A 142,402-nucleotide genomic window follows, 5' to 3' on the forward strand; every position below is an offset into this window, starting at 1 on the left:
TTAGGTTCAATCCTAGGCAGCTCGTCCATCGTCACCCGAGAAATCCGGACCTGGACACGCTCTTGCTCCATTGTGTTGACCGGCTCATGCTGGATCACCAAGAGAGTCGGCCTAGGGGTACCGTAGCAGTAGATAACACCTTAGCTTTTAGGTCGATCCTTTTTGAGGAGTATGGGACCAACTTACGCACGTGGCCGGCGCTCCAGAGGGGCATCTATGCTCCGGGGATTAGGCAGTATGTAGAAGAGTCCAGCCCCGAGTCAGAACCGGACCTAGAACCTGCGCCAGTTCGTGAGATAATCGTCTTAGGCTCTTCCAGCTCGGGGGGTAGGGCTCCCTTAGTATTCGCTTACTTATTGCCTTTAAACCTTTTGCCTCTATTTTTGCATGATTTCTACCTTGTAATAACCATGTTTTTTGTTCTTGGCAGAAGAGATGTCTCAGCCCGGAGGTAATCTGCTGGGCGTGGTCTTCGGCGGGAACCCCCCAGTGGGGCCAAGGTTGAAAAGGCTTCGAGAGTCCAAGAGCTCGGCTGGGACCTCCACCAAATCCCCGGCTAAGGAGAAGGAGAAAGCCCCTCCATCCCAGGTCGCGGGGGCGATCCTTCTTGTCGCCAGGACAGGACCCATGCCCCCGCCACCCCAACGATCTCCATTAGCCGCCCAGGACGGGGTAATGGAGATCGGGAATCCGGCCGAGGCAGCCCCGGATGTGCGTATCCCGGTCGATCCCCAGGATCTGGAGAAGATGCCAGAATCATTCCGGGGGACGGTGTATGAGTCGGCGAGCTATGCCATCAGCCATTTCTACAAGCTCAGGGAGAAGGAGCTCCGGGCCATCGAAACAACGAGCCCGGTCCGAGTTATAGAGTCTTCGATGGACATGACCCTAACGGTAAACTGCCCCATTCTTTTAAAGCTTTAACACTCACACGCCGCCTTTTTTCTTCCAGTTAGTTAATTTATCCTTCCTTTCTTGCAGGGCATTGCTGCCGCATACAGAGGCATCGCTAGGACCAAGGCCCAGCTCGAGGGTATGGAGGCTGAGCGCCAGACCGCCCTTCAGGAGGCTAAGGAGGCGAAAGACGCGCTGGTGGCCTCTAAAGCCGAGCTAGAGAAGATCCGCTCCAAGAACCGAGAGCTTAAAAACTTCCTGGCCGCATCGCGGACAGATCTCGAGGTAGCGAAGACCGAGGCCCAGGCTGCCATGGAAGCCGAGCGGGCCGTCTCGGAGCAGTCCTTGCAAGACCTGTTTTATCACTGCTGGTCCCACAACCCGGATGCGGACTTTTCTTTCATGCCGCCGAACCTCTGGGCGTTTTTGCTGCCGAAGCTCCAAGCCCGCCTAAATAAAGAGGTACCTCCCTCGGAGACTGGAGAGGCCTCTGTCGCGGTGGAGCGGGACGAGACCGCGACCTCCAAAGGGCCAGCTGATGGGGCTTAGGATACTTCTCTTTGGGCATTTTGAACTATTTTATTTTCCATTGTAATTTTTTCATGAGGTGTTTCCACCTTGAGACAATTTGCTCAGCAACTTTAACATATAAATATATTTTTTTTATGCTTTTGGCTACAATTCATCTCTTTATTTTTATGAACTTAGTTCGGGTTAACCGTTATTTATATCCCGGGCTTTTAAAGAAGAGCCACGATCAAAATTAAAGTTAACCCCTAAGTTTTATGACCTGGTTAAAACCAAGAACTTATTTTGAAAACTTAGTTCGCGTCAACTTTTATCCATATCCCGGGCTCTTTAAAGAAGAACCGCGGTCAATAAATTTTAGTTAACTTCTAAGTTTTATGACCTGGTTAAAACCAGGAACTTATTTTGAAAACTTAGTTCGCGTCAACTTTTATCCATATCCCGGGCTCTTTAAAGAAGAACCGCGGTCAATAAATTTTAGTTAACTTCTAAGTTTTATGACCTAGTTAAAACCAGGAACTTATTTTGAAAACTTAGTTCGCGTCAACTTTTATCCATATCCCGGGCTCTTTAAAGAAGAACCGCGGTCAATAAATTTTAGTTAACTTCTAAGTTTTATGACCTAGTTAAAACCAGGAACTTATTTTGAAAACTTAGTTCGCGTCAACTTTTATCCATATCCCGGGCTCTTTAAAGAAGAACCGCGGCCAATAAATTTTAGTTAACTTCTAAGTTTTATGACCAGGTTAGAACCAGGATAGGACTTAGTTTGTGAAAACTCTTATCCATAGATAAAAATTAACACCTAAGTCGTTAAGGAGACCTGGTTATATCCAGGTACCATATGCCCCCCAAGTAACTGGGAAAGGGTCTTTCGTGGTTACTTTAAAATCACACTTGCAAATAAAGAGAAACATTTGATTTTTATTTATACATGGAAGGTGACCTCCTAGGCCTTACAAGTGGATCATTGATAGTATTTCTTTAGGTGGATGGCATTCCAAGTCCGCGGGACCGCCCCTCCACCAAGTCGAGCTAACTTATAAGTTCCCTCTTTGATGACTTCGATGACCTGGTATGGTCCTTCCCAGTTTGGTCCCAAAACCCCATCTTTGGGATCTTTCCCGGCCAGGAAAACTCTCCTTAGGACCAAATCGTCGACGCTAAAGGCACGTCTTTTGACCTTAGTGTTGAAGTAGCGAGTGATCTTCTGTTAATAATGGGCGAGCTGGAGTTGTGAATCTTCTCGCCTTTCATCCACTAAGTCTAGGGAATGGCATAGGAGCTCGTGGTTCCTGTCTTGGTTGTAGTACTGGACCCTATGTGATAGAACTTTAACCTCCACGGGGAGGACTGCTTCACTCCCAAAGGTTAGGGAGAAAGGCGTGTGACCCGTGGGAGTCCGATGTGAGGTCCGGTATGCCCACAGGACTTGGGGGAGCTGTTCTGGCTAGATCCCCTTTGCCTCATCTAGCCTCTTCTTGAGGCTCGCCTTCAGAGTTTTGTTGACAGCCTCGACCTGGCTGTTCGCCTAGGGATAGGCCACGGACGAGAAGCTTTTCACAATTCCGTGCCTTTCACAAAATTCGGTGAACAGATCGCTGTCAAATTGAGTGCCGTTATCGGAGACGATCTTCTTAGGTAGGCCAAATCGACATATGATGCTTTTAACCACGAAGTCTAGCACCTTTTTCGATGTTATTGTCGCCAACGGCTCTGCTTCGGCCCACTTGGTGAAGTAGTCAATGGCTACTACGGCGTAACGGACCCCGCCCTTTCCGGTAGGCAGGGCGCCTACTAGATCTATCCCCCAAACGGCAAATGGCCAGGGAGACGAAATCATTTTTAGCTCGACCGGAGGAGCTCGGGCAACCGCAGCGAATCGCTGACACTTGTCGCACCTTTTTACATATGAGATCGAGTCTTTGGACAAAGTCGGTCAGTAATAACCTTGCCTGAGAACCTTTAAAGCCAGGCTTTGCCCCCCAGTGTGGTCTCCGCAGAATCCTTCATGAACTTCTTGCAGGATGGCCTTTGCTTCACTTGGAAGAACGCACCGGAGGAGAGGTAGGGAATGCCCACGTCGGTACAACACCCCTTCGACTAGCGTATATCTCGGAGCTTGATAAAGGACTCGCCGTGCGTCGTTGCGCCCTTCGGGTAACTTGCCCTCGACGAGATACTCAATAATGGGAGTCATCCAGGTCGGCCTGATGTCAATCATTTCAATTTCTGCCCGATCCCCGTCTATGCTAGGATTCTCCAAGAACTCAACTGGCACCAACCCCAGGGTTTCTGTCTCTCCCGAGGCGGCGAGCTTGGCGAGAGCATCTGCGTTGGCGTTCTGCTCCCGAGGTATCTGTTCGATTGACCCTCGCCCAAACGCAGACAGTTCGGACTTTACCTTTGCCAAATAGGCGGCCATCTTGGGTCCCCGTGCCTGATATTCGCCTAGAACCTGATTCACCACGAGCTGGGAATCGCTGAAGCATTGGACAGAGCTCGCCTTTAGCTCACTAGCTATCCTAAGTCCAGCCAACAAAGCCTCGTACTCTGCCTCGTTGTTAGACGCCTTGAACCCGAACCTTAGCGCCGAGTGGAATCTATGTCCCTCTGGGGATATCAGAATGATTCCGGCCCCGGAGCCGTTCTCGTTAGATGAGCCATCAACGAAGATCTTCCACGATGAGTGTGGGGAGGCGACCTGAGGTGAGTCTCCTAATGGAATCTCCTGGAATCCCGTGCATTCCGCCACGAAGTCGGCCAAGGCCTGACTTTTTATGGTAGTTCGGGGAGTATAGAAAATCTCGAACTGACTTAGTTCGACCGCCCACTTTAGCAAGTGTCCCGATGCTTCAGGCTTTTGCAAAACCTGCCTTAAAGGCTGATCGGTCATGACGTGTATAGAGTGGGACTGGAAGTATGGCCTGAGCTTTCGCGAGGCCGTGATTAGGCAGAACACCAGTTTCTCCATCATTGGATATCTTGATTCAGCTCCGAGGAGTCTCTTGCTGATGTAATAGACCGGTTTCTGAGCCTGGTCCTCTTCTCGCACCAGAATGGCACTAGCTGCGTCCTCAGTGACGGCCATGTAGAGGAAAAGAGGTTCTCCTACCTTGGGTTTTGATAGCACAGGCGGTTCAGCCAAATGCGCTTTTAGGTCGAGGAATGCGCTTTCGCACTCTACTGTCCATTCAAATTTCTTGTTTCCCCGGAGCAGGTTGTAGAAGGGAAAACACTTATCGGTCGACTTGGAAATGAACCGGTTCAGTCCTGCCACTCTTCCTGTGAGGCCTTGGACATCTTTCCGCGACCTGGGGGAAGGAAGCTCGAGTAGTGACCTGATCTTGTCGGGGTTTGCCTCGATTCCTCGGGTATTGACTATGAAACCCAAGAATTTCCCCGATGCAACACCGAAAGTGCATTTCTGAGGATTGAGCCTCATGCCATATTCTCGCAGTATGTTAAAACATTCTTCCAGGTCGGCAACGTGGTTGCTGGCAGTCTTTGACTTGACAAGCATATCATCGACGTACACTTCCATGTTTTTCCCGATCTGGTCCGCGAACATTCTGTTCACTAGCCTTTGGTAGGTAGCTCCGGCATTCTTTAGACCAAACGGCATGACCTTATAACAATAGACATTAGTCGGGGTCATGAAGCTGGTATGTTCCTGGTCTGCCGGATTCATCGCGATCTGATTGTAGCCTGAGTACGCGTCCATGAAGGACATGAGCTCATGCCCCGCCGTGGCATCCACCAATTGATCGATCCTTGGCAATGGAAAGCAATCCTTGGGGCAGGATTTATTCAGGTCGGAGAAGTCAATACAGGTCCGCCACTTCCCGTTGGGCTTTGGAACTAGCACGGGATTGGCGACCCAAATTGGAAATTTGGCTTCACGAATAAAGCCACACTTTTTGAGCCGGGCCACCTCTTCTTCGAGGGCTTCGGCTCGGGTTGTTCCCAGACGCCTCTGTTTTTGAGACTTGGCAGGGACGCTTTTATCCAGGTGGAGCGTGTGCATGATGATGCTCGGGCTGATTCCTATCATGTCCTCATGCGACCATACGAATACGTCTAGGTTCTTCTGCAGAAACGTAGTCAGCTCCGCCTTTCTTTTATCGCAAAGGTTCTTTCCGAGCTTAACCGTCCGTGATGGGTTTTGTTTATCGATGCTCACCTCCTCGAGCTCCTCAATAGCTTGTAGCTCGGACCTGTCCTCGCCTACACGGGGGTCAATGTCCTCACTTAGGGTGAGCTTTTCCTCTTCGGAAATCTGAGGTTTTTCAATCTCAGGAGCCGCCTTGGGTCCCTGAGATTCCTCTTCATCCTGAATGGCCATCGTCACCTGCCCGGGTTTAGATTTTCCCTTCATGGAAATGCTGTAGCATTCCCTGGCAGCGAGTTGATCGTCCTTGATAGTACAGACCCCTGTTGAAGTAGGGAACTTCATGGCAAGGTGCCGGATGGAAGTGATAGCCTCGAAGGCTATGAGCGTAGGTCGGCCCAAAATGGCATTGTAGGCAGCGGAGCAGTCAATGACCACGAATTCGAGTAGTTTGGACACTGTTCGGGACTCCTCTCCTAGGGTGATCACCAGCTCGATTGTCCCTATCGCTGCTGATCCTTCTCCTGAAAAACCATATAGCATCATCGAGGTTGCCTTCAGCTCGGCAACAGTCGGACCCATTTTTTCTAAGGTGGATCGGAACAGGAGGTTCACCGAGCTCCCATTGTCCACCAACAATCTCCTTACTTTCTGGTTGGCGAGCTGGACTGTTACGACCAAGGGATCGTTATGAGGGAATTGGACATGGCCTGCGTCTTCCTCCGTGAAAGTTATCGGTTGTTTCTCTAATCGTTGCTGTTTTGATTGACGCTGTTCCGGGGCGAACTCCGCTCCGTTGTGGGTCTTTAATTCATTCACATACCTCTTCTGGGCGCCCCTACTCGTGCCAGCCATGTGTGGTCCTCCAGAGATAGTGGATATCTCTCCCTCGACCACGGGGGGAAGGATGTCCTGATCTGCCCGACGCCCGGGCTGACTGGCTGGGACCTCCGGAACGGGTCGACTTGCCGGGACCTTGTTCCGCGAGTATTGCGCCAATGGACCTGCTTGGATGAGAGTCTCGATTTCATCTTTGTGGTGCCTGCAGTCGTTGGTATTGTGCCCTGCGTCGTTATGAAAACGGCAGAATTTGGAAGCGTCTTTCTTTCCCTTGGGGTGCTTCAATGGTTCCGGTCTCTTCCAGGGGACCCGAGTAGCGTTGGCCAGGAAAATATTTTCCCTGGTCTGGGTGAGCTCGGCATAGGTTGTGAACACGGGCTTGAACTTATCCACAGACTTATTCTTCTTCTGGCCGTGCTGGTTGTTTTCACCATGTCCTTTTCTTTTGCTACCACCGGGCTGGTTATTCTGCGTGACGTCGGGAGTCGCCACTACGATCTCCGTCTCCGTCCCAGCGGTCTTCTCGGGGACCTGGCTGGTCCCGGCGGCCGAAGCTTCAGCTTCTTCCAAGTTTATCCACTCTTGGGCTCTGTTAAGGAGTTCGCTAACCGAGCTGACTCCCCTCCTTTGAATATCTTTCCATAGGTCTCCGCCGACTAGGATCCCGGTCCTCATGGCCATGAGTTTGGAGCTATCGTCAGCATCCCTTGCTCGAGCAGCGACATTTGCAAATCTGCTCAAGTAGGCTTTCAACGTCTCACTGGGCTGCTGCCTCACGTTAGCTAAAGAATCAGCCTGGATTCGGGCGGCCTGAGAGGCGCGAAATGCCCTCTTGAAGTCCGCCGAGAAGGTCTTCCAGGAGCTGATTGACTGCCTTTTACTCTGCTTGAACCACTGCCTGGCAGGTCCAATCAGGGTGGAGGGAAAGATCAAGCAACGCAGCTCCGGGCCGATGTTATGGGCCATCATTAGGGTGTTGAACATCCCTAAGTGGTCAAACGGGTCTCCATCCCCGTTGAACTTTGACAGGTGGGGCATACGAAAACCAGAAGGGTATGCCGTTGCTGCTATATTGGGGGCGAAGAGTTCCATCTCGTCCCCTGAATCATATTCCTCTTTTTCTTTTTCCGATAGGAGCTTCTTCATCAGCTCCTCCATCTGAGTTAGGCGCTCTAGGGTTTTGTCTTGAGATCCTGGGTTATTCCGGGGCGGTTCAACAGCTCCGGTCCCGTTGTACATATTAGGTGGGTTGTTGCCCCTCCTATCTTGAGATAGGTTATTTGGGACATTTCCACCGTTACGTACTTCGGATCGGACCCCCACTGAGCGGGCCTGGCTACCATCCCTAACTCGATCCTCTCTGTGAGAATTGAGGCGATCTCGAAGGTCGCCTCCCTGGGTAGTATGGTGACTTTGTGCTGAACTTAGTTGCTGGCGTAGGTCTCCTCCCGAGAGATCACTCCGTCCACTACCGGTCCAGTGACTCCTGCTGGACAGGCTCGGGGTGCGTCTTTGGTGGCTACGACCTGATCCTTCCTCTGGCACCCTGGCGCGCCAGGAGGGTCCAGCTGACGGCGGGTCTCTCCTGCTATTTCTGTAGGTCGGGATGTCTCGGACGGGCTGAGGAGACGGATATCTGATGGGAGAAGGAGGATGCCTGACCGGGGAGGCGATCCTAGTGCCGTCCGGACGGACTAAATTTGGTGGGGGCCTCTCGGCCTTGTCAGCTTGCTGGTCCCGCGCTGGGCGAGCTGGACGAGGAACTGGACGTTCTTCGGGGACGGGCTGGCGTCTCTGGCCTTCCTCGGCCCTTCTTCGGGAATTTCCTCGATCTCTTCTGGGCGTCCTCGAGGAAGGCTGAGAGCTAGGGGTTGACGTCCTAACCGAACGGCTGTACTGCTGCTGTCCAGTCCGAGGCATTTCCCTGAAGTTTGCCTCCTGATGGTGTGATGAAGGGGTGGAGATGGCTGCAGGAAGTCTACCCGAACGGCTATGCCTGGACCGATTACTCCGGCGAGACTTAGGAGCCTCGCCTTGCCTCTCTCCAACGTTACCGTTGGTTGTGAGAGGGGGTAGTCGGCTCAGAATATCCTGGATTTGCTGACCAGCTGCTGCTAACTGGCTCCTTAGTTGAACATTCTCCATCTCCACCGCAAAATAATAACATGGATTCGGATTAGGCAGCCGGGGCGCTGAACTACCAGTGTCGTCTTGGCCCGCCGGCTGCTTTCCTGGCCTCTGCTGGACCTCAGGAGCTTGCTCATCAGGGATGGCAACCTGGTGGGCCTCCTGCCCATCATGCTGTTCTGTCTCGTTGCCATGCCTGGATCGAGTGGTCACCATAGTTGGATGTCTGCGGTAGTACTAATCGAACTTGCTCTCAATGAAAGCACCAAACTGTTGACGCGGTTCTTCGGCAACAGGTAATTAAGAGAAGAAGAGAAAGAGATTAGCACTCAAGGTAGAACCGTCACATATATGAAATCTTATATAATGAACTAGGTGACTCAAGACACGTTTTTAAGTGGTTCGAAGGTTAAAATCCTTCTACTCCACTAGTCAATATTATTCATCCTCTCTGGGTATTTGGTTTACAAAGTATATCGTTCTTCAAAGACTATTTTTCCCCAACCCCTATCAACTCCCAGGGTCTCCATATTTATAGGAGAAGGCACCTGGAAGTTGGTAGGGAGGTCATCCCGTGACCTTACCATTTGTCATATCAACTCTGTGGCATTCATGATTAATTCCTAAACCTGACACATAAGTGTGGTCTAATCAGCATGGAAGGAGATAATGGGCCGCACGACCCAACCCATCCGTGGGTGTCTGACACGCACGTTCCTACTGCGTGTCCGAGAAGTCAGGGGGATATCAGACACGTGATGTCAGATATATGCACGTTTATCTTGCGTGCGTTGACTTCATAAAGGCTCAGAGCTTCCTGGGCTCCTCGTGACACGAACAGCTCGTATTACGAGCTGTTCTCCTGGCGTGGCCTTCTGATGCCCCTCTCGATCTGGGAAGATCCGCCCTGGAAATAGGATCCAAGTCCTGTGGGCACCTCGGACTAAACCTGATTAGTCCGAGGTTCGTCCTGCTAATTAGCCCGTGGGAAAATCAGGGCATACAATTCCTATTATAGGGATGGGGGGAATGGGGAAGACTACTCTAGCCCAGTTGGTGTATAATGATGAGAAGGTCGAGGCTCACTTCGATCTTAGAATTTGGGTATGTGTTTCGGAACCATTTGAAGAGATTAAGATTGCAAAAGCCATTGTTGAATCCATTGAAGGTAGTGCCCCAAATATCAATGAATTAGAAAACTTGCTCCAATATATGCACAAGTGTATTGAAGGAAAGAGGTATCTTCTTATATTGGATGATGTGTGGACCGAGGATAGGCAGAAGTGGGAGCTATTAAGGATTCCTTTGAAGTGTAGTGGTGTGGGAAGTAGAATACTTGTTACTACAAGGAAAAAGGAAGTTGTTGTTATAATGGAAGTAGCGGCGGAGAACATGATTACATTGGAGGAGTTGTCTGAAGAGCATTATTGGTCAATATTTAAGAAACTTGCATTCTTTGAAAGAAATGAGGATGAGTGTCGTGTACTAGAAGAAATTGATCAAAAAATTGCTAGAAAAGCCAAGGGTTCACCTCTTGTTGCAAAAATTTTGGGAAGTCTCATGTGCTTTAAAAAGACCAAAACTCAATGGGAGGATGTTCTAAGTAGTGAATTGTGGCAATCCAAAGAATTTAAAAGCATCTTTACTCCTTTCTTCTTAAGTTATAATGACTTGTCCGCAAAAGAAAAACGATGTTTCTCGTATTGTTCAATATTTCCAAAGGATTATCTATCTAACAGATATGGATTGGTTGAGATGTGGATGTCGCAAAGTTTTGTAGGATGTGGCAATAACTCAAAAAAAGAAGTCATGATTGTTTTGAAACTTTAGTCATGAGATCCTTCTTTCAAGATTTTATAAAAGATGATGATGGTGTTATCACCCATTGCAAGATGCATGACATAGTGCATGATTTTGCTCAATTTTTGACAAGTGATGAATGTGTCACTTTGGTAGTTGATAACAATATTGAAGAGAAGTTGAAACTACTTGATGAAAAGGCTCGTCATTTGTGCTTGGAAGTAGGAGCTGGCACGGAAGTTCTTGTCATGAAATACAAAAGAATGAATCTAAAGAATCTTCGCTCCTTACTTGTTTTGCCATATACAGGAACTATTAGTGATGATGCATCACTGTTCTCAGATCTTGTATTCATTCGAACATTAACTTTGAGAAGATGTGGGATTAAGAAATTACCAAAGAGTATTGGCAATTTGTTATATTTGAGATATCTGAATTTATTCGGCAATGAAGAATTGGAAGAATTACCAGAGACTTTATGTGACCTATGTAATTTGCAAACTCTAAATTTGTCATATTGCTTTTCACTTTCAAGACTACCAGAAAGGATGGAGAAACTACTAAATTTAAAACATCTCTATTTAAGGCAGTGTTTTAAATTAAAAGGACTCCCAAAAGGTATTGGTAATTTGACTTGCCTTCAAACATTAGATATGTTGACTATTCCTAACTATGAGAATAAGAATAAAGGAGAATATTTTGATATAGAGGATTTAGAAAAAATGAAGAGCCTTCAATTTGGTAGAGGGTTTCATATAAAGGATTGTGGAAATATAAAAAATGTGGAGGATGCTAAGAAAATAGATTTGATAAATAATGACCAAATTTCTTCTTTAATTCTTGATTTTGGAAGGACTGAAGACCGAAATAATGGATTTGGAGATGATATAAAGATACTCGAAGCATTGGAGCCACACCCAAACTTGAAAATCTTATGTATTGAGGATTTCATGGGGGCCAGCTTGTCTCCACACCCCAAATGGTTGATGTCATTGGTTAATCTAAAACAAATAAGGCTCTTCTCTTGTGTGAATTGTGAGATCTTACCTTCTTTTGGAAAGCTGCCATTTCTCAAGCTGCTATATGTAAGTCACATGAATGGTGTAAAAACGTTGGGCCTTGAATTCTATGGAATAGAAGAGAAAAAAGACCAAGAAGATGGGGACACAGAAATGGATAGATTGTTTATAGATTCTCTATTGATTTTATTTCCAAAATTAGAAAAGTTCTACTTTGGCTCCATGGAGCAACTAGAAAAGTGGGAATGGAGCAACATTACATCAACAATAAGAATAATGTCATGTCTAATGCACTTAAAATTTGGGAATTGTCCGAGTCTACAAGAACTACCTCAGTTTTTGCAAACAATAACCTCACTCAAACAATTATCCATAAGTGAGTGTGAGATTATGGAGGAGCATTGCTAGAAGAGAACAAGTAAGGAATGGGACAAAATCTGTCACATCCCAAACACTGAAATAAATGATAAGTTTGTGCGAAAAGATGGAATTTGGATCGACCATGAAGGCAGTGAGAGCAATATCAATGATGGTGTTGGGACATCTTCTTCAACAAACTAATATTCAGGATGCAAATATCCTTATTCAAGGTATGCGTAATCCATTTATTTTGCAACAAATGCCTTCGTAATTAGTGTTCTGTAATAAGAATTATTTATTAGCTATCTTTGATATTGTATTTTTTTGATCAGGGTTCCAGGAGTTGGAGTTGGATTTGGAAATTGCTCAAGATATGATATTATTCATTCGAATTATGTTGTTTTGTTGTGTTGTGTTTTGAGTATGTACTCTTTTTCCTTCTTAGACTTTTTCCCACTGAGGTTTTTTATCTAAGAAGGTTTTAACGAGGCATATTCTGGATTGGTGTTTTACCAATTCCAATTTAGAATTTAGTTTTAATTTGGATTGTTTGTAAACTCTTTTGTATTATTTTCTTTAATATGAATATATATCTACTTTATTTGGTGTTTGTTGAGCATATGCTAGACGAATGAGTTGGGTGCCAACCTAGTTGGGATGTCTCTAATTCTATTGATGCTCCTTCACCAAATATATTTTTTATATTATTATTTTTTTTTATATAATTTTTTACTTGAACAAAGAAATGTTTACGTGAGTTGTTTTCTAATGATTCTGATTCATTCCATTCATACTAAATAAAAATGAAAAAAAATATTTATATATATCTAGGTGATTGCATAAGTTTTTACTTTAGTGTGATTAATTCAAAACTTAATTTACTTCATTGATTGAATTTGAAAATACCATGTTGCCAATTAATTTACTTAATTTACCTCTTATGGTCTTTTCCATCATCCAAATTCATAGCAATTCACGTTAATACATGTTTGTAATCAGAAAAGCCAAAACAATTAAAATTTTGTTATTTTTTAAAGACTAAACAGACTTGATTTGGTAAAAAAAAAATCAGTGACTAAATGCCAATTAATTTAATATATTGGGATAGTTTATATCTAAACCCTTAAATTTTTACTATTAATTTAATCAGGTCCTCATTTGAGTATTTGTTGTTGGTCAAACTACCTTACAAACAACGTTATACATTTGCAAATCTTTTTCAAGGTATTTTATTTATGAGAAAATTATATTTTATATGAGATTTATAATAGAGTGTACAAAAATATGGTTTATTTTTAAAAATAAATTAATCTATGATTTTTTTGAAGAATTTTCACTTTTATGGGTTTATTTTCTCATATTTTTGTATAAAAGTTGGTTTATGCCATAATTTTACTCTTAATCAAGTTTTATTAATTTGGAATGGTATGTTTGTAATTTGATTATTATTTTTTTAGCTTATTTGTTTTTTTATATTGTTTTATATTACTAATTTTATATTAAATTTTTCTTTAGTTGTCTTGCAAATTTTTTTTTTTTGTAATATGAATTGTTTTTAAAATTATTTTTTATTTATTATAAACATTTTTTCTTTCTTTTTTTAGATTGTACGTTTTTTTTTTCAAATTCTGGATAAGGTATCCAGTTACTTGATTGATCTTTGACAGTTATGTAAAAAAAAATCCTAGAACTAGGTTAAATAACATGCACCAGGAGGGGAAACCATTTATTCTGAGATGAGTAACTTTCTGCCATAAGAGAGGTAACTAGTTACTTAAGAGGGGTGACAAGTTACTCATATTAAATATGAAAAGAAACATCAAATTTGAAGGAAATAGTCGAAGAACACTTCATTAAAAAAGGAAGAAGAAGTAACTCTGATTTTAGTAACATAGGTGACCAGTTACCATAAATAAATCATAAATATACACACACCAGAACGTGAAGGTAACCAGTTACCCCAGAATCATACACACAAAGAATGTGATGGTAACCAGTTACTCATTCATATTTTCATATTTTTATTATTTTTCTTTTCAAATTTTAGTATTCCTATAAGTGTTACAATAAAAATAAAATACTGAAAAAATTGATTTGAATTTTTTTACACATAGTTGAAAAAACTATAAAAAAAATTACAATAATAAAAGATAATAAATAAAAAATAGTAAAATAATTATATAATGTTAAAATATATGTGTGAAAAAAATGGAATGAGAAATGAATATGTACAAAAATATGAAGAAAAAAAAACAAAAGAAATAATGAATGAAAAAAAAAGATGAATAAATAAAAATGAAAAGAAGAAGAAGAAAAATAATGGAAAAAAAAATATGATTGAAAAAATTGGTAGAAAAAAAATGAAAAAATGGAAGAAGAAAAAAATCTCATATGTGTGAAAAAAGAAAAAAAATAAAAAGAGAAAATAATAAATACAAAAATGAAGAAAAAATAGAATGAAAAAAAAAGAAAAAAACTGAAAGAATATGAAAAAAAAAATACAAATGAAATAAAAAAAATAGATAAATTAATAAAAATGAAATGAAGAAGAATAATGGAAAAATAGAAAGAAAAAAATGATGAAGGAAAAAATTAGTAGAAAAAATAAGGAAAAAAAGAAAGAAAAAATAACTAAAAAAATAATAAAAAAATGAAGGAGAAAATTAAAAATTAAAAAAAAAAAACCTCAAAATCAAAGAAAACATAACTATGATAAAAAAATATGGCATTTCATATTTTAGTCAACTACTAATTATGTTTCTCATACTTTAATTTTTTCTTTAATAAATTTTCCCATACAAATTAAGAAAAGTATAATTCTCATATTTTTGCACAATAATAGTATAAAAGCCATATTTTTAAAAAATTCCCTTTATTTATTTTCTGAATCTCCAAATTTATTTTATATGAGGTGGTGTAATTATGCATTAATATTATTAGATCATGAAGTTACTAGTAACTTTAGTAACCTAATCATGCATATGAGGTGGTCAAAATTAGTAACTTACTTGACAATGAAGTCATTGAACTTTTAACTGTCTAATGTGTTTGGATTGATTTGTCTTGATTATTAATATGAAACCATTGAAAGACTAAGTTAAATTAATTGGTTATTTAAGATAATTTATATAAAAAAAAATGAGGTGAAAGCGGAAGTTTTTTTGTTAGATTTTGGAATTTGTGTAAATATTAAGTATTGTTAAAAGCTAATTATGTTTACACCCTCATTTCTAAATGTTTAAGTTTGATACCAACTTTTATTAAAAAAATATTATATATGGTTCTTTGGATTTCTATAATTATGATTTATTATTTTTATAAAAAAGATACAATTTTCAAAATTATGACCATAATTTAGATTATATTTTTGTTGACTATGATCCTTGTTATCATCTCTTTGGTGAAAGAAATGAGTTAGAGTTCGATCTAATTATAATAATATAGGCAATTTTATGTATGTCCTGTTTTATTTCTCAAACTATGGGCCAGTTTGGTACAGCTGTGCTGTGGGAAAAAGCAGCTATAGCTGTGTTGTGAGAAAAAGCAGCTGTAACTGTGCTGTGAGAAAAAGCTGCTGAGTGTTTGGTAAATTATAACTTTAGAAATACTGTGAGTTGGAAAAGTTGTATATAAGTGTTTGGTAAACTAGATTATTAGATAGCTGTTAAATACAGAATGACCAAAATAGGTATCATATGTATTTAACTAATTTTGTTTGAATAAATTTATACATATTAACATATTTATAATTATTTTTTATTTTATTAAAAATAATAATGATTTTTTATAATATTTAATTCTTTTAATATATACGTATAATAAAATGATTAATTAAATTTTAAAAAATAAAAAATCAACATAAATATTGTCTATTTTTAAATTATTATAAATTTTGATCATAACAAATAATTTAAATTTAGTTAATTTGATACGACAAAATACAAAACTTAAATAAAATAAAATAGATAAGAATATAGTTTAATCATATCCCATTAAACTTGCAGCAATCAGATCTCTAGTATTGTCCATTTCATTTAAATTTGAAGCTCTAGCTGTCTCATCTTCATCTTCAATATTAGTTTGATCTTCTACACAATAATATGGATTATCTCTAATTTTCTCAAAATGGCGATCACGTTTTGCATGCCTTCGAATGTAATTATGCAAGGTCATTGATGCAATCACTATTTTCACTTGCTTCTGATATGGATAACTAGGCATATCTCTTAATATTTTCCATCTTTTCTTCCATACTCCAAAAGTTCTTTCAATAACACTTCGAAGAGAAGAATGTGCCTGGTTGAATACCTCTTTATAACCAGTAGGTTTGCTACCTCGTTGAAATTGTGGTAGATGGTATCTTTGGCCTTTATATGGTCTTAAAAAACCTGTAATTTGTGGGTATCCCGCATCCACTAAATAATATTTTCCTGTCAAATAAAATATAAAAATATAATTACAAAATTATAAAGACTTTAATATTTTATAAATGTGTTTAGATGACAACCTTGGGGAGGTTTTGGAAAATTTGAAGTTGAATCACGTAAAGCTGTATAGAAAATTCTTGTATCATGAGTAGAACCTTCCCACCCAGCATATGCATATATAAATTGCATATCAAAATTACATATTGCCATGACATTCTGAGTTGGTATCCCTTTTCTACCAACAAATGGTACTTGATCTTCAGGTGGAATTACAGCATTCACATGTACACCGTCTATTGCGCCAATACAGTTCTAGAAAAAAAATACAAGATTATAAAAATATACTTTAGTTAGAAAAAAAATTATTAAAAAATTGTATAATTTTAAAGTATGACTTACCTTAAAATGAGGCATATATCTAGAATCTTTCAATATCTCTTCAGGAACATCTTTAAATTCTGGGTCTGGTGGTTTTAATACATCTACACTCATATGACATAAAACATCTAAAATCTTGTTGAAATATCGACTAACTGTCTCGCCTGAGTGTTGGAATCGCTCTTGTGTTAATCGGTTTCCAGCACCGTGACCTAATGTAAATAAAAACATGCCTAATATCTCAAGAGCACACATTCTCTTTGAACCCTTAAATCCATATAGCTTCCAATTCATAGCATAATTTAATGAAAACATCTTTCTCCATCCTAAACATGCTATAACATCTACTTTCATTTCCTTTTAATATTTCCATTAACCACATATGACCAGTTTGAGAAGAATTCATACAAGGTGTCTTTTCAATATATGTTGTATAATAATGTTGAACAAAGTATGTAGCTATAGACGCCGATTGTAACTCAATCTCCTCATCCGTGTCTGCCATTATTTCTAATTTAAAATAAACCTATGTATATTAAAGAGTATATAAAATACATGCCAAATAGCCATAAAGTCTTCATAACAAATGCAAGTGAAAAACATAATAAAGCATATTTATATTAAATAGTGACAACACCAAGTCTTGAGAGCAATTTAAAAAAAAAGTCTGTAAAGAAATAACATAATAAACATATACTAACGTCATAACACAAATTTTAGAAAATAAATACTACTACTACTACTATAAGTCATAGTATTATAATTATCCCAGAGTATGCTCATTCTTGAGCCAAGTAAGCATCAACTCAGGTTCTTCCAATGAAGCAAACATCTCTCTCTTCTCTTTCATGATAAACAAGCGAGTTGCAAATAAATACAAGCTGCTCCCTTTCTCAATTCCAGGCAAAGAATTTAAAATTTTCATAACTTCGGCAATACTATTCTCCTTTCTAGCTGTTTCAATATTTCTACTCCTTGTCTCCACAGCATCAGCAAGGTGACCAATTTGTTCAAATATCATTAAAGGCCCTGTCTTCTTCATTTTTCCTTTTCCATGTTTCATTGCTTTATTTTGTTTCTCAAGTGGCTCGGCTAATCTCTTGTTATTTTTCTCTCTAAGAAATCTATCAGTATTAGGCATCTCTAGATCATTGTCACTACTCTCAAGTTGTTCATGTAAGGTTTCAATATTGTTAAAAGGTTTTTCAGACTCAGAAGGAATTATTCCAGATGAAGGTGTCCAAGCATACTCTCCTGTAGCAACAGTGTTCATGAAAATCCTATCTAATTTTTCCTCTACCTCTGGTTCAATTCCCTGAATGCGAAACTTTGCAGCATCGGGATGACTCTACAAAAAAATTTTGTTAATTAAATGTAACATTTATGAAAAAAAAAAGTCTTTTAGTTTCATATAAATATTTAACAAGATTATAATGTACCTGTAATTTACTATTCCACCAATCTTCAGTTGCATCAATTGTATTCTTTTTTATATTCCATCCTAAGCCAATTTCTTTTCCCTTGAGTTGCTTCCAAAGCTTCCATTCATTTTTTAATCCATCCCACTTATTTTTCAATTGTGGTCTAGTGTATTCTCTTCCAGTTGCTTTCTTCATATTTGTAATCAAGTTTACATATCCAACTTTATCTAAATAAGTAGTAGGACGATGCCCATCATCAACCTCTTTGATACAGAAGTCTAAGAAAAAATTCAAACTCTCTGAATTCCATATTGCTTTACTTCTTGGTACGTCACTCTTGGTGCAAATATTATTTTCATTTTCCATCTAATAAAAGTGAAATGATAAGTATAAAAAAAATACAAAAGTAAAATGATGTATCCATATACGCAACAACTCTTATCAATCACTATCATCTATGTAAAACTAAATAATTCAACTAAAGTTCAACATATCCAACTTCAAGACTATTCTTAAAGAATCCCTTGGGAGAAGATAAAACACACACATATGTACATTCATATACATGTAAAAAGGTTTTCATAAATCAACTTTTGAAGTGAGAAAATTAAGTAAAAATAAAAGAACTAAAAAGATATTTTTGTTATGTATATGGTAACCATAAATGATTCATCTTTGAATGTAAAAATTGTATTTTTAATGTCCACTTCTCGGCTGAGAGAGCAGACAACCATAAATGAAATTATTTTAATTATAGATATTGTTAGACAAAATATATCTCCTTTATATTGTTTATTTCACTCAAAACAAAAAGATAGAAATTTAATCTAGTTTTTGTATTAAAAAAGCATATCTATTCTTTCATAGTAATTCTTATTCTTTATCATTAAAGTTTATTTAGAAAAAAGATTAAAAAAAAAAAAAAAGGCTGTGTACTCTCTCTCTGTGTCGTACTCTATTGGCACCCATCACTCTGTATTTTTCTTGGTCAATCACAAAGGCTCCTTTTTCAGTCAGTGTTGAATATTCAACTCTACATATGACTTTAATTCTCTCAGTGTTGAATATAACTCTATATACGACTTTAATTCTCTCTCTCTCTCTCTCCTCTGCGTCCTACTCTATATATCCATTAGAAACAAAAAAAATCTCTCTCCTCTGCGTCGTACTCTATATATCCATTAGAAACAAAAAAAACCAAATGCACTCTATATATCCATTAGAAACAAAAAAGGAAATGCATCAATATAAACCATTAAACAAGTCCAACCCATATATATATATATACACAAATATACTGGTATGAAGAAGATCGAATAACCCAGTATCACAGAAACAATAATCAAACCACTGTACAAATATATATATATATAAAATGCCCTTTAATAAATCTGTGTTTAATATATCATTAAAAAAAAAAGGTTAGAGAAATACCTTGACTTGATTGTGCTGGAGTTTTTGACAGAGAAGTGTAGTCCGTGAGGAAGAAGGAAGAAGAAATGGTGAGGCAAGGTGAAGAAGATTTAACGATTGAAAAAGAAGACCTAATAATTCTAATTTAAATGAGGGTATTTTGGTCCAAAAAAAATATCATTAAACCACAATTTCAGCTTCCCGTATAAGCTAAAATCTCAAAGTTGGTGTGGGCCAACTTTGATAAAAAGCTATAATTTTAACCTAAATTCCTAAAAAATCTATTTTTTTTATTTTACCAAACACTTTTTAGTCAATAGCTTTTTTAAAAAGTGCTTTGGGCTTTTCAAAAAGCCATTCCAAACGGGGCCTATATATAATAGAATTATATATGGTGTGCTTTTAAAATTTGTAATTTTACATGTATTTATTGTAGCTTTATTTTGTTTTTTCTTCTTCCCATGGAAATTAATTATATAGTGTTTATATCTTTTTGAACTATGTGTTTTGTCCCATTAACTATTTGGACATTGTATTTTGACAAATTACTTTCTAGACCCTATGTTTTGACAACTTATTTTTTGGATCCTATGTTTTGTAAAATGGTTCAAATACAACCCTAAATCTGATTTTGGTCAAAGTTTTTTCAACTAAAATCACAAATAATTCACCAAACTAATAATTCAGAATAAAAATAAAATCATTGTGCTTAAAAACTGTATTGTTATATTCAATTTTTTCTTCATCGAAATTGGGTCTATTTGAACTATTTTACAAAATATAGTCCAAACAGGTAATAAAAAAAAATACAGTGTCCAAAAAAGTATAAACCATTTATTGTTTAACAATATTTTGCTACTTACCATGATTATGTCCGGCCATATCGTTAAGCATTTTTTTAATCAGTAAGCATTTTGGAACTACCAAACTAAGTTTATCAAATTTATTAAGTTACTTATCTTTGTTGGTTTGTGTTAATGGTGAGTTGTCGACTTTTCATTTCAAGCTCTGGTGAAACTAGTTGGACTATACTATGTTCAAGATTTGGTCATCTACTTGCTGCAATTTAGCATATTAAATTATCTAGGTATTAATAATTTTGATATAAAAAATATTTTATTTAATTTCCAAGAGTATCTTTGCATACTTTTTTATTAGACAATCAGTTTTATTGGTTGGAGTAAATCCCTCCCAATTTGTACTCTTTTTAATCCTTTTTGAATAAAATAAATTTATTCCGGACAAAAAAATATATCATTACAAACAAAATAATATATATATGTAAATATATTTGTGATTAAGTTTATAACTTTTACCATTTAACATATCTTTCCATATATTATCACCAAATTTACTAGACTACAATATGCCCAGCCAAACTCCATGTTGTTATGTATTTGTTTTTAAATAAGACATTAAAAATATCATATATATATTCATTTAATAAAAAAAACAATACATATTAGAATAAAAACATAATTAATAATTAAAGACTTTCTAAAATAATAATGGTATTAGATTAGAGTGGGTTCTAGGGGTGTGCACAGTGTGGTTTGGGCGGTTTGAATACATTTTAATACATCACGCCACAAATGCGGTGTAGTAGCTAGAACACACCGTGCGGTGTGATTTCGTTGCACCAAACCGACCAAACCAAACCATTTTTGCAGTGTGGTTTGGGTGGTTTTCCATGGTGTAAGTGTGTTAAAAAATGTGTGAGATAGAAATGGTGATAGGGAGGAGGCGCGGCCACAGGTGAAAATCTGACAAGATTTTCAGTTTTTCCAATTTTTTTGAATGGCTTCAAAAACCCAAATAACTCTCAAATCTCATTTTTAATTCCATAAACATCCAATTAATCATTGGTAACAGCCATAGGGGTTGGTGGAATTTGAAATTCAAATGGTGCCTCTAAACTCTATAAATAGGAGTCTATTACTCACTTGAAAGACACAATTTTTCTATTCATTACAACACTTGGCTAGAAAACACATTGAGGCTTGATTATTCTAGAAAGAATTTCCAAAATCTGTTAGAGATCTCTTAGTGCTTGAGTTAGGAGGAAATAAGCTTTTGGATAAAGGTTTCAAACCTTGTTCAAGTTGGTGATCCCCAACACTCTTCACTTTGGTTGTGTGAGTGAGAGTTTCTTATTGTTTTGTTCTTGTTCTTAATTTTCTTCTATTGCTTCTCGACCCATATTATATTTTGTGTCAAATTTGGCACAACTTTTAGAGTATCTCAAATAAAGTGCAAAAAATGTGGTGCATTGTTATATTTAGCATATTTTAACAATATTATCACTCTAATGGTGTTCTAAAAGGTGTGTCAAATGTGGCACATGCTTAAAGTTGTGCCAAATTTAGCACATGTTTAATGTTGTACCAAATTTGGCACAAGATATATCATGAGCCAAATTTAGCACGGCAATTAGTGTCACTTTTTTAATTTACCATGTTGTCACTAATTTATTAACTAACAATTAATAATTATTTTTTTTACAAAAATAAAAATTTGGTTACTTTTTGTATATTATCAATAAATATTAAATGAATTGTTGACTTTTTTTTAGTTAATTTGCATCTTGTGCATTGGAGCACAATTACAAATATTGAGTCAAATATATCAGACTCATTTTTTGTGCTAAATTTGGCACAAAATTTACATATTGCATTAGAGATAGTCTTAGCATATGTCAAATTTGGCATACTTTTTACACCATTAGAGTTATAATTTTTGTAACATGTGCAAAATATAGCTGCATCAGCTTTTTGGCACTTCATTAAAGATGCTCTAACTTTGTTATCTAAAAAGTGAGCAACTTGTATATTTATATGGTTTTATGTTTATCATGGGCGGCTACTTAAAAAAAAACTTTGAGTAAACAAATAGGAGTATCAGTTGTTCCAACCCACCTTTCCAAGTTCATTATTACATATATAGTATAATTAAAATTTTTGTGTCTTAGGAGAATAAATATTGTAGGGTCACATGGTTGGGGATTAGTTAGGGATTGCTCTTTTAATACATATAAAACGATGATGGTCTTTCTTTATTCATTACAAAAGATAAGATTCCCACGATTAAGGGTAGAATAATTAGTCCACACAGATTTTTCTTGACTAATTAGCCCCAGTATAACGCGCATAATGAATATATATATATATTTAATATACTCCATATCATGTTGTCTCTTAATTCATTTCTATTATTGTGAATCAAATCTGCTTTAGACTCTAAGCATTGAAGCTCAAAGCATTGCCATGGCTGAGGCTCTAGTTTCTGGTCTCATAGAGGAGCTTGTTTCACTCGCTTTTCAAGGACTTAATGAAGAGGTGAGACTGGTGAAGGACGTGGATGAAGATGTTCAACAGCTGAAGACCAATCTGGAAGCTCTTCATGCTGTGCTCGAAGATGCGGAAAGAAGACAATTTGCCGATCAAAGCGTGAGAAAATGGATGGATAGGCTGAAAGATGTGTCGTTCGACATGGATAACGTGTTGGATGAGTGGAGCACTGCTATTTTGAAACTCAAAATAGATCAGAAACAACAAGGTGAACATGCTTCTTCTTCTCGAACTAGCATTAATGAGAAGGTATGCCTCTCTATTCCATCACCTTTTTCTTGTTTCAAATCCAAAGTTAATCGAATTACTCTGCGTCATGACATCGCTCACAAAATCAAAGACCTCAATAAAAAACTAGATAGGATTGCTGGAGAGAAAGATAGGTTTCAACTTAGCACAACAACCTTAGAGCAACCTATGGAGCGACCTAGGACAACCTCGTTTGTTATTGAAACTGACGTGTTTGGGCGGGATAATGATAAGGATATTTTGGTTAGCAAGTTATTGGCTGAGAATAGTTGTACTCATCAGGATCAAAATTTCAATATTATTCCTATTATAGGGATGGGGGGAATGGGGAAGACTACTCTAGCCCAGTTGGTGTATAATGATGAGAAGGTCAAGGCTCACTTCAATCTTAGAATTTGGGTATGTGTTTCAGAACCATTTGAAGAGATTAAGATTGCAAAAGCCATTGTTGAATCCATTAAAGGTAGTGCCTCAAATATCAATGAATTAGAAAACTTGCTCCAATATATGCGCAAGTGTATTGAAGGAAAGAGGTATCTTCTTATCTTGGATGATGTGTGGACTGAGGATAGGCAGAAGTGGGAGCTATTAAGGATTCCTTTGAAGTGTGGTGGTGTGGGAAGTAGAATACTTGTTACTACAAGGAAAAAGGAAGTTGTTGTTGTAATGGAAGTCGCGGCGGAGAGCGTGATTACATTGGAGGAGCTGTCTGAAGAGCATTGTTGGTCAATATTTAAGAAACTTGCATTCTTTGAAAGAAATGAGGATGAGTGTCGTGTACTAGAAGAAATTGGTCAAAAAATTGCTAGAAAGGCCAAGGGTTCACCTCTTGTTGCAAAAATTTTGGGAAGTCTCATGTGCTTTAAAAAGACCAAAATTCAATGGGAGGATGTTCTAAGTAGTGAATTGTGGCAATCCAAGGATTTTAAAAACATCTTTACTCCTTTATTCTTAAGTTATAATGACTTGTCCGCAAAAGAAAAACGATGTTTCTCGTATTGTTCAATATTTCCAAAGGATTATGAATTTTCTAGAGATCTGTTGGTTGAGATGTGGATGTCACAAAGTTTTGTAGGATGTGGCAATAACTCAAAAAAAGAAGGTCATGATTGTTTTGAAACTTTAGTCATGAGATCCTTCTTTCAAGATTTTATAGAAGATAATCTTGATGGTGTTATCACCCGTTGCAAGATGCATGACATAGTGCATGACTTTGCTCAATTTTTGACAAGTGATGAATGTGTTACTTTGGTAGTTGATGAAAATATTGAAGAGAAGTTGAAATTACTTGATGAAAAGGCTCGTCATTTGAACCTGGAAGTTGGACCCGACACAAAATTTCCTTTCATGAAATACAAAAGAATGAATCAAAAGAATCTTCGCTCCTTACTTGTTTTACCATATAGAAGAACTATTAGTGTTGATGCATCACTGTTCTCAGATCTTGTATTTCTTCGAACATTATATTTTAGACATTCTGAGATTAAGAAATTACCAACGAGTATTGGCAATTTGTTACATTTGAGATATCTAAATTTAGTCGGCAATGGAAAATTGGAAGAATTACCCGACACTTTATGTGATCTATGTAATTTGCAAACTCTAAATTTGTCATGGTGCTATTCACTTACAAGACTACCAGAAAGGATGGAGAAACTACTAAATTTAAAACATCTCTATTTAAGCCAGTGTATTCAATTAAAAGGACTCTCAAAAGGTATTGGTTATTTGACTTGCCTTCAAACATTAGATATGTTCACTATTCCTAGCTATGAGAATAAGAATAAAGGAGAATATTTTGATATAGAGGATTTAGAAAAAATGAAGAGCCTTCGATTTGGTAGTGTGTTTCATATAAAGGATTGTGGAAGTATAAAAACTGTGGAGGATGCTAAGAAAATAGATTTGAAAAAATTTGACCAAATTTCTTCTTTAATTCTTAGTTTTGGGAATGAAGACCGAAATAATAGATTTGGAGATGATATAAAGATACTTGAAGCTTTGGAGCCACACCCAAACTTGAAATGTTTAAAAATTCAGGATTTCATGGGGGCCAGCTTGTCTCCACGCCCCAAATGGTTGATGTCATTGGTTAATCTAAAAAAAATACGGCTCTACTCTTGTGTGAATTGTGAGATCTTACCTTCTTTTGGAAAGCTGCCAGTTCTCGAGAGGCTATCTGTAAGTAGCATGAATAGTGTAAAAAGATTGGGCCTTGAATTCTATGGAATAGAAGAGAAAAAAGACCAAGAAGATGGGGACATAGAAATGGATAGATTGTTTATAGATTCTCCATTGATTTTATTTCCAAAATTAGAAAAGATCTACTTTGGTTTTATGGAGCAACTAGAAAAGTGGGAATGGAGCAACATTACATCAACAATAAGAATAATGCCATGTCTAATGCACTTGGAATTTTGGAAATGTCCGAGTCTACAAGAACTACCTCAGTTTTTGCAAACAATAACCTCACTCAAACAATTATCCATAAGTGAGTGTGAGATTATGGAGGAGCAATGCCAGAAGAAAACAAGCAAGGAATGGGACAAAATCTGTCACATCCCAAACATTGAAATAAATGATAAGTTTGTGCGAAAAGATGGAATTTGGATCGACCATGAAGGCAATGAGAGCAATATCAATGATGGTGTTGGGACATCTTCTTCAACAAACTAATATTCAGGATGCAAATATCCTTATTCAAGGTATGTGCAATGCATTTATTTTGCAACAAATACCTTATTCAAGCTAATGCCTTCGTAATTAGTGTTCTGTAATAAGAATTATTTATTAGCTATCTTTGATATTGTATTTTTTTGTTCAGGGTTCCAGGAGTTGGATTTGGAAATTGCTCGAGATATGATATTATTCATTCGAATTATGTTTTGTTTTGTTTTGTTGTGTTGTGTTTTGAGTATGTACTCTTTTTCCTTCTTAGAATTTTTCCCACTGAGGTTTTTTATCTAAGAAGGTTTTAACGAGGCATATTCTGGATTGGTGTTTTATCAATTCCAATTTAAAATTTAGTTTTCATTTGGATTGTTTGTAAACTCTTTTGTATTATTTTCTTTAATCTGAATATATATCTACTTTATTTGGTGTTTGTTGAGCATATGATAGACGAATTAGTTGGGTGCCAACCTAGTTGGGATGTCTCTAATTCTATTGATGCTCCTTCACCAAATGTATGTTTTATATTATTATTATTTTTTTATAATTTTTTACTTGAACAAGGAAATGTTTACATGAGTTGTTACTTAATGATTCTGATTCATTCCATTCATACTAAATTAAAATGAAAAAAAATATTTATATATTTCTTGGTGATTGCATAAGTTCTTACTTTAGTGTGATTAATTCAAAACTTAATTTACTTCATTGATTGAATTTGAAAATACCATGTTGCCAATTAATTTACTTAATTTACCTCTTATGGTCTTTTCCATCGTCCAAATTCATAGCAATTCACGTTAATACATGTTTGTAATCAGAAAAGCCAAAACAATTAAAATTTTGTTATTTTTTAAAGACTAAACAGACTTGATTTGGTAAAAAAAAATCAGGGACTAAATGCCAATTAATTTAATATATTGGGATAGTTTATATCTAAACCCTTAAATTTTCACTATTAGTTTAATCAGGTCCTCATTTGAGGATTTGTTGTTGGTCAAACTACCTTAAAAAGAACGTTTATACGTTTGCAAATCTTTTTCAAGATATTTTATTTATGAGAAAATTATATTTTATATGAGGTTTTTAATAGAATGTACAAAAATATGGTTTATTTTTAAAAAAAAATTAATCTATGACTTTTTTTTTAAGAATTTTTACTTTTATGAGTTTATTTTCTCATATTTTTGTATAAAAGTTGGTTTATGCCATAATTTTACTCTTAAACAAGTTTTATTAATTTGGACTGGTATGTTTGTAATTTGATTATTATTTTTTTAGCTTATTTGTTTTTTTATATTTGTTGACGCCATTTTTCGTCAACAGTGAAAGAAGAGCACGTAAACAATAAACAGTAATGGCCAATAAAAATACGATAATACAAAACACGATTTTTACGTGGTTCAACAGTTAAGTCTGCCTAGTCCATGAGTCTTTCTTATTAAGACTTAAGAATATCTCTGAAAATCCTTCAAGGACGAATTCTCCAGAGTTTTCCTTAAGCTCACAAAAGTTCGTTCCTTTACAATAGTGCATGACCTCTCTATTTATAGAGAAGATTGTAGAATACTATCCCACATATTTTGGATAGTTACTCTTTTTATGCAAATAAATTAAATGACCTTAAATGCCTGTAATCCGATGTAAAAGGAAACGTCCCCTGAAGACCAGGGGGCGTATAACTAATCAAATAATATCCCCTGATTGTAGGGGATTTACAGTAATAAATGTAGACCGCGTCTCTTATAGACGACTCATTAGGATATTCAAGGTTATTATCCTATATCACCAAGGCCCTATTCTCCCAGGCCTCCTATCGACTTTCGAGCTAATAACATCTCCCGAGGCCACATGACTTCGAGATCGTATGCGCGTCAGGCTTGGAGCCCATGATCCGAGGTCATCCCTGAGAACAGATGCACCTTGGGGGCTACCTTTCGAGCTCATGGATTTCGAGGCCACCATCTTCGAAGTCATCTCAGCTTTGCAGGCTCGATGTCTAGATTTGGAACATATTCCAGACTTTACGAGTTCATTCATTATGCATCCAGCTTTCGAGGTTACACTTCTCATGGCTCGAAATCTGGGTATAACAATATTGTTTTATATTAAATTTTTCTTTGGTTGTATTGCAATTTTTTTTTTGTAATATGAATTGTTTTTAAAATTATTTTTTTATTTATTATAAACATTTTTTCTTTTTTTTTTTTAGATTGTACATTTTTTTTTCAAATCCTGGATAAGGTATCCAGTTACTTGATTGATCTTTGACAGTTATGTAAAAAAAAAACCCTAGAACTAGGTTAAATAACATGCACCAGGAGGGGTAACCAGTTATCCTGAGATAAGTAACTTTCTGCCATAAGAGAGGTAACCAGTTACCTAAGAGGGGTGACGAGTTACTCATATTAAGAATGAAAAGAAACATCAAATTTGAAGGAAATAGTTGAAGAACACTTCATTAAAAAAGGAAGAAGAAGTAACTATGATTTTAGTAACATAGGTGACCAGTTACCATAAATAAATCATAAATATACACACACCAGAACGTGAAGATAACCAGTTACCCCAGAAATATACGCACAAAGAATGTGAAGGTAACCAGTTACTCATTCATGTTTTCATATTTTGATTATTTTTCTTTTCAAATTTTGGTATTCCTATAAGTGTTACAGTAAAAAGAAAATACTGAAAAAATTGATTGAATTTTTTTACACATAGTTGAAAAAACTATAAAAAAAATTACAATAATAAAAGATAATAAATAAAAAATAGTAAAATAATTATATAATATTAAAATATATGTGTGAAAAAAATGAAAAAAATGGAATGAGAAAAGAATATGTACAAAAATATGAAGAAAAAAAACAAAAGAAATAATGAATGAAAAAAAAAGATGAATAAATAAAAATGAAAAGAAGAAGAAGAAAAATAATGGAAAAATGAAAAGAAAAAAAATATGATTGAAAAAATTGATAGAAAAAACTGAAAAAATGGAAGAAAAAAAGCTCATATGTGTGAAAAAAGAAAAAAAATGGAAGGAGAAAATAATAAATACAAAAATGAAGAAAAAATAGAATGAAAAAAAAGAAAAAAACTGAAAAAATATGAAAAAAAACAATACAAATGAAATAAAAAAAATAGATAAATTAATAAAAATGAAAAGAAGAAGAAGAATGGAAAAATAGAAAGAAAAAAATGATGAAGGAAAAAGTTGGTAGAAAAAAATGAAAGAAAAAATAAGTAAGGAAAAAAAAGAAAGAAAAAATAACTAAAAAAATAATAAAAAAAATGAAGGAGAAAATTAAAAATTAAAAAAAAATTACCTTCAAAATAAAAAAAAATATAACTATGATAAAAAAATGTGGCATTTCCATATTTTATTTAGCTACTAATTATGTTTCCCATATTTTAACTTTTTCTTTAATAAATTTTCTCATACAAATTAAGAAAAATATAATTCCCATATTTTTACACATTGATGGTATAAAATCCATATTTTTGAAAAATTCCCTTTATTTATTTTCTGAATCTCCAAATTTATTTTATATGAGGTGGTGTAATTATGCATTAATATTATTAGGTCATTAAGTTACTAGTAACTTTAGTAACCTAATCATGCATAAGAGGTGGTCAAAATTAGTAACTAACTTGACAATGAAGTCATTGAACTTTTAACTGTCTAATGTGTTTGGATTGATTTGTCTTGATTATTAACATGAAACCATTGAAAGACTAAGACAGTTAAATTAATTGGTTATTTAAGATGATTTATATAAAAAAAATTAGGTGAAAGCGGAACTTTTTTTTTTTTGTTAGATTTTGGAATTTGTGTAAATATTAAGTATTGTTAAAAGCTAATTATGTTTACACCTCATTTCTAAATGTTTAAGTTTTATACCAACATTTATTAAAAAAATATATATATGGTTCTTTGGATTGCTATAATTATGATTTTTTATTTTTATAAAAAGATACAATTTTCAAAATTATGACCATAATTTAGATTAGATTTTTGTTGATTATGATCCTTGTTATCATCTCTTTGGTGAAAGAAACAAACCAGTCTAATAATGAGTTAGAGTTCGATCTAATTATAATAATATAGGCAATTTTATGCATGTCCTGTTTTATTTCTCGTTTTGTTTTATGTTTTATTCCAGAAAACATAAAACATGAGACCATTTTCACAAACTATATATAATAGAATTATATATGGTGTGGTTTTTAAATTTGTAATTTTACATGTATTTATTGTAGCTTTATTTTGTTTTTTCTTCTTTTCATAGAAATTAATTATTGTAGTGTTTATATCTTTTTGGACTATGTGTTTTGTCCAATTAATTATTTGGACATTGTATTTTGACAAATTATTTTTTAGACTCTATATTTTGATAATTTATTTTTTGGACCCTATGTTTTGTAAAATGGTTCAAATAGAACCCTAAATCCGATTTTGGTCAAAGTTTTTTAAACTAAAATCACAAATAATTCACCAAACTAATAATTCAGAATAAAAATAAAATCATTGTGCTTAAAAACTGTATTATTATATTCAATTTTTTCTTCATCGAAATTTGGTCTATTTGAACTACTTTACAAAATATAGGGTCCAAAATGAATTTTTTAAAACACATAATCCAAACAGGTAATCAGAAAAAACACAGTGTCCAAAAAAGTATAAACCCTTTATTGTTTAACAATATTTTGCTACTTACCATGATTATGTCCGGCCATATTGTTAAGCATTTTTTTAATCAGTAAGCACTTTGGAACTACCAAACTAAGTTTATCAAATTTATTAAGTTACTTATCTTTGTTGGTTTGTATTAATGGTGAGTTGTCGACTTTTCATTTCAAGCTTTGGTGAAACTAGTTGGACTATACTATGTTCAAGATTTGGTCATCTACTTGCTGCAATTTAGCATATTAAATTATCTAGGTATTAATAATTTTGATATAAAAAATCTTTTGTCTAATTGCAAAGAGTATCTTTCCATACTTTTTTATTAGACAATTAATTTTATTGGTTGGAGAAAATCCTCCCAATTTGTACTCTTTTTTATCCATTTTGAATAAAATAAATTTATTCCCGACAAAAAAAATATATCATTACAAACAAAATAATATATATGTAAATATATTTGAGATTAAGTTTATAACTTTTACCATTTAACATATCTTTCCATATATTATCACCAAATTTACTAGACTACAATATGCCAAGCCAAACTCCTTGTTGTTATGTATTTGTTTTTAAATAAGACATTAAAAATATCATATATACATATATATTCATTTAATAAAAAAAACAATACATATTAGAATAAAAACATAATTAATAATTAAAGACTTTCTAAAACAATAATGATATTAGATCAGAGTGGGTTCTGGGGTCTATGAAAAAGTCTTGCCTGGCTTTTCCTGATAAATAAACAAATAATTTTGATGATGGCTGAGTTGAGATCATCAACATTCCATTTAATAATTTTCCAACGATGAAAGAAAAAAAGTTGACTTAATAACAAAACTCATTTTTTTTTCCATCTTGCACATATTTTATTGAGGAAATTACACCAAATATGGAATTTTTTTATAAATTTTGAAAAATATGGCAGTTTTTTTTTAAAAGTTTTTTATGGCATATTTTTTTTGTTTATATTTTTATGGGAGTTTTTTTCCCATATATTTGTAAAACTTTATTTGTATACCATATTTTATCTTTTATACTTTTTTAGTACCTATTTTTTATTATTTTGAGATTATATTTTATAATTTTAATTTATTTGTGTTAATTTTTATCATTATTAAGAGTAATAACACTAACATTTGCATATGTACTAAAGTATTGCACTTGTTTAAAATATAACATGTGAGAATGAAATGAATATTTTAAAAATGTAAAATAATTAAGTGAATATGTGAAAAAGGAAAGCATTGTTACAGTGAAAGACATAATAAGCAGAAAACTAGTACAGTATAATACACGTGTACTCTCCTTCTCTCTCTCTCTCTTTCTCTGTAAGTACTCTTTCGTTTGGCCTGTCTATTTGTGTTTTCTCTCTCTTTAATTGGCTATTGTTGGAGACTCAGAACATTAGCCCAAAACTCATCGAAACTAGCTCTCTCTCTCTCTCTCTCTCTCTTCTTTTTGTTGAGTATTATCTACTTGACTTCTTTTCCACCTTCTCAGGGATATCTACTTCTTAACCAAGAATGTTAAAAGCAATACATTTTTATCAAACAAGGGAGAGAGAGAGAGAGGTTCCACCTTAGTAGTGCTGCAGCTGCTTTTGCTAGGACCTGCCTCACAACCACTGCGAGGCAGTGAGGAAACAAGATCCTCATTTTCTAACGATGACTTTATACAGTGAGCAATTGTTTTTTTAAACTCATATTCATCATGCTGAAATAAAAGGCGAAGGCCACACTTTTCTACATGCAATCTTCTTGTAGTGTCACTCACAAAGAAAGCCTCTATGACACTGCAATCATTTAGCTGCTCATCCGAAAACCATTCTCTTGGTATGTAAGAAAGCCAAATGAATCGACCTTCGTATTTGAACTTCATATTTGATTTTTCTGGTTTTTTTTCCCAAATCTGTTCAAGTAACCAGGTACCATGACACCTGATTCATTTAATTCATATCTGATTTCTTTTAGACCTAGGTGTAACCAGTTACTTTTTATTCTCATTTCTTCTTCTTTTCTTCCATTTTTTATCTTCTTTAATAAACATGTTATCCACAGTAACTAGTTACCACTATCAAAACAATTTTGATTTTTTTTGTAATAATAATCGTATGCCAGTGTCCATTTTTTTTAATGATGTGTGGTAACTGGTTTCAACTATAAAAATTAGTTTTATAATTTAAGAGGTGTTGTAGTACTTGGTTACAACTATAAAAATCATTTTTATTTTTTTAAGTAATGTACCATTATCAAAATATCAATTGAATTGTAACCGGTTACTTAGTCAGATTTGGAAGAAAAAAAATTTATATGAAAAAAATAAACTAAATTGATGGTGAAGGTAACTGGTTACAACTAGGTCTGAAAAAAAAAAATCAGAGACAGTTGCGACGGTAACCGGTTACTTAGCCAGACTTGGAAAAAAATAAAATTCAAACAAAAAATCTAAACTAATCATAATCGTAACTGGTTACATCGAGATTAAAAAAAATCAAATCTAAAAAAAAAGAACCAATTGTCATGGTACCTGGTTACTTAGTCAGGTATGAAAACAAAATCAAATCTAAACAAAATAATCTAAATAAATCGTTATTGTAACTGGTTACAGCTAGGTCTAAAAAAAATTAGATATGAATAAAATGAATCATGTGTCATGGTACCTGGTTACTTCAACAGATTTGGAAGAAAAAAAAACCCAGAAAAATCAAATATGAAGTACAAAATAAGATGTGAAGAAGAAGAATAAAACAATATTTGAAGAAAGAAAAAAAAAAGAATAGATAGAAGAAAAAGAGGAAGAAGATAAGACTCCATCACATGAGGAATGATAAACACACATATCAGTAAACAAATAAAAGTACAAAGTACAAAATATTCCAAAGTGACCATACTGTGCAATCCTTTGGGTGAGAGAGAATAGAACCACATTCTGTCACAAACCCAACAGGGACTTCAACGCTGTCATCAGTAGGGTTTTCTAGAAGCACAGTGAACAATTCCAAAGCAAATCCTCAATTAATAATAGAATGAATAAAGGCAAAGAACACATAGATTTAGGGATTTCCACTAACAAAAAACTTGTTAAGTAAATGAAGATAACCAGAAGAATAAAACAAGATTTGAAGGAAAAAAAAAAGAATAGACAGAAGAAAAAGAGGAAGAAGAAAAAGAATAAAGAAATTAGAAGAAGAAAAAGAAGAAAGAAATTAGAAGAAGAAAAAGAAGAAAGAAATTAGAAGAAGAAATAGAAGACGTGTATATATATATATATAATATTCTTAGTGTGAGTGATGAGGCCGAGGTTCTGGTACTTGGAGAGCTCGGATTTGGTGGAGCTGAAGTCCATCTGGAGCTGCCGGAGTTGATGTTGGAGCAGAGTGATTATGCCCACGCAGCCGTAGACGGAGTCGTGGAGATGATGTTGAGGTCCATCTCTCTCTCTCTCTCTCTATATATATATATATATAAACTTGTTGGGAAGCACAGTTTGGCTAAAAAGCCATGATTATATTATGTGAAACAACTTTGAAAATTACTCTGGTTGGAATAGCAGCAGCTATATCACCTAGTTAATCCAGTTTAATTTCAATATGCATAGAAGTCTATTTCTATGGTAATTTATTTTTTATATTTTATGGAATTACCATATTTTAAACTTTTTTTTTCCAAAACTTACCATATTTTGTATAATTATTTTTTTTCCCATAAATTTAGAAATTATATATATTTTTCCCATATTTACATAAACTTCTCTATTTTATTTCATATTACTTCATATGTAGCTAATAAATCATTACCAATCTCACCTTCTTTACCATTGTAGGGTCACATGTTTGGGATTAGGTGGATTGGCAATGAGTGTGGAAGAAAATGATAGTATTAAGATTTTTGTTTTAATTTATTATTATTTTATTTCAGGAGTAGATTGGATAATACAAAAAATTCATTAATAAAAGAAGTTATTTAGCTAAAGCTATTGAAAGTGTTATCCCAAAATTTCAGTTTAATGATGTGACAATTAGAGGTGACAGGTGGTAGCTCATTGCTACCAAGTTGAGCATTAATGGTTAAAAAATGTGTTAACCAAGGAAAGTGCAAAGGTTAGGAAATGATCTACATAGTCATGTCACAGGTCGGAAGAACATTGGTCGAAAAGATGGTTTTACCTAGTCAAGAAGTAATTTACCCGATCAGATAAGAATTTGCCTGGTCAGGAGGGAGTTTTACCTGACCAGCAACATCAGGAGGGAATCTTACCCGACCAACCATATTAGAAGGGAGTCTTACCTGACCAGCCACATCAGAAGGGAAGTTTAGCCGACCAGGTATGTTGAGTTACCTGCCTAGTGATTTTTTTTTACAAATCTTAGTAACAACTTCAACCCGAATTGCTCGTAACTACTGCACGAATCTCTCAGATATCACGGGGTAATAGATATATTATTGTAATTTAAATTTGTTTATTACTTAATTAATTAAAGTTGGTTGAAATAACTAAGGACTCCGTCAAAACGGGAGATTTTTCGGTCCATAAGCCTATACATAAAGGGCTCATGCCATCATTTAAAGGGGTTGATCTTTTTGAGACTTGGAAACTCTCTAATTTTGAGACTTTGAGACTGTTACTTGGGGCATTCTTGGGGCATTTTCTGAGAGAACTTAGAGAGAGAAACATTGTACTTTTCGACTTATACTTAAGAAATTCAGTTGGCTCAGGTTCATCTGATCTTAAGTGTAGGGACATATATAATAACTCCAAGTGGCTTAGGCTATTATCAACAAATTGGGGCTGAACCACTATAAAATATTATTTGTGTCTACTCAAGGCTTACTGTCGTTTGTGCGTCTACTCGCCTTAGCCAAAATCGTGGTCAACAGAAAGTAAACCAAAGTGCAAATTGCACTATAAAAGGGAAATTTGACTATTGATGCCATAACAAAAATATCTTACCCACTATATACATGTCCATTTGATCCTAGTATTTTCCTTAGTTCCAAAAATACCCTTGTCATTTGTTTCTCACTTTCTCTCTCTACTATCTCGGACTCTCTCTATTCTCTCCCTCACTCTCTCGGTCCTAAAACAAAAATCCCCAAAATCTCTTATTCTCCTTTCGCATTCACTGTCGAATTTTTGGCATTTTCTTCCACGACCACGACCGCACAGAAAGTGACAAGAAATCTCGACCGGAGTTGAAAAGGAAGGTGAGAAAACCCACGAGGATTGTCAAAACAACCCTGAAATAGAAAAAAGTGAGAGATTTACTTGTTATTTTGCAAGAAATTGTTTGGGCCTGGTTTATTTGTTAATTTTTTATTCATAGGATAGATCAGGGCTGGGGAATAAAGAAATCTGGGTTTTTTTTTTAGATTTTTGTTCACCTCAATAGACTTCGATAGACCTCGATAGTTATGTTAGGTTCTGTGTTTGATTGTGCCTCGATAAGCCTCGACAAGCCTCGATAGAATTAGGCATACTCTGTTTTATCATTTGCCTCGATAGGCCTCGATAAAGTTAGATATATTCTGATTTTGCATTGCTTTGATAGACTTCGATAGACCTCGATAAAGTTAGGTATTTCTATGATTTAGCATGGACCTCCATAGGATTCGAAAGAATTATGTCTATTCTGATTTTGTCTGTGCCTCGATAGACCTCGACAGGCCTCAATAGTAATGGTCAGCATCACTATTGTGTGTTACCTCGACATGCCTCAATAGAGTTAGGTATTTTTATGATTTAGCATGGGCATTGATAGGCCTCGATAGAATTCGAAAGGATTATGTATATTCTGATTTTGCATGTGCCTCGATAGACCTCGACAGGCCTCGATATTTTATTTGTCGTTTTATTTTTTAAAACCTCGATGGGTCTCGACATGCCTCGATGGTCCTTGATGTTTACCAGATTGTTTAAAATATATTCCTAATATTTTGTTTTTGTTTTTGTTTTTAGATGCTTGATTTCATTGTACCATTGGAGAAGCACTTTTCTAGTCGTGTCCTTAAGGGGTATTGCTTACTTGGATACCCTTATATAGCAGTTTAGGAGGCATGGGCTAATTGAATGGGCAAAGGCATGCCCATTGGGACAGTTCTTCAAGGCTAAGCCATTTAGTTTTCTGGGGTTCTACTGCATCAACTTATGTTGCAGAAGGTGGAAAGCAAGAAGCCTGAAGAGGGCCAGTTCTACTTGGGAACCACTCTTTGCAGATTTGGGATTGCAGAGTTTTCCGTAGTCACCGAGCTGAATTTTGGGAACACCCCGTCCCCAGATGAGTTGAGAAAGCATCTTTCAAGTGATCGGGTCATCGCAAAATACTTTAATGGTGATGTTTGATGAACTTGAGGACCTCCAAACATATCTTGAGCAGAAAGCAAAGCCTTTTTCGTATTGTCGTATTTCTCCTGAGTGTCGTTAGACTAAGACAAGGTATTCCCCTATTTAATTAGTGTTTTTTGAAATCTGAATATTAAAGTTATTTTTATCTTGTATTGATACAAAATCGATTATAAGCAGTGTGGATTGTGGTATGTTTTCCATCAAACATATCGAGCATTTAGTTTCCCGGCTACCAATCGATACCATTATCGATGAGAACATGCCGCATTTCAGGACCAAGTGGTGTGTGGACCTATTTTATCAGAATTTGTTACCGTGATGCTCTTTACATTTTCTTGATACACATCTTGTATAATATAGTATATAGTTAGTTTTGTATTTGGTTTTTTATCAAACATTATTTTTTTGAAAGTTATTAAATAAAAAACTACTAAATTCACAAAATTTGTTTGCCTCGACAAAACTCGATGGGTCAAACGAACTGCCTCGATAAGACTCGATTGGGTCTAGAATAATGCTTAACCAAATATGCCTTGATAGACCTCGATAGGTCTAGAATAATACTTAACCAAATCTGCATCGATAGGACTCGATTGGCCTTGATAGGTCTTGAATAATACTTTACAAAATCTTCCTTGACATGCCTCGATAGGTCCAGAATAATACTTAACCAAATCTGCCTCAATAGGCCTCGATAGGACTCGACTGGCCTCGATGTGTCTAGATTAATACATAACGATATATGCCACGATAGGACTTGATTGGCCTCGACTGGCCTCGATGAGTCTAGATTAATACATAACGATATATGCCTCGATAGGACTCGATTGGCCTCAATGAGTCTAGATTAATACATAACGATATTGGCCTCGATGAGTCTAGATTAATACATAACGAGATATGCCTCGATAGGACTCGATTGGCCTCGATTGGTCCAGATTAATACATAAAGATATATGCCTCGATAGGAATCAATTGGCCTCGATGGGTCTAGATTAATACATAACAATATCTGCCTCGATAGGACTCGACTAGCCTCGATGGGTCCAGATTAAGGCCTATCTGTTAGGAAAATATATATTTGCCTCAATGGAAATGGTAAGAAATTTACAACTCTATGAAAAAAATACAATAGATAAGGATTGATTAAATAAAGTGTTACAACTCTATGACTGAAAAATACAAATAAACAAAAGAAGAAATAGAAGAAGAGAATAGTGAAATACAACTCTAAGCAAAAGATACAAATAAAGTGAAGTGTTTGAAACAAAAGAAATAAAGATGACAACTCTAAACAAAGATACAAGTAAATATAACAAGAATGATGAGAAGAGAAGCAATAGAAGAAAAATAAGAACAAGAACAAAACAATAAGAAACTCTCACTCACACAACCAAAGTGAAGAGTGTTGGGGATCACCAACTTGAACAAGGTTTGAAACCTTTGTCCAAAAGCTTATTTCCCCCTAACTCAAGCACTAAGGGATTTCTCACAGATTTTGGAAATGCTTTATGGAATAATCAAGCCTCAAGGTGTTTTATAGCCAAGTGCTCTAATGGATAGAAAAGTTGTTTCTTACAAGTGAGAAATAGACTCCTATTTATAAAGTTTAGAGAGACCCTTTGAATTTCAAATTTCACCAACCCCCATGGCTATTACCAATGATTAATTGGATGTTTATGGAATTAAAAATGAGATTTGAGAGTTATTTGGGTTTTTGGAGACGTTAAAAAAGAATTGGAAAAACTAAAAATCTTGTCAGATTTTCACCTGTGGCCGTGCCCAGGGACATCAACAAATATTGTAACATATAATAGAGAGTATCACATATTGTAACATATAATAGAGAGTTACAATATTTAGATATATGAGAAATATCCAAATATGTAACATATTTGGTGTTACAAATTCAGCAACAAATTTGTAACTTCCAAATATTACCCCTTATTGTGTAAATTTGTTGTTACACAATATTGAGATGAATTTCTTAAAGCCATATGTGAAATAACTATTAGAGATAAGATTTAAACCCTAATAATGTGTTTTGGGGGTTACAAAATCAATTGGGAGGGTTTGGAACCGTTTGGAAAAACAACATAATTTCAAGTGCTGAAACTGGTCAGTGGCCGCGACCATAGGATGTTGGTGGCCACGGCCTGTGGGACAGAGAGCAGTGGCCGCGGCCATTGATGTCTCTGGGCGCGGCCATAGGTGAAAATCTGACAAGATTTTCAGTTTTTTCAATTCTTTTTGAACGGCTCCAAAAACCCAAATAATTCCCAAATCTCATTTTTAATTCCATAAACATCCAATTAATCATTGGTAACAACCATGGGGGTTGGTGGAATTTGAAATTCAAAGGGTGTCTCTAAACTCTATAAATAGGAGCCTATTGCTCACTTTAAAGACACAACTTTTCTATTCATTAGAGCACTTGGCTAGAAAACACCTTGAGGCTTGATTATTCTAGAAAGCATTTCCAAAATCCGTGAGAGATCTCTTAATGCTTGAGTTAGGATGAAATAAGCTTTTGGACAAAGGTTTCATACCTTGTTCAAGTTGGTGATCCCCAATACTCTTCACTTTGGTTGTGTGAGTGAGAGTTTCTTATTGTTTTGCTCTTGTTCTTATTTTTCTTCTATTGCTTCTCGACCCATATTATATTTTGTGCCAAATTTGGCACAACTTTTAGAGTATCTTAAATGGAGTGCAAAAAATGTGGTGCATTGTTATATTTAGCATATTTTAACAATATTATCACTCTAATGGTGTTCTAAAAGGTGTGTCAAATTTGGCACATGCTTAAAGTTGTGCCAAATTTGGCACAAGATATAGCATGAGCCAAATTTAGCACGACAATTAGTGTCACTTTTTTTATTTACCATGTTGTCACTAATTTATTAACTAATAATTAATAATTATATTTTTTACAAAAATAAAAATTTGGGTACTTTTTGTATATTATCAATAAATATTAAATGAATTGTTGACTTTTTTTAGTTAATTTGCATCTTGTGCATTGGAGCACAATTACAAATATTGAGTCAAATATATCATTGACTCCTTTTTTGTGCTAAATTTGGCACAAAATTTACATCTTGCATTAGAAATGGTCTTAGCATATGTCAAATTTGGCATACTTTTTAGAACACCATTAGAGATATAATTTTTGTAAGATGTGCAAAATATAGCATTGCGCCAGTTTTTTGGCACTTCATTAAAGATGTTCGAACTTGGTTATCTAAAAAGTGGACAACTTGTATATTTATATGGTTTTATGTTTATCATGGGCGACTACTTAAAAAAAAAAACTTTGAGTAAACAAATAGGAGTATCAGTTGTTCCAACCCACCTTTCCAAGTTCATTATTACATATATAGTATAATTTAAATTTTTGTGACTTAGGAGAATAAATATTGTAGGGTCACATGGTTGGGGATTAGTTAGGGATTGCTCTTTTAATACATATAAAACGATGATGATCTTTCTTTATTCTTTAAAAAAGATAAGATTCCCACGATTAAGGTAGAATAATTAATCATAATTAGTCCACTATGACGCGCATAATGAATATAATATACTACATATTTATATATATATAATTTTAATATACTCCATATCATGTTGTCTCTTAATTCATTTCTATTATTGTGAATCAAATCTGTTTTTAGACTCTAAGCATTGAAGCTCAAAGCATTGCCATGGCTGAGGCTCTAGTTTCTGGTCTCATAAAGGAGCTTGTTTCACTCGCTTTTCAAGGACTTAATGAAGAGGTAAGACTGGTGAAGGACGTGGATGAAGATGTTCAACAGCTGAAGACCAATCTCGAAGCTATTCATGCTGTGCTCGAAGATGCGGAAAGAAGACAATTTTCTGATCAAAGCGTGAGAAAATGGGTGGATAGGCTGAAAGATGTGTCGTTCGACATGGATAACGTGTTGGATGAGTGGAGCACTGCTATTTTGAAACTCAAAATAGATCAGAAACAACAAGGTGAACATGCTTCTTCTTCTCGAACTAGCATTAATGAGAAGGTATGCCTCTCTATTCCATCACCTTTTTCTTGTTTCAAATCCAAAGTTAATCGAATTACTCTGCGTCATGACATCGCTCACAAAATCAAAGGCCTCAATAAAAAGCTAGATAGGATTGCTAGAGAGAAAGATAGGTTTCAACTTAGCACAACAACCTTAGAGCAACCTATGGAGCGACCTAGGACAACCTCGTTTGTTATTGAAACTGACGTGTTTGGGCGAAATAATGATAAGGACAAGTTGGTTAGTAGGTTGTTAGCTGAGGATAGTTGTACTCATCAGGATCAAACCTTCAATATTATTCCTATTATAGGTATGGGGGGAATGGGGAAGACTACTCTAGCCCAGTTGGTGTATAATGATAAGAAGGTCAAGGATCACTTCGATCTTAGAATTTGGGTATGTGTTTCGGAACCATTTGAAGAGATTAAGATTGCAAAAGCCATTGTTGAATCCATTGAAGGTAGTGCCCCAAATATCAATGAATTAGAAAACTTGCTCCAATATATGCATAAGTGTATCGAAGGAAAGAGGTATCTTCTTATCTTGGATGATGTGTGGACTGAGGATAGGCAGAAGTGGGAGCAATTAAGGATTCCTTTGAAGTATGGTGGTGTGGGAAGTAGAATACTTGTAACTACAAGGAAAAAGGAAGTTGTTGTTGTAATGGAAGTCACAGCGGAGAGCGTGATTACATTGGAGGAGCTGTCTGAAGAGCATTGTTGGAGAATATTTAAGAAACTTGCATTCTTTGAAAGAAATGAGGATGAGTGTCGTGTACTAGAAGAAGTTGGTCAAAAAATTGCTAGAAAGGCCAAGGGTTCACCTCTTGTTGCAAAAATTTTGGGAAGTCTCATGTGCTTTAAAAAGACCAAAACTCAATGGGAGGATGTTCTAAGTAGTGAATTGTGGCAATCCAAGGATTTTGAAAACATCTTTACTCCTTTCTTCTTAAGTTATTATGACTTGTCCGCAAAAGAAAAACGATGTTTCTCGTATTGTTCAATATTTCCAAAGGATTATGAATTTGTCAGAGATCAATTGGTTGGGATGTGGATGTCGCAAAGTTTTGTAGGATGTGGCAATAACTCAAAAAAAGAAGGTCATGATTGTTTTGAAACTTTAGTCATGAGATCCTTCTTTCAAGATTTTAGAAAAGATCTTGATGGCGTTATCACCCGTTGCAAGATGCATGACATAGTGCATGACTTTGCTCAATTTTTGACAAGTGATGAATGTGTCACTTTGGTAGTTGATGACAATATTGAAGAGGAGTTGAAACTACTTGATGAAAAGGCTCGTCATTTGTGCTTGGAAGTCGGAGCTGGCACAAAAGTTCCTGTCATGAAATACAAAGGAATGAATCAAAAGAATCTTCGCTCCTTACTTGTTTTGCCATACACAGGAACTACTATTAGTGATGATGCATCACTGTTCTCAGATCTTGTATTCCTTCGAACATTAACTTTGAGAAGATGTGGGATCAAGAAATTACCAAAGAGTATTGGAAATTTGTTACATTTGAGATATCTGAATTTAGTCGGCAATGGAGTATTGGAAGAATTACCAGAGACTTTATGTGACCTGTGTAATTTGCAAACTCTAAATTTGTCATATTGCTCTTCACTTTCAAGGCTACCAGAAAGGATGGAGAAACTACTAAATTTAAAACATCTCTATTTAAGGGAGTGTTTTAAATTAAAAGGACTCTCAAAAGGTATTGGTAATTTGACTTGCCTTCAAACATTAGATATGTTGGCTATTCCTAACGATGAGAATAAGAATAAAGGAGAATATTTTGATATACAGGATTTAGAAAAAATGAAGAGCCTTCGATTTAGTAATGTGTTTCAAATAAAGGATTGTGGAAATATAAAAAATGTGGAGGATGCAAAGAAAATAGATTTGAAAAAAAATGACCAAATTTCTTTTTTAATTCTTGATTTTGGAAGGATTGAAGATCAAAATAATGAATTTGGAGATGATATAAAGATATTCGAAGCTTTGGAGCCACACACAAACTTGAAAATGTTACGCATTGAGGATTTCATGGGGGCCAGCTTGTCTCCACGCCCCAAATGGTTGATGTCATTGGTTAATCTAAAACAAATATGCCTCTACTCTTGTGTGAATTGTGAGATCTTACCTTCTTTTGGAAAGCTGCCAGTTCTCGAGAAGCTATCCGTAAGTGGCATGAATAATGTAAAAAAGTTGGGCCTTGAATTCTATGGAATAGAAGAGAAAAAAGACCAAGAAGATGGGGACACAGAAATGGATAGAGTGTTTATAGATTCTCCATTGATTTTATTTCCAAAATTAGAAGTGATCTACTTTGAGTCCATGAAGCAACTAGAAAAGTGGGAATGGAGCAACATTACATCAACAATAAGAATAATGCCATGTCTAATGCACTTGGAATTTTGGAAATGTCCGAGTCTACAAGAACTACCTCAGTTTTTGCAAACAATAACCTCACTCAAACAATTATCCATACGTAAGTGTGAGATTATGGAGGAGCATTGTCAGAAGAGAACAAGTAAGGAGTGGGACAAAATATGTCACATCCCAAACATTGAAATAAATTTTGATTTTGTGCGAAAAGATGGAATTTGGATCGACCATGAAGGCAATGAGAGCAATATCAATGATGGTATTGGGACATCTTCTTCAACAAACTAATATTCAAGATGCAAATATCCTTATTCAAGGTATGTGTAATCCATTTATTTTGCAACAAATACCTTATTCAAGCTAATGCCTCCGTAATTAGTGTTCTATAATAAGAATTATTTATTAGCTATCTTTGATATTGTATTTTTTTGGTCAGGGTTCCAGGAGTTGGATTTGGAAATTGCTCGAGATATGATATTATTCATTCGAATTATGTTGTTTTGTTTTGTTTTGTTGTGTTGTGTTTTGAGTATGTACTCTTTTTCCTTCTTAGACTTTTTCCCACTGAGGTTTTTTATCTAAGAAGGTTTTAACGAGGCATATTCTGGATTGGTGTTTTACCAATTCCAATTTAGAATTTAGTTTTCATTTGGATTGTTTGTAAACTCTTGTGTATTCATTTCTTTAATCAGAATATATATCTACTTTATTTGGTGTTTGTTGAGCATATGATAGATGAATTAGTTGGGTGCCAACCTAGTTGGGATGCCTCTAATTCTATTGATGCTCCTTCACCAAATGTATTTTTTATATTATTATTTTTTTTATATATATTTTTACTTGAATAAGGAAATGTTTACATGAGTTGTTATCTAATGATTCTGATTCATTCCATTCATACTAAATAAAAATGTAAAAAATAGTTATATATATCTAGGTGATTGCATAAGTTCTTACTTTAGTGTGATTAATTCAACACTTAATTTACTTCATTGATTGAATTTGAAATTCTATCTTTTAAGATTACCAACTGAATTTAACAAATAATTTAATTAATGCGAAATAGTTAAACAATTGTTTGATCAGAAAGATATCATGATGTATCTAAACAGATTGCGTTGATGAATCAGAATAGACGAACATAATTTAAATAAACTAAAAGTAATGTGACACAAGAAATTTTTTACGTGGTTAAAAAAACCTTGTCCATGGGGCTATGCCCAGAAATAAAATCAATTAGTAAAGTTTCAAGAATACAATAAGCAATTGACTTATACAAGTTTAGACTTACTCTATATCATTGTCGTAACATTGAAGTACTCCACTTTAATAATCATATTTTGATAAAATCAAGAACACGAAATCCCTTCTGAACTTGATGAGTGCTCGCTTCCTCCCGAAGTGAGACTTATGGAATTCTTCTCTTGAAGATTGTATGTCACGTTCGCAAACTTTATGACATGTTTAAGAATAAACAACACAACACAAAGCAAAACAAACAAAGAAAGAAATAGTTAAACAAAGACTACTCTTTACATATAAAAGAACTCTTCAAAATATAAAACGTTAGATTGGTGAAGAGATGATATTAGTTGCTGCTTATGTCTGATATTTATAGAGTTTAGGAAATCTTAAGCGAGCCCAATCTCATCCATGATCTCAATCAGATCAAATCAAGAAGTTTCTAAAAATAACTCTCAATTATCTTTATTGCAGAATATTCCAGATGTAACAGAGAGAATCATCATGTAGCATTAAGAAAATGGACGAACTTGAACTTAAATCCAAACCAGATTCATTTCGAATTTAACTTACTTGGGCACAAAGAATATTTCAGTTTTCTCTTTTTAAATCAAGAATTATATGCAGTGATCAATTCTATATCAATCATGATTATTATAGACAAAATTGTCATTAATAAATATGGAAACTTTAACTATATAAAATTCATTAAATTTAGAATTCATACTTAACCAAAAGAAACAAATCCACTAATTACTCAAGATAAAATTTCAAAAATAACAATTAAATTGAAAAAATATATTTGATAAAAAGAGCCAATATTAAAATTTTATAGAATTTGAAAATACACCGTTGCCATAGCCTCCTCTCTTTCCCATCATCCAAATTCATAACGATTCACGTCAGTACATGTTTGTAATCAGAAAAACCAAAACAATTAAAATGTTGCTATTTTTTAATGACTAAAAGACTCGATTTGGTAAAAGAAAAAATCAGGGACTAAATGCCAAATAATTTAATATATTGGTATTGTTCATATCTAAACCCTTACATTTTTTTGCTATATATTGTTTATTCTATCCTTTATCCGATTTTCCATGGAATTTGGGTTGAGTGTTTCTAATTATAACTTTTAACAAAATTTTAAATTTTATCGACAATCTTAGTATTATTCTATATATTAAATCCTCATATATCTTTTACATAATATTTTGTATAATAATAATAATAATAATAAAATCATTAAAAAACTAAAAAAATTGTAAAAAAAAAACAATAAAGACTTAATTCATGTTATTTATTGATTTCAAAAATTTTAATTTTAGTTATTCTTCTTAGAGACTAATAAATTGCTAAACAAAGTATTAATGCTAAGAGTAATAATTGGAATACACTCAAATTACAAGTTAATCCCAACCATACAATTAAAAGTGATGTGTGTAGAAATTATGTATAATTTAAGTGTGTTCAATTATTACTCTATATAATTTTATTGTACTAAATCTAGTATAATTGATATTATTTTACATATTTTGCACAAAACATTTGCAAATAATTTGATACAGTGGGATAATAGTGTAACTAACCTAAAATATGTACTACTACAATATATACTTTCCTAGTCACATTTTTATGTCCTAACAAATGATATAGGACATGAAAATTTTTAAATGACTGTTCATGTCCTACATGAGGGTTATGAATTTTTTTATATTTATGTTCTACTTTGTTGGATATGAAAAGCGGTGTGGGACGTGGAAGTCCATGGAATAAAAAAAAAAAAAGCATTCACGTTCCACAATGCAAGACATGAAATGTCTATCTAATTATACAAAAAAAGTCTCACGCCGTTTAGAACCAATGCACTTCCTCTCTCTTTCTTCTATAAATTAAACATTCAATATTTCTAAACATAATTAATCAAATATACATTTATTATTAATAATTACACGATCTTTGTTTATTTTCATATAATTCACATATTATAAAACAAGCATGCTAATTCCTAGAACATACTCCTGTGAAATTGATATAAATACAAAGTAAAATATAGAAACTTACATTACGTAGCGGTGGAACAACTCCTTCCTTCAATCTCTAACGCAGGGTACTAAATCGTTGGCGGCCATCCGTCACGAAAGAGTAAGTTAAAGTTAAAATGTTATCAAAGTTATTTTCTTTTAAATTATATACTCAATAACATTTGGGAAATATATTTTAGGTGAACCCGGACCTTATTGAGTCATGGAAGAAGCGATAAATGATTGTGTAAACGATGCTCACCCAGATTATGTAAGTTTAAATTATGTTTTTTTTTTAATATTCTTAGAGTTATTTTTATTGTTATTGTCTTCAACATTTTCTGAAAACAGGAAGGTTGATTTTGAGTTACAAACCTAGCACGCATCCAGTGTCGCCTCCAATGATGATGATTCGACAATAGTTAATCAGGTGAAGGTGGTACAAAAAGTATTGGGTCAAAGGCGTGGACAAGAGCGAGGAGTGGGCCGCAAATTGAAGGGGTCGGGGTCAAACAAGGCAAAAAATAATTATGATCACACTATAAATATTAGTATTAATAATATAATTTGGTTTTAAATAATTTTTATTATTTATATTTTATTTATTTGTAAACTCAATTATATTTCTATTTTACATTTTAATCATTTGTAAGACTTTATAAATAAGAACTCATTTTCTATAATTTACATGTAAATTTTAAGTAACAAAATTCTACCAAATTTTAGTTATATTTCTCATCTTTTTTCTAAAATTATTAGGAGAATATCTAGCATAATACACTAACATTCTTAAGAAATTATTATGCCTTGTGATTTTGTTTGATATTTTTATTCACCACTACGTGCTTTAAGTTAATATATTGTAGTAATTTATCTTCTTTTATTTCTTTCTCGTCATATTATTATCTCTAGTATATAGATTTTGGTAGATGACAAGTCTTGCAGCGGTGGGGACGTGTAGGGTGAGAATAGGTACAATAGAAACCAAAACCAAAACTATTCGTTTTGGTTGAGGTTCAAATCTACAGTAACAGCACCGACACTTTTAAGATATGTAAGATAAGAAGATAAGATATGGGACACAAATACTGACAATGTGGATATTCATGATAGAAGACAAATTATTTTATTAATTTGTAAAATGAAAAAAACTTTTTTTTTTACTAATTAGCCCTACAATAATACGCATGATGAATATAATATACTACATATCAGATCATGTTGTTTCTCAATTCATTTCTATTATTGTGAATCAACTCTGTTTTCAGACTCTAAGCATTGATGCTCAAAGAATTGCCATGGCTGAGGCTCTAGTTTCTGGTCTCATACAGGAGCTTGTTTCACTAGCTTTTCAACGACTTGAAGAAGAGGTGAGACTGGTGAAGGACGTGGATGAAGATGTTCAACAGTTGAAGACCAATTTCGAAGCTATTCATGCTGTGCTCGAAGATGCGGAAAGAAGACAATTTGCTGATCAAAGCGTGAGAAAATGGATGGATAGGCTGAAAGATGTGTCGTTCGACATGGATACCGTGTTGGATGAGTGGAGCACTGCTATTTTGAAACTCAAAATAGATCAGAAACAACAAGGTGAGCATGCTTCTTCTTCTCGAACTAGCATTAATGAGAAAGTATGTCTCTCTATTGCGTCACCTTTTTCTTGCTTCAAATCCAAAGTTAATCGAATTATTCTGCGTCATGACATCGCTCACAAAATCAAAGACCTTAATAAAAAGCTAGATAGGATCGCTAGAGAGAAAGATAGGTTTCAACTTAGCACAACAACCTTAGAACAACCTATGGAGCGACCTAGGACAACCTCGTTTGTTATTGAAACTGACATATTTGGGCGAGGTAATGATAAGGACAAGTTGGTTAGTAGGCTGTTAGCTGGGGATAGTTGTACTCATCTGGATCAAAAATTCAATATTATTCCTATTATAGGGATGGGGGGAATGGGGAAGACTACTCTAGCCCAGTTGGTGTATAATGATGAGAAGGTCAAGGATCACTTCGATCTTAGAATTTGGGTATGTGTTTCGGAACCATTTGAAGAGATTAAGATTGCAAAAGCCATTGTTGAATCCATTGAAGATAGTGCCCCAAATATCAATGAATTAGAAAACTTGCTCCAATATATGTGCAAGTGTATTGAAGGAAAGAGGTATCTTCTTATCTTGGATGATGTGTGGACTGAGGATAGGCAGAAGTGGGAGCTATTAAGGATTCCTTTGAAGTGTGGTGGTGTGGGAAGTCGAATACTTGTTACTACAAGGAAAAAGGAAGTTGCTGTTGTAATGGAAGTCGCGGCAGAGAGCGTGATTACATTGGAGGAGCTGTCTGAAGAGCATTGTTGGTCAATATTTAAGAAACTTGCATTCTTTGAAAGAAATGAGGATGAGTGCCAAGTACTAGAAGAAGTTGGTCAAAAAATTGCTAGAAAGGCCAAGGGTTCACCTCTTGTTGCAAAAATTTTGAGAAGTCTTATGTGCTCTAAAAAGACCAAAACCCAATGGGAGGATGTTCTAAGTAGTGAATTGTGGCAATCCAAAGATTTTAAAAGCATCTTTACTCCTTTCTTCTTAAGTTATTATGACTTGTCTGCAAAAGAAAAACGATGTTTCTCGTATTGTTCATTATTTCCAAAGGATTATGAATTTTTCAGAGATCACTTGGTTGAGATGTGGATGTCGCAAAGTTTTGTAGGATGTGGCAATAACTCAAAAAAAGAAGGTCATGATTGTTTTGAAACTTTAGTCATGAGATCCTTCTTTCAAGATTTTATAAAAGATGGTCTTGATGGTGTTATCACCCGTTGCAAGATGCATGACATAGTGCATGACTTTGCTCAATTTTTGACAAGTGATGAATGTGTTACTTTGGTAGTTGATGACAATATTGAAGAGAAGTTGAAACTACTTGATGAAAAGGCTCGTCATTTATGCTTGGAAGTCGGAGCTGGCACAAAAGTTCCTGTCATGAAATACAAAAGAATGAATCAAAAGAATCTTCGCTCCTTATTACTTACTTTGCCATATAGAGGAACTACTATTAGTGTTGATGCATCAATGTTCTCAGATCTTGTATTCCTTCGAACATTAACTTTGAGAAGTTGTGGGATTAAGAAATTACCAAAGAGTATTGGCAATTTGCTACATTTGAGATATCTGAATTTATTCAACAATGAAAAATTGGAAGAATTACCAGATGTTGACTGCATTTTTGGCCAACGACGTGAGAACGTCAAAAACGATGAAACCTTCAAGAGAAATAAAACGACACAGACGGTTTTGAAAAGAAAGCAAATAACACACACAATTTTTATAGTGGTTCAGCCCCAATATGTTGGTAATAGCCTAATCCACTTAGAGTTGTGATTATAGATCTGTACTCAATATCAGATGAACTGAGCCAACTGAGTTTCTTCAGTACAGATTACAAGAATACAAGAATTCTTTCAGATACAAGCACTTTCTCTCCCTAGAAAATTCAGACCCAAAATTTCCAAAAGTCCAAAAAGTCCCCCCTTTTCTAATCCCATAAGCCATATATTTATAGGCTTAGGATCGTACATCTGCTATCCCCTAGAATCGGGATATTTTATTATTCTTATTATATTTAAATTACAAAAATATTCAAAATGTAACAGAACACCAAATTTGTGGGAAGAATGAGAGATTCCCGCGTATGCCAAGACCGATTCTTGTTGAAGCCGTTTCTGGGAATCTTGACGTAGTCTGTTCTACCTGGTTGATGAATATCACCTTCTGGTCGACCATACCTCTACTGGACAGTCACGCACTTGGCATGTAGGACACGCACTCCTCTGGTCTAACATGGCACACTGGTCTAGCATGACACATCTCTGGTCTAACATGGCACACTGGACTAGCATGACACATCTCTGGTCTAACATGGCACACTGGTCTAGCATGACACATCTCTGGTTTAACATGGCTTACTGAGCTACTCCTAAGCCAAGTCACTTTATCACAACTCTGAGGAGCCAATATATTTATCGACTTATTAATGTGTCTTTTACGGACCATGTACTGCCACTTGTCACCTCTATTGCCACGTCATCGTTCTCCAATATTTGGGGATAACACCAGAGACTTTATGTGATCTATGTAATTTGCAAACTCTAGATTTGTCACGTTTCTATTCACTTTCAAGACTACCAGAAATGATGGAGAAACTACTAAATTTAAAACATCTCTATTTATGGGGTTGTTTAAAATTAAAAGGACTCTCAAAAGGTATTGGTTATTTGACTTGCCTTCAAACATTAGATATGTTGGCTATTTGTCACGTTTCTATTCACTTTCAAGACTACCAGAAAGGATGGAGAAACTACTAAATTTAAAACATCTCTATTTATGGGGTTGTTTAAAATTAAAAGGAGTCTCAAAAGGTATTGGTTATTTGACTTGCCTTCAAACATTAGATATGTTGGCTATTCCTAACGATGAGAATAAGAATAAAGGAGAATATTTTGATATAGAGGATTTAGAAAAAATGAAGAGTCTTCGATTTGGTAGTGCGTTTCATATACAGGATTGTGGAAATATTAAAAATGTGGAGGATGCTAAGAAAATAGATTTGAAAAATAATGACCAAATTTCTTCTTTGATTCTTGATTTTGGAAGGATTGAAGACCGAAATAATGGATTTGGAGATGATATAAAGATACTCGAAGCTTTGGAGCCACACCCAAACTTGAAATGTTTAAATATTCAGGATTTTATGGGGGCCAGCTTGTCTCCATGCCCCAAATGGTTGATGTCATTGGTTAATCTAAAGCTAATATGGCTCTACTCTTGTGTGAATTGTGAGATCTTACCTTCTTTTGGAAAGCTGCCAATTCTCGAGATGCTATATGTAAGAAGCATGAATAGTGTAAAAAGGTTGGTGTAACGCCCCAACTCCTGGGACCGTTATGATGTGCCTTGCAAACAGTGCTAAACTCGCTAATCGAGTCATTTGGCCAAAATCGTGAACTAAGTATGATTAGCGGCTTAGGGATTAAAAACTTTGGTTAGGATGTAACGTCTCACTAGAACGTTTAATATATATATACATTGGGATCCTGAAAATATAATTTCAGGGTTTATTACAGAAAATATTTACAACAGGCCGTTCTAAGCGGCAAAACAGGGTTCAACCCTAGTTCCACTTTAAACCTCGGCCGTGGTGGACGAGCAGCTGCATATGTACACGTCATCACCTAAGCTCTCCAACTCAAGGATGGCCCAGCTTCCTCTTGCCTTTACCTGCACCACATAGCACCCGTGAGCCGAAGCCCAACAAGAAAACACAATATAACATGATATGATATCAACTATAACCATAGTAACCATTTGGAACCAACGGTCCATCCAGATAGGTGACAATAGCCAAAAGTCACAATAATGAGCATCGCTCCCTCTAGCCATGTGACGATAGGGTCACCAGGGCTCAACTGATAAGTGATTCTTTCATAAGTTTGATTTGATTAGGACAGGTGCAAGGTGATTAGTCACCAACATAACCTTCCTCACGACTCTAGAGTCGAAACTGTGGACAACGTCCCTTAGCCATGTGACAACCAGTCACCGGGGTCATATACCTTGGCTATAATCATCTGGTCTTAGACCAGGTAAGCGCTTATAGTTCTCATTGACCTTCCGGTCGATCCAGCACTAATACCCCATATGAGTCATTCAATGCCGACCTCGATTAGATCTAATCTTTATTTGGCCCGGCGTTTACAACGCACTGCCACCCCTGACCCTTGGGTCGGTAAAACACGACCAGTGTTCAGCCCGTGGTGAACTTAACTGATAAGTCACAGCTTCACAGACGGATCTGACACCATTGTCAATTCTGACTAATAAGTCAGCGCCATACACAGGTAAGCCATGCCACCAAACATATACCACATGTCCAATATCCATAAACAAGGTATACAACATGCTTACTTAACAGATATTAGTACAATTAGGACAATGCATTAACACAGAGGCTCAAACTCTGAACGATATCACACCCAGTATACAAAGCATGTCCTAATCACATGTTTCTCATGCATCATATGCAATATATCCAACAGTCCAACATGCACCAGTAACAGCCATGCATGTCACATTTAATAGTCAACCAACATGCATCAAGAATAACCATGCATGTCACACATAATAATCAACCGACATGCATCAATAATAACCATGCATGTCATACTCATTAATCAACCAACATGCATCATAATAACCACGCATGTCTCACATACACAGGGTGCAGTTTCTTACCTCAAAGTCGAGCTAGAACGATTAAAAGAACGACCCTTGAGAACGATCAATTTTTAGTCCTTTAGCGGTCACCTAGTCATAACCAAATATAAGATATCATCAATAAAAATGACCAACATAAGTTCCAAAACCAATATCTAACCTCCGGGACCTCAATCCCCACTTAACCGGCTACTCGGATCAACCCTGAGGCCTATGGTTTGAATCCCTAAGCTAAAAACATGCTTTTGGTCAAAATGGCCTAAAGGGCCGCGGCCCTCCCCTGCTGCACCGCGGCACGCCCTCAAACAGAGAGGGCTCCCCTCTGCCAAACGCCAAGGGCCGCGGCGCTCCCCTGCTGCGCCGCGGCGCCCAGCCCAAACCAGCCAAGTCGGCCACACGCACCCGATTTTCCCCTGTGCTATTTCCTCTCGAACCAGTCCCTCTAACCAACATAAAACCTTCTCCAAACATATAATTAAACCCCTAGACAACACCCATAACCTCCCCTCATCAAAACCCAATCCTATAATCCATCAAAACCCCTTTGAATCCAAGCTTCTAACAAAGATCAAAAGCTGAAAACCAAAGTTTGAAAACAGAGCACCACCTGAAGTAAGTGACTAGAAATCACCTTGAATCCTGTTTTGAGTCCCCTTTGATGGTTGTTACAGGTTCCCTAGCTGCCACCCTTAATCCCCTAGCTCAACACCTCCATTTGAGCTCTCAAAATCCAAAGAAAGGTGAGGGAGGAAGCTTGTACGGGATGGAAGGAGAAGGAGGAAGATAGGCTCTGTTTTAATATCAATCTACAGCCTTTATATCATATATATCCTTAGGGTTAAAAGACCAAAATACCCCTAGGTCTTCCAAAGCTTCAAAAGCCACTTCAAGGGTAAAATTGTCCTTTCCGACCTATACCGTTAACCATAATTAACGCTCTCCAATTCCCGCTAATCTCAATATCCTCAAACACCAATAATTCATACCCCGTTACCCTAAAATCCCCGGTAACGCTATAATTACTAATATCACCCCGAGACTCACCTCGAGCCCCGAGCTCAATCCCGTTATGACTAGACCGAACACTTGCATCCCATGATCGTCTCATGTCGATAAGCTCGAACCAATCCACCTTATAATGTGGCTATATTAAATAATCACTATCATGCACCCAAAATATACAATTACGCCCACAGTGGCCAAATTACCAAAATACCTTCACAATAATAAATTCTCCCATATGCATGCACCCACCATCATATAATAATATAATTCACGTAAACATGCATATAATCATTAAATACTTAAATAAATCAATTATGGCCCTCCCGGCCTCCTAATCAAGGTCCTAAACCTTATTAGGAAATTTGGGGCATTACAACTATCCCCTCCTTACAGAAATTTCGTCCTCGAAATTTACTCAACAACTCGGAACCGAAGTTCCACTCACTGGATATAAATTCCCTTAAGTCATTCCTTGACTTCAGTATTTCGATAGCCTTACATTAACCCAAGGTACATTATGCTCAATGGAACCTCATTACTTATGTCACAATCTGAACTGGCTATTCCTTACCGGAATACTTAACCTAACCTTCAGATCCTTACAACTCAACTCATAGGTTCCCTCGGTCCATACCCACCGCATGGAAACACATAACTCACTGCATACTACTGCCAGTGCTAAAAGTAAAACTGATTCAGAGTCACCCTATTCAGACCCAATCAGGATCCAACTGCCGACGCATACTAGGGCTTAACTCACCTTAATTTCTCACCCCTTTTCCCATGGTGATACTTTAGAGAAGATACATTCTCCTACTTGGAATTCCACATTCCCACTATCCAGTTTAATAATATTTCCCATTCATTCCAAGGAGTGATCATCCAAGATTCAAACTTCAGCAATCTCATAACTCCCCTGAACCACCTCAGGATCCAGACACATACATATATTTCCTCACTCATCTTATAAGATGTTCCTCCAATCATAATTGGATAACCCTCTCTCTCTGATTTGCCACCAGTCTGAGAGTAACAATCTGCACTGAGTTTCCATTTGCATACTCATTGCCTTCCTAACCCTTCCATAACTTGGAAGTCACAATAAAGTCTTCATCTGATAAGATAGACCTTGAGTCCACGAAGGCTCTCTATCCTTCCCACAAGGAAACTTAAATATTGACCAGTTGTACTATTCACCTATCTTTACTGATAGAACAAACTCACTTGGACTACCGGTCCACAATGACTTAATTCCCATTTCATACCGATCCATCAACCTGGGAATCCCACCGCGAAACTCATCGCGATGCTCACCTATTCCCACTATGAAATACCCAAAGGCTGTAATGGCCTTGCTGTTTCCTGATACTCTGTCTTAATCTGTTAGCAGGTTAAGAGCTTACACGTGCCTCAATATATGCCTCTTCTGTAATATCCAACATTTTCATTATACATTTTTTTATTATAAATCAGAGTTTTAATACATAAAATGTACAAGTTTACAAATTTAAGAAATAGTAATGGAAAAATAGTGTTTAAAATATGATTTTATGTTTTTAATGAGATTAAAGAGAGAGAAACTTGAGTAGTCAAGTATTGGACCCAAATGTCATATAATTTTAATTGGGGATATTTATAAAATTAAGAAAGTTTTGCTAAAGGGCTTATTTGAAAAGAATTTTAGTATTTTGGGTCCAAGTGTAATTTAAAAAAAAAAAAAAAAAAAAGGCTTCAGCCTTTCTTTTTACCCGAGCCCCTCTCTCTCTCTCCTCGGAAACTCTCTCTCTCTCTCTCTCTCTTTCTCTCTCTCTGCGTGTTACTGTTGCCGACGACGCAGGAGTACTTTCCGGCCACCACTTTTAGCCACGCGCCGGACCGTTGGATTCAGAGGCCTCCGAACTATCGACCTACGCGGGAATCTAGAGCTCACTCGCCGATTAAACGCCTCAACCACTCGATTTAAGTTCGGCCACCCCGCGACTTCAAAGTTGCGATTCGGCCACCTCGGGCATCCGTTTGCCGATCCGTCACCACCATCGTGCTCCTCATGTTGTGGGCTTCAAAACCCAATAACTTGTTCCTACATCTACCATAGTTGGGTGGTGGGCCCACCACGAGCCACCGCGATCCACCGTAAACCGACGGTCGAAACTTAGTGTTCGAGGTTCCGAAGTACGTTTTGAGTTTCAGAAAATCATCGTTTGACTTGTTGTGGAACCTGATCATTTTGGTATAATTTCTTTAACCTATATATTGTGATTTAATTATGATTGATTAGAGTAATTGTTATTATGTGTATTTATAGTATATAATTATATATTATTGATATATGGAATATTTTCTGTAATTTACTGGCTGTCTGGGATTATATGTATTTTTTTTATACAGGTTTTGATTTTGGGATTGTCAACTTTATAGCCGTTGTGCTGTCCAATTTCCTAGAAAATATTAGATATTAAATAAAGTATAAAAATACATATTTAATTGATTTTATATTAATATGGAAATTATTATGATTAATTAATTTTAACTATTATTGTTATTGTTTTGTTAAGTAAATCAAGAATACATATATATATATATATATATGAAAAGTATGATTTATAGTAAACCTATTATCTAACCATTATTATTGTATATTAATATTTTATTAATATTTGAATATTAAAATAATATCAAATATTAGTTTCTTACAGTTATTGATATTTGTAAGACTAGTGAATTTTGGAGAAAGTATATTTACTATATCACTGGAATTGATATTATGACTAATTAATAATAATATAAATATTTATATTTATATTATTATCATTATATTGATTATTACAACTTTATGTTAAAAATATGATTTCTTTTATAAAATGACTATTTGAATATATACATTCATATATGTATTGCTATTGAAGTATTTTGTTATTAATATCGAAATAAGTTTAATTATAGACGATAATTATTATTTTTGTTGGGATTATTATTATTATTATCATAAGAGTACATTATCTTATGAGCAAGGTTTAAAGCATTGTTTTATATGAAGAGTTATTTGCATTACGTTGATAATAATTATTATTATCATTTATATAGTTTCTGGTATTGTTAATATACACTATCAATAGTGTATATTTACGATTTTGATAGAATTTAATAAATGATGTGCCTTGAATAGGATTTGTATGGATTTGATTGATTGACTCTTGCTGAGCAATTTTAAAATAAGCTAAGGACCTAAGGTAAGTAAATCTCACCTTTTTGTGCTTAGGTGTAAGATGCATGACTACATTGATTGTGTACATCTAATGAGTTAAGTATGGTATGATGATGATGCATATGATAAGTATGTGAAGAATGGTTATATGAACACCATAAGGGTGTTGTGTGATATGTAATTGATGAATTCCGTGATATGTGAAAGATGTCTTACTTGGTTAAGAATGATATGAATTATGTGCAAGTATGTGTTCTTATGTTGATGGATATGTGGATTACTCTATGTTCATGATTTGTTATATGTTATGATATATGAAGCGTTTAAGTTTTTAGGCTGGAAACCTTAGACCTGAGTCATAGCTCTACGTTAAGGTATAACAACGCCACCAACCCAAAGCTTCATGTATTATGACTAAAGATGTTTTGAGTTATATGAGATGTGATACAATGCCTTGATTGAATACCATCAAACATGAATCATGAACATGAACATTGACATTTCAGCATCAGCATGTATGCATGGCATGTACAGTTATGTGATACATTATTATGTGATATAAGACCATGCATATAAATATGAGGAAAATTGTTAATGCATTGAAATGTCTTATGTGAAGTGAACATTTTAATGACACAAGGCTTAAGCAAAGTGATAATAAGATGTTTAAAAAGGGTGCCACTGTTTTGATGAAGCAATCAAGTAAGTTCAGTAAAGAAGACAGAAGTCTATAAGACTTATAGTGGCTGCCCACTAGTGTGGGCTAGGTCAGAGTTGACCATTCAGATATGTTTGCCATGTTTCCGTCTTTCTCCTCCATATGTGTAATAAGTATGGCAGCTATGGCAACGATGAAATGAGTGTTATGATGAGCCTAGCTGAGATGATGGCTAGCCGGAGGAGAACCCATGGGATTCTATATGATATGTGTAACAAGCCCTGCAGGCATTGGCTGAATCAAACAGTGTGCACAAGTGATATTGGGCCCATAAAAATGTGAAACTAAAAGAAAGAGCATAAAAGTAAAGTTTGAAAGTGCTTGAGCAATAAATGAAATGCATAAGTATATAAGTCAGCATATTAGTATATGTGCACCACAAACTCACGACATTCATGTGTATGTGTATGCATGAGATTTGCTTACTGAGCGTTAGCTCATTATGTTATTTTCCAACATTTTTCCAGGTGTGGCTTTAGCTGTTGAGCAACTTGTGGAGCACGGACTCAGTAGCAATGCAATAATGGTTTAGAGTTTTCATATGGCTGCCTTAAATTTAAAGTATTCATACGTGTAATAATTTCTACTAATAAGTTTATATAAAAGTTATAAATTTTTCTGTATTTCTTCGTATCATTTTATTTAATTCTTTTGGTCAAGTGCCTTACATACTCGTAAACCCTAGAATTACGAGTATGTGACAGACGTACCCTACCTTAGGGACGTTACATCTTCATCCCAGGCCATCACTATAAAATTTCCATATCGTGCTACCCTTTCACAACGCCTGAATGAAATGAATTAAAGAATAGCATGAGATTCATCCAGAATCTCTCAGTAAACCTCAATATCCATCGGATCCCAAGTCCGATCTCTATACCACCATAAACTCATGTCTGTTACTAAACAACCTTTAGCTAATCCAGCTAAAGCTTCGCATTCAACCTTGCCCGTCTGTGGCTCACTTAACCATCTTTCCCTTTTATCTTTCTCGAGATGATAATCTCAAACGATAAACTGGCCACTTGGCCCACTAGAAACTCTACCCAGTCCTGGTCAGATTCCTTAATCAACATGTTGCATAGGCAATCACTTTTCTCTATCACTAGGATGTCATAACAACCCACTAGCTGATCCTGATCTATAAAGACCCAGCACTTCCTTCCCAAGGCACCTGAAATATCTTTACTATCCATGGACACTCCTGTCCCCAAGGCACTCTTCACTCTTGGAAATTCTCCGCAGAGAAAACACCACTATTCCATCGTCCAAGACGATCATAAATCCCATTCAAGTCTACCCTTGATTGCACTATTCATCTGGTTCACAAACACTTAGCATCAAACCAATTCTCAAAATATATCAAGCACTCGCAGTGCTCTAATCTGATACTAGCTCAATCCTTTACATAATTTTCTCACTCTGATCTCTAACTGGTCTTAACCAGATGCAAGATCCACTTTAAAGGATTCCGTCTTACTCAGCAACTAACTCTTTAATTCTTATAACCCCACTGAGCCACTCGAAACAGTGCCTACATCTGATTCCATCCCTGGTATTAAACCAATCACTCGATTGGGAAATCACTCGAGATATGGTATTATTCATTCAGTTCATGTTGTTTTGTTGTGTTTTGAACATGTACTCTTTTTCCTTCTTAGAATTTTTCCCACTGAGGTTTTTTATCTAAGAAGGTTTTAACGAGGAATATTCCGGATTGGTGTTTTACCAATTCCAATTGGGAAATTTGATATAATATGCTAAAAAATTAAACAAGGTAAAAAATTAAACCCGAAAAATAAACATAGGAAAGTTATCCTACTTTTTCAATTTCTTCCCCAAATTACCCCTCACTTTTCAACTTCCCCCCATTTTCTCTAACTCCCTTCTCTCTCCTCCTTCTCGCCATCTCTCTGTTCTACTGACCAGAAAGTGGGAACTCGTGCATGGAACCCAGCCACCGAGCCGAACCCAGCCACCCCGCAATGCCACACTGAACCCAGCGAGACCTCCACCCACCACGACCTCAGCTAGACCTCAGCCGGACCTCCCACACACTCAACCGACCTCCACATTCATTTTTCTCACCCAAAAGCAATGGGCAAGTGTTTTTTATGCAAAATATTGTTGGCTTTTGTTATATTTAGTGTAAGTTGTATGGATCTGCACATTGTTGGTTGTATTTTGTCCATTTTGTGTTATGAAATGATAGTAGACTATGCTCCGTTTTCTGCGTTTTTTTCTGGGGTTTTCATTTTTTTGCGATTTTTGAACGATAAATTGCGATTTTGTGCGATTTCTACCAAAGTCAGAGGTTATGGATGAAACTATGCGACATTTGAACGATGCCATTGCGATGTTATATGTGTGATAAAAACTAAGTATTTTTGGGCGATTTGTGGGCGACTTTAAATTTTTTTTGTTTGTGACACATTCAATTGTATTTGGGCCTGTATTGTATGATGGTGTTTGGGCTGTCGAGGGTTTCAACTGGGTATTCAATTCCCCAACAAGTAAGACGTTGATGTTTGACATTGACACTACTCTGGAAAAGTTGCGTGAAGTTTTGTATGAAGAGTTGGATGTGGATCCTTTAGTGTATGAACTGAAATTAGAAGTCTGTTACATGTACATGAAAGGCACCAAGTTTCCGCTGGAGGTTTTAGTGAAAGATAGTCAACTACGAGTGTTTTTGAGCATGAAGGCAAAGATGAGTGTGGACAACTTGCTGCCACTATTTGTGACTAAGGTGAAGAAGAATGTGAATTTGGAGCCTACTCGAAGTGTAACCCCTCGAAGTGTGGTAGGGACCTTTGTCCCAGAAACTGATCAGGGGGTTGGTTTGAATGAGCAACTACCTAATAATATAGATGACCACAGAGTCGATATCGCATTTGATCATTTAGATGAGTTCGATGGTCCTTATTACAACGATGATCCTGTGGTAGATTTGGATGAGGATGATGATGTGGAGCTGGAAGTTGATGGAGCTGTACAGGTACCTCCCTTGAGGTTGGAACTAACTCCAAGCAACCAAGCAGTGCGACAAAGAAGACCCCCCCGTAGTGAGAATCACCAAACACCAGGAACTAGTAGCAGTCGGCCATGTCCTTCCATTAGTACTCCTGCTTCTGAATTTGAAGTTTGTACCAAATTCAAACCTCTTATGTGGACTAGGGAAGACATAGAGGAAAATCATGTCTATACGACATCTCTTAGTGGTACGCCTTCAAGGGAGATACATCTTGGCAAGTTGTACACAAACAAGGAAGAATTTAAGAATGTAGTGGGAAGGTATGCACTGAAAAATAATTTTGAGTGGATGGTGAGGAAGTCTGGCACTGATGTGTTGTACGTTACTTGCAAGGATCAAAATTGTAAATGGAGATTAAGGGGGAGGAAGAAGGCACGTTGTGACATGTTCGAGGTTACTGTGTTCCACAACGAACACACATGTAACTTGGATTCTAGAAATTCTGATCACCGTCAAGCAGCACCGTGGGTTATTGGCCACATTATTAAGGAAAAGTACACATCAGATGGAACTAAGTACATGGAAAAAGACATACAGAGGGATATGTTTAAGGAATATGGCATCAAGATTAGTTATGAGAAGGCTTGGAGGTGCAGAGAGAAGGCACTTACGTATGTGAGGGGTACGCCATCAGAATCTTATACAAAGTTATATGGTTACTTGTACATGCTGGAACAGAAGAATCCAGGTACTATTACTGACATTGTGAGAGAGGACGACCGGTTCAAGTACTGTTTTTGGTCACTGGATGCTTGTAGGAGGGGATTTAAGTTTTGTCGTCCTGTGATTAGTATTGACGGAACATTCTTGAAGACAAAGTATGGGGGCACAATGTTACTTGCTGTTGCGTATGATGCAAACAACCAATTGTTTCCGATGGCCTTTGCAATTGTCGACAGTGAGAACCACGACTCTTGGAAGTATTTCTTGCAGAAGTTAAGGGAAGCCATTGGGGAGGTTGAGAACCTTGTGTTCGTATCGGATAGGCATCAGAGCATTGAACATGCTGTCGAGGTCGTTTTCCCCGAAGCATGCCATTGTTTTTGCTTTAAACATATTACTATGAATGTCACGCACAAGTTCAAGACTGATATATGTAACACGCAAATATGGCTGGTAGCCTACGCATGGTCGAAGACTGAATGTGATAGACATTTTGAGGTGCTCAAACGGATGGATCCTCCCATTGCTACATACGTCGAGCAAATAGGGCTTGAAAAGTGGGCTCATCCTTATTGTCCAGGCGATCGGTACAACATAATGACAAGCAACGCCGCTGAAAGCTTCAATAATGTGACAGAAGAATTCAGGAAATATCCAATAACTACTTTGGTTGAATTCACCAGGTTCACACTGCAAAATTGGTTTGCTGATCGTCTCGAAAATGCAAGTAAGCGCACTACCCCCTTTGGCAACTACTTTTGAGAAGGATTTAAAAGCACAACATGAAGATGGTAGGTTCAGGAGTGTCTATCGTAATGGTGCGCAATTATTTAACGTTGGTACGGGTCCTGAAGGTCAGAGAGGTGGTGATGTGGACTTAGTCGAGAGAACATGCACATGCGGAATGTTCCAATTGCTAAAAATCCCTTGTCCTCATGCATGTGTCGCAGCAATTAGTCAGAATTCTAGCCTATACGCACTTAGCTCCCCGTACTACACAAAAGACACGTGGAAGAAGACCTACGATTAGGGGTGCACACGGGACCCGCAAATCCCGAAAATCCGCAAAACTCGCCCGACCCGAACCCCGAAAACCCGATTTTTTGAAAAACCCGTCAATTTCGGGTTTAACCCGACCCGAACCCGAAATATATCGGGTCGGGTTCGGGTTTAAATATATGCCATATTCGGGTTCGGGTGTAACCCGATGAACCCGAACTAAATTTAAAATAAAAAAAAAACAAATATGCTCTAAAAAAAGTAAATAAGTTTTTGTTTTGTTTTTCTTCTCTTCTTCAACCTTTCAGTCCAGCCAGCCCCTTACTCACGCATGCACGGCGCCGACCGACAGAGCCAAGCCACCACCACCACCCGCACGGCCAGCCAGCCACCACTAGACCAGATCGCCTCCCTCCCTCTCCCTCACTCACGTGACACGCCTTGCCGTCGCTAGGCACCCGCCACCACCTGCACCACAAATGGCCTCTCCGTTCTGATGCTACGTTCAGTTAGTTTTAAGTTTAAGATTATAAAAATATATATATATATAATATATTCAGAAACATTAATATATATATATATATTCAGAAACTTTTTTGTTTGTTTGTTATTTATTGTTAAAAATAAGATATCTGTGACCCAATAACTTAGTCGAAAAAAAGTCAAGAAATTGTTATGTAAAAGTAGAACACAATTAGTTGTGGATATTTTGCTACAGAGACAGACCCGAAAAGTTTATGCCTTATAACTCACAATGTTTTCTTTTAGCAAATAAACAACCATATTTTTGAAAAAAGATGGCACTTTTGCAAATTTGGGTTTTTTGGTCCAAAATCACAAATGGCCCAGCCAACCCGAAATGAAACCCGAACCCGAGTGAACCCGAACCCGAAAAAACCCGAAAATTTTGGATCGGTTTCGGTACCATTTTTCTTAACTCGAAACCCGCAAAACCCGAACCCGATGAACCCGAAACCCGAAAATCCGACCCGTGTGCACCCCTACCTACGATGCAACAATTAATGTTGTCGGCGAGGAGGATGATTGGGTACTACCGGAACACATCAAGAACATGAGAGTCGGGGTACCAGTGGATAAAAAACTGGTGGATCGGCCTAGGAAGAGCAATGCAGGTAGAAGACCGACGAAGCGTCGCCCGTCTAATGGTCAAGTGGTTGTGGAACCTCGCCATTGTACTAACTGCGGTGGTTCGGGGCACAACAGAGCTACATGCAAAGCTCGAGTTTGAAGCTTTTCTCTATTAGTATACTTATCTATATTAGTTGTAATGCACTTATTTTTGGACTGGATTTTTGTGTTGTATTACTGGTTGTTGTTACAGTTTTTTAACCTTTTTTTTTATACACGAATGTGTGAACCATGTAGAATTTTTAACAGGGTCAAAGTAGATTTTTTTTCCACTTTTGCGATATCTGGCGATGTTTTTGCGATTATACGCGATTATTTGCGATAGCAAATGATATTTCTGCGATATGTTTGTGAGAGTTCTTGCGATTTGTTCGCGATTTTTGGGCAATTTAAAACATAAATATTTACAAGATCCTTGTTTCGTTTAAAGCGATGATTTGCGATTATTAGCGATATTTTTGCGATGCTTAGTTAATGTACACCAGAAATCTATGAAGTTTAATTACGCGATTAGTATGCGATTTTGTGCGATATATTTGCGATGCTCAGTTAATGCACACCAGGAATCTATGAAGATTAATTATGCGATTTTTATGCGATTCTTTTGCGATATATTTGCGATTTTTTTAAATTTACACCAGAAACTATGGAGATTAATTATGCGATTTGTATGAGATTTTTGTGCGATAAATGCGATTTCAGACGATGTAAATGTGCGACAATGTGTGGTTTTCAAAGCGAAATTAGCGATTAAAGACGATTTCTAACATATTTTACTAATCTGACAAAATATAATAGTGTCGTAAATATTATACATTCTGGTAAAATAAGTCAACACACCACCTATGCCTAAAGGTGAGCATGTTATCATCGTTAACTTTCTCAAACGACCGATCCAACATTCGGTGCTCCACGTATTTAATGGCATACATTCCACAATCGCCACTGCAAATAAAAAGATATTGGTAATTATTAGTAACAATTTAGTAAAGTAATTCATAATGGAGTACAAAATAAAATAAATACAAAAAGAGACATTTACCTGCTTTCCGCTTGTGGTACAACTTCCGGAGTAGTTCGTTTATAATGCATTGGTGGGAGCTGGCTGAGATCACCTGTTTCAACCGGAAATACATAACTGTTGGTCTTAAAATAACCAGAAGCCCGCAATAAGGATGCAAATAGCTCGGTATAAGGCTTCAAATATGACTTCATATTGTCCTCAGTCGTGGCGCCGATATCACAGTCATATACAACAATCTGCCAATTTTCAATATCTACCTCAACAACCACCCAATGCTTCTCAGCAGGAAGGTTCAATGTGAAGTAGATGTTGTAATGACCCAACTACTCTAGACTTTTGGACCATTAACGAAACTATACATACTAATCCTTAATAAAACTTACATTGCGAAAATACCATAACTTTATTAGGAAACTTGTAAAAATAAGAGTTACTTACACAAAATGTCAAGTAGGATATGGTATCCCATTGTTTTAAAATCAAAACATAATTTAAAATAAAAGGAGTTACATAGCAAGTGCGGAAAAATACATGTAAAACCATAAAACAAGACTACATCCTCGAAAATCGAACTCTCGACTCCTCGAATCCATTCATCACCGATACACATTCCCCAAGCATCCATGAACCTTACCGCCACTATAGCTATTTTCCTGCACATATAAACAAAAAAGAATGAGCCTAGTGCCCAGCAAGGAAAATCTAACACATAGTTCATATACATAAATTCCATAAGAAACATAAAAGACATAACATAACACTTATATCATACACATACTATAATGGCCATTATTACTTGGGGTCCCATAGACTAAACAAGTCATATGCCCATAATCTATTTGGGGCTTGTTAGTCATATGGGTCATATGCCCAAGCCTACAAACATACATATCATAACATAAGAAACATAAGATAACATAAACATATAACATATAGATTCTATCCTATTTTCCTTACCAAAATACCGGGATGAGAGGACAGAGTTGGGACTTTGGAACACTCCTAAGAACCATTTGAAAAAGAGTGAGTATAGTGAAGAAGAGAAATGGAAGGACTAAACCATTGAGAAAAATACTTACCGAAACCTTTTTGCTCAAGAACTTAGATTTCCTAACCAAAATAAAGATTAAGGTTAGAGGCTGAGTAGAAGACTATGAGAACTTAAAATAAAATAATACCAATGAACTAAGGTGTAGAAATACCTTGAAGACTTGTAGACCAATCTAAACCTCGAACCGAAATACTATGAAACCTTACTTCCCCAAGTGTTTGATAAGCTTATGATGATCAAGCTTATGATTTCCCCACCCAAGTGTTTAAACTCTCACACTCACCTAGAAACTTGCAGCCTCTGAACTTAGAGTAAAAGGTGAATAATGGCTGGGTACTAGGTCCTATTTATAGAGTTTAGGAATGAAAGGATCTTAATTTAACTTGAATAAAAATAATGGCTTTTTAGGTGAAAATAATTTGAATAATCGTTCAGCAGAGGCTGAAGACTCGTTCAAAAAGGTGCTGGACTTATCAAGAGGTTGAATGGAAAAAGAATTCAAAAACTTTCAAAATAAGCTGAGAGGGGCGATATATCGCCTGGACCATTATGCCCGAGGCAAACGTGCATCGTTTCGTGTTTTCCGTATCTACGTGTTGCGATATATCGCCCCCTATAGCTGCGATATATCGGCATTCCCTGATTATTTAAACACGAAATTACACATTTTTAGCTTAATTCAAATTGAGTAAACAACCTTGACTAAGCCCTCAAACGTATTCAAAGCTGCTGACTGACCTTAGAGCATTCAAACTTTACCCTTATTAAATTTAATCCTCAAAATACTTAATCCTTAATCACCCATTCATAACATGTGCTTAAAATCCTATTGGTTCTCATCTAAACCTTATAGTATAATAAATATTATCCTTAATATCAGTCATATTAATCAAACCTTAGGTTAACATTAATATTCTTAAACTATAGGTTAAACTTAGAAAATCTACAAGTACTACTATGAGTGTCCAAATAATTCCCGGTCTGAACCAAAATCCACAGTCATAAAGATAATACTATAAATACTATAATACTACTATCTAACTAGCTAAGTAAGGTTCTTGGACTCTACAGATGTACTCCTGGTTCTCCCAACAAGCCAAGTACCGATGCTCCATCCCCCTCACATAATGAATAACTGACTTATCCCAGATAAATGTGCTTCTGTCATCATCATGACAATTCCAGTACATTGAAAATATTTGTGGAGCAGATGTGTCCAGAACCACACAATTCGTAGTGTACACCTCAGGGAAGAGCTTCCTCCTTCTTCTCAACAAGTGGAATATGGCATCAATTTGCTGCATTTGAAATAAAAATGGTTAGAATCGTATCGCAAAAGAGTCGCACAAATGTCGCAAATAAGTCACAAAACACAAATTTTCTAGGCTAATATCGCAAACATGTCACACAAATGTCGCATATAGGTCGCATAAAACACAATTTCTGTAATTAAATCGCTTTATGTCGCACAGACATTGCAAAACATCGCGCATATCCCAATGTACCATTTTCGCGATTTTCTGAGCGACTTAAAGCGATTTAATTGCGATTTAAACAAACAATCAACTTATACATCGCTAAATATCGCAAATAAAATGATGTATTGTTCAAAATGAGAAAACAGTTAAGAAACAAGTACTTACAGCATCGTCGATCCATTTGTGCTCCACCATCAATTTCACGAACCAACTCCGATCGGCAATGCCAGTGTGCACTTCTCTAGGACGGCGGTTGTCCCTCGAGTAAGTAATCCACCTTTTGAAAAATTTGTAGAGTCGTGGGTTTTCTGGCCTCAAAGTATCAACCTCAACTGGACCAGTTCGTTGTTTCTTCTTCCCCGCTGTGTAGTCCTTCAAATACACTGGCTTCCGTTTTGCCCTCCTCACAAATTCCACTCCAGCTGGTGGCCCATCCAACTGTTGCACATCCTGAGACTGCGTATCTCCGATGGCCATAATAATGGCATCCGTTGGAGTAGAAGGAACCTCATCTACGTTGGGTTCCCAATCTTCAGGGTACAAGAGAAGTTTTGAGAAAATTGTATAATTTGAAAACTCAGCTCAAATGAGCTCTATAGAATTCATTGAATATATATAGCCATACGGCATTTACAACCCAGGAAATAATACAGCTTTCAATAACAATGTGACACGTATAATAACAGAATTGCACAAGTAACAAAGCATAACAGAAATTGGTTTAGCTAAAGACAAACAATTCTAGCAATTCTATTTTTCTAGACTGCCTTATTCCGTGCTGCTGAGCTCTCTGTCCACTCCAGCCGATCCAGCCAATATACCTTCCTTAACTCCACCCCTCAAACGATATGGTGACTGAGTCACATTGAGTTTGTGAATTAAATATTGAAAACGAGGAGGAGGAAGACCTTTTGTTAAACAATCAGCAATCTGCTCATGTGAGGGCACATATCTGATTTCTAACTTCTTTTCCAGCACTTTATCCCTTACAAAATGAACATCAAGTTCGATGTGTTTGGTTCTAGCATGGTAAACGGGATTAGAGGCCAAAGCACTGACACTTTGATTGTCACACCATATCACAGGCGTCGATCTGTACTCAAACCGTAGTTCTTTTAATAACTCTTGAAGCCAGGACAGTTCAGCTGCAAGGTGAGCCAAGGAGCGATATTCAGATTCTGTACTAGATCGTGCTATGACACTCTGCTTTTTGGAGGACCAAGACACCAAGGAATCACCAAAGAATACACAGAAACCACCAACTGATTTGCGGTCATCGGGGCAGCAAGCCCAATCAGCGTCAGAAAAGCCTATGAGTGTAAGATTATCACTTGGCATTATATGAATTCCATGATAGACAGTACCCTTAAGATATCGAAGAATCCTCTTGGCTGCATTCCAGTGAACATCAGTTGGTTGTTTGAGGAACTGACTCAGTTTATTAACAGCATAAGAAATATCAGGTCTGGTGTGACTGAGATATTGAAGAGCCCCAATGAGTTTCCTATAATCAGTTGGTTGATCAAGAGGACTACCATCAGTAATTGAAAGAGGCTTGCCTACTGTGATAGGCGTATTGGTTGGCTTTGTGTTTTGCATCTGAAATTTGCACAACAACTCAGTAACATATTTCCCTTGAGAAAGATAAAAACCTGTTTGATCTTTGAAAACTTCTATGCCCAAAAAGAAATGGAGAGGACCCAAATCTTTGAGTGAAAAATATTTATTCAGCTTGTCAATGAACTGATTTAATTCTTCCCCACTATTTCCAGTTATAACTATATCATCAACATACACCAAAGCCATTATAACGAACTTACTTTCCTTGAGAATAAAGAGGGAAGAATCTGCCTTTGAATTTGTAAAACCCCACTGCATCAAGGTTGTCTTCAGCTGCTCATACCAGGCTCTTGGAGCCTGTTTTAACCCATAGATCGATTTGTGCAATTTGCACACATAGTCAGGATGTTTGGGATCTTCAAACCCAGGAGGTTGTAGCATAAACACATCTTCTTCAAGAACTCCATTCAAAAAAGCATTGTTTATATCAACTTGCCTTACTTCCCAGTCATGTGCCACGGCTAGAGTTAGAACAATGCGAACTGTAGCTGCTTTAACAACAGGGCTAAATGTTTCTCCAAAATCGAACCCAGGCCTTTGATGAAAACCCTTGGCCACTAATCTGGCCTTATAGCGTTGAAAACTTCCATCAGCGTTAAACTTCTCCTTGAAGACCCATCTGCAACCTACAATATTTTAATCATCAGAGGGAGGAACAAGGTGCCAAGTTTGATTCCGTTGAAGAGCCTCAAACTCCTCTGTCATTGCCGTTTTCCACCCCTCATGCTGAAGGGCACTTGTGACCGAAGCTGGAAGCACAGAGAGAGAGGACGAAGAAGCTTCTCCAATAAAGGTGCGAGGCTTGAAAATACCCGCCTTAGCACGGGTAATCATAGGATGCGTGGGAACGACTGGAGGCGTGTTCACAGAAGCAACAGTGGCATCGACATCAGCTGAGTTCGGACTGAAAGATTATGGGAAATCAGCAGCAACATCACTGTGATAGGGAATAGGAGAACCAGTCGAAGAGTGCTCAGCATGGGCAATAGAGGAGCAGGAAGGAGATGCCGCGAGAACACTGGATGAAGAGGCAGGCGCGACTGGAGAAGAAGTAGGTGGTGACTGTGCGGGAGCAAAAGGCAAGGAAAACCACAAGTGAGGGGTAGCTAGTGTAACAAACTGTTCAGGCTGTTTTGTGTTCAAGAAACCAGTGGAAAAGGGAAATTCTTTTTCATTGAAAATTACATGCCTGGTAATATAAATTCGACCATGAGGGCTGAGACATTTGTACCTCTTGTGAACTTCACTATAACCCAAATTCACGCACTTAACCGAATGAAACTCAAATTTATGGCTTTGGTAGGATCGGATACAGGGGAAACATGAGACTCCAAAAAGTTTTTGAAAACATATAATCTGGAGATTTAGAGAATAAAACTTCAAAGGGAGATTTGTTTTTAAGCACAGGAGTTGGCAATCTATTAATTAAATAAACAGATGTTTGAAAAGCATCAGACCAATATTTGAGAGGCATTTGTGCCTGTGCAAGAAGTGAAAGCCCAGTTTCTACAATATGCCTATGTTTACGTTCAGCCCTCCCATTTTGTTCTGAAGTATATGGACAAGAATGATGAAAGAAAATGCCATGGTCACTCACGAGCTGTGTAAAAGCTTGAAACTCTCCTCCCCAATCTGTTATGAGTTGTTTAATTTTTCTATCAAATTGATTTTCTACAAGATTCTTGAAATGAGTAAAGGCAGCCAAAGCTTCAGATTTGTGTTTTAAAGGATAAAGCCATGTAAATCTACTATAATCATCTAAAAAATGAATATAGTAGTGATAGTTTGTATGCGATGCAACTGGGGAAGGACCCCATAAATCAGTATGTATAAGATCTAAAACATGCTGTGCATGACTTTGTGAAGTTGGAAAAGGGAGAGAATGCGCTTTGCCAAATTGACAGGCATCACAGAAAGAAAGAGATTCATTAACATTAACATTGATGTTTGATTATTTCAAAACAAGACCCAAAACATTCTTAGAAGGGTGACCAAGGTGTTGATGCCACATATCTACAATGGACTGAGTTGACTGGGTTTGACTCGTGGGTTTTGGACGATGGGTTGCATAAGCATGCTTCTTGGGTGAGATGGAATCCAGTCGTGTTATACCCAGATTTCGAGCCATAGTAAATATGACCTCGAAAGCTGAGTTCGCAACAAATGGTCTCGTGAGGATTAGAGTGATCTAGGATTGTAAGTCGAGCCTGCAAAGTATGATATATGATCTCGAATGCGGTGATCTCGAAAGGTAGTTCCGAGAATACCTTCATCTTCAGGAACTTCGGAGCATGGGTCTTGAGCTCGATATCCCATCTCGAAAGCAACGTTAGCTCGGGAGATGTCAATGGCTCGCATAATGACATGAAACCTGAAATGCTAAAGCCTTGGAGATACGCTATAACCACCTTGAATATCTACAAGTATTGTAAACCTGAGATGTAATCCTCATTTATTGATGTAAATCCCCAAGAATCGTGGGATATTATTTAGTCAGTTATGCGTTCCCTGGTCTTCAGGGACGTTTCCTTTTTTATCTGATTAAAGGCATTTAAAGCCATTTATTTTTATTCACAAAAGAGTAACTACCCAAAATATGTGGGATAGTATTCTGCATCCTTCTCTATAAATAGAGAAGCCATGCACCATTGTAAAGGACCGAAGTTCTGATCCTTGAGAGAAAACTCTGTAGAATTCATGCTAAAGAATTGTTCAGAGATAATCTTGAGGTTAATAACAGAGACTCGTGGACTAGGCAGATTTAACTGCTGAACCACGTAAAAAATCGTGTGTTTGATTCGTTTGTTTCTTTTGGCCATTGTCTTTAATTGTTTACATGCTCTCTTCTTTTATCTGTTGACAAAAAACGGCGTCAACATTTTGGTGCTTTCATTGAGAGCCTCAAGCATCCATCCCTGAGAGATTCATGGCTGCAAACAATCAAAACACTCCTGAAGAAAATTACCCAAGGCGTCCTGGAAAACAGCCAATGGAGAACCCGGACGCTGATGAAAGGAGTGGGTCCTCTGATTCCCGGGGACCACCTCCACAACCAAGGGATGAGGACATGTACTATAACCCTGAACATTATGTCCCTATTGTAGAATTGGAGAATCGGCAGCTGAAACAGTTGTTGGCAGAAGCCAACAAACGTAACGAGGAGTTGACTAGGATAGCCGCAGAGGCGCAGGTGGCTCAGCCCCTGCCTCCGCGCGAAGACCAAGTCCCTCCTCCAAGGGACGTGCACGTTCCTCCCCGGAGGCCCCGTGGACGTCCACGAAAAAATGCTGCCACAAGGAGGCCGGCACAACCTCCAGCACCAGCAGAGCCATCTGCTCCTTCTAGGCCTCAGAGGAGTACCCGAGCTCGGGTCCCGCCTAATCCACCTGTGGGAGTGCCTGCAGGAACTGAGAACAACCGAGCTCCTGCCGAGGCTCGGACTCAGGTTCCTGGTAGTGCACCGAACGAAACTGGCCCATCTCGGGCAAATTCTGGACCCTCTAGGCCGAGGCAAGGACGACAACCACCGTCACCAATACGCTTCCCTCCGTCTCCCATAAGATATCCTTCACCTCCCCGCAGAAACGCTCAACCTGTTCGAGATCAGGATCAAGGGCGTGCGGGGGAAAGACAAGGAAACAGGGAGACGTTCCAGGAGCGGAGAGGCGCGCCATCTGAGAGAAGTCAGACGTCCCGATCTCGCACTTCGGAGACAAGGCGACGTAGAAAGGATCCACCATGAAATGACCGATCAATGAGTTTCACCAGTGATGAGTCCGGAGAAACTAGGTCTGTCAGTAAGCACGACCGGGGTCGTAAAAATACCGGAAATCACAAGAGACATCCTGACCTGCGAAATCATCTGAATCAGAGCAGGGGGAAAGGAGATCAGACAAATCCGGATCTAAGGAATCATCTGAATGGGCGTAGAGATCCCTCACGGAGACGCGAGCCTGGGATCGCGATTAATGACTATCAATTCCAGACACCACCTAAGGACCCAGTCCAAGAAAGGATTGATCAGCTCAAAAAAGCCTTTAGGCTTTTGAAGAATGAACGAGGGAGTGGTCGGTACGAGGACTCTGATGAGGAGCTCGAGCCGTTTGCTCCCAATATTTCTAACACTCAGTTTCCTCAAGGGTTCCGGATTCCTCACGTCCCAGCGTTTGAAGGAAAAACCGACCCATGTAGCCACCTAAGTACATTCAACACTATTATGAGAGCCAGTAACATAGGTTACGAGCTCAGGTGCATGTTGTTTCCGACATCATTGGCCGGACCTGCCAAGAGTTGGTTCGAGAAGTACAAGAGACACTCGATAACTTCGTGGGATCAATTGTCTAGAGACTTCAAGAAGCAGTTCCGGGCTATGATGGGAGTCAGACCAGAGGCGTACACTTTGACTAACGTCCGGCAACAGCCAGGTGAAACACTGAAAAGCTACCTGACAAGATTTAATCTAGAGGTCGCCCGAGCACGAGATGTGGACGACAGTGGGCATTTGATGGCTATCCGAGCTGGTGTGTTTCCTGGAAGTGCCCTTTGGGATGACATGCAAGGAAAACCGGTGAGGTCAATAACCGAGTTTAACAAGCGGGCGCAGAGATTTGTCAATGTAGAGGAGGCGAGGTCAACGCTAAAAGCAACCTCGCAAACCGAAACTACAACGATAAACATTAACTCTGCCTCAACCTCGGCTGATCCAGTAACTTCCCAGCCTACCTCAGAGAATCCCTCTAAGAGGAAAAAGAGCGAGGGAAATAACCCCGAGGCTGAAGGGGGAAAGAAAAAGAAAGGAGAAAGGTATTACTCCATATATAAGGTACACACCGAGCTCAACGAGTCTCGGGAAAATATATACCTGGCTAATGAAAACCAGGTCCCCTTCAGGCGTCCGGACCCTATGAGGAATCAAAATTCCAAGAGGGATTCCAGTAAGTATTGTCGGTTTCATAGGGACACCGGACACACAACTGATGAGTGCCGACAGCTGAAGGACGAGATCGAAGGGTTGATCTCGAGAGGTTATTTCCGGCAGTATGTCAAAAACCAGAGTACTGGACAGACTACTGCCAGCTAGAGAGTAGCCGCGCTTCCAGCAGCACAGAATAATAACTCCCGATCTCGGGAAGAAGACAGGCCTCCGCCGATAGATGGAGAGGACGTAATAACCATCTCGGGAGGTCCTCATCTCGCAGGAGGGGGTAGAAATGCTCAAAAGCGATATGTGAATGAGCTGAAGACAGGGGATGGGTCTCCTTATGAACCCGAACCAAGGGCACCAAAAAGCCAAAGGGTTGAAACTCAGCCTCTAACCTTCACCGAGGAAGATGCCTCCCATGTCTAGTTCCCTCATCATGATCCACTTGTCATCACCCTGCAGCTTGCCAACAAAAGAGTGCGCCGAGTTCTCATAGACAATGGGAGCTCAGTTAACATTCTTTATAAAGCAACACTAGAGAAAATGGGACTCTCCCTTCGCGACCTGAAGGCTTGTGCAACCACTTTGTATGGCTTTTCTGGAGAAGGAACCGCCTGTATGGGGTCCATCGAACTCCCTGTGACCTTGGGAGACTATCCAGTCTCGGTGACCAAGATGATGGAGTTCGTGGTAGTAGAGTTACCATCTGCCTACAATGTATTGCTCGGGAGACCCGCCCTGGTCGGGCTGGGGGCAGTTTCATCTGTAAGGCATCTAGCCCTTAAGTTTCCAACTCCGAGCGGGGTCGGAACATTGAAAGGAGATCAATTGGCAGGAAGGGAGTGCTACAGCATTTCCTTGAGGGGAAAGAAACAAACGAGCGCTCAAGCACTCGTTGTCATACAAAATAAAGATGGGACAGTTTTAGAAATTGATGAGGAGATCGATCCGAGGATTGAGGAAAAGGTTGACCTCCAACCTTTGGAAGAGCTCGAAGAGGTTCAGCTCGAGGAAGCTGATCCCTCAAAGAAGGTGAAGGTCGGAAAACACCTCCAAGACGAATCAAAATAGCAATTAATTTGCTTTCTGAAGAAAAACCAGGATGTCTTCGCGTGGTCACACTCTGACATGGTGGGAATAAGCCCTAATGTAGCGAGCCACGCATTGAATATAGACAAAAGCTTTCCCTCGAAGCAGCAAAAGCGAAGGCAGCTGGATGAAGACAGAAAGAAAGCGCTAAAGGAGGAAGTGGACAGGCTGAAAGCAAATAATTTCATAAGGGACGCTTTTTACCCTGACTGGGTGGCCAATCCAGTGTTGGTCTCGAAGCCCAATGGGACGTGGAGAACGTGCATTGACTACTCGGACCTCAACAAGGCCTGCCCAAAAGACTGTTTTCCCCTGCCGAGAATTGACCAGCTCATAGACGCCACGGCGGGGCATGGTCTGATGTCGTTCATGGATGCCTATTCTGGATATAACCAGATTCCCATGCACGCCCCCGACCAAGAGCATACGAGCTTCATCACAGATAAAGGGCTCTACTGCTACAATGTCATGCCATTCGGACTCAAGAATGCCGGAGCCACGTACCAGCGGCTCGTAAACATGACGTTCTCAGAGCAAATAGGGAACAACATGGAAGTTTATGTTGATGACATGCTTGTAAAGTCTCAACTTAACAAGAACCATGTTGAAGACCTTGAAGAGTGCTTTGGCGTGCTCAGAAAGTACAACATGAAGTTGAATCCTCAGAAGTGCACTTTTGGGGTGTCTTCAGGAAAATTTCTGGGTTTCATTGTCAATTCTCGTGGGATCGAGGCTAATCCCGACAAAATAAAGGCCCTGATCGATATGCCTTCGCCTCAGAAACATAAAGATGTTCAAAGATTGACTGGCAGGATGGCAGCTTTGAGCAGGTTCATCTCGAAGTCAACGGACCGCGGTCTCCCATTCTTCAACTTATTAAAAGGAAGTAAGAAGTTCGAATGGACAGATGAGTGCGAGCTAGCCTTTCAGGAGCTCAAAAAGCACTTAGTCGAACCGCCCATCCTATCGAAGCCTAAGACGGGGGAAGTACTGTTCCTATACCTCTCAACTACTGAACACGCAATAAGCGCGGTGCTCGTGCGAGAAGAAGAGAAATTATAGAAACCCGTCTACTATATCAGTAAAAGATTACTGGGGGCAGAATCAAGATATCCACTGATGGAGAAGCTCGCCCTCAGTCTAATCCACTCATCTCGAAAGCTCTGCCCTTACTTTCAGGCACATCCTATCCATGTACTGACAGATCAACCATTAAGGCAAGTCTTGTCTAAACCAGAGGTGTCTGGTCGACTCCTAAAGTGGGCTGTTGAGCTCGGACAGTTCGAGATCACCTACCATCCGAGAACAACCATTAAGGCACAAGCGTTGGCGGATTTCATAGTGGAGTGCACCGGTATAGCCGACGACGAGGTAACAACCACGGCCCACGAGCTGTGGAAACTTTACGTCGACGGGTCGTCAAATGAAAATGGAGCGGGGGCAGGAGTTATTCTGATCACCCCTGCAGGGAGCAAATTTCACTCTGCGTTAAGGTTCGGCTTTAAAGCATCTAATAATGAAGCTGAGTACGAGGCTTTACTTGCGGGACTACGAATAACAAAAGAGCTCAAGGCCAAAGCTATACATTGCCACAGCGACTCCAAGCTCGTGGTTAATCAAATCTTGGGAGAATACCAGGCTCGTGGCACAAAAATGGCAGCTTATCTGGAGAAGGCAAAGTCCGCATTAGAGTTTTTTGAGTTTTATGCAATCGAACAGGTTCCCCGAGAACAAAACTCAAATGCAGATGCCTTAGCTCGGCTCGCCACCTCCGCCGAAAATGAGGAGCTGAATGTTGTACCCGTAGAACACCTGTCAGCACCCAGCATTACTGAGCCTGACGAGGAAGATGTGTGTATGATTGAGACAGAGCCGACCTGGATGAGCCCGATAATTGAGTATCTCGAAGATGGAATTCTTCCAAAAGATCGAAATCAGGCTCGGAAACTAATATATCAACTTCCTCGTTACACCATCCTGGACGGAAGGCTATACAGAAGAGGGTATTCCATGCCATTGCTCAGATGTGTAACTCCTCCCGAGGCAAAGAAGATTATTGAAGAAATTCATGAAGGGTTCTGCGGAGACCATACCGGGGGGCATAGCCTATCCAAGAAGGTTATACGCCAAGGATATTTCTGGCCAACCATTAAAACGGACTCTTTCAAGTACGTGAAAAAGTGCGACAAATGCCAGAGATTCGCCACGATACCCCGAGCTCCACCTTCCGAACTGACCATGTTGACATCCCCATGGCCTTTTGCGGTGTGGGGCATCGACCTCATAGGCTCGCTCCCAACTGGCAAAGGAGGAGTAAAGTATGCTGTGGTCGCGGTTGATTACTTCACAAAATGGACGGAGGCTGAACCATTGGCGACCATAACTTCGAAGAAGATCCTAGATTTCGTGGTAAAGAACATCGTATGCCGATATGGAGTGCCAAGAAAGATTGTGTCTGACAACAGAACCCAGTTTGATTGCGACTTATTTACCAACTTTTGTAACAAGAACGGTATAATAAAGAGCTTTTCGTCAGTGGCTCACCCTCAGGCGAATGGTCAGGTCGAAGCCGTTAATAAAACTCTCAAAAGTTCTTTGAAGAAAAAGTTGGAAGAAGCAAAGGGACGATGGCCTGAGGAATTACCTTAAGTCCTTTGGGGATATAGAACTACAGCTCGGACATCAACTGGACATACCCCATTTTCTCTAGCATACGGCTGCGAGGCAATGTTGCCCATTGAGGTCGAAATTCCAACGATTCGAACTCAGATTTATGACCAAAGTTCCAATCATACTCAGCTCGAAGAAACCCTAGACTTGATCGAAGAAAAAAGGGAGGAGGCTCAGCTGAGAAATTCTGCTTACCAGCAACGAACCACAAGATATTTCAATAAAAGGGTTCGAGATCGAAAGTTCGGAGTAGGAGATCTGGTATTGAGACGCGTATTCTTAGCAACCCGAGATCCAGCAGCAGGAGTACTCGGGCCAAACTGGGAAGGACCATACCAGATAGAATCAGTCATCCGCCCTGGCGTATACAAACTTGCGAGATTAGATGGGAGCCTCATACCACGAGCATGGAATGGCGAACACCTTAGACCTTATTATCAATAGTATAGGAAAATTGTTGCCTGTAACCATGATTTTCTATCTATGTTAGTTTGTTTTTGAATTTCATCAAATAAAATGTCAACTTTGTTTCACATGTAATTTATTTTTATTTTGCAAACTCTCTTAATTTAATAACCTATGGTCACACTCATAGGATATTAAGGGGGCATCATTGGTATACATACCTCCAGCTTAAAAAATAAAAAAAATATAAAGTATTTGGATATAACCAAGTACGCGATCTTAGGTAGTTCGGACACAACCGAATTATCAAACATGAAGTAATTGGAGATGACCAAATACGCGAGCTTAGGTAGTTCGGACACAACCGAATTATCAAACATGAAGTATTTGGATATAACCAAGTACGCGATCTTAGGTAGTTCGGACACAACCGAATTATCAAACATGAAGTATTTCGAGATGACCAAATACACGAGCTTAGATAGTTCGGACTTAACCGAGTTATCAAAAACATACGAAGTATTTGGATATAACCAAATACGCGGGCTTAGATAGTTCGGATATAACCGAACTACCAAAAACCTAAAACGTTTGGAGTTAACCAGATGTGCAAGCTTAACAGGTTTGGAACAAACCAGCCAAATTATCGATCGATGATAAATGGAAGCCTAAACCCATCACGAAATATGTCGAGATCGAGGCTGGAATATCTTAGAAATATAGTTTCGAACTCTTAACCTCGGAGCCAAAATACTGAGGATGAGGAAAAGTAACTAAAAAAGATTAACCAAATCATTCATATTACATACCATATAAGTACTTTCGAGTTCATGGTTAAAGTAATATCCGACCTTGATAAGTAACGAGGTCGGAAACGGATAATTCGAATAAACTATGCATGAATGCATCGAATTTCGAGCCTAAATCCAAACTATGTTTGTATGCACAAATAAACATAACCGGTTCATCAATTATAAAAATGTGCAAAATATTTCGAGCCAAGAAATGTAAAGCATGTAAAAGAATTAGTTAAAGAAATTGTATCAGCCCCATGGGCATAAATTACAATAATTACATAAGGGGACGCAGCCCCGATAACTGATCTCCCCGAGGTCAGATTCAGTGAAGAGGAGTCTCCTTGGCCTTCTCAGCATCAGTGGCACCGGACCCCTCAGGACGAATAACATGACTATCCTCCTGAGCTTCCTCCGAAACGGTACCCGGAGCAGCCTTTTCCTTCTCGAGCTGCTCAGCCTTCTCTTTCTCAAGCCGTTCAGCCTCTTCCTTCTCGAGCCGAGCATTCCATCATTCAAGGAACGGCGCCTCGTGGGGACCCAAAAAGCTGGTGTCCAGCTCTTCGTTATAAGCCCACATCCGGTACATGGTTGAGTCGACCGCCATTTCCTTCTTTTCTTTGTACTCGGCAGTAAGGCGAGCTTTGACATCCTCTATAAGGTCGAAGGTGGCGGTCTTGTCTTCCTCGAGCTTCTTATTGGTCTCCCGAAGCTGGATGTTATCTTTCTTTTGCTCCTCGAGTTCAGTTTTCAGCTTTCCGAGCTCCTTGGCCATTTCCTCACGCTCCTTAACCACTGCCTCGAGCTTAGTATTCGCCGCCTTCAGATCATCATTCGCTCTAAGGTGGAGGTCCCTCTCCTCTTGGGCGAGAGTCCTGCTCGAATGGATCTCGTTGTTCAGCTCGTAATTGAGTTGGGCAGTGAAAGCAAGAGCCTGAAAAAAAGGAAGAAACCACCATTAGCCTCGAGACAGTATGAATGTAAGCAAAAGGAATATAGAAGGATACTTACCGCGGCAGTGTGCTCGATACTCTTCTCGTACAGGACAGTGCGGTCTCGGGTGCCAGTTAGGCACTGCCACTGAGGAGCCTCGAAACTGCCGTAGCTCTGGCCGATCTGGGACATGACATCCGAAATCAGCGTAGATCCATGAGGTCCGGCAGCGTTATCCACCACATATGAGTCCATATGGGTGGAGATGGTTAGCTTCTGAGCTCGAGAAGCAGAAGGTCTCTTGGCGAGCTGAGCAGAAGACGTTTGACCCGCCACAGGAGGTTGGGATTCGACCACGGCAGGGACACCAGCCTGCGAGGCCGGTGCCACCGCAGAGACGACGGCCTGCGAGGATGGCATCGTCGTGGGGGCGTTAGTCTGGCCAGTCGACGCAGCAGCAGAGCTCGAAGCCGGCAGGGGAGGAGGAGGCATTTTCCTAGATCTCTTGGAGCCTTTCCCAGGCTGGCTGGTTTTCAGTCCCCCTGCCCTGGGGCGTTTGCTCCTCTTGGCACCCGCATTGTCGATAAGGGCGTCGAGGTCGGAGTCCATATCGCCTGCACAAGTCAACACAGTGAGTCAGTAAAAGAGGTGTACAAGTTACTTCAGTATCACAGACGTATAGAATGATGGTAGAAAAAACCTAACTGGAACTTTCCCCCGAGCTTGAGCTTGGGGACCATGAAATTCCCCCGTCTTCAGAAGAGGCGGGGGGAGTGCCTTCCCTATAAGTTGGTGATAACCTCGAGAGGTCCCTATAGTCATTGGTCCCGTACTGCACCGCTATCCCATTCCACACCTCGTCCGTGGTGTACATGGTATCATATTTCCCGAGCCCACTATCAAACCTATGGACACAGTCATCTACCCAACTCCATATGTAGAAGTGGTATCTATCTTGTGGGCACGAGACTAGTCTATTGGGCCTGTGTTTTAATAAAGTGGGGGACCACATTCGCGAAGTAGGAAGGGTTTTACCTCCACCGGAGTCCGAACTCGAGGCTTCGTCATTGGCCTCATTTCCCGACCGCGGACTTCTCGAGCGAATTGGGAGAGATGCTTTCCTTTCTCTCCTCGGAGGAAGGATGCCTGTGGGCAGTGGCACTTCCTCCCAGCGTTCATATTTTTTACTGGACCAGTCAGAGGTTGACTGGCCCTGTCCCAACAACCCACAAGCTCGTAGCTTGTCCTCATGTAATAGAAATGAGAGAGACCTCCTGCCGTAGGGGAGTCGGAGCAGGGCCTCTCTGTGCTCCTTCATTGTTTCGTCAGGGGTGGGACGCTGAAAGTTAGCTGAAAGACGAGGTACACTTCAACTAAATATGGATTTTAGGGCTAAAATTCCGAGCTTAAAAATAGAAAGTAACGAGAACACTTACGAATCCGCCTGAACGAACGGTGTCGAGACGGGGACAGACCGTCTGTCTAGAAAAAAGCCTTCTTGAAGTCAGGAGGGTGGTTCGGAAGATCTTCAAAGATCTTTGTCTCTTTGGGGTAGCTCGAAAGATAGTAAAAATCATCTCCTCCCCGAGCTCGGGAGGGATTACTCTTCAAACAAAAGAGATATAAAATCTCTTGGGGTGAAGGCCCTGTCCACCCTAGCTCGTGGAACAAGGACCTCAGGGCAGACAGCACCCTGTATGAGTTGGTGTTAAGTTGGAATGGAGCCAACCCAACGAAATCAATGAAGTCTCTGAAAAAGGACTTCAGTGGCAGCAAAGCTCCTGCCCTTATATGTTCCTGGCTCCAGGCCGCGTATTTCACACTGGAATCACGGCCCCCAGGAGCGAAACAGCTCCGTTCATGCCTTGTTGGAGCTCGACACTTCAGTGTGTCCAACGAACTAAGGACATGGAGGGCCAAGATATCAGTTATTTGGTCGGTGGTGGTAACCGAGCTCTGGTAGAATTCGGCTTCAAACATCTCCCTCCTAGGCTGCGAAGACGAAGGATCCGCCATTAAGGAAAACTGGAGTTCCCCTGGGTGGTATGCAACCGTGACTTTTAACGCTGGGTCGAGGGGAATTGGCCTAGGTCCAGGGTTGGGCTCCGGATTGATGGCTTCCCGAAGAACTCTTCTCTTCTTTTCAATGACCTCATCTATCTGACGACGATAGTGGGCTCGAATGTCCTCCTGCTCACGCGCAAGCTCTTATTCTTTTATCCGACGTTGGTTCCGGGCAAAGACCGATTCCGGGCTCGGAGATTTGGGCTCGTAAGGGATTGCTCGTAATGACCCCCACCGTCTTTCCGGATTCTGTGACATCTAACGAGAAAGAAAAAATGGTGAGGGCCATGTATGCAAGAGTCACGAGCTCGATGGAATGAGCTCGGAGATTTAGGAACGAGACTAAATACTAAGACCCTTTATTGAAGTGTCAAGGGCGTGTATTCCACGAAAAAGAAAAGGAGTGTGGATAATTTTTTGAAAATCCCGAAATTCAAGGGAAAGGAGAGTGGCAGTTAGCCAGGAAAAGCATTTTTGGGTTTCGTGCATTTGTCAAAGCCCATGTTTTTATCCGAAAGCTTAATGTACAAGAAACGCTGCCTAAGAATTTCAAAACCCAGAAAATAGGAACCACATTCAAACGTCGAAACTGGGTATAAACCAGAGACGAACATCCAGAGTGAAAATCCAGAAAGCATAAAAACCTATCGGTTCAAAACCTCCTATCGTATCATGCTAAGAACGTAAACTAGCATACACAGCAAATACAGTATAAAAAGAACAACAAAAATGGCGTACTTACACAGTGATGGTGATTGCAGCGAAATCGTCGATTGGAGAAGAGGTTGCAAGAAAGAACTCACTGACTCGAACAGACCAGGATTTCTTTGTTTCTTGGGTCGAGAAAACATGCGCAGGACAGAAGCTTCTTAAGAGAGTCTGGTTTTCTGGTTGTTTTTCTTTTCTTGTTTATGATGAACAAATGTGAAGAAGAAGACGAAGAGGGGGGTCTTGTATATATAGGTGGAAAAACTAAATTAATCAGGAGCGTTGATTAAAATCCTCAACAGATCGAATGGATGGGGATCGGTGACAAGATGGCGCCGAAAAGTTGTCAGACGAACGATCGTGGGCGTGTTCCCAAGGTACTCAAGTACCTAAAGTGAGCAATACCCATCTGGCACGTGTCCATTTTCAAGAGTGTGACGGTATGGTTCCCAGAAAGAGTAGTTCAAAAGTTTCCTTCTCTTAGGATTCGAACAAATACTTTTGAGGGGGCAAGATGTTATACCCAGATTTCGAGCCATAGTAAATATGACCTCGAAAGCTGAGTTCGCAACAAATGGTCTCGTGAGGATTAGAGTGATCTAGGATTGTAAGTCGAGCCTGCAAAGTATGATATATGATCTCGAATGCGGTGATCTCGAAATGATCTCGATCTCGAAAGGTAGTTCCGAGAATACCTTCATCTTCAGGAACTTCAGAGCATGGGTCTTGAGCTCGATATCCCATCTCGAAAGCAACGTTAGCTCGGGAGATGTCAGTGGCTCGCATAATGACATGAAACCTGAAATGCTAAAGCCTTGGAGATACGCTATAACCACCTTGAATATCTACAAGTATTGTAAACCTGAGATGTAATCCTCATTTATTGATGTAAATCCCCAAGAATCGTGGGATATTATTTAGTCAGTTATGCGTTCCCTGGTCTTCAGGGACGTTTCCTTTTTTATCTGATTAAAGGCATTTAAAGCCATTTATTTTTATTCACAAAAGAGTAACTACCCAAAATATGTGGGATAGTATTCTGCATCCTTCTCTATAAATAGAGAATCCATGCACCATTGTAAAGGACCGAAGTTCTGATCCTTGAGAGAAAACTCTGTAGAATTCATGCTAAAGAATTGGTCAGAGATAATCTTGAGGTTAATAACAGAGACTCGTGGACTAGGCAGATTTAACTGCTGAACCACGTAAAAAACCGTGTGTTTGATTCGTTTGTTTCTTTTGGCCATTGTCTTTAATTGTTTACGTGCTCTCTTCTTTTATCTGTTGACGAAAAACGGCGTCAACAAGTCGGTATAAGCCTCCTTCAAGTGTTCCTCGCAGCACCTCCTTCCCTGTTTCCAGATCCTTCACATAACAAAAATGAGGAAAGAACTCAATAGACACATTATTGTCACTGGTCAATTTGGACACACTAATGAGATTCTTTGTAATTGCAGGCACATGTAATAGATCATTCAAAAGTAATGGCTTAGAGTATGTAGTATCAATCAATCCAGTACCAACTTGTGTAATTTTAAGTGTGCTACCATAACCTATGACCATATGTTCCTTACCCATGTAATCATTCTTGCTATTGATTTTGTTAGCTTCAGGTGTAAGATGATTAGAAGCCCCACTGTCAGCGTACCAACTATCATCTTGCAATGTCTGAGGAGTAGCAATTAGAGCTGCCAACTGTCCAGTTTTGTCAAAGTTTTGCTGTGATTCACCTTGAGGAGGCTGACCCATATAGTGGTCATTATACCTGAAATAACACACTGCTGCCGAGTGGCCAAATTTGCCACATACCTGACACGTGGGTCTGGTATTGTCTCTTCCTTTGCTGAAATTGGGACTGCCACGACCATGATGACTAAAGGGAGGGGTAGACCCACGATTTTGAGCATTCTGACTGTTGCTTCTTCCAAACCCATTTCCGAAGCCTCCTCGATTTCCAGAGTAAAAGGGCTTTTGAGCGACGTTGGCTGTGAAGTTGCTCAGCGTTTTGTTGTTTGGAGAAACAGCTCCTAATCTCTCCAATTTGCTATCAAAACTCAGAAGTGCCCCTTGGAGTTCCTGCCAAGACAGATCAGATCTATTTTCCAAAATCAAAACAATAAACAAATATTCCATATCAAGGCCAAAAAGTATGTTAGCAATGAGATGCTTCTCTGGGTAAGGATCGCCAGCAAGGGCCAATGAATCTGCCCACATGCGCTTCATTTTGAGGTAATCAGTCATGGTCTGAGCCCCTTTCCTTGTGGTTTGCAGTTTGGTCCTCAAATCATCCATGTTGGCCTTTGAGTGAGCTCCGTACAGTTCTTCCAGCGCCGTCCAAAGAGCTGAAGCCGACTTGCAACCCATGACCTCCGAAGCTATAGTTTCAGACATTGAACCATACAGCCAACCCATTAGCAGCTGATCGTGAATAATCCAAGTCTCATACTCTGGGTTTATTTGTTCTTCAGTAGTGGTAATCTCACTTCCTTCATTGAGTTCCACTGTAATATATTCTTCTGGGCACGGTTTCTGACCGTTGAGGTACCCTTCTAACCGATGCCCTCTAATAATCGTGAACACCATTGTCTTCCACAATGGAAAGTTGTTTCTATCCAACTTTAATGAAAAGGGTTGACTCAAGGTATTGCTGAAAGGGCTGTTAATGGTGACAGAAGAGGGAGTCATTGGTGATTGATTTCTGGAGCTTCTTTGTGAGTTTTCTGGTGCTGCTCTTGCAGGTGATACAGTGGCTGTTTGGCTTTGATTTATGGACATGATGAGCGGTAAGAACCTGGCTCTGATACCAAGAGAAGTTTTGAGAAAATTGTATAATTTGAAAACTCAGCTCAAATGAGCTCTATAGAATTCATTGAAAATATATAGCCATACGGCATTTACAACCCAGGAAATAATACAGCTTTCAATAACAATGTGACACGTATAATAACAGAATTTCACAAGTAACAAAGCATAACAGAAATTGGTTTAGCTAAAGACAAACAATTCTAGCAATTCTATTTTTCTGGACTGCCTTATTCCGTGCTGCTGAGCTCTCTGTCCACTCCAGCCGATCCAGCCAATATACCTTCCTTAATTGTACATGTCGTCTTCAGAACCAGAATTATACTGACGACGTTCATCCTCTGCTGGTTGTGATGGTTGCTTCTGTAACAAACTTATCACAGTCTCAAGTTGATCCATGATAAGCTTCTTCATCTCAGCCTGACTACTCTCAAACGTAGTCTTCATCTCATTTTGTGCAGCCATAATTGTTATTTGTTGGGCTTCGACCTTCTCCAATCTCTTTGGCGTCATTGGCTGCAGGAGTTGAGGTTGGAGGCACAGTGCCTGATGTGGACGGCTCTGTTTGTTCTTTCGGTGGTGATGGTGGAATGATTTTCGCAGTTTGAACATATTCCGCCACCCGTTTTGCTTGGGTCTCGAATTGAGTGGAATCTTGTGTTCCAGCTTCTGTTTCTTCCATCTCATCTGAGCCCATATCCACCGTGGGAACTTCACCCTCACAATTGGACTTCCAGTATTCAACCTCCCAATTTCGAGGGTACAAGATTTGAAGAACAACCATCTGCATAACCAAAAAATTAGAAAACAATCAATATCGCAGAAACTCGAAGAAACATCACATAATGTCGCATAATTATAATATCAACAAAGTAATAAAAATCGCATTTATGTCGCAAGAAATCGCAATTATGTCGCTAATATTTTTAAAAGAAATCGAGAACATATCGCACATAATCGAATAAACATTGCACAATGTCGCAAATATGTCGCAAAACAGATAATGTAAATCGCATAAAGAAAAATATTATCGCACAAATGTCGCGTAAAACTTGCACATATATCGCAAATAATATTGAAAGCAAAATATATCAGAACAACAATGAGAAATAGAGAAAGATCCACATACCCTTTTCTCAAACTGCAGTGCCACATCAGTTTGCTTCACATCGTGTTTCGTAACAGTAACAGGGGTGCTCCAATTCAACATTCTAGGGAATCTGCTCCCTTTGCACTGCCCATACTTCTTCCCCACATCTTGCATGACCTCAAACGCCCAATATTGCAGGGCCGGTGCATATCCGTACACATTGTACTTCGCTTCTAGTTGAGTAACTTTTTTCTCCTTCTTGGATCTCTTCTTCTTCTTATCTTTCTTGCTCGACAACTTATCCAGGTAGTTTTGCCGTAGCTGCTGCATATTTTTAGCTGTGGAAGAAAACAACTTCTGATAAGAAAGGAGGCCCCAAGGATACTCGAAGAAGTTATCTACATTTTCAACTAACTTCAGCATATCAGTCCAAATATACACACCCTCGGACCGGACAACAGAACGCCTTCAACAAAAGCACATAAAGCCAGCTTGTAAACATCATCTTCAACATCACACGCCTCAAAAGCTAGCCAAAGGGTTTTGAAGGCCACCCTTTTTGCATTGTTGAAATAGTCCCACAGTATCCGATCAGAATCACATTGTGTATTCAATTCTGCTGTCGAGGGGCCACCGCTCATCTTTAGGCCTATGATCAAACCGAACTCAGACCTCCCAAATCTGGTTTCCGTTTTACCCACGTAAAACCACACTTCATTGTTTTTAACTTCATTGACTTTCTTTTTCCTCAATAACAGTTGATGCACAATCACCTCGGAGAATTGAAGAACACTGGCATTCCAAAAAGATCCGAAGGGAATTTCTTTCACCTTATCAGTCAACTTAAAGGCTTCGAACTTATCCTTTATAGCAGTGAAGTACCCGCTCCCTCTGTAGCTGATACGCCCTGGAAAATGCTCGGACAATGGGAGAATGAGCTTTGGAGCCATCTGCATTTTTAAAAATAGGAATTATTATTAATCGCACAAATGTCGCAAAAGAACTCGCAAAAACTCGCTAAACTACAATTATGAATCACACAAACATCGCAATGAATCGCAGAAAAAATGTATAAGGTTTTTAAATTAAAATCGCAAAACCTATCCAATATAATCACACAAACATCGCACAAAGATCGCTAAAACTATGAGTACCTTGACTGTCGCTCAAATAGCTCAATATCGCAAAACAACACAAATGCCATAAACTATCATTATTTTCCCTAAATAATCGCACAATATCGCCCAAATGTCGTTAAAAAATCGCAAAGCAAACACAAACAACGCCAAGCAACCATACTTGTCATGATAAGTCGCACAAAATCGCACAACATCGCTTAATATTGCAAATTTATAAGAAACTAAAGAAAAAGCAATGTCCCGATACCCAGATTCTTCTCCAAACACAAAATAGTAGAAATCTAAATATTAATCACAGAATTCAGTTCTAAAACAACAAACTAACCTCAAATACACCAATTTGGTTCGAATTAAAAAGAGAAATTAAAAGAAAAATATAAAAAACAAACCTTGGTTCCCGTGGGTTCAAATGGCGGTGGCGGCGATGATCGGAGACTGGTGCGGTTCTCGGAGGTCCGGCCTTTTGTTCCTTGGTTTGCGTGGGTCACTGGGTTCGTGTGGGTTCGTCGCTGGGTTCGGTGTGGGTCACTGGGTTCCTTAGTCCGCGTGGGTCACTGGGTTCATGTGGGTTCGGTGTGGGTCACTGGGTTCCTTGGTCCGCGTGGGTCACTGGGTTCGTGTGGGTCACTGGGTTCGGTGTGGCGTTGCGGGGTGGTTGGGTTCAACTGGGTGGCTGTGTTTGGCTCGGTGGCTGGGTTAGAATGGGTGGCTGGGTTCCATGCACGAGTTCCCAATTTCTGGTCAGTAGAACAGAGAGATGGCAAAAAGGAGGAGAGAGAAGGGAGATAGAGAAATGGGGGGAAGTTGAAAAGTGAGGGGTAATTTGGGGAAGAAATTGAAAAAGTAGGATAACTTTCCTATGTTTATTTTTTGGGTTTAATTTTTTACCTTGTTTAATTTTTTAGCATATTGTATCAAATTTCCCTTCCAATTTAGAATTTAGTTTTCATTTGGATTGTTTGTAAACTCTTTTGTATTCTTTCCTTTAATCTGAATATATATCTACTTTATTTAGTGTTTGTTGAGCATATGATAGACGAATTAATTGGGTGCCAACCTTGGGATGTCTCTAATTCTATTGATGCTCCTTCACCAAATGTATTTTTTATATTGTTATTTTTTTTATGATTTTTTACTTGTTCATGAGTTGTTACTTAATGATTCTGATTCATTCCATTCATACTAAATAAAAATGAAAAAAAAATATTTATATATATCTAGGTGATTGCATAAGTTCTTACTTTAGTGTGATTAATTCAAAACTTAATTTACTTTATTGATTGAATTTGAAAATACCATGTTGCCAATTAATTTAATTAATTTACCTCCTATGGTCTTTTCCATCATCCAAATTCATAGCAATTTACGTTAATAAATGTTTGTAATCAGAAAAACCAAAACAATTAAAATTTTGTTATTTTTTAAAGACTAAAAAGACCTGATTTGGTAAAAAAAAATCGGGGACTAAATGCCAATTAATTTAATATATTGGGATTGTTTATATCTAAACTCTTAATTTTTTTCAATTAATTTAATCAGGTCCTCATTTGAGGATTTGTTGTTGGTCAAACTACCTTGCTGACAAGGTTTATACGTTTGCAAATATTTTTCAAGGTATTTTATTTTCGAGGAAATTACATTTTATATGAGATTTTTAATAGTGTGCAAAAATATGATTTTTTTTTCAAAAAAAGTTATTATATGGCTATTTTTTTAAGAATTTTTACTTTTATAGGTTTATTTTCTCATATTTTTGTATAAAAGTTGGTTTATGCCATAGTTTTACTATTAATCAAGTTTTATTAATTTGGAATGGTATGTTTGTAATTTGATTATTATTTTTTTAGCTTATTTGTTTTTTTATATTGTTTTTATATTACTAATTTTATATTAAATTTTTCTTTGGTTGTCTTGCAATTTTTTTTTTTTGTAATATGAATTATTTTTTATTTATTATAAACATTTTTTTTAGATTGTACTTTTTTTTTTCAAATCATGGATAAGGTATCCAGTTACTTGATTGATCTTTGACAGTTGTGTAAAAAAAAATCCTAGAGCTAGGTTAAATAACATGCACCAGGATGGGTAACCAGTTATCGTGAGATGAGTAATTTTCTACCATAAGAGGGGTAACCAATTACCTAAGAGGGGTGATGAGTTACTCATATTAAATATGAAAAGAAACATCAAATTTGAAGGAAAAAGTGGAAGAACACTTCATTAAAAAATGAAGAAAAAATAACTATGATTTTAGTAACATAGATGACCAGTTACCATAAATAAATAAAAAATATACACACACCAGAACGTGAAGGTAACCAGTTACCCCTAGAAATATACGCACAAAGAACGTGAAGGTAACTAGTTACCCATTCACGTTTTCATATTTTTATTAGTTTTCTTTCCAAATTTTGGTATTTCTATAATTGTTACAGTAAAAAGAAAATGCTGAAAAAGATTATTTGAATTTTTTTACGTATAGTGGAAAATACTATAAAAAATTACAATAATAAAAGATAATAAATAAAAAAATAGTAAAATAATTATGTAATGTTAAAATATATGTGAAAAAAATGGAATGAGAAAAGAATATGTACAAAAATGAAAAAAAAAAAGAAAAAGAAATAATGAATGAAAAAAAGATGAATAAATAAAAATGAAAAGAAAAAGAAGAAGAAAAATAATGGAAAAATGAAAAGAAAAAATATATGAATGAAAAAATTGGTAGAAAAAAATAAAAATAAATAAAAAATGGAAGGAGAAAATAATAAATACAAAAATGAAGAAAAAATATGAAAACAAAAACAATACAAATGAAAGAAAAAATAGATAAATTAATAAAAATGATAAGAAGAAGAATAATGGAAAAATAGAAAGAAAAAAATGATGAAGGAAAAAATTGGTAGAAAAAAAAAAGAAAAAGGAAAAAATTGAAGAAAAAATAAGTAAGGAAAAAAAGAAAAAAAAACTGAAAAAATAATAAAAAAATGAAGGAAAAAATAAAAATAAAAATAAAATTACATTTAAAATCAAAGAAAACATAACTATGATAAAAAAAAATGTGGCATTTCTATATTTTAGTTAGCTACTAATTATGTTTCTCATACTTTAACTTTTTATTTAATAAAGTTTCCCATACAAATTAAGAAAAGTATAATCCCATATTTTTGCACATTGATAGTATAAAAGCCATATTTTTTTTAAAAATTCCCTTTATTTATTTTCTGAATCTCCAAATTTATTTTATATGAGGTGGTGTAAATATGCATTAATAGTATTAGGTCATGAAGTTACTAGTAACTTTAGTAATCTAATCGTGTATATGAGGTCATTGAACTTTTAACTGTCTAATGTGTTTGGATTGATTGTCTTGATTATTAACATGAAACCATTGAAAGACTACGTAAATTAATTGGTTATTTAAGATAATTTATATATAAAAAAAATGAGGTGAAAGCGGAACTTTTTTTGTTAGATTTTGGAATTTGTGTAAATATTAAGTATTGTTAAAAGCTAATTATGTTTACACCCTCATTTCTAAATGTTTAAGTTTTATACCAACTTTTATTAAAAAAATATTATATATGGTTCTTTGGATTTCTATAATTATGATTTATTATTTTTATAAAAAAGATACAATTTTCAAAATTATGACCATAATTTAGATTATTTTTTTGTTGACTATGATCCTTGTTATAATCTCTTTGGTGAAAGAAACAAACCAGTCTAATGAGTTAGAGTTCGATCTAATTATAATAATATAGGCAATTTTATGCATGTCCTGTTTTATTTCTCATTTTGTTTTATGTTTTATAAAACATAAAACATGAGACCATTTTCACAAACTATAGTAGAATTATGAGGAAATTAGATTGTGTGCCCAGTTTTTCAGTGTGTTATATATTTTTACCCATATATCAACTTTTTTTTATTTATACCCAGTTTTTTAATCAGATTTCCCATAATACCCTTTTATAAAAGTTAAGTTCTCTCCATTTTTTCCCACGTTCCCTCTCCTTCATTCTGTTTTCAAAGTATTCATTCAGAGCCCCCCCGATCACCAACCCTTGCTTTCTCTCTGCCGAGCCCCCCCCCCCGATCACCATCTTCAACATTCCTCTGTCTCCAGCGTCGAAACTCACCCACCATTCTAACGGCAACGCCAGAGCCCATTGCTTGAAGTTGTTGTCCAAGTACAGACCTGTTCTTCTTTTTTCAAGGACACAGTCGTTCTTCTGTCTTGATTTTGTTTCTTTTGAGGTTTGTTTGATTCTTTCTCCCCATTGGTTTGATGAAAGTTTCATTAATTTTTGTATGAATAATTTATGTTCTTATATGGTGTTTTTATTGTTTGTTTTGATGAAAGTCATCATTGTCTGAGCCGCTCACCCTGTGCAATTGATTGTTGAAGCTTGATTTTCTTTAGGTATGCAAATGAGTTTTGTTTAATTCTTTGCACCCCATCTGTTTGATGAAAGTTCTATTAAATTTTGTATGTATATTTCATGCTCTTATATAGTTTATCTTGTAGTTAGGTATGTAAAATAAGTTGTTTAATATGTGGCACTCCATTTGTTTGATGAAATTCCTCATTAAAACATCAAATGAAAAATTTCCCTTCTTATCTGGTGTTTTCATTGCTTGTGTTTATTTTGATGAAAATACTCATTGATGTTCATTTTTTTTAATAAATTTTTTCTTGGTTTTGTATTATGTATACACATTTATGTGTATGGGAATGTATAGGAGTAGTACTAATCATTTGTGTCTTTGATGAAAAAACAAAATATCAATAGATAAATTGATGTTTCTATTGTAAACTCCTAAGTAGTGTTTTTAAGGGTAGAATGAGATATGTGACTAATAACCCGAATAATATTGAGCTAAATAGAATTATTAGCTAAGTTTGAGCATTAGAAAGAGTGAGTTAGAGTGTTTTTAGCACCAATTACACCTTTTCTTAAACGAACTGTACTAAAGGAATGTTATAATACAAATGAAGAATACATCCAAAGTCTTGAAAGCTTACCCCAGAACCATTGCATAAAGCTTTATGAATCATCTTAAGATTGGGTGTCATATGCAATGCTTCCCATATTCTTATGTGAGAGATTACATTCACCAAGAAAATGACATAGAGCGATGATGATTGCTTCAGAGCCTCATCCTTAAACTCTTTTGATGCCTTGACTTTGAACTGAGTGGTATTTACACCCCCATTGGTACCAACCAGAGATAGAAAAGTCCATGACATGCCTACTCTTTGTAAATCACTAACATTTGCTGGTTTACCATTTGCTAGAACAAAAATGTCACCAGGAAAAGTCTTGTAAGATTCTTTGCCACCATTAGTAAAGTTGTTTATCCAAGAATTAACTCGAACTTGGTATATATTTTTCCCATTTGGTTTAGCTTCTTCGAAAGACTTTACTTCAGCAAAAGGTGCTCGATGTATCATTTCCATTCTTTAGTGCAATTTTGCTCGAGTTTCTTCCAATATAGGGTTGACATAAGACCTCAAATAATGATATTATTAAAATCCCCACATGCACACAAAAGAAGTTTTGAGGATAATGACACCATTAATAATCCAATTTGACACAACTTAAATGAAAGGTAGGGAAAGAGATCTAGCAAGCTTAAAATTATATAGGGAACGGTAAGAAGGAAAACAAAAACAAACAGCAATGGAAAACTTTATTTATATAATTCTGAACTATAGTGAAAAACATTGAAAAATCTTATAATAAACATAATTTGATGTGTACACTGTATACACATACACACAAATAAAATTAAAAGGCTTTTTAATTTTTCCCTCCTTTTCTGAAGATTTAGGCAGACTCACCTACCTGATTGTAGCAGTATAGATGAACAGTGAAGACAAATAGTCAAAATCCCACTCAACCAAATTGTCAAAATCTCAATTCTCATCATAACTAATTGAAAGGTAAGAGAACTAAATGGAAAAAAAAACAAAAAAAATAAAAACCGAACCTTGTTGGTGAAAAGGCTATGATTGGAAACATCATTAAGAGACCAAGAAATTATAGTTTCAGTAAAACAATCATCATTAGAAGCAGCAACAGCATCACTAGTTTTCTTCTTATCCTGAGATGTTGAAGAAGCAACAAAGATAGCTTTCTTCATATTTTGTGATCGTGAAGAGGAAGCAACAAAGCTAGCTTTCTCCTTTTTTTGAATTGGTTGAGAAGAAGAAGAAGCAGCAATAGCTTTCTTCTTCTTTCTATTTTGAGAGGGTGAAGAAGATTTTCCTTTCATCTTTAGTCTATCACTTGCATTGACTTGAATAGTAGTAGTAGTAGAAGAACTAGTACTAAAAACTATCCTACAAGTAGGTATTTTTCAAGTTATATTAAAAAATTTGTTTCTGAAATTTTTTAAGGTCCATATTACCTGTTTAGATTCTGTAAATAGATTTATTTAGGTGAAGCCTAGTTGAGTAAAGTTGAATGTATAAACATTTTAAATGTTAGTTAGCATTTCAATAAAGAATAGTTTGAGGGGGAAAAAGAGCGAGCATTCTCTATAAAATCGTAAGGATGAATACCAATTTTTAAAAGAAAAAAATTTGCAAATCGAAATGAAGAGAAACAAATTGAATGTCAAGTAGAAAATCATACCAGATTTGAGTAAAGGATTTGAAAGGCATTATAGAAGGTCTGATCTGTCCATCAATATGGTCAGATACATGATGGGATGAGATTTTGGACCATAAAAGTCCATTGCTTTTTGCTAGTTCCTTCCAGCAACAGATGCATACTACTTGCCCCATACGAGACTGTTGCCTTCACATTTACCAAAGTTACTTTTCTTGTGACCTGTCTCTATAAACTTCAAACTACAATCCCTCTGGTAGCAGGCTAGCTAAATATAAGCATATGCAGCCTCTTGTTTGTCTAATTCTCCTAGTGATTCATACGCAGACAATGCCTCTCTAATGGCATCATTAGCTAGCCTTGTAAAATAAAGATTGAACTTCTAAATTGGGCAATGAGTTTCAAAATAAAGAAATTGAAATTCTGAAAAGCTCATTTTCTTGTAAAAGGGCAATCAAAGTTGAGTGGCTAAAAAGTTAAGCGATTAATATGAGATAGAGTTTTTAAACCTTTATGCTTTATAGGTTGTGCTTTAGATTTTTAGCCAAGATTTTTTCATTTTAAGTTTTGTAGTTTACATTTTGAAGAGCTGTAGTTTAGATTTTAAGCGTTGCAGTTTACATTTTAAAAGGACATGATTTGGACTTTAAGTGTTGTAGTTTAAATTTTAAGCATTATTTTAAATTTAAACCACTAAGCTTTAAATTTAAACAATAAGGCTTAAAATTTAAACCACTTGCCTTAAAATTTAAACCACAAGCCTTAAATGACTTAAATAAGATCAACTAAACTTAAATGGCATCAAAATTTAATCCCCAAGGTTTAAGTTTTAATCCTTTAGGCTTACATCATAAAAATACTCATTTAATCTATATATTGTAATGTGTGTATCTAATACAAAATCTTTATAATTTTAAAACAAATGGCTTAAAATTTAAACCAAAATTTATAAATTTGAACCATAAGGCTTAAATGGCATCAAATTTAAACTACAATAAATGACATCAAATTTATCATTTTATATTGTGTGAGCGATGTTAAGTTATTCTCTATAAAGAAAAGATAGCCGCAGCTCGCTAAAATTGCAATTAGTTTGTTGTCGCTGAGCGCCGCGGCGCCAAATTGCAATAAAAGTCTACCTTCGCTGGGAGCCGCGACACTACATTTCCAATAAATTTCCTTGTCTGCGCGCCGCGGCTCAATAATAGAGTGCCGCGGCGCGACCCCGAGCCCTCTACTTTTTATATACTTTTCTAGATCTCATTTATTCATTATTTCAAAACATCATATTCCGTTTTAGGGTTCAATCATCTTTTCCGGGTTTAGAACTTTTGTGTGCCATCTTGGAAGAAGATTTTCAAGTAAGTACATGTATTATAATTCTTATATTAAATCTTGTATGAAGAAGATTCTTTGTTTAGAAAAAATCTATGTTATGATGTTAGTTATTTTAGGGGTGTTTTGTTGTTAGTAGAGGAACTTTTATATTGGTTTAAGTTGTTGTTTGTTTCTTAGTTTTTGTTGATTACTGCATTTTATGTTTAAGTTTTTGGGCATTGCATTGTTGGAAATCAAGTATTGAAGGTTGTTTTATTAGTGTGCCCACCAAGTGTTTGTGAAATTGACTCAATGATGTTCTATGTCATAATTTCATTATTTTTGGCCTAGATAGAAAAGGTTTAAAATGCAACGTTGTGGCATAAGGAAATGAAAAGAGACAAACATGTATTGAATGAGAAGAAGACATTTGAGTTTTCTAGATTATTTAAACCAAAGAAAAAAAAATTAAAAAAAATTGTTTGATTGAATCGTATAAAACAACATATATGATATGAGACTGGGAGTATTATTTGAGGTTAATATAGAATCTCTTTCACTGATAAATTAAAAATATTTTACATGAATGTATTCTTTAAACCAAAGAAAACATTGCTTCTTTGATTTCTAAGGTTCGAAGCATTGAAACTAATACAAAAACAAAAAAAATGTTCATATATTATAATGAATAATAATAAACAGTCTTTTAGTGTAGAAGCTAAGAACCCATTTCCTGTATAAAGCTGCAATAGAGAAATTAAAAACATTAGTATTTCAAAGATCAATCATGATACATAAGAATTCGTAATATATGGTCAAATTTTCAAGAATCATTCTAGCAATCTACTTTCTTTACTTCCAAATTACATTTTATGATATTTTCTAAGCAGAAGATAATAATTGTAAATTATATGAAACATAATTATGTTTAGGAGAATTATATGTTGTGAGCTCATTGATTGCTTGTAGAATTATATGTATTGGAGAATTATATGTTCTGAGCATACGATCTGTCTCCACCTTATAATTACACATTAAAGCCCATTGCTTGCTTTTTTATGTCTTGGAGAATTATATGTTGTGAGCTTATTGCTTGCTTTTTTGATCACCCCTAATTTTTAAACCTTTATGCTTTATAGGTTGTGTTTTAGATTTTTAGCCAAGGTTTTTTCATTTTAAGTTTTGTAGTTTACATTTTGAAGAGTTGTAGTTTAGATTTTAAGCGTTGCAGTTTACATTTGAAAAGGACATGATTTGGACTTTAAGTGTTGTAGTTTAAATTTTAAGCATTATTTTAAATTTAAACCACTAAGCTTTAAATTTAAACAATGAGGCTTAAAATTTAAACCACTTGCCTTAAAATTTAAACCACAAGCCTTAAATGACTTAAAATAAGATCAATTAAACTTAAATGGCATCAAAATTTAATCCCCAAGGTTTAAGTTTTAATCCTTTAGGCTTACATCATAAAAATACTCATTTAATCTATATATTGTAATGTGTGTATCTAATACAAAATCTTTATAATTTTAAAACAAATGGCTTAAAATTTAAACCACAATTTATAAATTTGAACCATAAGGCTTAAATGGCATCAAATTTAAATTACAATATATAAATTTTATCCATTTAGGCTTAAATTATAGATCAAGTATATTTAAACCTCTAGTTTTGAAATTTTAACCACTAAGCTTTAAATTTAAACCACAAGACTTAAAATTTAAACCACTTTCCTTAAGCACATATCTTTTATAATGCCTATAAAGCGTGACATACACATTTACTAAGATCCTAATGCACACGATGACTCTTCTCAAGTGCATTTGTCTGCCATGTAGGTATACCAATAAAAATTTTCTTTCATCCATATTTAACTAATAAAGCTAACAAACACAAAAATATGTTTAATTAGTAGAGATTCAACCTAGCTAATTGAAAAGATAATTAGATTCAATATTGATCAGTTATGAATACCTTATACGTTTTGATTGTCCAAAGTACTTATTTTCTTGTTTCTTTGCCTCGAAAATCATTAACTACCAAAAACAAAAATTAAAAGCATTAGCACGTTAATGCAGAATTTAGTTAATAAAAGCTTATGCAAATATCTCAAGCAATAAAGGAAGAAAACAAAGAATTGCATTTTTCTCATGTTTCTGCAATTGTGTACAGTCTCTTTGAGTTTTTCTTTGTCAAGAAATTGAAGTATGAAAAACACAAGCTAGTTCTCATCTTTACATTGACCTATTCTAGTCTTACTAATAAAAAGCTCTGCAGTAAAAGAACAAAATAAAAAACTAAACAGAACCATGTTTGAAATTTAAGCTATCACAGCTTTTAATATATGCAAAAGACATCTTGGAATCAACAGTTACTAAACCAAAATCATAAATTAATAAACAAATACTAAACAAAAACTGTCATCTCAAGACAAATTTAAGTGTCAAGAGACAACATTACGAAAAGACTATTATAACATATTTAACTATAGCTTAAAATATGAACCACTCAACTTAAATGGCATTAAAATTTAATTCCCAAGGTTTAAGTTTTAATCCTTTAAGTCTCAAGAGATGATGCGTTCAACAAACAAGTTCTAAAGAGGAAGAAATGAGGTCAAAAGCAAGGAATGATCATCCTTTCTTCTTCATAATTGGCAGAATAAAGAATAAAATAACTCAGCCAATCAAAATAAAGAATATAGCCAACTAGATAGAAGGTTTAAAATACAAAACATATCATATTAAACTAAATTCAATAGTTCTTAATTATTTCCTAATTTTTTCTGTTCTCCTCTGGTATACACATAGGACAGTTTTATAATTATGGTTTCTGCCATAAACTGTTGAGTGCACATATCCATTTATGTTGCTTGCACTGTTTCTACTGCTTGCCCTATCACTCTTGCAGCTGCAGTTTACCACAGTTCTTCATATACTGCCCGAGCTTCTTTTTGAGCCTTTTAACTTCTTTAACAACCTCAGATGCTACTTTCAACTCTCTAGTAGAAGATTTTGACTCAGAGTTTTGTCCCACCAACAATGTGTCTGTTGGTTCCTTAAAAATTTGCAAACATTAGTAGATTAGTAATTTTTTTTTTGGTAGTGAGGCTTTTTAGACTAGATTAGTAGGTATTGGACATATGTAGGTGGAGATTACACAAGTCATTTTCCAACTTCTATTTTCATCTTTAGGTGGGAAACAAACATAATAAAATGTCTGATGACACTTTCAACTCCTCATTTTCAACTCTTCTATTTTCAACTTCTATTCAGTTCTTGTTTTGCACATGTCAGAAGTGGACATTTATTGTCATCCATGTTTGACTGTTAATGCCTCTATGGAATGTAATCTCTACCTAGCCACACACTCTATCTCCTTCTGCTTCTTGCTTTTCCAGTGTCAAAAAAAACTCTCCCAATTTCATGAAAAATAAAATAAAACACCTAAAAACCCTTCCCTCAATACTGTCTAATAGATGGAGCCATACTTGAATGAAATCAACAGAATAAGAAGAAGAAAATGAAAAGGGAGAGGCATATATTAAGTTATTAGAACAAATATTAATACTGTACTAAAATTGATTGTTCAGTTGTTAGTGATCATGTTCATGATTTGGTAGTTAATCTCCACGACAAGATAGAGACTTCATTTTGGATGTTTTGTTATTCCAATATTTGTATTGGATACACATTTTCTTTTGATCTCTATTATTTGCTTTTGAATACACACTAAAATTAATTCTAAGTCTTTGACCATAAATGTTGTTTTTTTTTTATTACCTTTCGAGATTGAATGGTCAAGTTGAGGTCTTGAAAAATATGAACATTTTGTCTATGAATACTTGTTTCTTACTTTTCATTTGTTGAAGTACTTTTATTATGCAAAATAAAGAAAAATTGAGTAGCTCAAATCATTGTATGTCCTTCTATATGTCCTTTAATTTTGATATTTTTCTACTAGCAAATTTTTTATTATTGTTTATGTTTCATGGCATCTGTTTTGATTGAGCATTATTTATTCAGAAATGTTAGATACATATTTATTATTATTGTTATTTTTTTATTAATTGTTTCTTTTTGTTTATGCATATTTCAGAAATGTCAACCAAATCTTCAATTAACACAGATAAGAAATCATTATCAATTGTTCATCCAAAATCAAACGAAATGTTTCAGGTAAGTTTTTTTTTTTGGTTTTTTACGTATTTAAAAGTTTTATCATCTGTAAATTTATCTATTTTTAAAAAAAAAATTGTTGCTATTAATACTTCTTTCTATAATTAACATATCTTTTTCATTTTCATTTATTTGTGCAGTATTTAAACGAAGATAAATTACTTTTTGTGCATTCCAATATTCGAGCTCAATGCTATTGGAGTGATATTGGATGCATACAAAGTTTTCTCAGTAATGAAGAAGTACAACAGCTAAAACAATCTTGCCTTGGGTTCATTCTAGATTTGGATTCATTGCTTGAACCATCGCATATGATATTGCATTCTCTTCTTCTACATGAGGATGGCAGCTCTAATGGGAATGAGCTTCATCTAAATTTTGGAGGTAACAAAACAAAATTTGGCATTGAAGAATTTGGAATTATAACAAGTTTAAATTGCAATGAAATTCATGTTGACATGGGGGTTAGCAATGATAATAATCGATTACTTGTTAAATATTTTGGTGGAAAATCATCAATATCTAGAAATGAGTTGAAAGATTTCGTTAAATCTAGAAAGATAGATATTGATGCTGAGGATGCTGTGAAATTAGTGAAAGTATATATTGTGGAAAATATATTAGGTAGTAAAAGAGGAGATAGGTTAGTAGACAATTTTGTCTTGAGTTTAGTAGATGATGTTCAAAAGTTTGAGGCATATCCTTGGGGTCGCCGATCTTTTAACGAAACTATAAAATATCTCACAAGCGCCCTAGATTCATCAAAGACAGGATATGAGCTATGTGGCTTCCCTATAGCCTTCCAAGTTTGGGGTTTTGAGGTTATTCCTTTGTTGGCCTCATCGTTTGCAATTCATATTGGTTCAAAGTTCCCCAGAATTTTGAACTGGAAGACAGGGAAGAAGAGTTGTCATTTAAAGACAATTTGGAATAAAGTTTTTAAAAAATCAAAGGTAAAAAATTTGTTTTTATTTCTTATTGTTTTTAACTTTCTCTCTTATTTTTTAGAATTGTTTTATTAATTGTTTTATTTTGTTTATGTATAGGTTTATGCTCCTTTAAACTTTTCTAATGATGAAAGAAATTCATTTCATCATGCTATGCTTTGTGTCTCTTCAACTTCTAAAAGAGGGAGAGAAGAAGATTATCATAATTCAAAAACCAAAAAGACAAAAAGTTATAGCTCAAGTAGTTCTAATGAAGAAATTATTTCTTTGTTGAAGGTTCGTTTTTTTTTTGTCTAGTTTGCATTTTGAAAATATATTGTTTGCAATTTCTTATATATTTTTAGTTTTTTCTGTGTTATTTATTATATATTTTTGCCTTTCTCAGGAAATGAAAGAAGATAATATTTCTTTGTTTAAGGTTCGTTTTTTATTGTTTCCAACTTTTGTCCTTGTTTTTGTTTTTTGTCTAGTTTGCATTTTGAAAATATGTTGTTTGCAATTTCTTATATATTTTAGTTTTTCCTGTGTTGTTCATTATATATTTTTGCCCTTCTAATTTTTTTCAGGAAATGAAAGAAGAAAATATTTCTTTGTTGAATGTTTGTTTTTTACTGTTTTCCAGCTTATGTATTTGTTTTTGTTTTTTTGTATAGTTTGCATTTTCAAAATATGTTGTTTACAATTCCTTATATATTTTAGTTTTTCCTGTGTTGTTCATTATATATTTTTGCCTTTCTAATTTTTTTCAGGAAATGAAAAAAGAAAATATTTGTTTGTTGAAGGTTCGTTTTTTACTGTTTTCAACTTATGTCTTTGTTTTTGTTTTTTTTTGTATAGTTTTCATTTTGAAAATATGTTCTTTACAATTCCTTATATATTTTTGTTTTTTATGTCTTGTTCATTATATTTTTTTGCCCTTCTAATTTTTTTTCTTCAGGAAATCAAAGAAGATCATATTGTAATGAAAAAAGACATTGCTGATATGAAAACAAAGATGAATGACATTGAGGACGGAATGAAACGTTTCTTTGATTTTATGGAGGTTTTTATGAAGAAACATGATGCAAAGAAGGAAGTTCCTGGTGAAGGGCAAGGAGAAGGAGAAGAGGAGAAGGTGAAGAACAAAGATCAGAAGTCTTCTTCTCAAAAGGAGAAATTCTTATTTGAAGATGATTTGCATCAAAGTATGAATGACTTCAACACTGTAGAATGTGTTGCTCCTTTAGCAATTATCCCGGTATGATTTTTAATCTATCTTTGAATTGAAAAACCTTTTATTATTTTGTGTTTTATGTTTTTACAAAATGTTTGCTTATTTTTCTTAAGTTGTCTGTCTAATTCTTATTTTTAGGTTCCCAATGTTGAACCAATACAAAATGATCTTGAAGAATTTTCAACAAATAAATTTGATATTGGCCATGACAAAGATTTTGAGACCACTCCAACTTTTAATATTTTATCCCAATCATCAAATGACAATCATGAGGTTAAGAAAAAATACTCAAGAAAGAAAAGGGAAAGGAAACCAAGTAAATTTGTTTCATCTCCATATACTCATAATTTGTCAGCAATTGTTTTTGGATTGTCCAATGAACGAAGAAAAAAGAAAGAACATTTTGTTGGACGATTTCCTTTCGAGAGCGAATTTGATGATATGCCTTCAACGGAGTTGGAAGAAAGATTCATGTCATGGTACAAGCTTGGCCTTAAGAAGTATAGGTAAATTGGTTTACTTATTGAATATTTACGTTAATTATATTGTTTTATATATTAATACCATTGGTTTTTGTTTTGTTTTTTTTAGGACTAAAAAAGAACCCTTCCATCCATTTTATGCCACAATGCCTGGGTTTGTATATGGCGATCAATACATTAATTATAAGAAGTGGTTCTATGATCTATATGACAAGAATGGCCTCCTTGATGATAGTGTAAGATTAATTTTTTTTTTATCCTGTTTTATACTCTATGAAAATTTGTATTCTTTTTTATACTTTTTATGATTTTTTCTTGTCCTTTGTTTTTTCTTATTGCAGCATATTTCAATATCACTTTATTATTTGAGAAGGAAGGCTATTTGTCATACTTGCTTGCCTTCATTTCAAAACTGTACTACATCGGACTATATTTTTGATGCATTTTTTAGGCAAGTAACAGTTAGTGAAGAAGAAATAGAAAATTATAATTGGAATAAGGAAGTGATTATAATAGATAGAATATTTGGCAAATCAATGCCATGTGGGAAGTCATGGTTAGAAGTCGATTTTGTTTATCTGCCATTTTTGATTTTAGGTGAAACTCACCTAAATCATTGGTGCTTAGAGGTTCTTGACATTGATAAAAGAAAAATCTGTATTTATGATTCTTACTACCAAGATGGTGAAGAAAGCGTAAGAAATCATGTAAAGAAATATTGCCAACTTCTTCCGTATATTTTCGACTTCTTACGTTTCCATGAAAAAAGAAAAGGATATACTTCAGGTTGTGAGGAGTTCGAGTATTCATGGGTACAATGTCCATTTCAAGTTAATATGTAAGTTTTAAATTATAAATTACTTTTATTAATTGTGGTTTTAATTTATTATAAAAATCTTTTGATATGATTTTATTTTTTTATGTTTGCAGGACTGATTGTGGGATTTATCTCATAAAGTTCATTGTATTACTGATGGCAGGGAAATCAGTTTTTGAAATTGGACCAGATAATGCAATTTCTATGCGGAAGAAAATGGCAATAGAATTGTGGATTCATGGTAACGTCAAGCACATGAATGAAGGATATGAAACTCCCACTAATGATGTATGCATACATTAATTATAGAAATGCACCATTGGTTTTAATTTCAAAGATTATAGATTTTAGAGTTTTTCATTTTGCTAAAACTTAGAGCTTTGTAATTTCAAATTGTAAATAAACAAAACAAAAAATTCTTATAGTAATTCAATGGAAATTTTTGCCTATTTATCTTTCATTGAAAAGTATAATTGCTGTTTATTAATTGTTTCTGAAAAAATATAATTATCTATTATAATTAAAGTATAATGTTTGAAATTTAAACCACTTGACAAAAAAATGTTGAACCACACGGCTAAATGGCATAAAATTTTGAAGCACAAGGCTAAATGACATCAAATTTAATCCAAGATTTATAATTTGTTATCAATTAAGATCCTTTTGTAATCCAAGTATCTATTTAACCCCAATGTTTTTCATTTAAACCCCTAAGGTTTAAGTTTAAACCACTTTTGCCTAAAAATGCTGAAACACAAGGCTAAATGGCTTCAAATTTTGAACCATAATTTATATAAAAAAAAATTCCATTAAGCTCTAATTATAATTCAAGTCTATTTTAAACCACAATGTCTTAAATTTAAACCATTAAGCTTTAAATTGAAACCCCTAAGTGTTAAATTTAAACCACATGCCTAAATATTTAAACCGCAAGCCTTAAATGACTTAAAATATGAACCATTAATCTAAAAATAGCAATTAAAATTTAATCCCCAAGGTTTAAGTTTTAATCCTTTAGGCTTAAATCATAATAATAAAAATCTGATTAACAGTTTCCCTCAAAGTTTAAATCCTTAGCCTTTTAATTTAAGTAAATAGACTTAAATTTTAATCCAAGTTTCATTATTTGTCAAAAATTTAGAGCTCATGTTCTGATTGACAATGAAAAAAAAAATATATATATATTTTATAGAAGTTACATGCTCTGTGCGCCGCGGCCCTAATAAAATAGTGCCGCGGCGCGCAGAGAAAAAAAGATCCACTCTGTCTTTTTTTCCCTGGGCGCCGTGGCTCTAATGTTTCATAGTGTCTGGGCGCCGCGGCGCAACCCCTAAGCTTAAAACAACAATATTTTCAATTTAAACCTCTAAGTTTTAAATTTAAAACCCTAAGCTTTAAATTTAAACCATTTGTTTAAAATTTTAAACCACATTATTAATGGCATCAAATTTTGATCTAATTATAATTCAAGTCTATTTTAAACCACAATGTCTTAAATTTAAACCATTAAGATTTAAATTGAAACCCCTAAGCTTTAAATTTAAACCGCAAGCCTTAAATGACTTAAACTATGAACCATTAATCTTAAATAGCAATTAAAATTTAATCCCCAAGGTTTAAGTTTTAATCCTTTAGGCTTAAATCATAATAATAATAATTTGATTAACAGTTTCACTCAAAGTTTAAATCCTTAGCCTTTAAATTTAAGTAAATAGGCTTAAATTTTAATCCAATTTTCATTATTTGTCAAAAATTTAGAGCTCATGTTCTGATTGGCAATGAAAAAAAAAATTATATTTTATAGAAGTTACATGCTCTGTGCGCCGCAGCCCTAATAAAATAGTGCCGCGACGCGCAGAGAAAACAAGATCCACCCTGTCTTTTTTCCCTGGGCGCTGCGGCTCGGACGTTTTATGGTGTCTGGGAGCCGCGGCGCAACCCAAAGCTTCAATTTAAACCTCTAAGTTTAAAATTTAAACCCCTAAGCTTTAAATTTAAATCATTTGTTTAAAATTTTAAACCACATTATTAATGGCATGAAATTTTTGATCCCTAATGCTAAATGGCATCACGAATTTTGATCAACAAGGCTAATTGGCATCAAATTTAAACCAAAATTTATAAATTTTAATCCTTTAAGTTCTATTCATAATCCAAGTCTCTTTAAACCACTAAGTATTAAACTTAAACCGTTAATCTTTAAATTGAAGCCACTTGCTTAAGAATTTAAGCCACAAACCAAATGGAATAAAATTTTGAACCCCTAGGCTAAATGACATCAAATTTTCAACCACATACATAAATGACATAAACTTTTGAACCAAAATTTATGAATTTTTATCCATTCAGCTCTATTTATAATCCAAGTCTCTTTAAACCACAATATTTTAAATTTAAACCCCTAACCATTAAAGTTAAACCCCTAAGCTTTAAATTTAAACCACTTACTTAAAATTTTAAACCACAATATAAATGGCATCAAATTTTGATCCCTAATGCTAAATGGCATCACGAATTTTGATCCACAAGGCTAATTGGCATCAAATTTAAACCAAAATTTATAAATTTTTATCCATTAAGATATATTTATAATCCAAGTCTCTTTATCCAACAATGTTTTTAATGTAAACCCCTAAGCTTTAAGTTTGAACAACTTTTCTAAAATTTTAAACTACAATCCAAATCGAATCAAATTTTGAACCCCAACACTAAATGACATCAAATTTAAACCTCAATATATAAATTTTTATCAAATAAGCTCTTTTCATAATCCAAGTCTTTCTTAAACCTCAATGTTCTACATTTAAACCCATAAGCTTTAAGTTTAAACCACTTGACAAAAAAATGTTGAACCACACGGCTAAATGGCATCAAATTTTGAAGCACAAGGCTAAATGACATCAAATTTAATCCAAGATTTATAATTTGTTATCAATTAAGCTCCTTTTGTAATCCAAGTATCTTTTTAACCCCAATGTTTTTCATTTAAACCCCTAAGGTTCAAGTTTAAACCACTTTTGCCTAAAAATGTTGAAACACAAGGCTAAATGGCTTCAAATTTTGAACCATAATTTATATAAAAAAAAAATTCCATTAAGCTCTAATTATAATTCAAGTCTATTTTAAACCACAATGTCTTAAATTTAAACCATTAAGCTTTAAATTCAAACCCCTAAGCTTTAAATTTAAACCACATGCCTAAATATTTAAACCGCAAGCCTTAAATGACTTAAACTATGAACCATTAATCTTAAATAGCAATTAAAATTTAATCCCCAAGGTTTAAGTTTTAATCCTTTAGGCTTAAATCATAATAATAATAATCTGATTAACAGTTTCACTCAAAGTTTAAATCCTTAGCCTTTAAATTTAAGTAAATAGGCTTAAATTTTAATCCAATTTTCATTAGTTGTCAAAAATTTAGAGCTCATGTTCTGATTGGCAATGAAAAAAAAAATTATATTTTATAGAAGTTACATGCTCTGTGCGCCGCGGCCCTAATAAAATAGTGCCGCGGCGCGCAGAGAAAACAAGATCCACCCTGTCTTTTTCCCTGGGCGCCGCGGCTCTGATGTTTCATAGTGTCTGTGTGCCGCGACGCATCCCCTAAGCTTTAAACCACAATATTTTAAATTTAAACCCCTAAGCATTAAATTTAAAACCCTAAGTTTTAAATGTAAACCACTTGTTTAAAATTTTAAACCACAATATAAATGGCATCAAATTTTGATCCCTAATGCCAAATGGCATCACAGATTTTGATCCACAAGGCTAATTGGCATCAAATTTAAACCAAAGTTTATAAATTTTAATCCATTAAGTTCTATTTATAATCCAAGTCTCTTAAAACCCCTAATTATTAAACTTAAACCGTTAATCTTTAAATTGAAGCCATTTGCTTAAGAATTTAAGCCACAAAACCAAATGGAATAAAATTTTGAACCCCTAGGCTAAATGACGTCAAATTTTCAACCACATACATAAATGACATAAAATTTTGAACCAAAATTTATGAATTTTTATCCATTCAGTTCTATTTATAATCCAAGTCTCTTTAAACCACAATATTTTAAAATTAAACCCCTAAGCATTAAATTTAAACCCCTAAGCTTTAAATTTAAACCACTTGCTTAAAATTTTAAACCACAATATAAATGGCATCAAATTTCGAACCACAATGCTAAATGGCATCACGAATTTTGATCCACAAGGCTAATTGGCATCAAATTTAAACCAAAATTTATAAATTTTAATCCAACTCATTATATGACCCACTTGCTTAAAATCCTTAGCTCTATTATAATTATATGTGTGTTGATCTAAAATATTGGTTTATGTTATAAAATTGTTTACTTGATCAAACTCATTTTATATTGTGTGAGCATTGTTAAGTTATTCTCTATAAAGAAAAAGATAGCCGCGGCTTGCTAAAATTGCAATTAGTTTGCTGTCGCTGGGCGCCGCGGCGCCAAATTAGAATAAAAGTTCTCCTTCGCTGGGAGCCGCGGCACTACATTTGCAATAATTTTCTTTGTCTGCGCGCCGCGGCGCAATAATAGAGTGCCGCGGCTCGACCCCGAGCCCTCTACTTTTTATATACTTTTCTAAATCTCATTTATTCATTATTTCAAAACATCATATTCCGTTTTAGGGTTCAATCATCTTTTCCGGGTTTACAACTTTTGTGTGCCATCTTGGAAGAAGATTTTCAAGTAAGTATATGTATTATAATTCTTATATTAAATCTTGTATCAAGAAGATTCTTTGTTTAGAAAAGATCTATGTTATGATGTTAGTTATTTTAGGGGTGTTTTGTTGTTAGTAGAGGAACTTTTATATTTGTTTAAATTGTTGTTTGTTTCTTAGTTTTTGTTGATTACTGCATTTTATGTTTAAGTTTTTGGGCATTGCATTGTTGGAAATCAAGTATTGAAGGTTGTTTTATTAGTGTGCCCACCAAGTGTTTGTGAAATTGACTCAATGATGTTCTATGACATAATTTCATTATTTTTGGTCTCGTAATTATTTTTGGCCTAGATAGAAAAGGTTTAAAATGCAACGTTGTGGCATAAGGAAACGAAAAGAGACAAACATGTATTGAATGAGAAGAAGACATTTGAGTTTTCTAGATTATTTAAACCAAAGAAAAAAAAAATTAAAAAAATTGTTTGATTGAATCGTATAAAGCAACATATATGATATGAGACTGTGAGTATTATTTGAGGTTGCTATAGAATCTCTTTCACTGATAAATTAAAAATATTTTACATGAATATATTGTTTAATCCAAAGAAAACATTGCTTCTTTGATTTCTAAGGTTCGAAGCATTGAAACTAATACAAAAACAAAAAAAATGTTCATATATTATAATGAATAATAATAGTCTTTTAGTGTAGAAGCTAAGAACCCATTTCCTGTATAAAGTTGCAATAGAGAAATTAAAAACATTAGTATTTCAAAGATCAATCATGATACATAAGAATTCGTAATATATGGTCAAATTTTCAAGAATCATTCTAGCAATCTACTTTCTTTACTTCCAAATTACATTTTATGATATTTTCTAAGCAGAAGATGATAACTGTAAATTATATGAAACATAATTATGTTTAGGAGAATTATATGTTGTGAGCTCATTGATTGCTTGTTGAATTATATGTATTGGAGAATTATATGTTCTGAGCATACGATCTGTCTTCACTTTATAATTACACATTAAAGCCCATTTCTTGCTTTTTTATGTCTTGGAGAATTATATGTTGTGAGCTTATTGCTTGCTTTTTTGATCACCCCTAATTTTTTTTAGGCAATTCAATATTATATATATATGAGTTATTATAAATATAAATATATGTCTATTTGATGATTATTCAATGTTTTGACATCATTGTTTTTGGTATTGTATTTTTTTAGGTAATTTTGAAGAAATATTTTTTGTGTCTTATCTTGTGCAAATGGCTCCTAAAAAGAAATCAAAGGTATCTACTGAAGCTTCTACTTCTAGGGATAAAAATCCAAAGTTTAACTCAGATAAGTTTGTTAGTGAAGAAGCTGAGAAGAGATTTGATAGTATGCGAGCAAAGAAAGTATTGGGTGAACGAGGCATGGAATTCGATTCTAGGCTAAAACATGATCCAATTTACAATAGTATTCTTGTTAATATTGAGCAGAGGGGTGGAAGACTTTAGTTCAAGTACCTTATGGAGGAATAAAACAATTGGTAATAGAATTTTATACTAATCTTCTGGACTGCCGCAAAAATAAATGTTTTGTTCGTGGAAAATGGGCGCCTTTCGATATTAATACTATAAATGGTATTTTCAAGTTGGTTACCTTAGATCCTGAGGAGGATGAGTATGTAAAATTTATAGAAGGACAAATTGATTTTGGTGCAGTGATAAATCGCTTGTGTAAACCAGGCTCTCAATGGGTTATGTCTAATGGGAAACCTCGACATTTGATGAAAGCAGATATGACAAAAGAAGCCACTGCTTGGACTTATTTTGTGTGTGCAAATCTTCTTCCATTTTCTCATGTATCCTCTATTACTGTTGAGCGTGTACTACTTATTTATGCTATTATGGAGGGGTACACAATTGACATTGGCAAAGTGATCAATAGTAGCCTCAAACGTTTTGGACGGGGAGGCACCACAGGAGGTTTGGGACATGCATCCACTGTTACAACGTTGTGTCAGAATGCTGACACTCCATCATGGACAGATGACCTCTTTGTTAGGGCTCTTCCTACTATTACTGCTGTTATGGTGAATGCATATGGTGAACAAACTGTTAAACGGTTAGCAAGAGCTAATTTAGCAGGTGCCATACCAGAGGAGAATGAGGAAGAAGAGATTGAACCTATGGCAGAGGATGCACATGTTCGTATCACTCCCCCTACAGATCCATATATGCAGTTCTTAGCTCAACAAAACTCTCATTTCATTCAACAAAATGATTTTATATATCAGCAAAATTCGCATTTGATGCAGTACTATGCCCAACGTAGTCAATATGATGCGGATCACACTACCAATATCAACTCTTTGCTTGGGCGCTGGGACCAAAATCAACAAGATCCTATCTTCTTTCAGCAGCCACCACTTTTCCCACCATTTGATTCCCAGCCACCATATCCTCAACATCCACCCAAGCCCCCATACTAGTTTGTATAAGCTCATTGATTTGTTTTATTTACTTTTTATAACTAATGTAGATCTCTCACTTTAGATGCCTAGGAGGGCAGAAGCTAATGTAATGACCTGAATTTAATATTTATGATATGAACAATTTATGCTTGTTCTTAAATATCCTTTTTAACTGTCTAGTAATGGCTGGTCCAAAATTCTCTTTCTATTTTTATCAGTTGCCAAGAAGATCAATTCCCAGAGACCCCTGAGATTTTTCCCATTCTCATGTTGTGTTATTATTTTATTTCTCTTGTTAGGCCAATTCATTTTCAAAACAGCTAAATTCTGCTCCAAGTTAGGTCTGATATGCTGGAGTATGTTGAAAAATGCCATGCCTGCAACCCCAGATTTCAAGTTTCCTAATACAAGTTAGCTGTTAGCATCCCAAAAGCTCAAGTGGTTGTGCCAGAAACTGAGTTATATATTTATGTTATGTAGATTTTATTCATCCTCTTGAATCTGCTTTCACTTCAGCTTTATATCAATTCAGAATAAAGGTTTCAAATCAATTTCAAAACAGAAAATTTATTCAAGCTTGATAATTACTAAAAAATGAAAGAAAGAAAGAAAAATAATTTGAAGTGAATTTGAACTGTTTTGTTATTTACCAGCATACAATACCATGCTTCGATTTTAGATTCAAAAAGGTAAAAAAGAAGTTAAACCCTAAAACCACAAACCAAATGGCATCAAATTTTGAACCACAAGGCTAAATGGTATATAATTTTCATTCATTAATCTCTTTTAATAATCCAAGTTTCTTTAAACCACAATGATTTAAGTTTAAACCAGTGAGCTTTAAATTTAAACCGCTAAGATTTAAATTTAAACCATAAACCAATTGGCATCAAATTTTGAACCACAAGGCTGAATGACATCACATTTAAATCACAATTTATAAATTTTTATCCATTAAGCTCTATTTATAATCCAAATCTCTTTAAACCACAACCTTTTAAATTTAAACCCCTAAACTTTAAATTTAAACCCCTAACTTTATATTTAAACCTATTGGTTAAAAATTTTGAACTACAAGGCTAAATGCAACAAATTTTGAATTACAAGGCTAAATGGAATCAAATTTTGAACCATAATTTATAAATTTTTATCCTTTAAGCTATATTTACAATCCAAGTCTCTGTAACAAAAATGTTTTAAATTTAAACCCCTAATTTTTAAATTTAAACCCCAAACCAAATGGCATCAAATTTTGAACCCCAAAGCTAAATGGCATCACATTTAAACCACAATTTGATAAATTTTTATCCATTAAGCCATAATTATAAATTAATTCCACTTAATCCACAATATTTTAAATTTAAACCACTAAGATTTAAATGTATACCACAAGGCTTAAAATTTAAACCACTTGCCTGAAAATTTAAACTACAAGACTTGGATAGCTTAAAACATGAGCCTAATGGTTTAAAATTTAGGCAACAATTTACAATTTTTTTATCCTTTTCAGCTTAGATTGTAAACCTTGTATCTTTAAACCCCTAGGTTTGAAATTTAAACAAAAGGCTTGAAATTAGAACTTCTTGCCTTAAAATTTAAACCCCTAATCTTAAATGGCATCCAAATTTAATTCTCAAAGTTTAAGTTATAATCATTTAGCCTTATATCATAAACATTGTCTTTTTAACCATTATGTTTAAACTTTAAACCAACACCGTCTAAATTTAAAATTCTACCCTTAAAATTTGAAACTTATTTTTTTCTTGGTTAAAAATTTAGACCCCAAGTTGTGATTGGCAAAAATTTTTGAACCTTAAGGCTAAATATCATCAAATTTTGATCCACAAAGCTAAATATAATCAATTTATGATCCATAATTTATGAATTTTTATCCATTCAGCTCTATTCATAATCAAAGCCTCTTTTACCCTCAATGTTATTAATTTTAAACCATTACGCTTTAAATTTAAACCCCTAAGGTTTAAATTTATACTGCTTGCCTAAATCTTTAAACCACAATCTAAAAGGCATCAAATTTTGATCCACAAGGCTGAATGGTATATAATTTTTATTCATTAACCTTTCTTAATAATCCAAGTTTCTTTAAACCACAATAGTTTAAGTTTAAACCAGTGAGCTTTAAATTTAAACTCCTAAGCTTTAAATTTAAACCATTTGCCTAGAAATTTAAACCATAAAGCAATTGGCATCAAATTTTAAACCACAAGGCAAAATGACACCAAATTTAAATCACAATTTATAAATTTTTATCCATTAAGCTCTATTTATAATCCAAGCCTCTTTAAACCACAACCTTTTAAATTTAAACACTAAACTTTAAATTTAAACCCCTATTTTTAGATTTAAACCAATTGCTTAAAAAATTTGAACCACAAGACTAAATGCATCAAATTTTGATTTACAAGGCTAAATAGTATCAATTTTTGAACCATTATTTATAAATTTTTATCCATTAATCTCTATTTATAATCCAAGTTTCTTTAAACCAAAATGTTTTAAATTTAAACCCCTAATTTTTAAATTTAAACGACTCTCGTAAAAATTTAAACCACAAACCAAATGGCATCAAATTTTGTATCCCAAGGCTAAATGGCATCACATTTAAACCACAATTTGATAATTTTTTATCCATCAAGCCTTAATTATAAATTAAGACCACTTAATCCACAATATTTTTAATTTAAACCACTAAGATTTAAATGTATACCACAAGGCTTAAAATTTAAACCACTTGCTTGAAAATTTAAACCACAAGACTTGGATAGCTTAAAACATGAGCCTAATGGTTTAAAATTTAGGCAACAATTTACAATTTTTTTATCCTTTTCAGCTTAGATTGTAAACCTTGTATCTTTAAACCCCTAGGTTTGAAATTTAAATCACGAGGCTTGAAATTTGAACCACTTGCCTTAAAATTTAAACCCCTAATCTTAAATGGCATCCAAATTTAATCCTCAAAGTTTAAGTTATAATCATTTAGGCTTATATCATAAACATTGTCTTTTTAACCATTATGCTTAAAATTTAAACCAACCCCCTTTAAATTTAAAACATACTGTTTTATTGGTTAAAAATTTAGACCCCAAGTTGTGATTGGCAAAAAAAAAAAAATTATATATTTTGTTATATGTGTTCACTGTGCACCGCGGCCCATATATTTTTGAGCCGCGGCGCACAGCTACATGAAAATGCTTTATTTTTATCCCACCGGCGCACCGCGGCTCTAGCCTTCCTTTTTATGCGCGCCGCGGCGCGATGATTAGATCAAAAACCCGCGGCACATTCTTCACATGCCCAAAGTGTGTTGTATTATAACCCCTTACGTATTTGTATTATTATTATATTTTCAGTGTTTTCACAAACCCAAGTTCAGTGTTTTCCCAAATCATTCTTAGCTCTAAACTCATTATCTTCTTCTCCATTTTCAACATTTCATTTATAGCTTTGGTTTGACCCTCCCTTTATGAGGACAACCATTCTTGTTTTGATCGTCCATATTCGAAGCTATTAGAGGATTTTTGAGCTAAAGTTGAGCTTCTAACAAGGTATTTTCAATGTTTTCTTGCAAATTTATTCTGTGTCTTTTTTTTGAATCTTAACTGAAAATTAAAATTTAACAATGTTAATAGATGCAAGTAACTGTAAAATATATTCTGTTTTTTTTCCGTTGTATATATATATATATGTATTCATTGTTTCACTTAACTTATCCTTGCATCCAATAATGATTATTTTAATGCTTTGATTTTAGTTCATTATCATGCATTGTATCTGTTTGACAAAATACTTCAACTGAAATTCAATTGTATATTATTAAGAATAATGATTTTATTACTCTTTTGTTGAATTGATTTTCATGCCTTGTAAGTGTTTGACAAAATGTCTTAACTAAATTGCAGTTTGTATAATCCTGAGAATATGTGATTTTGATTTAATATTATTATATTTATAGGACATTAAATTCCATGATTAAATGTATGAAAATGTCTTCAATATTATGTGTTTTGTTTGTTCTTTTTTTTTATATATATATATTTTAAAGCTGGAAGTGTTATTTTAATAACATGTTGTTTATATCTTTTGCTTGCTTTTTATGTAAGATATGGCAAAGAAAGCTCATATCAAGAAGAAGAATAGGAAATCAGGTTATTATCATAAAAAATTGAATGTTTTCAAGGTAATTTTACATTGTTTATATATGTTTCTTTTTTTGCTTTAAAAAATCAAAGAAGATAATGTTTTCGATTTAATTATTTGTTTTCTATTTTTTTTATTTTTATGTGCAAAATTTAAGTCCAAATAAGCTGATTTTTGCTAAGAATCAAATGAAAGTTAATTTTCAAGATCATCAACTCAATTTCCGTTGTATCGAGAATTCTCTAACTCATGCTCAATTTGAAAAGTTAAAGGATTCATGCTTGGGATTTCTCTTAGATATTAATAGTAACCTAAAACTTTGTTCCATGATTGTTCATTCTCTAATTCTTCATGAGGAGGGTAGCTCTAGTAGAAGAGACATCCGAATGAACTTTGGAGGGAAAAGAGCAAAGTTTGGAATTGAAGAATTTGCTCTAATAACTGGTCTAAATTGTTCCCAACTTCATACTGATGTTGATTATAGTGTTCAACCCAATAGATTAATAGAAAAGTACTTCTCTGGGAAATCATCAATCTCAAGAAATGACTTGAAAAACCTTCTCATGTCTTCAAAATTAGATGACGAAGATGCCGTTAAGATAGCTAAAGTACATATTGTGCAAAATATTTTAGAAAGTAAAAGAGGTGACAGGTTTGTTGATGATTTTGTTTTGAAATTGGTTGATGATGAACAAAAGTTTGAGAATTATCCATGGGGTCGTCGTTCGTTCAATGAAACTATTGGGAGTATTTCAAGTGTTTTGGATTTGCAAAAAAACAATTATGAGTTGTGCGGCTTCCCTGTGGCTTTCCAAGTGTGGGGTTATGAGGTTATTCCATCATTGGGATCTTTGTTTGGCGCTCGTGTAAGTTCAAAAATCCCTAGAATCTTAAATTGGAAGTCAACTAAAGTGAACAATCTCCGATCAATTTGGTCTAAAGTTTTCCAAAAATCAAAAGTACGTATTCATATATATATTTATATTTATAGTATTGTTCTTCAATTAATTTCAATTGTTGTACTGTTAACAATTTTGTTTTGTTCATTGATTTTCTTATTTTTATGTATATAGGTTGATTATGTTTGTTTGTCTCCATCTAGTGCGGAAAAAGAGTCATTACACCTTAATGGTATGTTTACTGACACAGTAATTCTTGAAAGAGGAATATACATGGATGCAAACAATCACCCCTCAATGATGAGTAACAAGACAAAAAGTAGCTCAATTGATGAAGAAATTATTTCAATGTTGAAGGTATATTTATATTATTTACTATTTTTTCATAATTTAATAATGTATGTTCTTTTTTTTTTCATTTTTGTTTAGGACTTGCGGTTTATATTTTAGTATATATATATATTTTTTTTTTTCTAATTTGTTCTATCACCTATGATTTTTTTCCTAGGAGCTCAAAGAGGAGATCATTGAAATAAAAAAAGATGTTGTTGAAATTAAAAGTGGGATTGGTCAGATTAATATATGCATGGCACAAATTGATGAGAGAACGAAAGATACAGATGCCATGAAGAAACAAATAGAAGATTATGAACAACTAATTAAGAAATTTGTGAAACAAAATGATTTAAAGAAATGCATACGTGAAGAAGGAGAACAAGTGAAAGAGAGAAGCAAAAAACGTTTGAAATATGTGCAAGATTCCAAAGTTTCAGAGAAAACTAGAAAGTTATCTGCTCAAGAGGATTTGCAAGCATGCATAAATGATTTGTTAAGTGGTGAAATTTTTCTAAGTAGTCCTGAATGTGTTCCTCAACCAAAGGTACAAATTTAAAATATTATCTATTTTTCAATAAAGTTTTGTGTTAATTTTCATTTAATTATCATGTTCTTAACTTTCATCTTTTATTATTTGTAGGAATGCATGAATTTTGCAAGCAACGCCCCTATTGAACAAAGAGAAAATTATAATAAGAGGAGCATACATGGCAAGCAACCACCAAATATTTCTAAAATTTTAGAGAAAATAAAAAAACCTTCTACATTGTTGAGATCAACTGGCGAGATTGTTCCTAGCAATCCAAAATGCATTCCTCCTTCTCTGTCAATTGTAAAAAGTGCCCCACAAGTATAAACTTTGAATTTGATGATACTTGCATAAACATGTATTAATTTTTTTTTTTTAATTGTAGTTGCTGATTTTTTTGATATGTAGGTTGTCAATGAAAAATTCTATCAAAAGGAAGAAAATATTGCAAAGAACTTTAGAGGAACAGAAGAACAAAAAGAAGTAAAAGAAGTGAAGCAAATGACAAGTGATCATGATGATTCAAGTGCAATCATGGCTTCCCCACCATCCATGACAACTATTGTGGAACCAAGTGAATTGCTTTGTTCTTCTGTGAACTCTACAGAAGCAACGAATACTTGTCATTTCTTAGGCAGATTTCCATTTGAGAGTGAATATGAAGTTATGCCTGTTCCAGAAGCAATTTCGTTCTTCTTGGAGTGGTACACTCATGGTATGAGTAAGAAAAGGTAAATGAATTGTCTTTGTGTTTTCTTTTCAATTTTTTTTTATTATTTTATATATATCTTTTTATAAATGTTTGTTGATTTTGTAGAAGTAAATCATCTCCATATGCTGCATTTCATGCCAAATTAAAATCACCTTTATCATTGGGAGGAATAGAAATTGACAACAAAAAGTGGTTCTTTGATTTGTGTGATGCAGAAGGTCTCATCAATAACGATGTAAGATTTTATACTATCTAGCATTTATTATTATATTGTGCATACTTTAGATTGTTTTCATTTTCAATTTTGTTATGTTATAATTGGATTATATATTTTATGTTTTTTTTATATATTTTTTTTGCAGCATATTGATATATCTTTTTACTATTTGCGAAAGAAGGCATTGTCTCATACTTGTTATCCTTCATTTCGGAAATGTACTACAACAAGTTGTGTTTTTGATCACTACATGAGCCTAATTAGTTGTGATGAAGCTCATTTAAGAAAGATGATTTCAGATGTAAAAAAAAATGATCAACATAAAAGGATAAAGCATCCATGTCCCAAAATGAAGGCTATTATTGATTTCATTATGGGAAAAATATTGAAATTTGGAAAGTCATGGTTTGAAGTTGACTTTGTTTTCATGCCATTTCTTATTCCACAAGGAAGGGGGATTTACTTAGATCATTGGAGCTTAGGTGTTTTACATATAGATAAAAAGATTATCTATATCTATGACTCATTTAATAGTCCCAATAACGAAGATGTTGAAACACACGTGAAGAAATATTGCAGAATTCTTCCATTCATTTTGGATTATTTGGGTTTCCATGAAAAATGTAAACATTATGCACCTATGTGCGAGGATTTTAGGTTCTCATGGGTTGAATCTCCTTTTCAGAATAACACGTGAGTTTGTTAAGATTCAATTAATTTGTATGCTGAGTTTTTCTTTTCTCCTCAATTTTTTCTGTTGAATTTTGTTTTTACCAATTTGCAGGTTTGATTGTGGTATTTACGTGATAAAAATGGCTGAGTTGTTAATGATGGGGATGTCTCCATTCAAAATTGGTCCAAACAATGTTGTTGATATGAGAAGGAAGATGGCCTTAGAATTTTGGGATCATGGGTACAAGAGGAAGCACGGTCATGAAACTCCAGCAGAGAACTTGTGTCATGTATGAACACAACAACAAAATATGATTCTCAATACTTTTTGTTTTAAGAATGTTTTTAATGCTCACTGACCCTTGAAATCAAGAGTTGTGGAACTCTGAGTTTTTGTGCTTGATATCATAAACTTACCATATGAGTTTAGCAATGAGAATTACTTCCCAAGTGGTACTAATCTTTAACATATGAGTTATAATTCAAGTCTCTTTAAACCACAATGTTTTAAATTTAAACTACTAAGTTTTATATATAAACCCCTAACCTTTAAATGTAAACCGTTTGTCTAAAAATTTAAATAGCAATTATTTTTCTTGAACAATAAACATTGTAAACTCCTAACCTTTAAATTTAAACCACTTTCCTATAATTTTAAACAATAATCTAAATGGCATCAAATTTTGAACCACAATGCTAAATGGCATCAAGTTTTGAAAAATAAAATATAAATTTTTATCTGTTAAGCTCTACTTATAAATCAAGTCTCTTTAAACCACAATGTTTTAAATTTTGAACCACAATGCTAAATGGATTCAAATTTTGATTCATAATTTATAAAGTTATATCCATTAAGATATATTTATAATCAAAGTATCTTTAAACCACAATGTTTTAAATTTAATCCAATAAGCTTTAACTTTAAACCCCTAAACTTTAAAATTAAACCTCTTATTTAAAACTTTAAACCCCAGACCATATGGCATCAAATTTTGACACATGGCTAAATGGAATCAAATTTTGAACCATAATTTATAAATTTTTATCCATTAAGCTATATCTATATTCCAAGTCTCTTTAAACCACTAAGCTTTAAATTTAAAACACTAAACTTTAAAATTAAACCTCTTTAATCGCGATTTTAAAAAATTTATCCATTAAGCTCTATTTATAATCCAAGTCTATTTAAACCACTAAGCTTTAATTTTAAACCGTTTTGCTTTAAAGTTAAACCACTTACCTAAGAATGTAAACCTCAAACCAATTGGCATCAAATATTGAACAACTAGGGTAAATGGTATCTAATTTTGATCTCAAAATTAAAAGTTTTATCCATTAAGCTATTTTTATAATCCAAGTGTCTTTAAACAACTAAGTTTTAAATTTAAACCGTTAAGCTTTAAATTTAAACCCCTTACCTAAGAATTTAAACCACTAAGCTTTAAATGTAAACCACAATGCAAATGGCTTCAAATTTTGAACCACATGGCTAAATGGAATTAAATTTTGAACCACAAGGCTAAATGGTATCAAATTTTTATCCATTAAGGTCTATTTATAATCCAACTCTATTTAACAAACTATGTTTTAAATTTAAACCCCTAAGCTTAAAATTTAAACCCCTATGTTTTAAATTTAAACCACTAAGGTTTAAATGTAAACCACTTGCCTACAACTTTAAACCACAATAAAAAAGGCATCAAATTTTGAACCACAACTCTAAATGGAATCAAATTTTGAACCACAATTTATAAATTTTGAACCCCTAAGCTAAATGACATCAAATTTTGAACCCCAAGGATATATATTATAATATTTTGATCCAAAATTTAAGTATTTTTATCCATTCAGCTCTATTTATAATCCAAGTCTCTTTTACCCTCAATGTTTTAAATTTAAACCACTTGCCTTAAACTTTAGGCTAAATGGTATCAATTTTTTATCTATTAAGCTCTTCTTATAATCAAACTCTATTTTTAACCAATTATTTTTAAATTTAAACCACTAAACTTTAATTTTAAAATCCAAACCTTTAAATTTAAACCTAATTTCTTTATTCGTCAAAAATTTTAGACCAGAAGTTGTTAGTGGCAAAAAAAAAATTATATATTTTATTTTTAGGTGTTACTTTGCGCCGCGGCCCATATTGAGTAGAGCCACGGCGCCCAGTGACAAATAATTGCTATTTTTTGTTTCATTCTGAGCGCCGCGGCTCTAATGTCTAAAGGTTCTGTGCGCCGCGGCGGGGAAAATGGCACTTGCCTAAAGGCTTTATAATCCAAGTATCTTTAAACAACAAAGTTTTAAACTTAAACTGTTAAGCTTTAAATTTAAACCACTTTCATAAAACTTTAAACCACAATGCAAATGGCTTCAAATTTTGATCCACATGGCTAAATTGAATCAAATTTTGAACCACAAGGCTAAATGATATCAAATTTTTATCCATTAAGCTCTATTTATAATCCAACTATATTTAACAAACTCTATTTTAAATTTAAACCCCTAAGCTTAAAATGTAAACCCCTATGTTTTAAAGTTAAACCACTAAGGTTTAAACTTAAACCACTTGCCTACAACTTTAAACCACAATAAAAAAGGCATCAATTTTTGAACCACAACTCTAAATGGAATCAAATTTTGAACCCCTAAGCTAAATGACATCAAATTTTGAACCCCAAGGATAAATATTATAAAATTTTGTTCTAAAATTTATGTATTTTTATCCATTCAGCTCTATTTATAATCCAAGTCTCTTTTACCCTCAATGTTTTAAATTTAAACCACTTGCCTTAAACTTTAAACCCCAAGCTAAATGGTATCAATTTTTATCTATTAAGCGCTTCTTATAATCAAACTCTATTTAACCAATTATTTTTAAATTTAAACCACTAAACTTTAATTTTAAAACCCAAACCTTTAAATTTAAACCTAATTTCTTTATTCGTCAAAAATTTTAGACCAGAAGTTGTTAGTGGCAAAAAAAAAAAAAAAAAAATTATATATTTTATTTTTAGGTGTTACTGTGCGCCGCGGCCCATATTGAGTAGAGCCGCGGCGCCCAGTGACAAATAATTGCTATTTTTTGTTTCATTCTGAGCGCCGCGGCTCTAATGTCTAAAGGTTCTGTGCGCCGCGGCGGGGAAATGGCACTTGCCTAAAGGCTTTATAATCCAAGTGTTTTTAAACAACAAAGTTTTAAATTTAAACTGTTAAGCTTTAAATTTAAACCACTTTCATAAAACATTAAACCACAATGCAAATGGCTTCAAATTTTGAACCACATGGCTAAATTGAATCAAACTTTGAACCCCAAGGCTAAATGGTATCAAATTTTTATCCATTAAGCTCTATTTATAATCCAACTCTATTTAACCAACTATGTTTTAAATTTAAACCCCTAAGCTTAAAATTTAAACCCCTATGTTTTAAATTTAAACACCTTGCCTAGAAATTTAAACCGCAAGCCTTAAATAAATAAGATTAACTGATAAATTTGTCATAATTTAAAGATGATAATCTATCATCTTTTATAACCTTTTTCTGTTAAATTCATCTCTCACTAATATCAATTCCTATTTTTCATAAATTAAATAGATAATAATATAATAAAAAACAAATGTACTTTAATAAATGTATAAACATTCTTATCCACAAGTCCACAACGCAACAAATATGTATAACATTGCATCTTTATAGTCTTTAGACTGCAACAGATAACAACAGTTCATGCTTTCATGCATAATGCACTGTACTCAAGGACAATAATCAATCTCAATGATCATGATATGTATGCAATTCAAAACTCAATGTTATCCTTATTTTAGAATTGGTTGGCTTTTACAATTCTTTCTATTATGCCCCAATATTCCGCAATTTCCACACTTGACTGTTCGAACATGCTTGGGAAATTCTCCTGTTGATGGAATTATTTTTTTCTTGGGACGTCCTTGTTTTACTTTGAATTTTGGAGCTTTCATGCTATCTCCTATAATTTCATCTGGGACACTCCAATCATCTTTATCTGGAAGAGGATTAATTGATCCTGCATATGTCTCTTTCAAAACAGAATTTTTATACCAATTTGAGCAAAATTTGTACTTGTCCAAGTACTTGCTTTCAATTGTTGCAATAGCATGTGCACATGGAATTCCCTCTAGTTGAAATTCATTACATGTGCACATATGTTGTTCCAAGTCGACAACAAACACTCGATCACCATATGTGACACTAGATTTCATTGCATCAATTGCATCTACCTGTGAAACAATACAATTATTAAGCAATAAATTTAAAATACAAACAAAAAGAAAATAAATGTAACTTTAATAACATACCTTCATTCGAAATGCCACATCAAGTTTGATCTCCATTTCATCATTTGCCCATTTTGTCACCTCAACAAATTGGTTAATTGCTACTTCTTTTCTTGTTGAAAACCATCTTTGAAGCATCTCTCTTATAGCTTCTATTAACGACGTTATAGGCAATTCTCTTGCATGCACAATTGCTGCATTTATAGATTCGGCAATGTTACTTGTAAGAATGTTATACCTCTTCGTTGGAAAGAATGGCCGAGCCCATTTTTCTGGTTTTGCTTCCAAAAGATAAGTGGTCATTTCAGGGCTAATTTTCTGTAATTCAGCCATGGCATTATAATATTCTTGAGCTGAGTACGCTCTTGAAGCAGTTTCAAATATGGCATGCACATGTAATCCCCTAAACTTAGTCCTTAGATTTTGCTTCAAATGATAAAGACAAACTCCATGATATACACCAGGATACACTTGTTCAACTGCATTTTTGATGCTTTTATGCCTGTCAGATACTATGCACAAGTTTTCTCGTTCTCCTATTGCTTCTTTTAGTCTTGTAAAGAACCATATCCATGCATTGTCATTTTCTGAATCCCCAATTCCAAAGGCGAGCGGAAAAATTTGATTGTTTCCATCTTTAACACAAGCTGCATACAATGTACCTCCACATTTCGTCTTTAAAAATGTTCCATCTACCACTATAACTGGTCTACATTGCTTCCATCCATGTAATGAAGCCCCAAAAGCAATAAACATGTATTTAAACCTGTAAAATTTAAATAAAAAAACAACCAATTCCTAGAGATGTAAGATATGGATTGTAATCAGTAAAGCCTTTAATATAGGAATGCAAATCATAAATATTATTCATACCTGTTTTCTTCATCATTACATACTCTTGTGATAGTTCCTGGGTTGGCCAACTGTAGCATATACAAATATGAAGGCAACAATGCATAACTTTCCTCATTTGACCCTCTAACATCATCAGCTGCAAGTGTTTTTGCTCTCCAAGCTTTATTGTATGTTACACCTACCCCATGTTCATCTCTCATGTCTCTTATTATTTGCCTTGGTCGATAGGTTGATCCTGGGTCACGAAACTTATCTTTGAAGTAACTACTGATGACTTTTGCACTTGCTTGTCTATTTTCAAAATTTCTGTGATTTAAGGAGCATGTGTGGTGTTTATGGTATTTGATAACTCGAAAGTAGTCTGATACTTTTGAGCTTCTTGCACGTACATACCAGCCACAATTCTCATCTATGCATTTTGCCCAAAATGCTTCTGAACATGATTTTTGAATTCTGTACTGAAAGTGTTTCTTGATGGCTATTTTTGCAAGTGTATGTTTTAGATCAGTCTTATTCTTGAAAACATAATTGAGTCTTATGTCTTCAATCTCCATATTCGGCAACACATGGAGAGGTGATTGAGCTTCTTGCCCATGTTCTGTAAATTTGTTGGATTCTTGTGTTGAGGCGCTCTTCATCTTGCTAGTGCTTGCAGTATTTGTATTGGGGTCTGTGAGAGTCAAACTTTGACTTGTTGCATTGCTTGCTAAAGCAGATGGAATGCTAGCTTCTCTTGGCAAAGAAATGGTTTGATTTCTCTGTTCTACTTCAACGATAACGATGAGAGGACATTTTTTCAACTCTTCCACAGTCTTGTTCAAGTTTAGATAAACTTGTAAATTCTCATCACTTTCTATCTTCATTCCTTTGCTTGTACCCATATTTGCATCAAAAATCAAGTTTGTTGAAATCAATCTTTCATTCAATCTGAGCTCTTTGTATATCTTGTTTACCAATTCCTCATACTTGATATCCTTTTCCACCATCAATATTTTCACTTCATGATCAATGTATTTGTTGTTTGCATTCCATCTTCCGTTAAAAACTACAAATAACATTATCTTATCCATTCCCTGCAATAAAAAATAACACAACCATGAGAGCTTATTGCTTTATCTTGGATAGAAATTAAAAAAAAAAAATCAATTCAATATTCTTTTTGCCTTAACTTCACTCATCTCAAGGCAAACACAATTTTTGCAAAACTAAGTGTCAATAATATTTGTGACTCAATAAGAAGAATCAAAGTAATGCAAAAGATGTTTTATCGTGAAGATGAAGATAATAATGTTATTTTACAACAAAATTTAAACCTCAAACATTCAATGGCTAAAAATTTAAACTAATACTTTCTTAATTTACAACATTGTTCTTAAAATTAGGATTCAATGTGCTGAACAACAAAGACATATTTTTTAGGATGCTGGAAATAAACTTAAAATATGAACAACTAAACTTAAATGGCATCAAAATTTAATCCACAAGGTTTAAGTTTTATTCATTTAGGCTTAAATTATAAACATACTCTATTTTAATCTATATAATGTAATGTATGAATCTAATATTAATTTTAAACCAAATGTCTTAAAACTTAAACCACTAATTATAAATCTAAACCACAAGGCTTAAATGACATCATATTTAAACTACAATTTATAAATTTTTATTCATTTAAGCTTAAATTATAAACCAACTATCTTTAAACCCCTAAGTTTGAAATTTAATCCACTAAGCTTTAAATTTAAACCACAATGCTTTAAATTTAAACCACTTGCTTTAAAATTTAAACCGCAAGCCTTAAATGGCTTAGATCAAATGTTTCATGGCATTTTGTTTGGTAAATTGTAGACACCCCAGCTAAGTTTGAAAAGTTCAGCTACTTGGCTAAAATCAAAGCTTGAAGGTTCCAAGGAAGAATTGAAGGCTAAAGAAAATTATTTGAGCAAGCTGGAAAGGAGCGATGCAAAATTTAATGACTTGCTTGTTGCATAGACAAACATACTAAAATCAAAAATTGAGAAATGCTGAAGATAAAATAATTCTTGCCAATTCAAAACCCTTTACTTTGGGTGATAAGGTTAGATTGCTTGTTCACCTACAATGTGCAATAACATATGCCAAAGCTAGTAAAGACAAACAAATCCTTCTGTATTCTACAATAGCTGAGCAGTGAGGGCAGAGAAGCCAGACAAAGGAGTTTTCATTGGAGGGGCGGGAGATTCTACCACTGGAGCATTTCTGTGAGAAGTGTCGGAAGGCATTGAAGAATCAAGAAAGTAAAAGAATCAAGGGAAAGCTGAAGAAGAGGATTAATGTTTTTGGCTCATAGCATTTAAAGAATAGAAAGTGTTTGATAAAAGCTCTGATCAAGTAATGGATTGAGCTTCTGAGCTTTGTATAATATCTTTATCCAAACCCAGCCAAATGTAAACAGAACAAACTCAGAATAATACACCAAAACAATTTTTTAACAGCTTTATCCGAACATAGTTGTTCATTTATGTAAACAGTTATATAAAAACAAACTCTAAATTAATTTAACAAAACCTTAGTATAATATCTAACATAATCATGCCAATCAACGAAAGCTTTCATTGAGTTCAAGCTACAGACCTTCAACTTTAATGTCAGAATAAAATCTAATTTATATGTATGATTGTACAGTTCAAAAAATTTTAAAAAAAATAAAATTTGTTTGTTTGTCAAGGAGTAGCTATCTAACATGAAAAACTTACTCAAGGCCAAAGACAAATAATTGAGTTTCATTTGTATTGAATTTTATAAATATATGGTGATGATGGTATGATGACAATTGTATTCATTATGTATAAGAGAGATATATATCACAGACATTTTCACAAACACATGGCATACATCACAGTATATACGGTAAGAATTTATTTTGAATAAAGATGCAACAAAACATACATTAACAAAGGCTATGAATCTATAATAATCATTTATATATTACTGAAATATAAACATATATTAAGCATAGTTCACGTGAAAAAGTAAACTAATGAAAGATTTATAACATTCTACACAAAGATACACAAGACATTAATGAATCAAACTTCAAACAGCTCTTATGTCAATATCTCAGTAAAAAAAAAATCCTATACCTATAACTATACCAGCAGTGGAGGCGCGGTGGAGGTGTGGTGGCTTCGTGGTGGAGCTGTGGTGGCAGAACCGTGGTTGTAGAACGTCGTAGAAGGTTATGGTGTCAATGACTCTATTGATGACAATGGCAAAGCTGCGGTGGACGTGTGGTGGCGTTGTGGTGGACTTGTGGTGGTTTCGTGGTGGAGTTGTGGTGGTACAGTGCTGATCATGGAGGCTAGGATTGATTGGCAAGGTTGAGAGAATGGTTATTGTCGTGGGGTACAAGGTTAGAGAAAATGGTAATGGTCAAGGGCATTTTTGGAAGTGTGGGGAAAAAATGGGTAGAATTAAACAAAATATAATTAGAGGGTAATTTTAGTTAACTAATCATATAACTGGCTAGTTTTCAACAAAGCCCGTAGAATTATATATGGTGTAGTTTTTAAATTTGTAATTTTACATGTATTTGTTGTAGCTTTATTTTGTTTTTTCTTTATCTCATAGAAATTAATTATTGTTGTGTTTATATCTTTTTGGACCTAAGTGTTTTGTCCCATTAATTATCTGGACCCTGTATTTTGATAAATTATTTTTTGGACCCTATGTTTTGACAATTTACTTTTTTGATCCTATGTTTTGTAAAATTGTTCAAATAGAATCATAAACCCAATTTTGGTCAAAGTTTTCTCAACTAAAATCACAAATAATCTACCAAACTAACAATTCAGAACAAAAATAAAATCATTATGTTTAAAATCTGTGTTGTTATATTCAATTTTTTCTTCATCGAAATTGAATTTATGGGTCTATTTTATCTATTTTACAAAATATAGGGTCTAAAAATAAATTTTTTAAAACAAATGGTTCAAACAGGTAATCAGAAAAAATACATGGTCTAAAAAAATATAAACCATTTATTGTTTAACAATATTTTGCTACTTACCATGATTATGTCCGGCCGTATATGTTATGCATTTTTTTTAAATCAGTAAGCATTTTGGAACTACCAAACTAAGTTTATCAAATTTATTAAGTTACTTATCTTTGTTGGTTTGTATCACTGTTGAGTTATCGGCTTTTCATTTCAAGCTTTGGTGAAACTAGTTGGACTATTCTATGTTCAAGATTTGGTCATCTACTTGCTGCAGTTCTCATCTTGTTTTTAAATTATTTGGATATTAGTAATTTTGATATAAAATTTATTTTGTCTAATTTTCAATAGTATCTTTGCATGTTATTTGATTAGACAATAAATTTTGTTGGTTGGAAGAAATCTCTCCCAATTTGTACTCTTTTCTATGCATTCCGAATAAAATAAATTGATTCCGACAAAAAAAAAATCATTTCTTGAGTTATTACAAACAAAATAATATATATATATATATATATATTTGACATTAAGTTTATCACTTTAACCATTTAACATATCTTTCCATATATTATCACCAAATTTACATTAACATTAAACATATGCCAAACTCCAATATGCCCAGACAAACTCCTTGCTGTTATATATTTGTTTTTAAATAAGACATTAAAAATATCACACACACATATATATATATATATATATATATATATTTTTGAACAAGAAAGTTTCCGGTTTTTTGTCCCTCAAATGATGGGAGATGGGATTTTGGGTTCTGGGTCTTGTGTTGGGAATTTTTAAGGTTTGGGATTATTTTTAAAGTTACATATTATTCGTTATTGGATCTTGTTCTTGCAGAGAGTTAGGTGATGATTGTTTTTGTTGAGATTGGGGTTCTTGTATTCAAATGTTCAATCTTTGTGGCTTTTTTTTTCTATATATTTTGATTAATTGTATTGCTGATACATTCATATTGGACTGTATTCGATGATTTGATGAATAACATGCCATTGCTGTTTGAGTTCTTGATACTTTGTTGAGGGTTCAAGTCATGTGTGTTGATTTGGATACTAGAACCAAAGAAATCATCATTGTGTTGAAGTTTTTTATGATCAAGACAATATTTTTTGAATGCTTTTATTCTCGTCAATCAACAAATCTTTACAACTTTAGATATCAGTCTTGAGGTATACGAGGCTCAAACATGCATGTTAGTCAGATTCTTGGACGCAGGCCTTCACATTGAGACACTAATAATAGGTTTATTTCAACTTTTATGATTATACTATTGTCATTAATTGCTCTGCTTTTCTAGGGTTTTCCAGTTCTGAAAATCTGATTTCTTTTGGCTTTATTTACTTCAACTTATTTTTCCATACACTATCATTTCAGCATGTACAATAGCATACATCACCCAAGTAAATTGGCTGTGGGGGCAGACTTTCATTGCTTCAAATTTAAAATTGAACCAAAGTGGGAGGATCCTATCTGTTCAAATGGAGGGAAATGGACTATGACTTTTCAGAAAGGAAAGTCTGATACATGTTGGCTGCATACGGTATACTTTAATGCTTTAAAGTGAGTTTGTAATAGAATGCTGTATTATAAGCTCAGCAGCCTCTGACTTACTGTTCTATCATCTTTCTAGTTGCTTGCAATGATTGGAGAGCAATTCGATCACGGAGATGAAATTTGCGGTGCTGTTGTGAATGTCAGAGCCAGACAGGAGAAGATATCTATTTGGACCAAGAATGCAGCAAATGAATTAGCCCAGGTAATTGCTTTTGAATTCATTACATTTGTTTCTTTAGTTCTCAATAATTTTATGTAATACTTTCTTTTTCTATTCCATACTATTTAATTTTAACATGGCTTGGAGAACTCAGACACTGTCTTATGTTGATTGTTATGCTGCAGGTGAGCATTGGGAAACAGTGGAAGGAGTTCCTTGATTACAATGAAACCATTGGATTCATATTTCACGTAAGGATTCATAATTGGATTTCAATTTTGAATCACAATCTATTAAACTGATTCCATTCTACAGTTTCTGCTTACTGATAAAGTCTTTCATTCTTTCCAGGATGATGCAAAGAAACATGACAGAGGAGCCAAGAATCGGTACACTGCATGATGATTTTGTATAGTTTTTGTTACTACTAGCGCAGCAGACTCGAAATTGTTTTCTTTTATGTGCGATAGCATTCGACACTAGATACTAGAGTGAAATGTGACTGCTTCTTGCATTTCTTTCTTTCCCCTCTAAAGGAATGTGGAATGGATCTGTATTACTGACTTGTTTTCTCCAAATTTTGACTTACCTACTTACAATGCATACAAATTTTCTACTGCCTTGCTCTGTTCATGTTTTGCCATGGAAAAGTGCTATAAATCTCTCTGCCTTGATCAACTTATGTGACTGCAAAATGGACCATAGCTCTTTGGTTTGTGTCATCACTTTTCACAACATGTGATTAACTTTATTTATAAATGTGTGATTAAACTAGTAAGCTTTTGCTAAAATCTTCCTTCAAATAGAGACCATAGAACTTTTATGTTTATCTTTATAAGAAGTTTATAACATAATGATGGCACTTTCAAGCCATTTTGCTATTCAAGAAATTTTGAATAATTTACGAAGTTGAAAATAGAGTTTAGACTGGCAAATTACACGTGCAACAAAAAGTGTAGATTCTGTTTTTGGTACATAATTTATTTGGAACTTTTTAAAAATTTGTAGTATACTATTATATAAAAAAAAATTTAGATTATATCTATCCAAGTGTTGAAAATAAAAAAAAAATGTACCAGTGTTGCAAAAAAAGAGATGCGTTGTAGTTATTCCCAATGTTTATAAGTAGTTTATAACATAATGATGCATCTTTCAAGCCATTTTTCCATTTGCTTATTAATAATAATAATTCATGACATACAACTTGCTAGCTACACACATTTTCATAATTGCCATTGGTTTTGAAATCAACTTGAGTTAGTATATATTTTTGTTTTATTTTATAAAGAAATTCTTTTGCTAGAACTTTGGGAATTTTAATGACTTCGAAATGGAGAACCGGAACTAGCCCTACTTTAAACGATCATTTCAAACCTTTTATGGTTTGATATCGATAAATAAGAGAGAAAAACTAAAAAAAAACACTATCCAAACCAATAATTAACAATTTTAAATATGGGACATGATAGTTTTGAAAAAGGTTGATCGTGAGTGAGAGAAGAAGAAGAGGTGTGTACAAAGAGATGGAACAACTCAGAAAATTTAAAACCGTAGGAAGGGCAATACAAAATCCTATAATTGAAAGAAAAAGGCTAAATATATATAAAAAAAGAAAAAAAAAATGCTCCATGTGTATGAATTTTTCCTAAATTGTAGTGTAAAGGATAATTTCCTCAACCTCACCTGCATTTAGCATTTTAGTCCCCAACCCTATTTGTTTGGCAATTAAATCCCCAACTTAATAAGCTTCCGGCCCTCTGTTAGTTTTAATCCATTTTTCGTTTTAAAATCCGTTAAATAACACATAGGCACATGACTAAGGGTATTGTCAAAGTCTCAAAGATGTGCATTGAAAAAAATAAAAAATAATTAAATGTCAATGAATATTAATTTGACATCATATACACTTAGTTATATGCTTATGTGTTATTTGGAGATAACATTTTGCTATTTTAAAAGTATTTTTTTCGAGTCTCGTGAAAAAACTTCTAAATTTCTCTTTCGAGAAACGTGTCCGCCTAGCACATTCGAATATAGACACATGTCATTACGGGAATGAATATTGAGAGTACTCAAGTATTCTTTTTCAGTCCACGTCTTTTCACCTTCTATTTTTTGCCGCCACTTTTTGAGATTGAACACGGCTCCTGAGATCACATTTTAATTTTAATTCAAGGGCCCCAATTCACTTAAAAATCCACATTTTAAACCTATGTATACCCCTCTTCTTTCATTCTTCATCACTCTCACTCTTTCTTTTGAAACAAAATCAGAGCCCTCGCATGTTCTCTAAATGGAAAAAATCAAGTGATCGTCACACATTCGATTCCACACGATCCTCCTTGTTCTCGATCTTCCAATCGACACTTTTTTTAAGGGTGTTCAAAAAATATCCGATCTAATCAAATCTGCACGATCCAATCCGCAAAGTGATGATTTGATTAGATTGAAAAATTTAAAATACGTACTTATGCGGATTAAATATACTTTCACACGTGAATAACCAATCCAATCCGCACATACTTATTAATATATTTAAAAAAATAATATATATAATATAATTAAGTATTTTTTCGGTCACACATAACAAAGACCAAGCACTTACTGCCACCATTATCAACTCTTGTTTGGTGATGAAATTTTAATAAATAAATATACAAAAAAAAAAACCAATGTAGGCAGCTACTAAATTAAGAAATCAACCTACACTAAAAAAAAAAAAAGAATTAACAAAGCAACCCTAACCCTTTTGTTTCTCAACACTATATCAGTATCATCATTTCTTCTCTTTGAGCCACCAGCCAGCTACCTTTCACCACTTTCTCCTATCTTTGCCTTTTTGGTTATTTTCTTTTCAATATCTTCCCCTGTAACTACTACTACTACTTTTTCAGTGTTGTCTATTTTGTTTATATTTTTTTGTCTCACAACAAAAGCCAGCTGCCCCACACCATTTCTATAATAATAGAAAGCATAAAATCATACAAGCATGTGAATTCTAAATAGATACATAAATACAATAATAGAACTATTAGAATACTTACGAGATGCGTAGCAGAACAATGACTACATCATTTAGATTCCCTAACCTTTTGTCCTTGTTGAATGCTAGGTATTGCAAGGAGTCCAAACCGCTTTGAAATAATACCACAATCTTCCAAGACTTTGTCTAAAACAATCTAGGGTTTGTGTAGGCAAGTTTCAACACATGAGAAGAGATTTCCTAGAGAAAAAACTAAGAGAGAGTGGATGGCTAGGTGTAGAATATTATAAGTGAATTTTTAACTTGTCAAATTCATCTTACCTAATACATTCTATATCACTAGTATATATAGGCAATTATCTAGGACATAAAGTAGGTTCTAGTTACCAATTTTATGTAATTATTTAATAATTATAATTAATTAAATACTTGTCAAAATTAACCAATTATAATTTTGACATTTATTTAATTCATTTTATTAATATTAATACCAATTTATCAATATTAACAAAATTATCTCAATTGGCTATAATACTATTTTTTTGTGACTTTGCAATAAAAACCTCAAAATTTATTCTATTTCTTTTCTCACAAAATATCAATAATTAATTTAATATTATTTATTTTCATTGACCTAGTCAATATGATATTTTTATAATTAATAATTAAATTAATTATTCAAGACTATTATGTTCATTTTGATAAGAGATGACCATGGATCCATGAACTCAAGCTCCAATAAATTACCGTGAGTTTATTTATAACAAATAATCTCACTACCTTTTTACTTCCTCATGACTCCGCTATAGACTCATAATTGCACTCTTGAATTCATAGAACGTTTTACACCAAATATAAATACGTTATTCATTGTTATAACCATAATTATCATTCAATCCTCTATAGATGATCTACTAATGAGATTGGTGAAGATTACCGTTTTACCCCTTATTAGTATTTTATTCTTAACTCCCATAAAGTTCCTTGTAAATGATATTTCCGTAAATTTAATTACAGAAATGAGTACTCTATCATTTAACACGTGAACCAAGCAAAAAGAAAATCATCATTTCACTTCTTAAACAGAAGTTATAGATTTCATATCTATGATAAATACTCTCACTCAATTATACTACAAAATCTCCAATATGTAAGTATGAGCTAGTCCATAGGGTAAGCCAGTAACGGACAAATCAAAAGACTTTATTAATACAATTAGTAGAATATAATATTAATCACCCAAAATTAAGATTGAATTGACCTATGGTTAACGTTGTGATATGATAAGATTAGATAATAATGATACTTACTTATCTTGTCAATAATCAATATTGATCCAGTCTAATGTAATAAAATACATCAAATCTTATTTACTTGGTTAATGTCTTGGATATGACATCACACCAGATGTGTAAGTAAATCTTATCGTAGATTATCTAATCAGTAAAAATCCAGTGTACTGATTTAATCTTAGGACAAAATACTTTTGAACATATAATTTTAATTATAATCCACTGTGACCGAGTCACTATATCTGTAATTATACATATGTTTGAGATTTTATAAATATTTATATTAATAATAATTAATCATGTAAACAACACAATTTGATTAAACAAAATTATTTATGCTACTTTATCAATAATGAATAAATTACATAAGAAATATGATTTTATAACGGCATAAAACCTAACACACATTTGATTAAGTTGATGATATAGTTAGTAACATCATTTTACTAATAATTATTTCTCTACTTGTTGTTAGGAGTTGTTGCTGAAGCTTGTTGTTTTGATGTTGTAGGAGCTTGCTTTTATTGTTGTTGGAGACTTAAAAGCTTGTTGTTTTATTTAGAACTTACTGAATTATTCTTCCGGGTGTTGTTGAAGAGTTAGTAGCTGGATTTTTATTCTTTATATTTTATGAGACTACTCAAGCAAGAACTTGCATAATGTGTCATTGGACAGGATATTGCTTATTTTGTTATTGGATTGGAGGTTATGTGAAAAAAAATAAGTATATTTAAGTGAAAATTATTAAACAATTTAATATTAAAAAAATAACTGCTCTAAATAACTTATCCAATGCACTCTATTGCAGATTGGAATGGATATGAACTGTTACGTAGATTGGATTGTATTGGATGAAAAATCTACTTTTCTCGTTTCTTCGATTAATTTTGTGTAAGTTTCTCTTAAAATTGTTTATAAAGTTTCATGCATGAGTTGTTGTTGTTGGTTTTTTTTTTCAGTTCTTGATTCTTTTTCTTGAAGATTTGTAGAAAAAAATGGTATAATGGTTTATTCTTATGATATTTTTAGGGAAAAAATAATTATATTAGATGAAGAATAACATACAGTACTTATACTATCTCTGTACACATTTCTTATACTATGCTATACCGAATTCCCCTATAATAATAATAATTATTATTATTATTAATATGTATGGACCAAAAGAAAGACTTTTGATATTCATGATAAGATAAGATAAGGTGTGGTACACAAATAGTGACAATGTTGATATTCGTTTTTTTTTTTTTTTTTTTAGGGAATATACTTATTTGATACTCTGTGTTTTTGCAAAGTATTATTTTGGTACCCTCTGTTTTCAATAATGCTCATATGGTACCCTGTATTTTAACAATCGTACATATTTGGTACCCTAAACTCAGATTTGATAGATAAAATTTTGTCAATATGATCAAACTGTCATCAGTTATATGTAATTATGTAATTAAATTTAAATTTGTAACTTACATAATTGACAGCAGTTTGATTAAATTGACAAAATTTTATCTATCAAATCTGAGTTTAGGGTACCAAATATGTACAATTTTAAAATACAGGGTACCATATAAGCATTATTGAAAACAGAGGGTACCAAAATGATACTTTGCAAAAACATAAGGTATCAAATAAGTATATTCCCTTTTTTTTATGATGACCTTTAATTCTTTTCTCTTTGTAAAAGATAATTGTTTCTCAATTCATTTCTATTATTGTGAATCAATTATGTTTTCAGACTATAAGTATTGAAGCTCAAAGCATTGCCATGGCTGAGGCTCTAGTTTCTGGTCTCATAGAGGTGCTTGTTTCACTATCTTTTCAACGACTTGATGAAGATGTGAGACTGGTGAAGGACGTGGATGAAGATGTTCAACAGCTGATGACCAATTTGGAAGCTCTTCATGCTGTGCTCGAAGATGCGGAAAGAAGACAATTTGCTGATCAAAGCGTGAGAAAATGGATGGATAGGCTGAAAGATGTGTCGTTCGACATGGATAACATGTTGGATGAGTGGAGCAGTGCTATTTTGAAACTCAAAATAGATCAGAAACTACAAAATGAACATGCTTCTTCTTCTCGCACTAGCATTAATGAGAAGGTATGTCTCTCTATTGCATCACCTTTTTCTTGTTTCAAATCCAAAGTTAATCGAATTACTCTGCGTCATGACATCGCACACAAAATCAAAGAACTCAATAAAAAGCTAGATAGGATTGTTGGAGAGAAAGATAGGTTTCAACTTAGCACAATAACCTTAGAGCAACCTATAAAGCGACCTAGGACAACCTCGTTTGTTATTGAAACTGACGTGTTTGGGCGGGATAATGATAAGGATATTTTGGTTAGCAAGTTATTGGCTGAGAATAGTTGTACTCATCAGGATCAAAATTTCAATATTATTCCTGTTGACGCGGTTCTTCGGCAACAGGTAATTAAGAGAAGAAGAGAAAGAGATTAGCACTCAAGGTAGAATCGTCACAGATATGAAATCTTATATAATGAACTAGGTGACTCAAGACACGTTTTTAAGTGGTTCGAAGGTTAAAATCCTTCTACTCCACTAGTCAATATTATTCATCCTCTCTGGGTATTTGGTTTACAAAGTATATCGTTCTTCAAAGACTATTTTTCCCCAACCCCTATCAACTCCCAGGGTCTCCATATTTATAGGAGAAGGCACCTGGAAGTTTGTAGGGAGGTCATCCCGTGACCTTACCATTTGTCATATCAACTCTGTGGCATTCATGATTAATTCCTAAACCTGACACATAAGTGTGGTCTAATCAGCATGGAAGGAGATAATGGGCCGCACGGCCCAACCCATCCGTGGGTGTCTGACACGCATGTTCCTACTGCGTGTCCGAGAAGTCAGGAGGATATCAGACACGTGATGTCAGATATATGCACGTTTATCTTGCGTGCGTTGACTTCATAAAGGCTTAGAGCTTCCTGGGCTCCTCGTGACACGAACAGCTCGTATTACGAGCTGTTCTCCTAGCGTGGTCTTCTGATGCCCCTCTCGATCTGGGAAGATCCGCCCTAGAAATAGGATCCAAGTCCTGTGGGCACCTCGGACTAAACCTGATTAGTCTGAGGTTCGTCTTGCTAATCAGCCCGTGGGAAAATCAGGGCGTACATCTGCCCCCCAAGCTCCTGCTCGTGGTATATGACGTCATGTATAGGAGACCACAGTAGGGGCTTTTAGACTTCCCCCACAACCCTTCGCATTCCATTCTTTTCGCAGGCGTCTGATACGTGGAACGTCGTGGGTGGCGACGGTACACTCTAAGAGAACCGCATTAAATGGCCTAGCCTACTGACCAGCCGTTGTTTCACATTTCGAGTGGAGGGTCTTCCAAGAGCCTTTTACACGTGATCCTTCCCTTGTATAAAGAGGGGGTGGCCACCCTACGCACGGGCCACCCTATCATTAAAAAAATTCTCAAATTTCCTTCTTCCTTCTCTGACTTTCCGAAGGACGAAACCCTCATCTCTGCTGTTTTCATCTTCTCCGTTCACGAAGCCTAAGCGTACGAGTTTCTTCAAAGCCTTGGAAGCCACTGTACCAACGAAGCTCCTACCAGCGCAACACTCTCGCTCACCATCCAGCCATACACTGGAAGTTTTCTGACCCAGTTTATTTTGAAAGCATGCCACTGTAGCTTAGGTAAAAAAATTTACTGTAGCCACATGCAGGGGTTTTCTGGGTTGTGTGGATATGGAGGGTGACGGCCCTTCTTAGATTAAGGCACGCCTGTTGCAGGAAATCGTTTTAGAATATGGGTTTCAAGGTGTTTCTTCAGGGACAATTTCTGGGTAGGACCTTTAGGAATTTTGGGTGCAAAACCGTGTAGCTTAGGGAATACGCCTCAAAAGCGGTTTTGCACGTTTTGCCTATTGAAACTTTCCCCCCAAGGCAAATTTTTACTCTGAGCCCCCTGACACACGAATTCCGAGTAATCTGGGATCTGTTGAGGGCCTAGGCGCGTGTTCATTGAACCGCGTGGTTCCACTCTCCACGGGCTGGGCTTACCCCAGCTCGTGTAATTAACACTTGCTTCATCCTTCTGCTTGGGTCGCCTTTTCTAAAGTGTTTTCTTTTGTTCGATAGGCGACCAGATGGCCCCGAAGAAGAACCTGCCCCAGAAGAACGTGGGAAGCTTGGCCTCCCAACAAGATAAAGGAAAGGCGGTGATGCCCAGCTCGCCGATTCCCCACTTTTGCCCGGCCGTGGAGAAACAGGCCGAGGTGGCCCCTGACGCGTTTTTCGAGGCGGAGAGAATCGTCTCGAAGATAACCGAGCAGGCCAAGATCACCAAACTCTTCATCACCCACAAAATTCCCTTGGGGAAAGCCTCAGTGATTGCCCGACCTGCCGCAGAGGGCGAGCGGAGCTGCACGCCGCTCGATGAATCGTTCGCGGCCTGGAGCGGTGAACACTTCAAGGCAGGGGCCTTCCTCCCCCTGTACCAGTACTTCGCCGGCTTCCTGAATTATGTGGGGTTGGCCCCATTTCAGCTCCCTCCCAACTCCTACCGTCTGCTGGCGGGGTTGAGGTATTTATTTCAAAAGCACGAGTGGGAGGTCCCCACTCCTGCTGATATTCTATACTTCTTTTGCCTCAAAGCCAGCCCAGACCAGTGGGGGCGAGGCGACGGGTTCTATTACTTAACCCGTTTCCCTAATACAGCGGCGGTCATCGAGCTGCCGAGCCACCCGAATGACTTCAAGGACCAGTTTTTCATGTCAACTGGGTTCCGCAACTGCGATCATCATTACTTTAATCGCCCTCGTAAGTGATCCTTGACCTTAGCCCGCCTTTTAATGGTTATCTTATTTTAGCTTCCTCCTTATCCCACTTCTGACTTCAACCAATCATGCAGACATCTACACGAGGACCGAAAAGTCCGCGACCCTCGGGGGTCAATACGACACATTGGCGAGCTTGCCCCCCAGTGAGAAAGACTACCGCGTGCTCGTGATTGACGAGACGATGGTATTCTGCAAGCTGATTTTCCCAAATCAGACTTTGAATTTGAAGAGGCCCCGGGGGCCGCCCCCAGCTCGCGACAACAGACTGATCGTCGCGGAGGAGATCGCAGACGACGAAGGTGAGGAAGAGAGTGACGAAGTTCCTCTCGTGAGGAGTAGGAAGAGGACCTTGGAGGTCGCCCAGATGATGGACGAGGAGAGGGTCCAATCCGGAGCAGCCGCGGGTCCCTCCGGCCAAGGTAATCCTCACTTATTTAAGAATGTAGATAGGGCCACTGCAGACCCCCGGCTGGTTAGGTTCAATCCTAGGCAGCTCGTCCATCGTCACCCGAGAAATCCGGACCTGGACACGCTCTTGCTCCATTGTGTTGACCGGCTCATGCTGGATCACCAAGAGAGTCGGCCTAGGGGTACCGTAGCAGTAGATAACACCTTAGCTTTTAGGTCGATCCTTTTTGAGGAGTATGGGACCAACTTACGCACGTGGCCGGCGCTCCAGAGGGGCATCTATGCTCCGGGGATTAGGCAGTATGTAGAAGAGTCCAGCCCCGAGTCAGAACCGGACCTAGAACCTGCGCCAGTTCGTGAGATAATCGTCTTAGGCTCTTCCAGCTCGGGGGGTAGGGCTCCCTTAGTATTCGCTTACTTATTGCCTTTAAACCTTTTGCCTCTATTTTTGCATGATTTCTACCTTGTAATAACCATGTTTTTTGTTCTTGGCAGAAGAGATGTCTCAGCCCGGAGGTAATCTGCTGGGCGTGGTCTTCGGCGGGAACCCCCCAGTGGGGCCAAGGTTGAAAAGGCTTCGAGAGTCCAAGAGCTCGGCTGGGACCTCCACCAAATCCCCGGCTAAGGAGAAGGAGAAAGCCCCTCCATCCCAGGTCGCGGGGGCGATCCTTCTTGTCGCCAGGACAGGACCCATGCCCCCGCCACCCCAACGATCTCCATTAGCCGCCCAGGACGGGGTAATGGAGATCGGGAATCCGGCCGAGGCAGCCCCGGATGTGCGTATCCCGGTCGATCCCCAGGATCTGGAGAAGATGCCAGAATCATTCCGGGGGACGGTGTATGAGTCGGCGAGCTATGCCATCAGCCATTTCTACAAGCTCAGGGAGAAGGAGCTCCGGGCCATCGAAACAACGAGCCCGGTCCGAGTTATAGAGTCTTCGATGGACATGACCCTAACGGTAAACTGCCCCATTCTTTTAAAGCTTTAACACTCACACGCCGCCTTTTTTCTTCCAGTTAGTTAATTTATCCTTCCTTTCTTGCAGGGCATTGCTGCCGCATACAGAGGCATCGCTAGGACCAAGGCCCAGCTCGAGGGTATGGAGGCTGAGCGCCAGACCGCCCTTCAGGAGGCTAAGGAGGCGAAAGACGCGCTGGTGGCCTCTAAAGCCGAGCTAGAGAAGATCCGCTCCAAGAACCGAGAGCTTAAAAACTTCCTGGCCGCATCGCGGACAGATCTCGAGGTAGCGAAGACCGAGGCCCAGGCTGCCATGGAAGCCGAGCGGGCCGTCTCGGAGCAGTCCTTGCAAGACCTGTTTTATCACTGCTGGTCCCACAACCCGGATGCGGACTTTTCTTTCATGCCGCCGAACCTCTGGGCGTTTTTGCTGCCGAAGCTCCAAGCCCGCCTAAATAAAGAGGTACCTCCCTCGGAGACTGGAGAGGCCTCTGTCGCGGTGGAGCGGGACGAGACCGCGACCTCCAAAGGGCCAGCTGATGGGGCTTAGGATACTTCTCTTTGGGCATTTTGAACTATTTTATTTTCCATTGTAATTTTTTCATGAGGTGTTTCCACCTTGAGACAATTTGCTCAGCAACTTTAACATATAAATATATTTTTTTTATGCTTTTGGCTACAATTCATCTCTTTATTTTTATGAACTTAGTTCGGGTTAACCGTTATTTATATCCCGGGCTTTTAAAGAAGAGCCACGATCAAAATTAAAGTTAACCCCTAAGTTTTATGACCTGGTTAAAACCAAGAACTTATTTTGAAAACTTAGTTCGCGTCAACTTTTATCCATATCCCGGGCTCTTTAAAGAAGAACCGCGGTCAATAAATTTTAGTTAACTTCTAAGTTTTATGACCTGGTTAAAACCAGGAACTTATTTTGAAAACTTAGTTCGCGTCAACTTTTATCCATATCCCGGGCTCTTTAAAGAAGAACCGCGGTCAATAAATTTTAGTTAACTTCTAAGTTTTATGACCTAGTTAAAACCAGGAACTTATTTTGAAAACTTAGTTCGCGTCAACTTTTATCCATATCCCGGGCTCTTTAAAGAAGAACCGCGGTCAATAAATTTTAGTTAACTTCTAAGTTTTATGACCTAGTTAAAACCAGGAACTTATTTTGAAAACTTAGTTCGCGTCAACTTTTATCCATATCCCGGGCTCTTTAAAGAAGAACCGCGGCCAATAAATTTTAGTTAACTTCTAAGTTTTATGACCAGGTTAGAACCAGGATAGGACTTAGTTTGTGAAAACTCTTATCCATAGATAAAAATTAACACCTAAGTCGTTAAGGAGACCTGGTTATATCCAGGTACCATATGCCCCCCAAGTAACTGGGAAAGGGTCTTTCGTGGTTACTTTAAAATCACACTTGCAAATAAAGAGAAACATTTGATTTTTATTTATACATGGAAGGTGACCTCCTAGGCCTTACAAGTGGATCATTGATAGTATTTCTTTAGGTGGATGGCATTCCAAGTCCGCGGGACCGCCCCTCCACCAAGTCGAGCTAACTTATAAGTTCCCTCTTTGATGACTTCGATGACCTGGTATGGTCCTTCCCAGTTTGGTCCCAAAACCCCATCTTTGGGATCTTTCCCGGCCAGGAAAACTCTCCTTAGGACCAAATCGTCGACGCTAAAGGCACGTCTTTTGACCTTAGTGTTGAAGTAGCGAGTGATCTTCTGTTAATAATGGGCGAGCTGGAGTTGTGAATCTTCTCGCCTTTCATCCACTAAGTCTAGGGAATGGCATAGGAGCTCGTGGTTCCTGTCTTGGTTGTAGTACTGGACCCTATGTGATAGAACTTTAACCTCCACGGGGAGGACTGCTTCACTCCCAAAGGTTAGGGAGAAAGGCGTGTGACCCGTGGGAGTCCGATGTGAGGTCCGGTATGCCCACAGGACTTGGGGGAGCTGTTCTGGCTAGATCCCCTTTGCCTCATCTAGCCTCTTCTTGAGGCTCGCCTTCAGAGTTTTGTTGACAGCCTCGACCTGGCTGTTCGCCTAGGGATAGGCCACGGACGAGAAGCTTTTCACAATTCCGTGCCTTTCACAAAATTCGGTGAACAGATCGCTGTCAAATTGAGTGCCGTTATCGGAGACGATCTTCTTAGGTAGGCCAAATCGACATATGATGCTTTTAACCACGAAGTCTAGCACCTTTTTCGATGTTATTGTCGCCAACGGCTCTGCTTCGGCCCACTTGGTGAAGTAGTCAATGGCTACTACGGCGTAACGGACCCCGCCCTTTCCGGTAGGCAGGGCGCCTACTAGATCTATCCCCCAAACGGCAAATGGCCAGGGAGACGAAATCATTTTTAGCTCGACCGGAGGAGCTCGGGCAACCGCAGCGAATCGCTGACACTTGTCGCACCTTTTTACATATGAGATCGAGTCTTTGGACAAAGTCGGTCAGTAATAACCTTGCCTGAGAACCTTTAAAGCCAGGCTTTGCCCCCCAGTGTGGTCTCCGCAGAATCCTTCATGAACTTCTTGCAGGATGGCCTTTGCTTCACTTGGAAGAACGCACCGGAGGAGAGGTAGGGAATGCCCACGTCGGTACAACACCCCTTCGACTAGCGTATATCTCGGAGCTTGATAAAGGACTCGCCGTGCGTCGTTGCGCCCTTCGGGTAACTTGCCCTCGACGAGATACTCAATAATGGGAGTCATCCAGGTCGGCCTGATGTCAATCATTTCAATTTCTGCCCGATCCCCGTCTATGCTAGGATTCTCCAAGAACTCAACTGGCACCAACCCCAGGGTTTCTGTCTCTCCCGAGGCGGCGAGCTTGGCGAGAGCATCTGCGTTGGCGTTCTGCTCCCGAGGTATCTGTTCGATTGACCCTCGCCCAAACGCAGACAGTTCGGACTTTACCTTTGCCAAATAGGCGGCCATCTTGGGTCCCCGTGCCTGATATTCGCCTAGAACCTGATTCACCACGAGCTGGGAATCGCTGAAGCATTGGACAGAGCTCGCCTTTAGCTCACTAGCTATCCTAAGTCCAGCCAACAAAGCCTCGTACTCTGCCTCGTTGTTAGACGCCTTGAACCCGAACCTTAGCGCCGAGTGGAATCTATGTCCCTCTGGGGATATCAGAATGATTCCGGCCCCGGAGCCGTTCTCGTTAGATGAGCCATCAACGAAGATCTTCCACGATGAGTGTGGGGAGGCGACCTGAGGTGAGTCTCCTAATGGAATCTCCTGGAATCCCGTGCATTCCGCCACGAAGTCGGCCAAGGCCTGACTTTTTATGGTAGTTCGGGGAGTATAGAAAATCTCGAACTGACTTAGTTCGACCGCCCACTTTAGCAAGTGTCCCGATGCTTCAGGCTTTTGCAAAACCTGCCTTAAAGGCTGATCGGTCATGACGTGTATAGAGTGGGACTGGAAGTATGGCCTGAGCTTTCGCGAGGCCGTGATTAGGCAGAACACCAGTTTCTCCATCATTGGATATCTTGATTCAGCTCCGAGGAGTCTCTTGCTGATGTAATAGACCGGTTTCTGAGCCTGGTCCTCTTCTCGCACCAGAATGGCACTAGCTGCGTCCTCAGTGACGGCCATGTAGAGGAAAAGAGGTTCTCCTACCTTGGGTTTTGATAGCACAGGCGGTTCAGCCAAATGCGCTTTTAGGTCGA

At 35.8% G+C, this 142,402-nt stretch overlaps 10 protein-coding genes and 1 long non-coding RNA gene across 12 annotated transcripts; 8 read left to right on the forward strand and 3 right to left on the reverse strand.

The window, feature by feature from the left end:
* Positions 1 to 9,520: 9,520 nt before the first annotated feature.
* Positions 9,521 to 10,330, forward strand: LOC133799315 (putative disease resistance protein RGA3). Its single transcript, XM_062237335.1, has one exon. It carries the CDS (start codon positions 9,521 to 9,523, stop codon positions 10,328 to 10,330), a length of 810 nt encoding a protein of 269 aa, XP_062093319.1.
* Positions 10,331 to 10,332: 2 nt separating this feature from the next.
* On the forward strand, positions 10,333 to 11,727 carry LOC133799316 (putative disease resistance protein RGA3). The gene has a single exon (XM_062237336.1). It carries the CDS (start codon positions 10,333 to 10,335, stop codon positions 11,725 to 11,727), a length of 1,395 nt encoding a protein of 464 aa, XP_062093320.1.
* Positions 11,728 to 15,657: 3,930 nt separating this feature from the next.
* Positions 15,658 to 16,989, reverse strand: LOC133799318 (protein ALP1-like). Its single transcript, XM_062237337.1, has 4 exons — positions 16,893 to 16,989; positions 16,506 to 16,696; positions 16,187 to 16,418; positions 15,658 to 16,109 (listed from the first exon to the last, which is right to left on the reverse strand). Exons 1-4 carry the CDS (start codon positions 16,987 to 16,989, stop codon positions 15,658 to 15,660), a joined length of 972 nt encoding a protein of 323 aa, XP_062093321.1.
* Positions 16,990 to 17,247: 258 nt separating this feature from the next.
* On the reverse strand, positions 17,248 to 17,757 carry LOC133799319 (uncharacterized). Its single transcript, XM_062237338.1, has one exon. The coding sequence runs from the start codon at positions 17,755 to 17,757 to the stop codon at positions 17,248 to 17,250; it is 510 nt and encodes a 169-aa protein (XP_062093322.1).
* Positions 17,758 to 22,581: 4,824 nt separating this feature from the next.
* Positions 22,582 to 24,520, forward strand: LOC133799320 (putative disease resistance protein RGA3). Its single transcript, XM_062237339.1, has 2 exons — positions 22,582 to 24,360; positions 24,455 to 24,520. Exons 1-2 carry the CDS (start codon positions 22,582 to 22,584, stop codon positions 24,518 to 24,520), a joined length of 1,845 nt encoding a protein of 614 aa, XP_062093323.1.
* LOC133801753 (putative disease resistance protein RGA4) lies at positions 24,469 to 26,109 on the forward strand. Its single transcript, XM_062240003.1, has 2 exons — positions 24,469 to 25,619; positions 25,739 to 26,109. Exon 1 carries the CDS (start codon positions 24,562 to 24,564, stop codon positions 25,588 to 25,590), a length of 1,029 nt encoding a protein of 342 aa, XP_062095987.1. The 5' UTR covers positions 24,469 to 24,561; the 3' UTR covers positions 25,591 to 25,619; positions 25,739 to 26,109.
* A 9,760-nt stretch (positions 26,110 to 35,869) lies between these two features.
* LOC133799321 (putative disease resistance protein RGA3) lies at positions 35,870 to 43,151 on the forward strand. Its single transcript, XM_062237341.1, has 5 exons — positions 35,870 to 35,914; positions 36,233 to 36,319; positions 36,431 to 36,610; positions 40,291 to 42,935; positions 43,007 to 43,151. The coding sequence occupies exons 1-5, from the start codon at positions 35,870 to 35,872 to the stop codon at positions 43,149 to 43,151; spliced, it is 3,102 nt and encodes a 1,033-aa protein (XP_062093325.1).
* Positions 43,152 to 43,223: 72 nt separating this feature from the next.
* LOC133801028 (uncharacterized) lies at positions 43,224 to 43,756 on the forward strand. The gene is made up of 2 exons (XR_009876707.1): positions 43,224 to 43,361; positions 43,481 to 43,756. It is a non-coding gene; the product is annotated as an uncharacterized LOC133801028 (long non-coding RNA).
* Positions 43,757 to 47,457: 3,701 nt separating this feature from the next.
* On the forward strand, positions 47,458 to 58,127 carry LOC133802225 (putative disease resistance protein RGA3). Of its 2 annotated transcripts, XM_062240496.1 has the most exons (3): positions 47,905 to 55,811; positions 56,748 to 56,811; positions 57,972 to 58,127. In XM_062240496.1, exon 1 carries the CDS (start codon positions 48,107 to 48,109, stop codon positions 49,682 to 49,684), a length of 1,578 nt encoding a protein of 525 aa, XP_062096480.1. In that variant the 5' UTR covers positions 47,905 to 48,106; the 3' UTR covers positions 49,685 to 55,811; positions 56,748 to 56,811; positions 57,972 to 58,127. The 2 variants fall into 2 exon arrangements, with proteins under 2 accessions (XP_062096481.1, XP_062096480.1); XM_062240497.1 differs by lacking the exons at positions 47,905 to 55,811; positions 56,748 to 56,811 and adding an exon at positions 47,458 to 47,897.
* Positions 58,128 to 121,029: 62,902 nt separating this feature from the next.
* LOC133799322 (uncharacterized) lies at positions 121,030 to 123,623 on the reverse strand. Its single transcript, XM_062237342.1, has 4 exons — positions 122,572 to 123,623; positions 121,720 to 122,464; positions 121,342 to 121,641; positions 121,030 to 121,089 (listed from the first exon to the last, which is right to left on the reverse strand). The coding sequence occupies exons 1-4, from the start codon at positions 123,621 to 123,623 to the stop codon at positions 121,030 to 121,032; spliced, it is 2,157 nt and encodes a 718-aa protein (XP_062093326.1).
* A 4,248-nt stretch (positions 123,624 to 127,871) lies between these two features.
* On the forward strand, positions 127,872 to 128,874 carry LOC133799323 (eukaryotic translation initiation factor 4E-1-like; the record flags this gene model as incomplete). Its single annotated transcript, XM_062237343.1, has 4 exons — positions 127,872 to 128,084; positions 128,175 to 128,300; positions 128,444 to 128,509; positions 128,610 to 128,874. Coding segments are annotated over 4 exons (456 nt in total), but the record flags the coding sequence as incomplete, so codon positions are not given.
* Between the last annotated feature and the right edge of the window lie 13,528 nt (positions 128,875 to 142,402).

The sequence above is a fragment of the Humulus lupulus genome, chromosome 9 (assembly GCF_963169125.1).
Source record: "Humulus lupulus chromosome 9, drHumLupu1.1, whole genome shotgun sequence".
Lineage (NCBI taxonomy): Eukaryota > Viridiplantae > Streptophyta > Magnoliopsida > Rosales > Cannabaceae > Humulus > Humulus lupulus.

Coding starts and splice junctions, on each gene's coding strand:
- LOC133799316 (XM_062237336.1), top strand. CDS start 10,333: ATGAGATCCTTCTTTCAAGATTTTATAAAAGATGATGATGGTGTTATC.
- LOC133799321 (XM_062237341.1), top strand. CDS start 35,870: ATGGACCTCCATAGGATTCGAAAGAATTATGTCTATTCTGATTTT. Junction 36,320..36,430: donor TTGGATACCCTTATATAGCA/GTTTAGGAGGCA, acceptor CTTATGTTGCAG/AAGGTGGAAAGCAAGAAGCC. Junction 42,936..43,006: donor GACACAGAAATGGATAGAGT/GTTTATAGATTC, acceptor TGAAGCAACTAG/AAAAGTGGGAATGGAGCAAC.
- LOC133802225 (XM_062240496.1), top strand. CDS start 48,107: ATGGAGCGACCTAGGACAACCTCGTTTGTTATTGAAACTGACATATTT.
- LOC133799320 (XM_062237339.1), top strand. CDS start 22,582: ATGGCTGAGGCTCTAGTTTCTGGTCTCATAGAGGAGCTTGTTTCACTC. Junction 24,361..24,454: donor CATCACTGTTCTCAGATCTT/GTATTTCTTCGA, acceptor ATCTAAATTTAG/TCGGCAATGGAAAATTGGAA.
- LOC133799315 (XM_062237335.1), top strand. CDS start 9,521: ATGGGGGGAATGGGGAAGACTACTCTAGCCCAGTTGGTGTATAATGAT.
- LOC133799322 (XM_062237342.1), bottom strand. CDS start 123,623: ATGGATAAGATAATGTTATTTGTAGTTTTTAACGGAAGATGGAATGCA. Junction 121,642..121,719: donor ATGTGGCATTTCGAATGAAG/GTATGTTATTAA, acceptor ATTGTTTCACAG/GTAGATGCAATTGATGCAAT. Junction 121,090..121,341: donor TGAAAGCTCCAAAATTCAAA/GTAAAACAAGGA, acceptor TATCTGTTGCAG/TCTAAAGACTATAAAGATGC.
- LOC133799319 (XM_062237338.1), bottom strand. CDS start 17,757: ATGAACACTGTTGCTACAGGAGAGTATGCTTGGACACCTTCATCTGGA.
- LOC133799318 (XM_062237337.1), bottom strand. CDS start 16,989: ATGGCAGACACGGATGAGGAGATTGAGTTACAATCGGCGTCTATAGCT. Junction 16,697..16,892: donor ATATATTGAAAAGACACCTT/GTATGAATTCTT, acceptor TATTTACATTAG/GTCACGGTGCTGGAAACCGA. Junction 16,419..16,505: donor GATATATGCCTCATTTTAAG/GTAAGTCATACT, acceptor TTTTTTTTCTAG/AACTGTATTGGCGCAATAGA.
- LOC133801753 (XM_062240003.1), top strand. CDS start 24,562: ATGGAGAAACTACTAAATTTAAAACATCTCTATTTAAGCCAGTGTATT.